The sequence below is a fragment of the Malaclemys terrapin genome, chromosome 6 (assembly GCF_027887155.1).
Source record: "Malaclemys terrapin pileata isolate rMalTer1 chromosome 6, rMalTer1.hap1, whole genome shotgun sequence".
NCBI classification, from domain to species: Eukaryota; Metazoa; Chordata; order Testudines; family Emydidae; genus Malaclemys; species Malaclemys terrapin.
Window position 1 is genome coordinate 73,809,499 of NC_071510.1, and position 144,179 is coordinate 73,953,677.

The 144,179-nt window shown below is 41.7% G+C and overlaps 1 protein-coding gene across 1 annotated transcript; it reads left to right on the forward strand.

The window, feature by feature from the left end:
• The first annotated feature begins 39,241 nt into the window (after positions 1 to 39,241).
• On the forward strand, positions 39,242 to 100,277 carry ELL2 (elongation factor for RNA polymerase II 2). Its single transcript, XM_054031677.1, has 12 exons — positions 39,242 to 39,464; positions 52,264 to 52,311; positions 63,313 to 63,434; positions 66,202 to 66,365; positions 73,432 to 73,691; positions 78,420 to 78,544; positions 78,696 to 78,789; positions 81,890 to 82,460; positions 87,734 to 87,800; positions 94,871 to 95,042; positions 96,502 to 96,546; positions 96,702 to 100,277. Exons 1-12 carry the CDS (start codon positions 39,333 to 39,335, stop codon positions 96,816 to 96,818), a joined length of 1,917 nt encoding a protein of 638 aa, XP_053887652.1. The 5' UTR covers positions 39,242 to 39,332; the 3' UTR covers positions 96,819 to 100,277.
• The last annotated feature ends 43,902 nt before the right edge of the window (positions 100,278 to 144,179 follow it).

A 144,179-nucleotide genomic window follows, 5' to 3' on the forward strand; every position in this document is an offset into this window, starting at 1 on the left:
CCTCATTCTTGAAAAGTTGGACAAAGGGTGGATAAGAATCACTTCCCATCTCAAAGTCAGGTTCCATTCCTCGGTATGTATAATATCATAAATCTACCAGTTCCCTACTCGTCTACATAGTCTTCCACGAAAAACAGGGCAAACGAGACCTGGATTTCTACTATAAGAAATCAAGCAAGGAAAGTGCTAAAACTAACAAATACTTTCAGACCTTCTGTGAAGTGATGAGTCATCCCTGAACTAGAGCCTGATTAAGCCACATGCAGTGATGAGTCGTTCCTGTGCTAGGCTCCAGACCAGCTCCTGGCTTGTGGATTGACTGGTGACTTTCAGAGCAGGTAGATAGCCTCATAGGAAAAACAGCAGCTCAGTCTGCCCAACATCACTTCATGGCTTGGAACTCTGCCTTGCCTGATAGTGGTGACACTAAGTGGCCTTAGCCTGCTCCAGTTCTTCTCCGGCTCTAGCTGGCCCTCATGCCAACCTATCTTCTTGCCCTATGCTTGCCTATGCCCCAGCTCTTAACCCCTGATTCCTGTCTCGGTATCCAACAGTTTGGCCAGACTCACCTGTCAGACTCAGTGGCCAAGATGGATTGCCTATGCCCGCAGGTGCCCCCCTACAGTTGAAATGAAATCTATAGGCAGTCCCTCATTTGAGAGGGCAGACCTAGTTCAAGGTCTTCAGAACCAAGTGGCCTAGCTACAATGGGAAAATGCCTTCCTGCACTTGCAGGTCCCAGCAGTATCGGGCCTCCCACACCATTAGCCGTGATGGCACAAGATCTAGGCCCGAAGATCCCACTACCAGAAAGATTTGATGGGAACCGTCAGAAGTTTTGGAAGTTTCTCAGTCAATGGTGCCTGCTATTTCTGTTGCACTGGGCAATGTACCTGAATGAACAAACCAAGGTAGTGTTTATTAACAGCTTATTGATGGGTGAAGCTTGGATTGGGCTCTGCCACTTGTGGTGTGGGCAGACCCAATTCTCCACAGCTCTGATTAATTCATTTATCTCTTTGCTCATGTTTGATGACCCAAACTATTCCTGTTCTGCCGAAGTTGCCCTGCAGTTACTCAATCAAGGCCCCCAACCCAGGCGGCCTACCCCACCCATTTTGAACAACTGGTTGCTGACACAGTTGAAACGATGTGGTGCAGATTTACCATTTCTACCTAGGCCACAGTGAATAGAAATGAACTGGCCTGGGCTAATCCCCCACACACTGCATTTCACCCTTGCATAAAGTGGTGTATTCAAATTGACAGCTGACCGTTTGAACATTGTCAGGAAAACCTAACCCTGCCCTATTCCCATTGCCGCTCTCTGCCCCCAGCAATTGCTGGAGTTGAACCCATGCAGGTAGACATAACACATAGGCACCTCAAATTGAGAGAAGGAATATCATCATCTGAATGGCTTCTGCCTGTACTGTTGGAAACAAGATGGCTTTGCCACCAGGTGCCCTCTCAAGTCCTGTTATATGGCTAGTCTGGGAAGACAGGCAGGTTCATCCACATTAGGGGATGTGACAGGATAGCAGAATCAAGTTGTCCAGGAAGACCCCCTCTGCTACCTATGTGCATCCTAACCACAGTGGACAAAGGCCAATTGCACCTTCATATCAAACTCTGGCATTGGGCCCTACCTATACCCAAAGCAAGCTTTACCCAGCCTGCAGTGATAAACTCCAGAGCCTCTAGTTATTTCATGAACACTGGATTTGCTAAAGCAGCCACCTGCCGGGACAAAGGAAGCTCACCCCTGAGCTGGTGGAGGCAATTGATGGCAGATTGCTGTCCTCAGGCCCAGTTGTCTGAGACTGCACCCTGCCATGTTGTAATTCAAGACCACCAAGAAACCCAGCAATTTAACCTGATTGACTCACCCCACTTCCATGCTTGATAACCCTGGCTCTCCTTCCAGGATCCAGGCAGTTCCTGGAGAGCATGAGAAGTGCAGTTCAAGTCTAATTATTGTCAGCACCAGTGTCTATTCCAGGGGCAAGCAAACATTTTGGCCTGAGGGCCACATCAGGTTTCCAAAATTGTATGGAGGGCCGGTTAGGGGTGGCTGTGCCTCCCCAAACAGCCAGGCATGGCCCGGACCCCCACCCCCCTATCTGACTCCCCCTACTTCTCACCCCCTGATGGCCCCCCCGGGATGCCTGACCCATCCAACCTCCCCCCCCCCGTTCCCTGTCCCATGACGGCTCCCCTGGGACCCCTGCCCCATCCACCCCTCCCTGTCCCCTGACTGCCCCCCGTCACCACATCCAACCCCCCCTCTCCTTCCTGACTGCCCCCCCCGGGACCCTTGCCCCCATTCACCCCCCCCCGTTTCCCATCCTCTGACCGTCCTGATCCCTATCCACACCCCCGCCCCCTGACAACCACCCCGAACACCCCTGCCCTCTATCCAATCCCCTCCCCCATTCCCTGCCCCCTTACTGCGCTGCCTGGAGTACTCCCCCCCCCCGGTTCCCTGCCCCCTTACTGCGCTGCCTGGAGTACTGGTGGCTGGCTGTGCTACAGCCATGCCACCCAGAACACCAGGACAGGCAGCCATGCTGCCCGGCAGGAGCCAGCCACGTCACCACGCAGCACAGAGCACCAGGTCAGGCTGCGGCTCTGCAGCTGCGCTGCCCGGCAAGAGCTCACAGCCCAGTCGCCCAGAGCATTGCACTGGCAGCACAGTGAGCTGAGGCTGAGGGGGAGGAGGAACAGCAAGGGAGGGGCTAGGGGCTAGCCTCCCAGGCCAGGAGCTCAGTGGCCGGGCAGGAGGGTCCCACAGGCTGGATGTGGCCCACAGGCTGTAGTTTGCCCACCTCTGGTCTAGTCCAACCTGGTGTCAAGGACACTAGATGGAATCTGGGCAAGACCACCATTTTCTGCACAGGACTTTGCAGATGTATTCAGTATAAGAAATACCAATGCCCTGTCCCCACACAGGACTTATGACTGCCTCATAGTTCTCCAGTCAGGGACTAAAACGCGTTCAGCCAAACTTACCCTTTGTCAGAACCTGAACTTGTGGTCCTACAGGAATACCTTTATGAAAATCTAGCAAAGAATTGTAACCATCCTTCTTGATCCCCTGCCAGGGCCCCAATCCTGTTTGTCAAGAAAAAGGAAAGTACCCTGTGCCATTGTGTAGATGAACAAGCTTTGAACACTATCACCATCAAGAATAAATATTCCTTGCTATTGCTGAATGAACTACTGGAGAAGATTAGCTCAGCAATAATTTTCACTATGTGGCACTTATATCCTGGTCTGCATCCAACAGGGCAGTCAAGGGAACAAACAACCTTTTGTACTCTGTATGGACATCTCATGCTTTATGGTCTCTGTAATGCCTCCAGTACTTGTATCCCATTTTTGGACAGAATTATTCAAAGTCCTGGAAGTCCCTTCTATCCCAGTTAACGCTTCCACCCCCAATTCCAGCCATCCATATCACCAATCTCCCACGACCCCGTGGTCTTTAATTTGTTTCAACACATCTATCACATCCAAGAGGAATTAAAATCACACTTAAACTCAGCCAAGGAGGACTACAAACAATATGCTGACCTCCATCAACAGAAGTCTTCTTCCACATCAGTCAGAGACAAAATGTGGCTCTCAACTCAGCCCTTGGATTCCTTTCAGCCCTTAAGGAAACTAGATCACCATTAGCTTGGCCCATTCTGGATCAGCCAACAGATCAATCTGGTAGCCTTCAAGCTCCAGTTACCCCATACCATGAAGATACATCCAGTATTCCATGTTGCCTTGTTAAAGAAATATGTGAATAATACACAAACACCCCCCTATCATGGTTCAGGGGCAGGAAGAATACCTGGCAATTTCCTGCAGTATCCTTGAAAAACCTTATTGAATTAAGTTTAAGTATATTTGGATTCCACTGTATTAAATGCAAAGGTAGTGAGTCTGGATGATCAAGGGGCTATATTGAACAATTTGGCAGATAAGAATAGTCTTTTGTGACCATACATGTGAAGATTTCCTGGGCAATATCTAGGGGAGATGAATGCAAATTCCCTACTCCCAGTTATGCAAAAACCCAACCTTTTGAATCTACACCCTGAGGAGTGGGCCTTTGTCTGTTGATTACCTGTTCCTGGAGTCCCAAGATCACATGATCAAGCTGTATAAAGAAAAGACTACCCCATTCATAGGGGTGTGAGTTCTCAAGTAAGGCTGTTATGAACTTGTAAGCATAGAAACACCCTTTTGTGTGATTGGAAGGACTGACTCCTATCGGAACCCTTGTCGAAGGTGGGGGTGATCTCTGGTAACTTATTAGCATGTGTGTACGTTCTTTTATTGTTTTTAATATGTTTTTTTCTGTAATGCTTTCACCTTGAGAATCAATGTGCTTGCTTAGAAAGTACTTGTGTGGTAACTTATACCTATGGACAATTACTTTGCTCATAGCCTTCAAAGAGAAAGCAAAGCACAGATGCTGGCTGGTTTAGGCAGTCTGGCTTGCTGGGGATCACACTGTAAGCAGGCTGAAAAAACCCCAATCATGAGGGGGAGAGAGATGCATGTCTACCCAAGACAGCTGATGGCTGAAAAGCCAGGAGCTTAGCGTGGGTGCCCTTGGTGGACCACAGTGGGAGAATACACGTGCAGTTGCTCTGAACTGTAACACTATGGTCTCCCACCTTGATGAGGGGAAGAGCAACCAAAACTCGCATGAGGTGCAGCAGCAGCAGCAGGAGCATATCTGAATTGAAATATTTCAGTTTTTAGGTATTCAGGTTTTTGATTAAAAATCAAAATTTTCCATGAAAAAAAAACAGTTTTGACAGAAAAATGTGACCAGCCCTAATCTGAGGGCACAATTTGTCCCAAGACATTTAGTTCTGGATGCAGATCCCCACTAAAGCCTAAGGTAAAGGGGACATGTTGCATCACTTTGGAACATACCCTTCAGATGGTGATTAGAGCAGCACCAAGAGTCCTTGATGGATCAATCTGTAGCCTCCCTCAGCCAATGGGAGGGTCATTGTGAAACTTTTGAAGGTTGTCAGGAGCAAGTAGAGAAGGATGCTGACCCCAAGTTAGTAGTGAGTTCACGAATTGCCGCGGTTGTTTGTTTTTTTAAATGTCATAGAAGAAGAAATAATGCTCGGTGTAGGATTTCCCCCAAACTACTAGAGAGTGGGGATCTCAGCATGATTTCGCTATTTTTATTTTAATGTTTTCTCCCTTTGCCATTTAACTCCATTTAAAATAATGGCAGGGTATATGTTCAAGCCACTTAATAGCGTCCCCCCCCAAAAAAACAAACAGCGGTTGCAGGTGGTTTTTTTGGATTTTTCTAATGGGCCACTTGTAAGGAAGCCAGCGAGACTGAGATTAGAACTAAGGGGAAGGTACATAAGGCATAGCAAACTTCCTTGCTTCTTGGATACCGCTACACCTTCTGGAAGGGAGATTGGGGAGTGGACATGAGATGGGACTGGTGCTAAGCACTTCCAGTTTCAGAAACTGTAGCTTGGCTCAGTTCAAGTTCTAAAAATGGGCAAAGATTCATGAGGATTCTTTTTTTTTTCTTAACCAGTTCCCTATTGATGACAACCCAATTAGGCCCGGCATGAAAAGTAAAAAAAAAAAAAGACAAAAAACAGAGAAAAGGGTGGTAAAAGTCTAGTTTTATTACACAATAACCACTATGCAACACATGACAGTGTATGTATGAAAGAGTGTATGGAAAAAGTATAGTATACCTTTAAGGAACAGGCTGGGCCTAGACCTGGGAATAATTAAGGAGACCCTGCAGCATCCTGGGAGCTGAGTCATATGAACAGGTAGCAGGCTAGCAGAGAGAGAGGGAATAGAGACTGTAGTGGGTGTGGCAGTTGCTTTTTTAGGCACCAGGCGCCAAGGCCAACCTGACCCAGACATTTGGGTGTGAACAGTATGTTTGGGAGCCCTGAACCTGCAGCCTGATGACTGGGCTGTTTTGTTATAATGATGAGCTGTCCTGAACCCTTAGCATGTCCTCTTTTTAATATCTGGCTAATTATGTGTTGACTTCTCCTTGTCTTGGGTTGTTAAAGTTAATCTAGTGCTGCTCCACTTAAGGAAATGAAGGTGGAGTACACCTGCAATACTACACCAGGCTGCAAAGGAGATGTGCAAAGGCTGCCTATACCTTTACAGTAAGCAATTAAACAGCACATGAAAGCTTGATTTTAATTCCAGTAGGATTACTACTGTTACTAGGATGCACTTGTTCCAGTAAACCTGTCTCAGCTGAGCACTTACTGAAGTGTTGTTTTAAATCAATTCTGGCTGTAGAATAGTAAGAAGCAACTAATACTGTAAATGATAATTAAATGCCTAATCTTCCCAATTTGTGTATAGTATATAATTTTACCAACAATAGCATTCAAATACCCATAAATGAACCATAATATGATGATAAATTAACTGAAAGCTTATCCTAATTGCTTGCTCAATGCTAGCTGTATAATCAAAGCACACAAAAATATGTAAGTGGACAATAATTACTTTTAACTACTGCAAGTCCAGTTAAAAAGATTTAAAATACCATTAATTGCATCACAGGTCTTGCCACTTTCTGAATAACCCCACTATTCACTGTAACTAACCCCCAAACCCAGCACAGCCTGCTTGCCCAGTGAGGGCAAACATTTTGCCTCTAAAATGTCCTGGGCTGCGCTAAATATCAGTGTACCTATGTCAATACGGGTGGTGGCTTGAGCTACCTGCCTGAGTACTATGCAGGCGTTGGGCGACACTATGCTGGCAGCTAGCCCAAGCTGCTGCCTGTGCCACTGTGGCCACACTGCTATTTTTAGTCACTAGCTCGAGCAGAGCTAGTGCATGTATGTCCACCCATACTGGGAATTACACCTCCCAGCTGCTGTGTAGACATACCCTAAAGCTTTAAGCTCCGTGCTATATGGAGCCCTCCCTCCTGTCTTCAGAGTATAGAATGTTATCCTCTTAATAGCACTCCAAGTCAATGGTGTCTTGAACCCTGATCCAGCAAAACGTTTAAGCACATACGTGTAGTCAATGACATAGTCACTGAAGTCAACGAGACTGCTGCTCACCTGCTTTAAATGATGTATGTGTTTAAATGCTGAGCTGGATTGGGGCGCTGGTGTGGCTGTTGCCTGGCATCTTAAAAGTAAAGCCAGACAAAATGGAGTGTTTTGATCACCCCTGAGTCTGAAGTGCAATCACAGACCAGTCAGTGGCATCCCCTCCAATCTGCTATCATTATCATTTATTCATTTATTTAGATTTATAAGTCAAAACCAAGAAAAGGTGCTTATTCTAGTGTAGGCTCTAAGTACCCTTGACAACTAGTTAAATAAACAAGCTAACAATAAAGCCAGCAGCAGCCTCCAGCATATACAGCAGTAACAGGTTAGTCCTTGTAGAAAAGGAAAGTGAGGAAAATACTCTCTCCTCCCTAAATAACAAAATGGAACTTCAGGCCTTAAAAAAAAAATGACTAGAAAAGCACCACACCACACTGAACAATCTGGGCCTTGAAATGCTATAGAAATTACTAGAATCAGTTAAGCACTTTTTTCATGTGTTCTGCTATAATGGGAGAAATGGAACTATAGTGTCCAAATAACCTAAAAGCTTTGTGACAGCTGCACTAAACTGTTTCCATCAAAGCAGCGGCCAGTATGTCCATCGGCCCGCGCTTCCAGCAGCTTCCATTGCCCTGGAGCAGCAAACCGCGGCCACTGGGAGCCGTAACCGGCCGAACCTGCAGACGCGGCAGGTAAACAAACCGCCCGGCCCGCCAGGGGCTTTCCCTGCACAAGCGGCGGAACAAGTTTGGGAACCACTGCTCTAAGGGAATCTTGGAATGCAGAAACTTAGGATCTGATTCTTGGTTACTTTTTTCTTGTACCTGGAGCAGGGATGGGGGCAAAGGTGGCTTCAAGCCACATTTGTACTCTCCTGTATTCTGAGGCTGCGTACCCTTGATGGCCCAATGTCAGTTAGAGGAGTCTCTAATTTACAACCTACATCCATGGCTCTCTAAGGACTCTCTGAGGCAGTGCATTCCAGCCACATCCCCAACATGTCTCCAATCTCTCCCCTATGCTGGGGGCTCTCCGCATATAGAGTATTCCCAGGGGGCTATTTCTGCCCACTGCTACACTGGCTACATAATACAAAAGGTCGTTAGTATAGTTGAGAGTTAGGCTTCTTGTCTGGAAACTACTCTTCTGTCTTCCCCCAGGAACAGCACCCTCCTAGAACTACATATAACAGATTATTTTAAAGTAATATCTCCTTCAAGTCTGTCAATTAAAGTAGCTATTGGTAACATGTGACATAAAGGTCCTACCAGAGCACCTTCCTCCCCATTTTTGAAGTGTTCATTTAGTTGTAGCTATTATTTCAGGCCAACTGCATGCTCAAGCAGACATCAGTTAGCCCTTAGCTAGATGGGAAAGTTTTACTAGTTATGCTAGTAAAATTATACCAGCATCTCTCTAGCTCTCTTTCTCACACTTACATACCATTATGAGGGCTTTGTTGTTGTTTAGATTAAACTCCTCCCCAGGTAACATAAACTAAATTAAAAAAAAAGGCAATTTTACACCAGAATACCAATGTCTGCATGGAGAATTATCCCAGTATAGCTGTAGCACTTAAACTGACACCTTCGGCTACAAAAAAAAGCATTCCCATGTTGACAAGGTCTTACACTCTCTTCTGATTTTCAAACTTTTCTTCACAACCATGATGTCTAGAAGTATTTGTTTGTTTTTATTTGAATTGATTTGGGGTTTTTTTATCATGAAAGCGAAAACTATGATCTCAAATATGATTCTAGGAGCAGGAGCTATAGGCACTGGCCTGTAGTGCCTATGTCAGGGGTCTCAAACACGCGGCCCGCTGTTTGGTGGCGTTTAGGACTTTCCAGGAGGAAGGGGGGAGGAATGGGGATGCGGTGCGCTCAGGGGAGGAGGCGGAGAAGAGGCAGGGCTGGGGCGGGGATTTGAGGAAGGGATTGGACTAAGGGCAGGGAGGGGACAGGGTAGGGGCGGGGCCTCATGGACTAAATGAGCAGTCTGAGGTATGAAGTTCAGCATGTATGATTCTTTGCTGTGAGTAGTTGGGAAGAATGTTTGTTAAAAGTGGCAATGTATTTTGTATGAATAGTTACTTTAAAAAGTTCCTGCCATTACAGCTATGTTGATAGACTGTTAGTGTAGATCATCATCAGTGTTACTGACCACATAAGCAATAATTACAGGTGTTTATTAAACCCCCTCTTTGCATTACAGTTTTTAAAAAGTTAATACATTGACTTTTAATAGCATACTATATTACTCTTCATTTTTTACTATACTTTTGTGTCGTTGTATGAAAAGGTTTCAGTGATGCGGACCTCTGGCCAATGTTCTAGTCCCCATGTGGCCCTCGTGGTGATTTGAGTTTGAGATCCGTGGCCTTTGTCTTTATTTGGCTTCAGTCACATTCATAAAAATATATGTTAAGCTTTCACTAAATCCATCAAAAATGTTTTGTTAGGGTCAATGAACTTTTATTTTAAAGGAAAAATTGTCAAGAGTTAATAATATTGTATATAAAGGTGGTTTGGATTAGTTCACCAAACTGGGCTGCCTAGTTCTGCTTTTTTCCCTTTAACTATAGTACAGAATATCCTTTGCCAGAATTTCAGTACTAAGACTCTTGGAGAAAAGTGCTTGGAAAAGATAAATTTAATATATGGAATAAGCATAGATAACTACCTTATGCCTTCTGCAGGTTTATTGTGTGAATCTACATAGTTGTGAAAACAGGAATAACACTGCGCAATAGCCCATATAAACTGGGACTTTCACTTTTGAATCAGTCCAACTCATGATAAATTACCATATGATGATGGAATAATACCTGTATGAATTATATTTGTCTACTGACTCAGCTCATACGATGATCTTTGCAGGAGCCAAATGAGTAAGAGCCGAGCCAGAGCCTAAGCCCTGTAATATCCTCACATTATTTTTCCAAATTAATTTTAGAATTACAGAAAACACTGTACAATTCTGATGTAATCTTTCATACCATATAAAGGTATTTTAATCCACTCACATTTCCGAGAGAGAGAATTTAGCACCTAGATATTTCAGCAATCGGCACTCTAAGTACCATAGATACTGTAATAGATAGATAGATCTTAGTTGGATACCAAACTATTGGTCCTCTTTGTTGCAAATTCTTGGACTAGTAATAAAGAGTGGCCAAGTAGCACCAGTGTGTTGTGTTATTTCAGCTGGGAAAGCCGCAGTGTGAACTAATACCGGACACCTAACTCAAAACAACTTAAATCACTTTATTCTATCAGCAGGGAGCCTGTTTTCTGGTCATTTAGGTATGGTGTGCTGTTACACTGTATAGCAAGCATAACATGTCCAACATGTCTAAAAAGATGAAGACTTGTATTGAATAGTCTATTTTCAGATCAGAAAGCAGTTGTGAACTCATCTAGCAACTCTCTGCAGTTGAAGTAATGTGAGGAAATGATACAAAGTGGGCATGAAGTGAAAGCAAGCACTAAGTGGTTCTATCTCCATAGACTATGAATCACTGCACACACACAAAAATGGAATGCTTGGTTGTTTATGTTTTTGAGCATACATAATTGTAATGCAGTTTTCATTCTGTAACTGTCTCACCTGAGCTGTTCCTGTATTCTGTCAAACAAGTGTTCGTAGGGATGGGGCAGGATGTATTTAGGGTGACCAGATAGCAAGTGTAAAAAATCGGGACAAGGGTGGGGGGTTAGGCGCCTATATCAGAAAAAGCCCCCAAAATCAGGACTGTCCCTATAAAATCAGGACATCTGGTCACCCTAGATGTATTGCTCCCAAACAAAAAAGAAGTTCCTAAATACCAAAAGCATCTTGAGACTGGAATAAGGAAACAACTAAGATCAAGTTTCTCTGCTGTAGCTGACATCTGCTCAGTACAGCAGGGAGGAATGGCCATAAGGGAGCCAGTTACAGCTCCCCAGTTCTTTGCACGGCTCTGCCCTACTTTGTCTGCACTAATCTAGGGCCTGCTCTAACTTAAGCAAGTTGGCAGCAGTTCCAAGGGACCATTCGCCAGCTGGAGATAGCTAGAGGGCCAAGCACTTTAGTTACACCCCATTTCTGCCTTCAGCACCCTCTGTAGAGAATGATACAAGAGGTGGCTATGCCAATTGCTGGGGGACTTCCCCGTAGTAGAAGAGATACAGGTGATTTCCCCAGTGTTAGTGCCACCTGACCACTGGCATTGTGCAAAGGATGCTAGTGAGGAAAGCTGCCCTATGCACTCACAAAGGGGCCATGCACAGTCTAGTCCAAAGTTGGCATTTATATATTTAAAGGTCCCTGCCACAAAAATAAAAAAATTCACTGAGATAAAAATTTCCCTCAGACTCGCCAAATACTATTTTTAAAGATATAAAAATAGAAATAATTTACTTCAGGTTATATTCAGAGATGATTAGTTGCAATAAAATGTGTTCTGGTCTAATCATTCATCAGCCTACAATACAGCTGCTATTTATCCCTTGTGTATACTCTGAGGCAAACTGAAAGAGTACTTTTGAAGTGTTCATTTAGTTGTAGAAGCAGCTACATAAACTGTGATCCAATATATCAAAAACAGCTGGAATAAATCACAGTATGCTTCAAAAGTATGGTATGCAAAAGTGGCTGAAAGCAATACTAGCCTTTAAAAAAGCCAATAAAAACATTGGCATAGCAAGGAAGCTGTGCAAATTACTATTTTATATACCTTTCTAAGGAAATTAAATCACACTTATCATAAGAGATAAATCAATCAAAATCTTCAAAGTGACTAGCACAATGGAAATATTTACAAAAGTCTTACATTAAGTGCTGACAAGCCCAGAAGTCAGAAAATTCAAACCTGAATCTGAAATTCCATCTTTAGCCTTGCGTATAGTTACTGCAGCATGTGGTATGTAAAATTGCCTATTGCTTAGAGACCACTGCAATCTCTAGGCTAGGGGTCGGCAATGTTCGGCACGCGGCTCGCCAGGGTAAGCACCCTAGCGGGCCGGGCCAGTTTATTTACCTGCTGATGCGGCAGGTTCGGCTGATCGCGGCCCCCATTCGCCGTGGTTCGCCGTCCCGGGACAATGAGGGCGGCGGGAATCGGCGCGGGCCGAGGGAAGTGCTGGCCGCGGCTTCCCACCGCCCCCATTGGCCCGGGACGGCAAACCGCGGCCAGTGGGGGCCCCAATCGGCCGAACCTGCCACGTCAGCAGGTAAATAAACTGGCCCGGCCCGCTAGGGTGCTTACCCTGGCGAGCCGCGTGCCAAACGTTGCCAACCCCTGCTCTAGGCCAAAAAAATTAGTTAATTTTAACTTCTAATTTCCTGGCTTTTGCTGATTTAAATTAATCCAGTAATGTTATTTTAACACATTTAGTTTATATAATTTTTCTTTTAATTTTTTCTTTAATTTTGAAGAGCCCTCATCAACAAAGATTGCTAAAGAGTAAGTTCACTCTGCTATGCTGGAGTTAGCCCTGAAAAATCACCCTGATGCTGTACAACTAACTTTTGTATAACCCACTAAAAATTCCCCCTAAATCACTTTTAGTCTTAAAAATCTTTATTATATATTTTCTCCATACACTTTTCTAAATACAATAGTGGGCTTTTTAGAAAGACATTTACTAATACAGGACCCAGTGATGCAAAGTCTTACTCACAAATTCAGTGGAAAACTATTCTTTCAGAATTTTTCACACGATTAAGGATTGTCAAGACTGGGTTTGTAATTCAGATGGGACTAGTCCACATTTTACAAACTAATGGCCAACTAAGTCACTTGTAAATTACAGGAGTGTGTAACTATAGCTGTAATGGTACAAGCCCTAATGTAGTTACAGCTATCCTGGTACAACGGTGACTATACTACGGACTTCTGTCATCATAGCTACATCAGTCCGAGGTGTGATTTGTGACCAATATAGCTGTGCTGGCAAAAGCCCATAGTGTAGACTTAGTTAAACAGGCAAAACTGGACTTTTACCAATATTGCTTGTTTTGCTTGGAGTGGGTGGAATAAGCTATACTGGCAAAAGCACACTTTTGCAGGTATAAGATGCATCCACATTAGGAGCACTTTGCCAGTATATAATATGCTGGTACAAACAGACAGTGCTCATGGACCTTGTCTTTACTGCAAAAACAAAAAGTGGGATAACTAATGTGCATTAGCTACCGTGCTGTAAAATCCTAATGCAGACAAGACATTGTAGTTGTTACCATAAAGTGACTAGGCAAGATCAACACTATATTCCTTTCTGTGGTTGACCTTGCCTAGTTTACCTCACAGTAAACCCCACTCCCCAACCACTCTGAGGCAGGATCAAATATACCTAGACCATCCCTCACAGATGTTTGTCTAACCTGTTCTTAAAAGTCTTCAATGATGAGGATTCCATAACTTCCTTGGTGTAACCTATTCCAGTACTTAATTATCCTTATAGTTAGAACGATTTTCCTAATATCCAACCTAACTCTCCCTTTTTGCAAATTAAGCTCAATACTTCTTGTCCTACCTTCAGTGAACATGGAGGACAATTGATCATCCTCCCTTTTATAAAAGCCCTTAACATACTTGAAGGCGATTATCAGGTCCGTTCCCCCCATTGCCTCCCAATCTTCTTTTCTCAAGACTAAACATGCCCAATTTTTGTAACCTTTTCTCATTGGTCAGGTTTTCTAAAATTTTAATATTTTTGTTGCTCTCCTCTGGATGCTCTCCAATTTGTCCACATCTTTCTTAAAGCTTGACACCCAAAACTGGACACAGTACTCCAGCTGAGGTCCCACCATTGCTGAATAGAGCAGGAAAAATTCCTTCTGGTGCCTTACATACCACACTCCAGTTGATAAACTCCAGAATGCCATTTGCCTTTTTCACAACTGTATCACATTGTTGACTCATATTCAATTTATGATCCACTATAACGTCCAGATCCTTTTCTGCAGTACTGCTGTCTAGCCAGTTATTCCCCATTTTATATTAGTGTATTTGATTTTTTCCTTTCTAAATGTGATACTTAGCACTTGCTTTACTGAATTTCATCTTAGTCATTTCAGACCAATTTGCTGGTATATCAAGATCATTTTGAACTCTAATCCTCTCCTCTAAAGTGATTGCAACCCCTCCCAGGTTGGTGTCATCCGCAAATTTTGTAAGTATATTCTCTTCTCTATCATCTAAGTCACTAATGAAAATATTATAGTACCAAACCCAGGTCAAACTCTGGTGGGACCCCCTTTAGATAAATCCAGCCAGTTTGACAGTGAATCTTAGATAATTACTCAACTGTATGTTTTTTGACCAGTTGTGGACCCACCCTATAGTACTTTCATCTAGAACACATTTCCCTAGTTTGCTTATGGGAAAGTCATGTGGGACTATGTCAAAAGCCTTCCTAAAATCAAAATATATCATGTCTACTGCTTCCCCCCACACCTCCACAAAGTCAGTAACGCTATCAAAAAAGGAAATCAGTTTTGTTTGGCGTGATTTGTTCTTGATAAATCCATGTTGGCTATTATTTATGACCTTATTTCCCTTTAGATGCTTACAAATTGATTTTTACAGCTGGCTAGCTAATGCACATTAGCTATTCTTGTAGCAAAAACAAACCTTTTTTGCATTGAAGACAAAACCACACTAAATTGTGCAGACTTGTTATCCTAAAATAGTTAACAATGTTGACATTAAAATGATCATCACTTGGCAGCTGCATTAACAGCTTATTGAGATGAATAGGACAGTGCACAGTTCTCTGGATTATGGTTTCAGGCTCACTGCAGACTCTGGGTATGTCTACACTTAAACCGATACAGTGGCACAGCTGCCTTCCCACAGCTGCACCACTGTAGCACTTCAGTGTAGACACTGCCTACATCGATGTGAGGCATTCTTCCACTGGTGTACGTAATCCATCTCCCCGAAAGGAGGTAGCTAAGTCAATGGAAGAATTCTTCCATCAAACTAGCACTGTCTACACTGGGGGTTAGGATGGCATAGTACGTCTCTCAGGGATCTGGATTTTTCATACCCCTGAGGCCTGGTCTACACTAGGAATTAGATCAGTATAACTGTGTCACTCAGGGGTGTGAAAAATACACTACGCAATTAAACTGACATAACCCCCAGTGTAGACAGCTCTATGTCGATGGGAAAATTCCTAGCTACCACCTCTCGGGAGGTGGATTACCTATGCCAACGGGAAAAGCCCTCCCATCAGCGTTGGTAGTGTCTTCACTGAAGCGCTACTGTGACACTGCTGCAGCATTCTACAGCCATGTCTACACTACCACTTATGTCAGCAAAACTTATGTCACTCAGCGATGTGAAAAAACACCCCTCAAACAACATAAGTTATGCTATGTCAGCAGGAGAGCTTCACGTTGGGGGTGCCTGGGGCCACTCGTTGGGAGTGGTTTAATTATGTTGATGGAAGAGTTCTCTCCAACCAACATAAAGCGGCTACCTGTGAGATTTTACAGCGGCGCAGCTGCATTGGTACAGCTGTGCCACTGTAAGCTCTCTAGTATAGACATATCCTAAGTGTAGACAAGGTCTGAGAGACATAGCTATGCCTGTGTAAGTTCCCAGTGTAGATCAGTCCTCACACAGATGTCTCTGCAGTTACACGTGATTCACATTGTTGAAGTTTTCTTTGCAACCATAAGACTAGACACTTATTTCTTCTATAAAATGAAATCTGAGACTCTAGGGAACAAGACCATAGCTTCAAAGTGATGCTGGTATGGCCTATGGGCACATACTGGCTGTTTCTTAGTCCTGGCCCTAACCGGCCCTAATACACTGTTAGATCTGAGCCTTCGTGTCCACATGCAAAAGTTTCTGCAACAGTGCATGGGACATCATACCTGTGTTCCATCTGCTATGACTATCTTCTCTTCCTTCAATATTGACTTCTGCCACAATGTCTACCAGAAATGAACCAACTATAATGACTTGGCTCAGGAGTGGTTGGGGAAAGTCTCTGCATATGCAATTTCAAAACATATATTCATACATTTACTATGTCTAGCAAATGCACTTGCTTGGAGCTACTCTCATCACCGCTGCATGCTGCATTAGGTCATTGTACCATTGCAGTGCGGCTTTGCTATAGACTGAAAACACTGTCATTGCAGCTGCGACAATGCCCTTGGCCCTCCTAGCACTAACTCTACAAGTCCATCTGCTATCTCCTTCATCAAAACCAGTTTGGGTCTGCCTCATCCTTCATCTCACCTCCAGACAAGTATGGACTGTAAACAACATCCTCATTGACCATCCCACTCCTGTCCCGCCATCAGTCCTAATGATCCAATAATGACATTTTCAAAATGGCCTTGTCCTACTCAGCCACTTCAAAAAACACTTTGGAAATCCAAATCTGAATGCATGAACTAAGCAAAAATTTTTGAGTTGTTCAAAAAACACCAGTGCAAGATAATCATATAGAAATGACATAAAGCCTCAAAAGTTGAATACAGAATTATAAATTGGATATTTACACATGGCTGTCCTGTCACAAACCTATTGTGGATTATTGCCTCTATCCCACATCTCCCACCACAGAACGTCTATGATTTGTAGTGTAGTTGTAGCTGTGCTGGTCCCAGAATACTAGAGAGACAAGGTGTTTGACGTAATAGCTTTTATTGACCAATCTCTGTTGGTGAAAGAGGGACAAGTTTGCAAGCTTACTCAGAGTTCTTCTTCAGGTTTTCATGTTATAAAACTTACTAATAAAACTATGTTATATGTCATCTTTGCTGCTCTGCCCATTTGGAAATAGGGCTTGCCATAAACTCGGAGGTAAAAAGTAGGGGTGTGATAAGCAGGGTCTTTGTCAGGGCTCACACTCATGCAGCTTCAGAAACCTCCACCCCCATCTTCTCCTCTGTCACTTTCCCTTCTCTGAGGGGAGGGGCCACCTCCTCTCACTTTCTCACAGGGAGAGGCTACCTCCTCTCCATTGAAAAATTACAGTGCGTTCACCCTGAACACACCCTACATCATATATACCCATACAGAACTGAGTCCCTTTACCATATTTACATTCTGATTGTATACTCACTAATTCAGCCATTTCCGATCTAATAGAACTGAAATAAACACCATTAAATTATTGCTCTCTCAAGGTTCTCTCTAAAGCACTATTTTTAGGAGATGTTGAATGATGTCTAGGAAGGAAACCTTTATTGCTGAGGAGATTTTTCTGGGGCTGGGAGCAATAGGGGAGAGAGAGGAATGCTTCCAGAAAGAAAACCCTTTCCTTATGTAAAACAGCCATTCTGTATTGACTCTGAACTTCTTACCTCCTCTTAAGAATGAGCTGGAGGAAGAAGAGGGATGTGTTACCTGTCTGCTTGAACTGACTGGATGGTTGAGCAGCTTGTCCTAATTTATTAAAAGAATGAGAGCGGGGGGGAACCTGAGTTTTGATGGTCTGTCCCTCACAGGGCACTTTACATTGACAAATTAGGCCACAAGTGCCCAAAGGAGCTACAGCAAGCTAGAGGGGGAATCCGCTAAGAGTATGGCTTTGTTTGCAAGGATTCCTTTAGAACAGAGTCTAACAGCATTTATGTCCCCTAAATGTCAGGTGTCCTTGAAAGGTGGAGACATCAATTTTATCTTGTCACTGAAATCTTTGGACCAGGCAGAGCTACGGGGCCCTCCTGGTAACACCAAGGAGCTAATTAGATTTGCTTCCAACTTAATGAAATCCTGAGTAAAGTCATTAAGAGTTTAGATGGCAATAATTGACTTAGAAAGAAGCTAGTGAGATTCCATAGGGAACTACTTTATCTGACTATAGAGGTGAGATCATTCTATGGATGCTCTGGAAATGTAAAATTCATAAATGGTGGCTCCCAACTGAGAATCTGCAATCTTGACATTTCTGTACAAGACCTTTTCTGTATTATGGTCCCGCACATCCCTAAGGGATACATTGGAGTCTAATGGGCCCACAGAGGATTTGTTGCAGGGTGCTGAAGAAGGGGGAGCTAACAGAACCCCTTGTTTGATTGTATTAACATTCTTAGCTAGTCACTTGGGCTGCCCACCAACTAGCTACTTTTGATGCTCTCTCGTTTGATTGTTGCAGTGACCATGACCAGTACTATAAGGCCTAGAGTTATACAAAGAAACTGTCCACCAATTAGCTATTTTTTCTTAATGAAAACCAACATACACTTTTCTTTCTTGGAATTTTTTGGGAATAAAGGAAACATTTATCATAATTTCTTAAATTTGGCTAAATTTACAAAGATCTAGTGATATAATTAAGTAGATCAGCTCTTGCTGAGAGACTCTAGAGGGCTGTGCCTCTAAGGCTCAGAACCACTTCTCCATACCCTAATTTCAACCATAACAAGGCAATAACCACTTTAAGTTGTGTGAAACCTAAAGTGTCACAAGAAAATCTAGGTCCACTCCTGAAGATCCAGCCTCTCCCTGTGTAGTAAAGCTCACTCATGAGCCATGTTGCCATAAGCTCCCTCTCCAAAGGCGGCATAGTCCCTCATGCTCACCCTCCCAGGTGGGAAAAGTTAAAGGAGAGGAGTTTTTATATCTAATAAACCCCAGAGTAGATTTCTAAATTCACTGGATTTCTAGCAATTACACTACTCCCATAAATAAGTATTACTCATGTAAGAAAAGGTTTGCAGGATCAGTTCAAAATTTACTAATGTAATATAGTATAACATAAGTTCCAGACTGTTGTTCTCTTCAAGTTTGTCTCAGTACTATAGCTCTTTGCATGGACATTTTTCACAGATAAGTGAATTCCATAATAAATAATGTGTTTGTACTTATACAGCTCCTTTCATTACAGGATCTCAAAGCACCTTACAAAGGTGGGTAAGTAAGTCTCATCTTCATTTGTAGATGCAAAAATGAAGTGCAAAGAAGTTATGTCTCTTGCCCATGGTCACTGGCAGAAGCATAAATAAGATACAGGTCTCTCTACTCAATCACATTATTAATTTATTTATTATTGCTGTAGAGACTAGGAGCCCTAGTCATGGGCCAGGAATCCATTGTGGTAGGCACTGTGCAAACTCTGATTACATATTCTACATTTCTATACCCCCTCCCTCATTCACCACCGTACAATAACCTCATTCCTGATCCCAATGTTTTTCTGCATTGTCCTAGGGTAAAATCCTGGCCCCGTTAAAGTCAATGGCAAAATCCCATTGATTTCAATGGAGTCAGAATTTCACCCTTAGTACATTATGATATTACTATTCCTCATAAGACATAATTTTCTTTATAAAGGAATGGGTCGTTTTTTATTTGTTTTCTTTTCTTTTTCCCTGGTTGATAGTTATTGGGTTATTTTTTAATTACACAATAAAATATATTTATCTGTCTAACACAATGGCTCTCATTAGGTACCTGATTTTTCCACCAAAACTCACAAGTCTTCATTTCAAATGTATAGCACAAATCTAAAGCCTGGAAACTAATGTGGCAGGCAATCATTCCTAGTCATACTTGACTGTTGTGGATGAATGAATGAGCTTCATAGAGCAAACGTAAACCAAAACCAAATGAACATAAATAAGCTGTTTTCACCAGTTCCAGCCTAAATCTAAATTTAAACGTCCCTTCAACAACAAAAAAGCTTACAACTGAAGAAAAGAGACATTTTATTATATAATATGGGTCAGCAAAATCAGATATCTTTAAAAATGCACGTGGGAAACAAGCTGGCAATTACTTTATCACAGAGTGGGATGCACAGTTTTAGTAGTCAGAAGTTATAACAACAGAGGTGGTATTCTGACAGAGCCATAGGAGTGAATGGTGACTACAATTATTTATAGCAAATGGGATAAACAAACACTTTTACTATAACAGCAAACAGGGCTATTTTGTAAAGAAAACACACTGAGGCATGTTCCTATTTAAGGAATGGTATCTAAACCTGTGGGACAATAAGAATGGTGCAGGAAAAGAGAAGAAACCCAAATGTCTGCTACATGTTAAATTACATATAAATTATAGGCTGGAGACTCAAAGAAATTATAGTGAGGAACAATATATTCTTCTAATTAGTTAAATGATTCTCCAGTATAACATAGGTTTATAAAACATGTACTGCAAAAAGACTGAAATTCTATTTATGCGAAAATTATAATGAGAATGCAAAAAATCTGATTGTATTTTAACAAGGAATCGGTTTAACAAATAAACTCTATTACTGGGAAAGTATATCAAGGTTGACATGCTAGTAATCATGCAAAAGTGAAGTGGAATACATTATTTTTTTAAATAACCTATATAGTCATAATTTTTAAATATATATGCAAATAACAAATCTAAAACAATGAAATTATATACCAAATAATATGAAACAAGGCCAAGGTCAAGAAAAACATGTAACACAGCAAAGATGCCCTAAATACATAAAATACACAAAATTGCAGATAATCTTCTCCTACTCACACAGTTAAAAAAAAAAAAAGTCTTTCTATTTTTAGTTAACGTCTTATACTGCATCCTCACTGTCATGTTTTCCTAGAACTGGGAAACACAACAAATATAACCACTTCCTTCCTCCTCATTCAGAACACCATGTAGAAAGTTAAGCAATAATTATCACTATTGTCTTCTAATATGATTCTGACTTGTATAGTACTCTTCATGTAAAGTCAACAAGTTTAATTATATATATTTCAATCATATATAGGATACTGAGAATAATTAAGAATGCATATTCTTATTTTAAAGATGAACTGAAAAGTAAAAGTTTGGCTCTGCTCTTGACTGCTTCTTTTTGATGTAGAATGATTGTGTCCAATTTTTGTATTTCTTTTTATTTGTATTTATTTATTTTAAATTTCTCTACTAGTTTTTAATATTGGAAATATTGGGTCCTCATATGCCAGATCCAAAGACAACTAAAAAAGAAAATGCTCAATTTCTTCAATTGATCTTAATCATACCAGTGAGAGTTTTCCAACATAGAAAAAGCCTGAGAGGATAGGAGACGCCGAGTCTTATGCTATCTATGAATTAGCACCTCTACACTTTCATATAGGTTGGAGAGGGACGACTACAACTCAGATTGCAGCTTCTTGAGACATCACTGTGCATCACTGCCTCCAAAAATCTTCCTGAGATCCTCCAGCAGAAAGTAGGAAGTGAGAAACTAACATTTCTACTATTTAAAAAGGAAAAGCAGAAATAAAATTTGACCAGTCTTTATACATCATACAGAAGTATGAAAGGACAAAAACATTCTGTTTTGCAGTTCACTTTTAATAACAACACAGACTCATACACCAGAAATCCCCTAGTTAAAAGCTAAAATAACATATAAATTCAGAGCCTCACCTTTAAACCACTTCTGCAATTCCCAGTGCTGGGCCAGCTGTGTGCCAGACAACTCCTTCAATGTAAATTAAAAGTAGTGTGAAGGCCAATGTAATTTATGCTGACTGTAAATCCCCCCAATGGGCCAATATAGCAACTGGGGATCAGCAAGATGTAGGGAAATCTTGGCCATATCTCTATTTCCCAACCACAACCTCTGTATCAGCCATAGGTGTGATGCAGGCACTCTCACACCATCTCTATACTATTAGTGTATATCCCACACGTGGGTTATATTCCCATGAACAACTGTACCAGCTTTAAGGTCACTTTGCATTTGGCGTGTGATGACCCAGGCCATTATCTTCAACCATGAGGAAAATATACCTGACCAAGGTATATAACAGACTTATTTTTAAACATTTCATCTCCTTTTCATTCATCTGCATTGAAGACTGTTTTAACAAGTGAAAAAAATCATTTCACCATCACTGCCAAGGTACATGAAAGACACATTTTGATATATAGGGAGAAATGTTAATGGTTTGCCTGCTCATCTTTCTGACTAGATTAATTAAATCTAACTCTGAGGACAAGAAACAAATATTTATTAATGTTTATGTTTTAGAAATATATGCCTTAAGTTTGCCTTTGTTAAAATAGGGCCCCCAATACTGCAGGCACTTATGCATGTACTTAACTTTTAGCACATAAGTAGTTCTAGTGTTTATAGAATCATGGCCTAAAATGTTAATAGGCAAAAACAAAAAGCTAAATACAAAAACACTATAAAAAATCTTTCTTTGAACTAGCCTTCCATTGTGTTCAGCACTTCCAACTGAAGCTTTAAGGATAGTTATTTCAGTTTATCATTGACTTGATTATATTTTCATTCCACCCTGTTAAATAAATTACCCTCTCTTTTAATCAATTCTCCCTAGTTTAAATCTTTTAAGCAATACTTTAGTCACAGTTTCCTAGCTAATTCAATCCATGAGCTACAAGAATTTATTCCTATTGACAAAAAATTATTGTTAATTGTGATTAGACGTCTTGATTCCTAGAAGTTAAATTATCATGACATGATTACATTGTATGTACTTGACTCCAAAAGTTGTAATGGTTATTTTCCAGATAAATTATTGATTGGTTTTTCCTACTTCTTAAATCCAAACCTTGGTTACCTTAGCAACTTTCCCATATCCACTGGGATTTAAAATGTTTCTGAGCAATAGGAGTTCTGCTGAAAAAAAGAAGACACATCATGCTGTGCAAGGTCGGACTTTTCACATATATCGTGTCCATAGGTAATGTTGCTATTTTAAGACACAGCATTTAATAAATTGATTGTTATCTACAAAGGTCTAATTTCAATGACTACTGTTTTTAAGCAACATAAAGCAAAGGATTGTATTTAATGGTAGAGCAAATTGTATGAATAAAGAACAGTTTCATTTCATTTCATGTGCCATTTACCTTTTCTTCTACAATTTTGTTGAATCTCTTGAAAAAAAAAACCCACCCAAGTGATGGCTATTATATTTACATAATCACAAAATAATTTCCAGCTATTGTTCTTTTCATCAACCTTTTTAAAAATAGTATCCCTATCTGTTTTGATATATACCTTCTGGGAATAAGCACTATACTCATGGGCTAAACTACAAATTAAATTTTAGGGGAACAGCCTAACACTGCATAAGATTAAATAAAACAATTCTACATTCTAAATAGTGCACTGTTCTTTTAATATGCCTCCCACTAGACTACATGTTCTTGGAGTTCTTTGCACTATTGTTCTACCCATCTGAGGCTGTTGGTCCCAGGATATGAGAATGACAAGATGGGCTAGTGATATATTTTATTGGACCAACTGCTGTTGGTGAAAGAGACAAGTGAAGGAGAGCTCTGTGGAGCTCAAAAGCTTGTCTCTTTCACTAACAGAAGTTGGTCCAATAAAAGATATTAGCACACCCACCATCTCTCTCTTGGAGTTCTTGGAATTTAACAATGATATTACCTCTAATTTCACAAAGTCAATGACCAGTAGAGACACTAAATTACAAAATCCCAAATATATGCAAGCCCAAATCCAGCACTCTAGAGGGTATGTTGAGTTGGATACATGAGGGATAGATGACCACTACGCAGGCTACAAGGAAACTGTATGCAGGTTCTATTGCTTGCTACAGCAGTGAACAACTGTACAGGCCTATATGAATGGTGTTTGCAGAGCTGATTGCTCGTAAAACAAATACAAATTACACAGTATCTAATTCTGCATAGCTAGTATTCAAGGTGGTATTTCAATAAATTCATAGAATCATACAACTGGAAGGGATCTCGAGAGGTCATCTAGTCCAGTCCCCAGCACTCATGGCAGGACTAAGTATCTAGACCATTCCTGACAGGTGTTTGTCTAACCTGCTCTTAAAAATCTCCAGTGATGGTGATTCCACAACCTCCCTAGGCAATTTATTCCAGTGCTTAACCACCCTGACAGTTAGAAAATGTTTCCTAATGTCCAACCTAAACCTCCCTTGCTGCAATTTAAGCCCATTGCATCTTGTCCTATCCTCAGAGGTTAAGAAAAACAATTTTTCTTCCTCCTCCTTGTAACAACCTTTTACATACTTGAAAACTGTTATCATGTCCCCTCTCAGTCTTCTCTTTTCCAGACTAAACAAACCCAATATTTTCAATCTTCTCTCACAGGTCATGTTTTCTAGACCTTTAATCATTTTTGTTGTTATTCTCTGGACTCTCTCCAATTTGTCCACATCTTTCCTGAAATGTGGCGCCCAGAACAGGACACAATATTCCAGCTGAGGCCTAATCAGCATGGAGTAGAGCGGAAGAATTACTTCTCAGGTCTTGCTTACAACATTCCTGCTAATGCATCCCAGAATTATGTTTGCTTTTTTTGCAACAGCGTTACACTGTTGACTCATATTTAGCTTGCGGTCCACTATGACCCCCACTTCCCTTTCCGCAGTACTCCTTCCTAGACAGTCATTTACCATTTTGTATGTGTGCAACTGATTGTTCCTTCCTAAGTGGAGTATTTTGCATTTGTCCTGGTTGAATTTCATCCTATTTACTTCAGACCATTTCTCTGATTTGTCCAGATCATTTTGAATTTTAATCCTATACTCCAAACCACTTGCAAACCCCCTCCCGCCCATCTTGGTATTGGCCACAAACTTTATAAGTGTACTCTCCATGCCATTATCTAAATCATTGATGAAGATATTGAACAGAACCAGATCCAGAACTGATCCCACCAGGACCCCACTCATTATGCCCTTCCAGCATAACTGTGAACCACTGATAACTACTCTCTGGGAATGGTTTTCCAACCAGTTTTGCACCCACCTTCTAGTAGCTCCATCTAGGTTGCATTTCCCTCGTTTATTTATGAGAAGGTCATGCGAGACAGTATCAAAAGCTTTACTAAAGTCAAGATATACCATGTCTACTGCTTCCCCCCATCCACAAGGCTTGTTACCCTGTCAAAGAAAGCTATCAGGTTGGTTTGACATGATTTGTTTTTGACAAATCCATGCTGACTGTTACTTATCACCTTATTATCTTCTAGATGTTTGCAAATTGATTGCTTAAATATTTGCTCCATTATCTTTCCAGGTACAGAAGTTAAGCTGACTGGTCTGTAATTCCCTGGGTTGTCCTTATTTCCCTTTTTATAGATGGGCACTATATTTGCCCTTTTCCAGTCTTCTAGAATCTCTCCTGTCTTCCATGACTTCTCAGAGATAATCGTTAGTGACTCAGATACCTCCTCAGTCAGCTCCTTGAGTATTCTAGGATGAATTTCATCAGGCCCTGGTGATTTGAAGAAATCTAATTTGTCCAAGTAATTTTAACTTGTTCTTTCCCTATTTTAGACAATTGTATTGATACCTTATGAATGAAATACAAAAAGTGTATAAAAAGTTAAATTAATGTTATTACAGTAATCCACGGAAATTCTAAGTAGACATTTCCAAAAGTAGATGCTTTGCATAACTTTTTTTACAAACTACCTTACTATTGAAACATTATCAATAAGATCACATTTTTCATATGTACATTTAAAACAGTCAGTGATTCAGGCACTCTTATTTCAGAGACCTGTACCTGTGGAGGCATGTTTTTAACATGTTCAAACGAGAAAATGAATAATTTAGTTGACAGACCACAAAATGTGCCCACATCATTCACACTCCACCAGCATCATGAATTACACCTGAAGCATCTGTTTACACCTAATCTACAAGGTTCTCACAGTGTACTAAACAGTGCACAAATGATAAAAGAACAGGAGTACTTGTGGCACCTTAGAGACTAACCAATTTATCTGAGCATAACCTTTCGTGGGCTACAGCCCACTTCTTCGGATGCATAGAATGGAACATATATTGAGGAGATATATATATGTTCCATTCTATGCATCCGAAGAAGTGGGCTGTAGCCCACGAAGCTTATGCTCAAATAAATTTGTTAGTCTCTAAGGTGCCACAAGTACTCCTGTTCTTTTTGCGGATACAGACTAACACGGCTGCTACTCTGAAACCTGTCAAATGATAAAAGGGGGTGCTTTCTGGTAATACTCAGTTGTTCCTCCCATCCATACACTGACTATTTCATAGCTTTCTCCCAACACAGACTACCTTACATTTAAAACAAACAAACAAACCCTTTATTGGTTAGATTAGGGGACAGCCATCTGGACCTCAGGGATTTTGTTCACTCAAGTGCATCTGAGATTTGGCATTCTATGGATTTTTAACTTAAAGTGATTGAATGACAATTAACTCAAATTAAAAAATGAATGTAGACAAAACCCATGTGAGAAATGGACTGTGGCAAATCTTGCGGGGGACAAAAGGTAGTGCTTAAAATGATTGTGCCCCTATTCCCCCTATCCCAGGTGACTGTGCCTATGATTATGCACAATAACAAGTACTTGCAAGATTGGGCCTCGCTTCTGATTAAAGTGACAAAACTGTAGAACATTTTTTTTAAATGACCAGAGGTCCAGCTAACTAACCAGGGGCTGATCTGCTAGAATTAAAGTCTGTGGGAGTTTTGCCCTTGACCTCAAAGGGAGGAGGATTGGACCAAAGGCTTTTCATTGTAAAAGCTCTTTTGTGGCTAATGTCTCCTATGGTCCCATCAATCTCCTGGGAGCCCCTGATGTTGCACTCTTGCACCAATGGGACTTTAGCAATGTTCTCCTGACGGGAATTCTCCCTCTCAGAACTAAAATACTTTAGGGGACCACTTGCCACAAACAAAAGGCGTTTCCAAAGCAGGATTCTATCTCCTTTGTCCCATTCTGTACAATAAACAAAGTAATCCTGATTTGTAGCCATGTGGCAATGACACTGCAGCAACTATAGCCTATTTCTTACTGACAGTAAAGTAAATCAAATACTGTAGGATAGTGAAAACTAAAAAAACATAAGTGCCTTGTGATTGTTGTTACTGCATGTTCATCACCTTTTTTTTAAATGAACTAAAATGTTTAAAACTTTTTGCTTATTTTAGTATTGAATAAAATACAAAAGGAGATAGAAAAAAGTTGGCAAGAGAAATTTCCTTTTGTTTTTTTTAATTTGCAATCTGTATAATCATGCATCTCTGATCACATCTGTTTTTTCCACATTCCCTCCCTCGTCCCTTCTGTATATGCACTAATCTATCATGCAGACGAAGGCACTGGAGGAATGCCTCAGTAACCAAACTACTGACCTTTTTACTGAAAAGCTCCTTGCCCCACAGCATGTAGCTCTCTCTGGGCAAAACTGGCAACAGATGGGAGAAGGTATAGGAATGTCTCCTAACTCTTTCCCCTCCGTTCAACCATACTTCCCCCGCCCCACTCCAAAAAAAAGCCTGAAATATCCTAAGAGATTTCCCTCTACTTATAAAAAAGAGCCTTTAGAAAGAAACAATTAAATATAGCCTTTTTTTTTTTTTAACTGGAAGTGGATTTCTTAACTCTGGTGACTATATGATACCATCTCATGAAAAAAATAATCAGTTACTAGAAAGGGAATAGAGACTGTACAAATTTTAGGGTTCATCTACCTATAGAAGTTGCACTTTAAACTTCTATGTGTCCATGCCAATGCTGCACCAATTTAACTAAATCAGTTTAAGATCACACCTTTATTTAAACTGGTACAACTTTGCATCCATCTACAAAGCAGCTGAGAGGTGTAATTCCCAGCTGGGGTATACGTACACACACTAGCTGTGCTCAAGCTAGTGCCTCAAAATAGTGTGGCTGCAGTTGCACAGGAGGCAATTCAGGTAGCTGCCCGAGTGTGTACCCAGGGGCCTGGGTGGGATTGTACATGGGCGACTAGGCCAAACTGCCAGGTGTGCTGCCGCAGTCACATTGCTATTTTAGGCACTAGCTCAAGCAGAGTTAGTGCGTGTACATCTCCCCTGCTGGGAATTACACCTCCCAGAGGCTGGACAGACATAACCTTTGTGTGAAGACTATGCCTTTAGATTCTTTCTCTTAAAAAAAAATCTTACTTAAAATAAATACAACCTAGAAAGAAAAAAGAGAGTGGAAGGGCAGATATCAAATAAAACACATAAAAAACATAGCCCAGGCCATATGGCTATAAACCATAGGCTCATCCTGCAAGCAGATCCACAAACAAGACCCTTGACTCCCTTTGCAAAAGTTCCCCATCATTCAGTTAAAACAGTGAGAGCATTAGCTATACTGAAAAGGAAAGGCTGCCAATGACATTTTAAGCACTGTGTTTTAATGAAATTAATCGCTCTGAGCAGGGTTAGATGAGACGGTGATTAAAAATCAAAAAGCAGTGATAGCCGTAAAATTATGGCTCCCAAACTCAGGAAAGTCTTAGATACACAGGGAAATTGACCAGAATAGCTTGTGGAAACTTATTCTCCAATATAAACAATGAGGAGTACTTGTGGTACTTTATAGACTAACAAATTTATTTGGGCATAAGCTTTCGTGGGTTGATGAAGTGGGTTTTAGCCCACGAAAGCTTATGCCCAAACAAATGTGTTAGTCTATAATGCGCCACAAGTACTCCTCGTTTTAGCTGATACAGACTAACATGGCTACCACTCTGAAACCTATTCTCCAATAGCTATTCTGGTCTATTTCCTTGTGCAAACAAGCTCTAAGAAGACCTGGATCTGTGGTAGAAAGTAGACAAGACCATTTACTTCAGTGGAACTCTGTGCAGGATCCTCGTATGTGGATCCATTTACAGGATCAGGCCCTTAGGTCTCATTTTACAAAACAAAACAAAAAGCTTTGATACAATCATCAGCTTTCCCAGCTGTTCCCATCACCATTCATGAGACACACTTTGTTTGTGAGCTTTCGGGACCTGATCCAAAGTCCACTGAAATCAATGAGAGCTCATTGACTTTAAATGGGTTTGGATCAGGCCCTAAGTGAATGAATGAATGACCTGAAACTTTACATTTCTGCTCAGGATTATTTACATCACTGCATCTCCTCAGATGGGGAAATTAACAAACAAACCAAAAACAGATTATATATGGAACATGCTTTCCTTTTGCAATTGCTAAGAATGTTTGTTTTCATCAGAACAAAGATCACTGACTATCTAATCAAATCTCATTTTCTGCTCTATAGCACACACACAAGGCTTTTTTTTTTTTTTTTTTTTTTTTTGCTTTCCTTAGAGGAGGGGGTTGGACAGAACGTATCTGTCTTATTGCCAGGGCTCCTGCAGTGAGTTGTTTGAGAGAGTCCTAAAGGGAAAAGCAGCAGAAAAGTCTCAAAGTCATTAACTGAGGTAAATAGTTCCAAAATGTTGAGAAAATGATTATGCAAGCCACAGAAAAATGGAAAGAGGAGGAGGGGGAAAATACACTCAGTGCAAGGCTAAGTAATGTTTAGAGTAAGGGAACAGATGATTTAGAGGGGGGAATTCCCTGGCTTCTCCCAGGTAGGAAAAGCCCCATTGGCAATGTGTTTTTTCCCTCTATCTCTTCCTCTATCTGTGGTCTGTATTATCATTACATAAATATATTATGACACAGTCCATGACTTCAAGACCTATATATGGAGTTGTTTATAGCAGTGGTCCTCAACCAGGGGTCCAGGGCCCCCTGGGGGGCCACAGGTATGTTTCAGTGGGTCTACTAAGCATGGTCGGCATTAGACTCATTAGGGCCCTGGGCAGAAAGCCAAAGTCCCACCATGCAGGACTGCAAGGAATATTGCAGGGCCTCGAGTCCTACCACCCGGGGCTGACGTTGAAGCCTCAGCAACTTAGTTTTGTGGTGCCCCCTGTGGTGTGGGGCCCCGGACAATTGACCTGCTTCTACCCCTTAACACTGGCCCTGGCTTTTATATGCAGAAAAACAGTGGTTGTGGCACAGGTAGTCGTGGAGTTTTTATAGCATGTTGGGGAGGAGGGGCTCAGAAAGAAAAAGGTTGAGAACCCCTGGTTTATAAGACACCACTGGCTGTCTACTACCTATATCCTATTTGTCCCTGTATTTTTACTAAGGCCTGGTCTACACTATGGGTTTAGGTCGACTTTAGCAGCGTTAAATCGAATTAAGCCTGGACACGTCCACACGACGAAGCCCTTTCTTTCGACTTAAAGGGTCCTTTAAACCGGTTTCTTTACACCACCTCCGACGAGGGGATTAGCGATAAAACCGGCCTTTGCGGGTCGGAATTGGGGTAGTGTGGACGGAATTCGACGTTATTGGCCTCCGGGAGCTATCCCACAGTGCTTCATTGTGACCACTCTGGACAGCACTCTCAACTCAGATGCACTGACCAGGTAGACAGGAAAAGACCCGCGAATGTTTGAATTTCATTTCCTGTTTGCTCAGCGTGGAGAGCACAGGTGACCACGCAGAGCTCATCAGCACAGGTAACCGTGATGGAGTCCCAGGATCGCAAAAGAGCTCCAGCATGGACCGAACGGGAGGTACGGGATCTGCTCGCCATATGGGGAGATGAAGCAGTGATAGCTGAACTCCGTAGCAGTAAAAGAAATGGAAAAGTATTAGAAAAGATCTCCAAGGCCATGAAGGACCGAGGCCATAACAGGGACACACAGCAGTGCCGCGTGAAAATTAAGGAGCTACGGCAAGCTTACCACAAAGCCAGAGAAGCAAACGGAAGGTCCGGGGCAGAGCCGCAAACTTGCCGCTACTACGCGGAGCTGCATGCGATCCTAGGGGGTGCAGCCACCACTACCCCAACCGTGTGCTATGACTCTCTCACTGGAGAAACACACAGGGAAGACAGTTCGGGGCACGAGGAAGATGAGGATGGAGGTACTGTAGGTAGCTCACAGCAGCAAGGAAGCGGAGAAACCGGTTTCCCCAACAGCCAGGATATGTTTGTGACCCTGGACCTGGAACCAGTAACCCCCGAACTCACCCAAGACCCTCAGGGCACACAGGAGACCTCTGGTGAGTGTACCTTTGTAAATATTTGTAAACATTACACATGGTTTAAAAGCAAGCGTGTTTAATGATTAATTTGCCCTGGCAATCGCGGCCAGTACATCTACTGGAAAAGTCTGTTAATGTGTATGGGGATGGAGCGGAAATCCTCCAGGGACATCTCCAGAAAGCTCTCCTTTATGTACTCCCAAAGCGTTTGCAAAAGGTTTCTGGGGAGGGCTGCCTTATCCCGTCCGCCATGGTAGGACACTTTACCACGCCAGGCCAGTAGCACGTAGTCTGGAATCATTGCATAACAAAGCATGGCAGCGTATGGTCCCGGTGTTTGCTGGCATGCAGACAATATCCATTCCTTATCTCTCTTTGTTATCCTCAGGAGAGTGATATCATTCACGGTCACCTGGTTGAAATGGGGTGATTTTATTAAGGGGACATTCAGAGGCGCCCGTTCCTGCTCTTCTGAACAGAAATGTTCCCCGCTGTTAACCACGCGGTGGAGGGGAGGGGTGAAGTGATCATCCCAGAGAATCGTGTGTGTGTGTGTGGGGGGGTGGTTTACTTGTGTTTGTGCCGCATGTTAACCGGGAAACCGCAGCCCCTCCTTTTACATTGAAAACCCATTTTAAATGGACAACTCAATTCATCCTTGATATGGGAAATGCGCTGCTGTTTGCAACCTTTCCCGCATGTTAAGAAGGTTAAAAAAGCCAAAACACTGTGGCCTACCATGGCTGCCTGCAAGCCGAAATATGCGACCTTGTAATGAAAGAGTGTACCCATTGTTCTCTAAAATGTGTCTTTTTTAACCACCTCTCCCTTCTCCTCCACCAGCTGCAAATGTTTCTCCTTCGCAGAGGCTAGTGAACATTAGAAAGAGAAAACGTAGGACGAGGGACGATATGTTCACGGAGCTGCAGATGTCCTCCCACGCTGATAGAGCACAGCAGAATGCGTGGAGGCAGTCAATGTCAGACATGAGAAAAGCACAATATGAACGAGAGGAGAGGTGGCGGGCTGAATGGCGGGATGAAAAGAGCAAGTGGCGGGCTGAAGACGATAGGTGGCGTCAGCTTGCAGACAGACGGCAAGAGTCAATGCTCCGTCTGCTGGAGCATCAAACTGATATGCTCGAGCGTATGGTTGAGCTGCAGGAAAGGCAGCAGGAGCAAAGACCGCCGCTACAGCCCCTGTGTAACCAACAGCCCTCCTCCCCAAGTTCCATAGCCTCCTCACCAAGACGCCCAAGAACACGGTGGGGGGGCCTCCGTCCACCCAGTCACTCCACCCCAGATGATCGCCCAAGCATCAGAAGGCTGGCCTTCAATAAGAGTTAAAGTTTTAAAATGCAGTGTGTCCTTTTCCATCCCTCCTCCCCCACCCATCCCAGGCTACCTTGGCAATTATCCCCCTACTTCTGTGAGGAACTAATAAAGAATGCATGAATGTGAAAAAACAATGACTTTATTTCCTCTGCAAGCGGGAGGGGAGGGTGGGGTGGGGTGGTTGGTTTACAGGGAAGTAGAGTGAACTGGGTCGGGGGGGGGGTTGGAGGGTTCATCAAGGAGAAACAAACAGAAGTACAGTAGCCTGGCCAGTCACAAAACTCGTTTTCAAAGCTTCTCTGATGCGCACCGCGCCCTGCTGTGCTCCTCTAACCGCCCTGGTGTCTGGCTGCGCGTAATCAGCGGCCAGGTGAGTTGCCTCAACCTCCCACCCCACCATAAAGGTCTCCCCCTTACTTTCACAGATATTGTGGAGCGCACAGCAAGCAGCAATAACAATGGGGATATTCTTTTCGCTGAGGTCTGAGCGAGTCAGTAAGCTGCGCCAGCGCGCTTTTAAACGTCCAAATGCACATTCCACCACCATTCGGCACTTGCTCAGCCTGTAGTTGAACAGGTCCTGACTCCTGTCCAGGCTGCCTGTGTACGGCTTCATGAGCCATGGCATTAAGGGGTAGGCTGGGTCCCCAAGGATCACGATAGGCATTTCAACATCCCCAACGGTTACTTTCTGGTCCAGGAAGAAAGTCCCTTCCTCCAGCTTTCGAAACAGAGCAGAGTTCCTGAAGACGCGAGCATCATGTACCTTTCCCGGCCATCCCACGTTGATGTTGGTGAAACGTCCCTTGTGATCCACCAGGGCTTGCAGCAGCATTGAAAAGTACCCCTTGCGGTTTACGTAGTCGGTGGCTTGGTGCTCCGGTGACAAGATAGGGATATGGGTTCCGTCTATGGCCCCGCCACAGTTTGGGAATCCCATTTCAGCAAAACCATCCACTATTGACTGCACGTTGCCCAGAGTCACTACCCTTGATATCACCAGGTCTTTCATTGCCCTGGCAAATTGGATCACAGCAGTCCCCACCGTAGATTTGCCCACTCCAAATTGATTCCCGACTGACCGGTAGCTGTCTGGCGTTGCAAGCTTCCACAGGGCTATCGCCACTCGCTTCTCAACTGTGAGGGCTGCTCTCATCTTGGTATCCTGGCGTTTCAGGGCAGGGGAAAACAAGTCACAAAGTTCCATGAAAGTGGCCTTACGCATGCGAAAGTTTCGCAGCCACTGGGAATCGTCCCATACCTGCAGCACCAGTCTGTGCTTGTTTCCCGGGCCCAGAATCGGCGTTCCACGGCATGAACCTGCCCCAGTGACACCATGATTTCCACATTGCTGGGGCCTGTGCCTTGTGAGAGGTCTATGTCCATGTCAATTTCCTCATCACTCTCTTCGCCGCGCTGCAATCGCCTCCTCGGCTGGTCCGGGTTTCGCCTTGGCATGTCCTGGCTCTGCATATACTCCAGGACAATGCGCGTGGTGTTCATAGTGCTCATAATTGCCGCGGTGATCTGAGTGGGCTCCATGATCCCAGTGCTAGCTATGGCGCCTGGTCAGAAAAAAGGCGCGAAAGTAGTATCTGATGGACCAGGAGAAGGAGGGAGGGCGGGAGGGAGGGAGGGCCGAGTGACAACATGGCGTACAGGTACAGGAACAGGGAATTAAAATCAAGAAAGGTGGCTGTGCATCAGGGAGAAACACAAACAACTGTCACACAGAATGGTCCCCCCAAAGATTAAACTGAAAACCCTGGGCTTAGCAGGCCGTTGATTTCACGGAGGAAGGGGAAGCAAATGAATACAGAACAAATCTATTTTTTACATCTTAAGCTGGCAGCCGACGGTGCAGCATGAGTGATAGCCTCTGCAGTACGATGACGACGGTTACCAATCGTAATATACCATCGTCTACCAAAAGGCAAGGGGCTGCTGCTGCGTAGCAATGCAGCCCCACGTCTGCCAGCCCCACGTCCGCCAGCACCCAGCATCGCCCTCGGCCTCTTCTGGGTGCTTAGCAGACAATACTGGGCAATTGGCAGAAAATAGTATACTACGACTGGTAGCCATCATCATCGAAACAGTAGCATGTCTGCCCAGGTGGCCATGATTGACAGCCACTCCAGTACGACGACGATGGGTACCAGTCATAATATACCATCGCCTACCAAAGGGCAAGGGGCTGGTGCAATGCAGCCCTACGGCTGCCAGCCCCACGGCTATCACTCATGCTACACCGTCTACCGCCAAAAGGCAGTTAGCAGCTGCTGCTGTGTAGCAATGCAGTCCCACGTCTGCCGGCACCCAGAGGACATATGGTGATAGTGAGCTCAGCTGAGCTGAACGGGCTCCATGCTTGCTGTGGTATGTTGTCTGCACAGGTAACCCAGGTAAAAAGGCGCGAATCTATTGTCTGCCGTTGCTGTGACGAGGGGGGAGGGGCCTGACGACATGTACCCAGAACCGCCCGCGACACTGTTTTGCATCATCCGGGCATTGGGATCTCAACCCAGAATTCCAAGGGGCGGCGGAGACTGCGGGAACTGTGGGATAGCTGTGGGATAGCTACCCATAGTGCAATGCTCCGGAAGTCGACGCTAGCCTCGTACTGTGGACGCGGTCCGCCGACTAGAGCACCTAGAGCATTTTATGTGGGGACACACACAATCGGCTGTATACAACCGATTTCTATAAAACCGGCTTCTATAAATTCGAACTAATTTCGTAGTGTAGACATACCCTAAGTGACACAGTCCTGCTAAGATTTACATTCTTTCTAGGGAATCAGTCCTGCAAAGAGATGTGTATTGACAGACTTGATTTCAATGGGGCATTGCACGGAGGCATACCAACAAAAAGGTCTTTGGAGGATTGAGAGGGAGCCTTAATGAGATAAACACTTACACGCAGAGAATTACACATTATACATTCAAGAGGTTATTTCTTTTATTTCTTTTCACACATGTATTGTGTTAGTTCTATTTGTGTGTATGTGTGTTTGTGTTATTCTTTAGTTTATTTTTACTAATTTGACCCAGGAGTGGGGTCTGTCATTGGCAAGAGAAGCCAAAAGAACTGTGTATTGAGGAAGAATTTTGAGTAGGGAGATTGTATGACATGGAGGATCAGAAAGGACGGACCAGAGATAGGGAGCAGCTTAGACGAAAGTGCAGCCTCTTCTGGAAGAAGTGAACAAAGGGGATGCAGAAGAAAGCAGAATTAGTAGTGTGCAGTGTCTGATCATGACAGTGATGAAAGTCAAGTTATGCAGGACCTTGATGAAGAGGACAAAGAGTTGAATTTGACGTGGAAGGAGATTCAGAGCTAACAAAAGGACACTAAGGGCCATCTACTCTAGGACAAAAGACATATTTTAAAAACATGTTAGCTAACACATTTTAACTAACACGTTTTAAAACCCTAGTGCAGACAGGGTAAGTTGTATTTTATCACATCAGTTGGGGGCGGGGGGGGGAGGGGTTGAACCTTAGGACTGGGGTCAGAGTGGAGAAAAAAATAAGGTAGTGGTACTCCTCCAAGTCCTGCCCACAAAATATGCTTCACCAATATAAGCCACCAAAATCATATGCTGCTCAGTAGCCTGTGCATATATTCTAAATACGATTTGTGTTGCCTTTTGTGGGCTCATTAAACTAGGCTCGTTCTCCATGGGGCTTAAATATGCCTAGGTTCCTTGTGCTTGGCTCTTTCTTGATTTGGGTGACTTGGGTCACCTAAACAAGAAGAACAGATCTGTAACTCTCTGTCTCCTTTTTTACAGGAGGAATTAAATAGATGACATTTAAATGATCAACTCTGGGCAGCTGTGTTAATGGTTTCCAGGCTCACTGCAGACTTATACAGACATCTGTGCGTCAGGCCGAGTCTACATTAGAAAAGTTATATTGGCATAACTATTTCAGTTAGAGGTGTGATTTTCTTACAAAAAAGTTATACCAGCGTAAACCCTAGTGTAGACATAGTTATCAGTTGCCTTCTATAGAAATAGTTTATTTTGCTTTCACTGGGGGGAGGATGCCATTTCAATTAAAACACTGTAAAGCAGCCTGAGTACTTACCCAGGGGGTCAGGTGGGTTTGTGCCCGGGTGGCTAGCATAGTTAGCAGAGATAGCACTTATCTGTCTACCTGGGCTGGGAAGCACCCTACCAGCTGCTGTGCAAACATACCCATAGCATAGACAAGCCTCAGTTAGCCTCAAAAATGTGAACCGAGCGTTTCTCCAAAACCCTAGAGACTGACCTCTTTAAAAATACGAAAATTGACACCTGTTCAGTAATGCCACAATCCGCTAGATGCTACCCATGCTACCACCTGGTGAAGTAAAGAAACAGATAGACAAAGCCAGAAGGGTACCCAGAAGTCACCTACTACAAGGCCCAGCAAAGAAAGTAACAGAACGCCACTAGCCGTCACCTACAGCCCCCAACTAAAACCTCTCCAGCGCATCATCAAGGATCTACAACCTATCCTGAAGGACGATCCCTCGCTCTCACAGACCTTGGGAGACAGGCCAGTCCTCGCTTATAGACAGCCCCCCCAATCTGAAGCAAATACTCACCAGCAACTACACACCACACAACAAAAACACTAACCCAGGAACCACACCTTTCAACAAACCCCGATACCAACTCTGTCCACATATCTATTCAACGGACACCATCATAGGACCTAACCACATCAGCCACACCAACAGGGGCTCGTTCACCTGCACATCTACCAATGTGATATACGCCATCATGTGCCAGCAATGCCCTTCAGCCATGTACAGTGGCCAAACCAGACAGTCTCTGTGCCAAAGAATAAATTGACACAAATCTGACAGCAGGAATTATTACATTCAAAAACCGGTAGGAGAATACTTCAATCACCCTGGTCACTCAATAACAGACTTAAAAGTGTCAGTTCTTCAACAAAAAACCTTCAAAAACAGACTCCAACAAGAAACTGCAGAACTGGAATTAATTTGTAAACTGTACACCATCAAATTAGGCCTGAATAGAGACTGGGAGTGGATGGGTCACTACAGAAACTAAATCAGTTTGTTAGTCTCTAAGGTGCCACAAGTACTCCTTGTTTTTACAAAAACTAATTTCCCCTTGCTAAATACTCACACTTTCTTGTCAACTGTTTCAAATGGGCCACCTTGTTTACATTGGCCTCATTAACACTACAGAAGTGATTTCCACTCCTTTTTGTCAATTGTTGAGAAATGCCTACTTCCAACTTAAATTGAATTGGCTCCTTAGCACTGACCCCCCCACTTGGCAAGGCAACACCCATCTTTTCATATGCTGTGTATTTATACCTCCCTACTGTATGTTCCACTCCATGCATCTGATGAAGTGAGTTTTAGCCCACGAAAGCTTATGCCCAAATAAATTTGTTAGTCTCTAAAGTGCCACAAGGACTCCTCATTGTTTTTTCATGTAAAGAAAGACAGCACCTGCCTCAAAGAACTCACAATCTAAGGTTATGTCTACACTTAAAACACAACAGCAGCACAGCTGCACGTCTGTGCCACTGTAGCACTTCAGCATAGACACATAGACTCCCATTGCTATAATAAATCCACCTCCCCGAGAGGCAGTAGCTAGGCTGATGGAAGAATTCTCCCTGCTGTCTACACTGGGGGTTGGTACGGTTTAACTGTGTACATAGTTGTACCAACCTAATTTCTTAATGTAGACCAGGCCTCAATATTTAGGTCAACGTAACTACATTAGTCAGGGGTGTGAAAAATCCACACCTCTGAATGAGATAGCTACATCAACCTAAGCCCTAGTGTAGATGCAGAGTATTCAATTAACTCAAGTTAAATTACACATGTCTAGAGAAACCCAAGAGGATGATAAAGTGATGGCTGCAGGAGAAGACAGATTAGGTGGTGAAGACTACAAAACTACTGATGTGGGTTGGGCACTTGGGTTGGGGTCTCGGGAGGAAGACATGGATTTTGTGATGTTGTAGATGTAGAGGAAGAAGCAGCAAAGAGTTGCAGCAGCATGGATGTGTGAGGCCAAGGAGGTTTACAGTTCTCTATCACCATTTCAGCCACACATGAACAAACTACACCACCTTGGTTGGGTGGGAGAAGGTGGTGGGCCAATTGTATTCACAAATATGATTCAACACCGCAGCAGACAGTACCGGAGAGGGGAAGAAGGAGCATGAAAAGAGAGAGGGGCCAGATAATCAGATCTCATGTCACAGGGAGCCGGGGGTGTGCATGAGTTTTGATGGGGAGTCACAACATACACCGACAGTTTGAGCAGCGAAGAACGGCGCTGCTCCCCTGTCTGCCTCCTGTTGCTGCAGCTCCCAGGCAGCTTTGCAAACGCTGGAGGAACAAGGGGTTTGTTTGGTCAGTCAGCAGTGGCGGCTGGAGCCCTCCCCCACGGCCTGAGCGCTGGGAGATTCCCGCTTGTCCGCGCAGCCAGGGCAGGCGCGGGGAAGGTGATTCACAGGAGCGCACTGATGGGGAAGGGCTGCTGTGGGGTGCGTGCGGAACGTGCGACCGGGTCTGTGACTAACACCCCGCACGGACACAGCTCCGGGGACAGCGGGGGAGGCCCAGTTGTGCTCCTCTGTCCCCCGTCCTCCCATGTCCGTGCCTCACCCCGGGGCTCAGGGAAGGGGTGCAGAGCGCCTGCTGGGGGGGTGGACAGTAACGGGTCACGTGAGAGGCTCAATCCCAGTGGCTGGGAACGTCAATAATGACATCAAACATGACTAAATAAGTCTCCGCTGACGTCAGCACCTCGCACCTCCCCCCGCGCGGAGCTTGGCTCGTGCTGGCCCCCCGGGCCGCTGGCTTGGCCGGCCGGGGCGGCTCCGCTCGTGCAGTGGGCGTGTCCCGCTGCGGCTCCGTGAGGCGCGATAGGCGGAGTGGGCGGGGCCGTTAGGCGTGTCCCCGCCGGAGAGGGCGGGGCATTGTGCTGAGTGGGCGGGGCGTGGCGGCGGCTGCGCGCTGGCGGGGATGGCTGGTACGTCAGCAGCAGGATGGCTGTAGCTGCGGCGGCGGTGGCAGCGGCGGCAGGCAGCGCAGCCCCGGCGGTGGCAGCAGCGGGGTGGGGGGCAGTGTAAGATGGCGGCTCTGCGGGAGGGGGGCAGGTACGGCGTATCCTGCGGCAGGGTCACCCAGGACAACATCACGGTGCTGCACGTCAAGCTGACCGAGACCGCCTTCCGGGCTCTGGAGAGCTACCAGGGCAACAAGGTGAGGGGCGCTCCTGGGGCTGGCTCCCATCCCTGGCGGGGATGAACCGGGGGAGGGAGGCGGCGAGGGCTCGCCCTGCCCTTCCGTGCCCGGTGCTCGCCCTGTCCGCTCCCCCGGGAGGCGCTGCGAGAGGTGGCACCTGGTGAGGAGTAAACGTCTCTCTGCGGGGCTGCCAGGCAGCGAAGGGGTCCGGCTGGGCTCCCCTTCCCCCCCCCCCCCCCCGGGGTTCCGGTCCCTGAAGCCCCCACCGGTGGGGTCTTGCCCCGGTGAGACCGGCCCCTCTTCCCCCGTCGCCTGCTGAGCCAGTGCCCGTGGCACGGGAACAACACAGCCCTTTCCCCCCTCTTGGTGCCAGCTGGTGTCCCTGGAGTCAGCGGTGACCGGAGCCAGCGGCTCCCAGATGGGGCAGATTTCGCTGAGCTGTCATGTCTGTGTTTGGCTCTGCCAGTCTCCTCCTCCCCCCTTCAGACCTGACTCCTAGGGAAAGCGGGGGGTGGCTGACTGTGGGTCTGAAGTGACAATGCCCTCCATGACAGTTTTATTACACATCTTTATAATGCTGCTAAGAAAACTTTCTTTTATGGCAGCTCTCACCCACCCTCCTTCCCTGGGCCTCCCTGCAGCCAGGCGGCCCTGAGAGATTGATATGCCCCATGTCTCCAGTGGCAATGGCTGCTGCTGCCTCCAGGGGCTATTGTTCAACACAAGAGAGTTAAAGTTGCAATAGATCTGCTGCTAGTTGGGGTGACCTGTCTTTTGGGGAGGGGGAGAGGGGCTTGTCGTTTTTGTCTCTTTGTCCTTAAATCTCTTTCTAGAGGGGGAAATTGATCTTAGGTGTGTCTTGGTATAGTTAAACATTAAAAATTCTGGATGGGAAGTTTTGTAAAGTTTCAGACAGCATTTTACATCTTGTTTTTTTTTTTTTTAAAATAACCACCCAAAAATAAACAAACAAACAAACAAAAAACCCCTTCTTTAGAGACTTGTGCAGCAGGGCAATGGTGCCCATAATCTTTTTTTCCTGACTGTAGTTTTCCAGTTGAAACTTGAGACCTCAAGTTGCATTTAATGGAAGTTAAAAGTGGCTACGTGCTACAGTATGTCCCCGGGAGGAGGAGGAGGAGGATTAAGCTCTAATTAGACTGTCCTTTCATTGGATTTCAAGCTAAATATCTGTCTTTTCCCCTATCCCTTCACTTCGTTATGTTTAAAAGAGAATTGGTGGGGCTTCTGTGTAATTTATTTTGTAGTGTGTAATGCAGGACTTCGGGAGGAGAAGGTGCTGGTTGAACCTTTCTTTTCTGAATATGCTTTCTTAAGTGCCAGCAGGCCTTCATCCAAAAGACCTCTTTCACTCATTGAATCAGCTTCTAGAAACTCTTCTTAAAAATATATATAAAGAGTTAAGTGGTAACACTAAAAGGAAAGATGAAGTTGGGTGATGACTTGGCTGTCAGTAACAGGTTCTTGATTGACACCGGATGCTCTCCCAACCTGGGCTACTCTTTTCCTTTACAGCCTCCTTCACAGTAAAGGCTGACTCAGACCTGGATTTCCCAGAACTGACCCCCAAATTGAGCCTTTCCCTATGACTAATAGCTGCTTCTCCTTCCTCCATAATAAACAGCTTACTCTAAAAGGGTGTTCAAGTGTGCTGTGCTCTGTCTCCTCTGATGTGCTGGCATCTTATGTTTGTTTTAACATGTTTGGCAGCTTGCTTTCATGTTGCGCTCTTACCATTTAGCAATGTCTAGCCAGTTTAGGTTCCAGTGCTACCTAATTATACCACAGCTTGTCTTTTTTGCCTGTAAAACTGGCTGGCTTACTGTTGCCAAATCCAGAGCAAGAATCAAACTCTGAATTGCCACTTGTCCTATATATGATTGGGGAATTGCAGCTATTACTATGGCATGAATAGTTGGGGTTTCTTTTCGTCTGGTGGGGGACTTAATTCCTGCAGCTCTGTGTGTAAACCTTGCTTCCTTGGGTTTTATGCATTATTCACAGCCCCAGAATGAGTTCTGTCTGGGCAGGGTTAAAATGGTCACTCATACTCGGTAAACTTTTAAAGGGATGGCTATCCTTGCGAACCAGTGGCTTAAGGACACTTCCAGATGTTAAATGAAGAACTTTAGAAATACTTATAGTGCTCCATCTAGTGCCACTTGGTTAAGTAAGTTACAGCATTCTTCCTTATAACTGCTGACTAAATTGTTTGTTACCTACATAAACTGTTTCTGAGCTTGGAAAGTCACAGCAAGTTAAATAAGTATGTGGGAGGGCTGTAAAATCTATTGGCAATGTTATTAAAGGGTTTAAAGCAAACTTGCACAATGCACATGTGTACTTAAATGACTAAAGTTTTTGTTGATATTTGAAGTTGCAACCATATTCCAAGTTGTTAAAATCATAAAGACAATTAAAGTAATTATTCAAGGTGTCTTGCTTGTGGTAGTGAAAGAAGGAAATATATCAGGTGAAATGTGTACTTCTCAGATCAAGTTTGACTACAAGGAAAATATTTCAAATGTGGTTTTTAAGATAGTTCTATAACTTTTAAATAAATTAATATTTTATATTCAAATTTAATTCTAAAAAGTAATTTTCATGTGTGTAAACTAAATATGTTGTATAATGTTGTAATCTGAAATTGACACTCGCATGTTAGAACAGATGACATTTTGGACACTCTGCTGGTGGCAGTAAAACTGCTTTCCTCACTGCAAGTAAATGCTTCTTGAATGAGGTTTAATTGTCTGGGACTTAAAAATAAGGTTATAATTTACCTTAATTGTTTTATAAGTGATAATCAGTTTCTCAGTTCTTGTGGTCTCTCAAGAAATATACCTAGAAAAATATTTTTATCATTCTTCATTATTCTGCAGTTTAAAGGAAAATTGAAGTATTAACAAAACAATGAAAAATCTGAAGAAAAATTAAATGTCTTCATAAGTACACGTTGCTCTTTTATTATTTTCGTAACTGTGAGTGGGATTCTCGCTATGGAAACTGACTCTCTAGCCACAGTTTAATACAGCAGGAATTGAAAATGAGGGTGGGATCTGTCACCATTTGAACAGATGGCAAGTTAAAGAACTACAAAGCTGTTACATAATACTAATTTTGTTTGAATAAACAAATTTCAAGTTGGTTTAGTCAATGAAATTTGTAGTTTAAAGTTTAAAAAAACTGACCAGTTTAAATGATTACATCAATTTAAATAATTTTATAACAACTCTGACATTTTTCTACCCAAGCAATCTTTTACATCAGACTGTCAGTGACTGCTTCCTGATCATTGAATTATATTTGACATGCCTTTCAGTATTTTAGCAATTGATTAGAATATCTTTTTATATCACTACATTTTCTGGGTGGAGAAAAAAGGAGCCACTTTTCATAATCAACATCTAAATGGTCCCAATTATGTCTTGCAATTCACACGTTATTGAGATGGCTGGGGAATGAAGAGTTCTCACTCCTGCAGCTGCTGTTTTTTTTAAGCTGGTAATACCTGTCCGTTAGCCAAAACACTAGCTTAGTTTAGGAATGCATTTTTTGCAATAGGAAACTTTTTTATTGAAAATTTAGAATTTGTATTGCATAGAATTGAGGAATACTGTAAAATTCTATTCACCTGTACCTGTAATTTCTCTGCTCTCCCTAATATTACCAATTCTTGTTTTGAAGGGTTTCTGTGTAATACACGAGCAACATTTCAGAGGAGGCAGTAGCCAAACTTACAGAAGTATGAGGAGAGGTCAGGGTCAAGTCCCAGTGAACCAGTCACTGTAGATACCATGATAGTATGCTGCAAAGCTATATTGCGCTTGTGTTTAATACTCAAATAGTTTACATAAAAAAGTCACTGAAAAGCACCCTACCTTGTCATAGCTATTAAACTAAAAGTTTGCCTCCTTGCACATAAACTGAATTCTTAATGCAAGGATTCTTTGTGTTTTGGTTTTAAAAAAACAAACGGTCATATCTGCAACAAAACTGTTAACTGAATCTCTTCAGCATGGTTCATGTTGCAGGAAATCCTGATTCTTTACTTGGGATGAAAATGTAGGAGATGGGGCTAGCAGTAATCTATGCTGGAAAGGTCCTAGAGCAGTGTTTCCCAAACTTGGGACACAGCTTCTGTAGGGAAAGCCCCTGGCGGGCTGGGCCAGTTTGTTTACCTGCCGCGTCCGCAGGCCTGGCTGATCGCGGCTCCCACTCGGCGTGGGCCGAGGAATGTACTGGCTGCTGCTTCCAGCAGCTCCCATTGGCCTGGAGCAGCGAACCGCGGCCAGTGGGAGCCGCGATCGGCTGCGGACGCGGCAGGTAAACAAACTGGCCCGGCCTGCCAGGGGCTTTCCCTAAACAAGCGGCGTCCCAAGTTTAGGAAACCCTGTCCTAGAGCATATGAAGTGCCCTTTTTAGCATTTTTATAAGGCCAAGTATATACACGCTTTCTGGATAAAATCTTGCACTGTTGTACTACCACGTTTGGTAGCAATGGTGGGAGCACTAGTGTACGCAGGCTTAGGTGACTGCTGGCATTCTTATTGCTGTGTTAGGTAATCCTGCAACATGATAGTGAAAATGGCTGAGCCCTGTTCACACTAGTATTCCATTCAAAGGTAGAGCTGAATGGAATACTAGTTTGCTTTCCCATGCAAAAATACAGTGAATGCTGCGGATTATTCTGGGTGCTTTTTAATGGAAAATCCTTCAGTTTTCAAAATCTGAAATGTAGTTATCGAATGACAATAGCAATTGCTACTAGTCTTGACCAATGAGAGAGTAGAGAACATGGATTCCAAAAATAGACTAGTAGCAATTGCCACCATGGACCAAAATGCCTAATAGATTGGTTTGATTGATGTGGTCCATGCTTCCTCAACCACCTTCATCTGGCTTTCTGCTCTTTAGTCTCCAGTTTGGCTGTTTTCTTTTTAAAGACCTGTCAAAGTACAGAAGGTTTCATTATGCATCAAAATCTCTGTGCTTTTGTTCTGTCTGTTGAGCCAACTTGGTAGAAAACTGGTGGTACATAATTAACCTTATTCAGGGAGTGGGGGATACCTGCGCATGAGACATATGAGCAGACAAGATCTCTGCCTAAAGGATCTCTTGATAAACTAAACAGTAAATCTAGAAGAGGACAAGTTTGTTGGTGGTTTTGTTTTTCTCCCAAAACTAGACCTTGGCTAATTGAGTGGAGCAGTTCCACTGCAGTTGTTTTGTGACATTCTGCTACACTGGCTTCTATTCATTCTTTACCTCAAATATATGTTTAGCTGGAAACTACTTTTTTTCCCCCCTGGGGTAAAACGTGACTGCAGCAATGTTTGAAAGACAAAAGCTGCATTGTATTGCTATTTGATTTAACTTTTACATTAAGGTGGTGATGCTCTGAATAAAGCCCCTCATAGAAGTATGGGCATGAACAGTCCTGCCAGAGGGGTTCTCCCTGTGGTCACAAGCAGGTCTGAGTTACACTCAGACTGCACTTAATACCTCAGTATTTTGTTTGTGATCTTTCTGTCTGTCTTGTTGCTATTGGTCACTTACGTTTAGTGCATAGAATGTATTGCTTCTTTGTTTGACCACACAAACTACTGGATCATTTTACTTGGCAAGGGTGCTGCAAAGCAATAAAGCCTGAACCCTACTTAGGCTTCCACTTAGCAGCTGCAAGTCCGCTAATTTAAGATTTGAACTTTGGGTCCTTCATGATCAGAAAGTCCTGGTGTCATATCAGAATTTGAGATTAACACTGGGTAAATTACTGCAGTGCAGAACTCTTTCGAAGGTTGGGATTGAGGGAAGGAAGCTTGCATTCTGAATGGTTATGTCCTTTTATTTAGATAACATGTTATGGTCTCATTTGCTTATTTTGGGTTGCTCTGCGATTAGAAACTTAAAGTTCTTATGTGGCATTTTCTCAGTTGAAATAGATAACCTAGTGTCTCAGCCAGCATACCTTTGCTGAATTGAAAACTGGCTTATATTTCAAAATCTGTGAGCTCGTCTAAGAGCATATGGCTATTGCGTTAGCCTACACAGTCACTACATTACTATCTGGCTCAATGCTTTGTGAGGAACCTTGATACATAACTTTTTACTTAGAATATTAAACTAAATTTTACTCCAGAAAATGAAACTGTGGAATGTTTCCTCTAAATTTTCTTTGTACTGAGCAGGCTATTAACTCCACTGAGCACTACATTTTTGTCCTTGGGCAAGTGTTAGCTTGTATTTGTCACCCCTCTCACACACAAGTTGTGTGCGTGGAGGGAGGGATTGTATGAGGATGAGGGGTATGCTGTGGAAGAGGGGGAAATGCTCCAAGGTGACTCTTCTCCAGTATATCAAACTAGTCTCTGTCCCATTTGCAGTCTTAGGAATTCGGCCAGGAGTCCGTTTTGGAGGTGGTGTCAGAAACACACACCCTCCTGCCAGGTTCTCCACTGCCTCTCAGTGGTAGCAGCAACTGCCACAACCCTGGAAATCAACTGCTGGGCAAGGGGGTGGGGTGCAAGATTTGGCCCATTCAGACCAGAGCCACTACTGACCTGGATTGGCAGTGGAGAGCCCAGGCAGCCCTCTCCCCTAAACTCCTGTGCAAGGGGCATCCCAGAGCTGCTGCCTTATCCTAGTTGTGCAAGCATGTCTGTGAGACCTCTGTCCTCCTGAAGTGCTTTTACTCTTCTCCTCTGCAGCGAGGAGGTAGGGCCTCATGCACCCTGTGGAGTGGAGGAAGGGGAGAAGCAGGTTCTTAAAGGGCCACACCACATTCCTGCCAGGGCCACCCACGCATAAGCAGCACTGGAAAAGATTGCCACATGGCCATGCAGTTTGCAGGGAACATTACTACAGACCAACATTAGGAACTTTTACTACGTAGGACGAATTATATGTAAACTGTTCAGAGTACAGTGGATTTTTTGAATTGTTGGATACTTGGTATGGACCCATAAATATATGCTGACTAGATATATTCATTCAAAAGTGCACCTGAAGAACACATTAAAATGAGCCATGTTTTGAGTTCTGCAGGCTTCTGTGAATGGGAAATTTCAACAGAATACCACTAATTTGAGGTTGATCTTGACTAGCTACATGAATGTAAAAACTACCTGTGTCTAATCTCTGAGGATTTTATAGCAAAATAGCTAATTTCAGTTAGCTATCCTGTTGTAAAAGGACCTGTTCTATTGCAGTGAAGCTATGGCCAAAGACAAAACAGTCTAATTTTAACACACACAAGTAGGTTGAGTTAATGACGAGGCTCCCCCAGAGTCTTTAATTTGACCTGTAACTTGGGTGAAAACTACAAATTGCCTTATCTTCACTAGGATTTTAACTGGAATTAAGAATATCTCTCTTCAAAGTAAAGACAAAGTCGCAGACATCTTTGCATCAATTACATTCTGGTCATAGTTTTTGAGGGTTGTTTAAACAAGGTGGCTTGGAGTATCTCAAGTGTTCACAAGACACCTAGCCCCATATCGCTTGACAACAAACTTTGCAAGTTCCTTTGATACTATTTAACTCGGTGTGGAGGCAAGATCCTTGACCTTGGAAGCTTCACATAGTCCTGAATGAAGTCTTAAAATTAACTTTTATGTCAGCAAAACATTGCTTGGTGCATATGTTTAGCTACAAGGATGGAAATACGGCTAAGCAAAACTGGAACATGGTATAAGCAATATTTCTATTAGCATCATTCAAATTTTCTCTTGGTTTCATTCAAATTTTTTTTCATGTTGCTTGTTTCAGAGTGGTCAAAACGAAGTTAGATGGACCAACTAAATTGTCTTCTGTATTAGGAAACTAGTAAATTTTAATTGTTTACCCTTGGTAGCTCTTTCTTGGCTTCCACAATGAAACGTCAGGCCTATGTCTTCATTGCACAGTTAATCCAGACTCTTACCTGGGTTTTAGCCCAGTCCCCTATACAATCCACACACAGAAACCTCTAACAGGTTTGAGGTGCGTTAAGCTCAGGCTAGTTTATGTGGCTGGGGTGTAAATAGAACATGAGCGCCAGTCTAACTCAGACTGGAATTTGCCGACTTTGAAGTGAGGATGCAGACAATATCACTGCTGATATTTCTCCAATGCCCTTCCCATAATTCTTCCCAAAAGACAGACAAGTTTTCCTACAATTAACTTGGAGAAGGAGCCCTATAGTGTCATCACAAAGAACCATGAGATATGCCCCCAGAGTCACAGGTGAGTGCAGAAATAGTAAGGCCATAGTATAAGGCTTAGCCTCGCCAAAGCAACCCCATAGCAAACCTAGATGATCAGATACCAGTGCCAATCACTAGGGTTAACAGTGTTGTGAAGACATACCCTTAATTTGATTACTTTAAAAAGAAATACTGTGTCTGAGAAGTTAGCTTAAACTGCAAATGGTGGGCTGTTTCATTTTGTTGGGTAATAGGGAACACCCTGTACTATTAGGAGCAGCATAAAAGTTCCATCAACATGAAGGTTTTTTTCTGTTTGGTTTTTTGGTTTTTTTTTTTTTGGACAATGCTTTGGCTGTAGCAGTGTTGCTAGCATTCACAAAATCAGAGTGATATGATTTAGTCCTGCTGCAGGAACTCTCACGATAATATGAAGAGCTCCTGCTTTCCCACAATCTTTAGCCCTGTGCTTGTGGAAGCTCTCATCTTCCCTCCCTGCTGCCACTACTATCCAGTCTTTTCCTCTGCTCCTATCCTATCACCCCAAACCTCACTCTGCCACTATTCCTCTGTTTCTATTCTGCCTTTCCCTCCCATCAACTCCTGTCACCCCTCATTCTCTGCACTTCTCAGCCTCTTTGCTCTCTCCTTCCCCCCGCCCCCACTTGAGTCAGGAAGCATGAAGGGGAAAGTTGTCTCTAAGTTCTTATGGCTAGCAGCCACTGAGGCAACAGAGAGAGCAATTTCAGGAGAAGTTGTGCTCAGTCCCTTGCAGTCTGTGTTGGGGCACGTCTCAGTTGTTTTGTAGTGATGACATATGAGTGGTCTGCCAATATATTGGAGCTATGTAGGGATGCGGTATGATCCTTGTGGATGAAATCTTTAGTTACCAGCCTCTAACAAACTTCTACTGAGCATATGTGAACTGCAGTTTTCAGAGACTTGTAACTTGGCCAAATTTGGACAGATTGTCAGTGATAGCAAAAGGTGCGTACCTGACACCAAGGTGACCTCTCCTACCAAATCTCAAATTCCTGCTACAAGACATGGGGCCCTAGAGGTTTCCAGTGAAATGGTTAAAAGGGTTTTTTTTAACATGGGTAAAGAATCTTTTGTTACCCTAACCCTGTACTTGGAAACATCTGAAATATTTTGCCTGAAATTTCCCAAATTCTGTCTGAAACATACCTGGCATGGAATATTTCAGCCGAATGGCTAGTCGGCAAATTTATAAGCAACTAGAAACAAGGCCTTATAGAAAGTATTGAATAGCCATAACTACAGGCAATGCTACCAGCTCTACCTATAAATATTTACTGACTGTATTATATTATGTATTGTTTGGAAGAAATAAATGTAATTATCATACAATCTGATAACTTTAGATGGAAAATGTATGCAATTTTCAATCTGATAATATCTCCTTGGAGGGGGAAGGGAGTTGAATCAGACCAGGAAATATGATTTTTATTTAAAAAAAAAACCTTATGATTTGCAGGGATCTGATTCAAGCTTTTTGATTTTTTTGGTGTTGGCATTATTATGTAGAATGTTGAGCATTAGTTGGTATGCCTTACTGCATTTTTTTTAGCAGAAAAGCTACACTTTAACATTGTTGTCTAATTTAAAATTAAAACTTAAATTTCACTAACTTTAAAAATTACATGGGACTACTCAACACAGATTTGAGTATATTTTTTGCCACTTAGTGTGTGCAAGACTGGCTACCTTTGTAGTACTTTTACAGTGACGAGCTTATTTACTCTAGTTTACTGTATTTGGATCAATCCCAGAGTTTCCATTCATGTAGTGTTAGGGTGCCTAACGTTTTTTAGGTTCTCTATTATAGCTTTTTCTGATTAAAATGAACCATGGTATGTAGGCAGTTAAAACAGGGTGTCATTGAGCATCTTTTAAAAATATTTAAAACGTTCTGAATCAGAGTTAATGATTACATGTATTACCATAACACACGCCTCTTTATTCTTTAACAGGCATCCAGAGCTATTATAAGACAGACAACTAAGGCAATATAATTTTTTCTGTGAAATTTTGCTGCTGCCCAACTATATTCAAGCACCTCCTCTCAATTTTTTAAGTTTGTTATATTCTGATCTAAGGAAACCAGAAACTATAGACTTTTTATGATGCAATATGTAAATGTAAACTTATGGAACACTTGAATGGGCCTTAACACAGTTTATAAAATGAGTTATTTTTGGCTGGTACTTTTAACTTTCACTTAATTATTGGAACTAAAAAGTCATGGAGAGAAACTTCAAACAAGAACTCTAGTTTTACAAATTAACAGACACTTCACTGCCCCACTCCTGGTCTCACAAAGTGCTATCTAAGTTGTCTCTAACTACTCTTTCAGAACAAATCCTGAAACAGACTTTCTGTGTTCAGTACTTTTTTTTGGAATTCGTTTATGGTTTCAAGTAATGTATTCCTAACACAGTGTTGCAAACTTCAGTAAGTGTCAATTAAAAGAATGATGAAAGACTCTCCTTCCTTTTATGTTGGGTAACCTGCTTCTCTTTGGTTTTTGACATGCAAGAACAGCATGTTTCTACAGTCATATAGTCCCAGTCAGTTTAGTCCCCTCAGTACTCAATTGTTGAGCATGATTTGCAGTTAGCCTCTTACTGTATATTAGCTAAATATCTAGCAGGGAGTGACAGGCATTTTAAAAAAAAACCTTATTTTTCTTATTCTGGGTGAGGTTGCTATGTTGCTGAGTTGCAGTTAGCCCTTTTAGATCATTTAATAATATATGTAGGGCCCTACCAAATTCACAGCCATGAAAAATGCATCACGGACCATAAAATCTGGTCTCCCCCTGTGAAATCTGGTCTTTTGTGTGCTTTTACCCTACACTATGCAGATATAGTATAGGGTAAAAGCTATATGCTTTTCTCAAATTGGGGGTCTTGCCCCAAAAGGGAGTTACAGGGCGGGGTCGCGGTATTGCCACCCTTACTTCTGCGCTGCCTTCAGAGCTGGGCGGCCGGAGAGTGGCAGTTGCTTACTGAAGGCCCAGCTCTACAGGCAGCAGCACAGAAGTAAGGGTGGCAATACCATACCATGCCATCCTTACTTCTGCGCTGCTGCTGGCGGCGGCTCTGCCTTCAGAGCTGGGCTCCCAGCCAGCTGCTGCTGCTCTCTAGTTGCCCAGCTCTGAAGGCAGTGCTGTCGCCAGCAGCAGCACAGAAGTAAGGGTAGCAGTACCACAACCCCTCCTACAATAACCTTGCGATCTCCCCCACACACACTCCTTTTTGGACTCCTACAATTACAACACTGTGACATTTCAGATTTAAATAGCTGAAATCATGAAATTTACTATTTTTAAATTCCTATGACCCTGAAATTGACCAAAATGGACCATGAATTTGGTAGGGTCCTAAATATATGTAATCTTAGGAGATCCTCAGTTACAGTTGTACTCTGACTAAAATTAATATAATTTGAAGGATAATTCAATGCAACTATAACTTGGTTTTAAACCATGTAACCTTTGGTATCTGTGCAGTTCAGTGACCAACTCAACATATGGAAGAATGTTAGGTTACATCTGACAAAGCAAATAGCTCTTAAGGGAAACAAGTTGGATCCAGGCTGAAAATCTTGAAAAATTATTTAATGCATATTAAACCTTTGGTTTCTAAATGGTATTATGACATATATAGCTATTTACAGATTATGGCTCTGCTCTGGTTAGGCCTCATGTCCAGTTCTGGGCACCGCATTTCAAGAAAGATGTGGAGAAAGTGGAGAGGGTCCAGAGAAGAGCAACAAGAATGATTAAAGGTCTAGAGAACATGACCTATGAAGGAAGGCTGAAAGAATTGGGTTTGTTTAGTTTGAAAAAGAGAAGACTGAGAGGGGACATGATAGCAGTTTTCAGGTATCTAAAAGGGTGTCATAAGGAGGAGGGAGAAAACTTGTTCACCTTAGCCTCTAAAGATAGAACAAGAAGCAATGGGCTTAATCTGCAGCAAGGGAGGTCTAGGTTGGACATTAGGAAAAAGTTCCTAACTGTCAGGGTGGTTAAACACTGGAATAAATTGCCTAGGGAGGTTGTGGAATCTCCATCTCTGGAGATTTTTAAGAGTAGGTTAGATAAATGTCTATCGGGGATGGTCTAGACAGTATTTGGTCCTGCCATGCGGGCAGGGGACTGGACTCGATGACCTCTCGGGGTCCCTTCCAGTCCTAGAATCTATGAATCTATGAAACAGTTTTACATCTTCATCAAACTTGTATAAATTTAGAAATACACTAGGTTTGGAGAGCTAAACAAACTTGGTACAATATACAAGTATTTCTTTTACCTAAAGGTTCAGGTTTTCATTTTATTGATAACACTTCTATTTTCATTTAGGGATTGAAGTTCACGGTCAAATGTATTTACATTTCTTCAGATTATAAAACATTTATAAAAATGTAGCTTTTAGCGTATCTTTGTCTCTTGTTACTAAAAGGAATACAGCTTTGTAAATGTCTGTTTATATTATTTTGTAATGGCAAACCCCGTTCTGGGTTGGAATTATGAAGTTTATTATAAGATTAATGAGTTTTTCACTTCTTTTTAAATTTTTTTATAGAATCGTATTCCTTCTCGACCCTCAATCCAATTTCAAGGACTCCAAGGGGTAAGTTGTTGTTTTATTTTAATTTTAACTTGGCAGATAATGCAGTAAATAAAGCTTAGTTCTTACTTGCACGTCTGCCTTTTTTCTTCTAGAAGTGTTCATAATTAACAACTAATGCAATAAGTAACAACTAATGTATATCTCACAAATAGTTCAGAAAAGATTCAGTTACCTCCTCAGTAAACTCCTTTTCCTTTAAATAGGTTTAGATATTTGGCATGTGTTTTCCCTTAACTCCTCTCCTTCGTGTTTAGAGTTTAACTTGTGTTATAAATCAGCAGTTTAAATAGAATAATAGTAGAATCAGAAGAAATCACAAATGTAGTCTGCTTGAGAACAGTGTAGGCAGGCGAGTTCTTAAATTATTGTGTCTGAGCTATCAGTGATCTGAGCTCTTCTTGGAACTCTGTAACATGAAATGTTTTTGGAGCCAGCTGGTGAATGGTTGAGCTGAGGATGGGAGTGGAAATGGGGTCTATGAAAGGATCCTTCTCTTATGAAGTGGTCCATTTAAATGAAACCGAGTGAGACTTAATGCAGGAGACAAACTTGAGTACAGGTTATGATTTCCAGAAATACTATCATGCAGTGAAAGCATTTTAGATGATTTTCTTAAGGTGGACAGTAACCAGCCTCTATGGAAATAGATTGTCTGTTTTATAAACAGACACACAATGGAAAAACATTTCATAAATTTGTAGTTCTACAACAGGCTCAGAGGTGGTTTTTTTTTTTTTTTTTTTTTGGACTTCATGCCAATATAGTTAACGACTTATTAGTGTTTAAATTCTAAACTTAATTGCCTATTCTCTCCCTCAGCCCCCCCCCTTCCATTGTCTGTTTCCATTTGTGCAGAAGCTAATGTGACATATGTTTACTTGTTCTTATGCACTACTGAGATTGTTCTTAAATCATTGCTGCAAAGAAGCAGTGGGAAGGTTTGAGGTTACTAAATTGGTGATACATTTAACGCTAACACTTAAAATCTGTATGGAGTGTTGTGGCCATGTTGGTCCCAGGATATTATAGAGAGAGAGAGAATCTTTTATTGGACCAACTTCTGTTGGTGGAAGACACATGAGCTTACACCAAGCTCTTCTTAAAATCTGGGTTTTTATCACAGTATGTCAGATACTGAATTTTTTATATAGGTAAAGTTCTTAACATGTGTAATTTGTGACTGATTCTAAGACAATTTCCCTACTTGACTACCTAAACAGTTTTAATGCCAGAAGACATTAATGTATATTTTAGTTTTATTCATCAAAGACAGTATTTTGGAGGCCCTTTCCCTTTTCCCTGCAGTACACTGGAGGAAAAATGTGTGTTCTGTGTACTGAATGCTACTAAAATTCCAGAGTCATGTTAAGTAGATGTAGTACTTATTAGTATGACACCATTAATGCATGCTCTTCCACACGCAACAGAACAGTAAAATACACTTAGAGGAAAGGTAAAATGTTTACATAACTGTTCTAGTCCTTCAAGGTATCCTTTTTTTTTTAATGAATGTAATTTGTGCTAGTATTTTCTATTCACGAGGATACACTACCTTGTGAGGCATTACTAATAAAGCATGTTTTAAGGATAGTCTGGTAGTTATTTCAAAATGTATCCTTTCAGCAAGTGTTTTGAAAGCTTCCCAATCCTCTACACCTTTTTGTTTTTTTAGAAGGGATTTAGCAGTGTTGTTCAGTATCCTGCAGCATTTGTTTTTGTCAAATTTCATTTTAAGTCAGCAAAAGCACTGATTGATTTGCAGTCGCTAGACTTCTAAAGTTGAACTGACACTTAAGTAAATATAAAAAAATATTAAATATTCAAAGATTGCTAATCTGTAATGCAGATGTAAACATTCTTAACAAATATTAACACTGTAGTTCAAAAATGGACTCATCTGTCACTTAATTGTTCTGTGACTGAATTCCATACTTGGGATTTTCTTTCCATTGACGTGGTTGATGCCAGAGCTAACATCTAAAACAGAATAAAGAATGCAGCTGCTAAAATACCTCAGCTGTTTGTTTTGGGAGAAATATGCGCAAGACCCTGGGCTTGCTTCTCAAGAAAAAAGCACTTCAGGTGATCGTTATAAATGTATTTGTAATAAGTTCTTAATGTTTATTTTGTCATTGACTTAGGGTCTAGAAGTTTCCTATGTTTGCTTTAGCAAGCATTAAAAAGATGTTGCATGGAGATACTCTTATGAAAGGGATGGTATTTTAGTTTAGTATTACCGTTCATACAATAACAGAATAGAAATTGTAAAAATGGTTTTAGTTGTAGGTATCTACTCCTTTCCCCCCAAAACTAAATGCTTTAGACCAGATGGTGGCAAAACCGCAGCTTGTGAACCACGTGCTTCTCTTCTACAGTTAAAGTGCAGCTCGCAGAGCCCCTCATTCCCCACACCTATTCTCTGCCTACCAGACTGTTGGGGGTGGGGGGGAGCTCAGGGTTTTAGCCCCGCAGGGATGGGGGTGCTGGGGCTCAGGGCTTTAGCACCTCCCGAGCCCTGTTGCGCGTCCCTCCACCCTCCCCGCCCTCCTGTAGGACAGAAGCCTAAAGCCCCTAGCCCTACCAGCCTATCAGGTAGGCGGAGAATGGGGTAGGTGTGGGGGGGCTCCAAGAAATACTTCAAGAGAAGTTAAGCCCTGGTGAACCCGATACTGTGAAAATGAGATATAACGTGCACATGCAAGCTTTTCTTTCTATCAGGAAACTGCATCGTTCTGTATTCAGATGTTGTGCTGTGTGGTCCTTGTGTGCTTGCAATCTCCTTTAATTCCACAGAATACAGACTGCATTTACTGTTCATAAGTCACAGTTGAATAGTTTTAGATTGAAGTGTTAACTCTACGTTAATTTCATGGATGGCAATGACCTCTGCAAATTGTAAGAAGTGCAAGTATGAAGAAGAAAACTGAAGTTTTAAACTAGAATGGGAGAAAGATTTTTGCATTCACTGTTAAAGATGGCAAACCCTTGTCTTATCTGCAATGCATCATTCACTCACTACAAAGCAAGCAATTTGAAATGTTACTATGAAATGTATCACAGTAACTTTTTTTATCTAAATACCCTCCCGAATCAGAATTAAGGAAAAACAAGCTAGCTGCATAAAAATTACACCTAAACAGTCAACAGACACTGTTTTTGGCATTCAGTAAGGAAGCTGACACAACGACCTGAGCTAGTTTTGTTATGTTGTTGGATATCACTCGTGCAAAATGCCCATATTGTGATGAAGAATTTGTTAAGAAAAATATTGCAGAAGGGGTTGCAATTTTACATCCAAGTAACACAAAACTTCAATGACTAATAAAGCAAATTCCAATTTCATGCCACACTGTAAAGAGGCATATCTCCCAGATCAGTGCTGATGTTGCAAGCAAGATGCAAAACAATCTAAAGAATTCTCTATCATTCAGCCTGTCGAACAATCCACAGATATACAAGATAAACCGCAACTAGCGACATTTGTTCCCTGTTTCCACGGATGTAATTGTGAAAGGAAAAATGTTGGACTTAGTGGCGCTAAAAGAAACAGCTTATGTTGTTGACATAAAGAACGCTCTTGACAAAGCAGTGACAAATGTTGATGTACCACAGGATAAACTTGTCCGTTTTGCGATGGATGGAGCACCTGCAATGGCGGGGGGGAAAGTAGGCCATATCGGATTCTTGAAAAGTGATCCCAAATTTCCGGAGTTTATCCCTGTTAATTGCATCATCCAGTGTGAATATCTCACAGACAGATACTTCAAGTATGAAAATGGTCCTAACAATTGTCAATTTCATCTGCTCAAATGGGAAAAACATTTCATCAAAGAGCTGGATCTTGAAGACAAACCTAACCATGTCTTTCTACTGTACTGTGAGGTGGTTATCAATCAGCAATGTGCTAAATAGGTTTGTGGAACTGTTGGAGGCTATCGGTGCTTTCCTTGAAGAAAAGGAAAAGGGGAAGTCCTATCCACAACTGGGGATGAGCAATGGATGCAGGATCAAATTTAAGGGAGAAAGCCATTGTAACTGATGATTTTCCTCAGATTACTTTCAGTTTAATTATAAACTGCCTTGTTCACGTTCTGGCCAGTGAAGGGAACCTTTCAGCTTGCTAGAAAGCTTATACATTTCTTTGATTATAAAGTTCATACAGTCACCTAGATTCCATGGCAATGAGTGCCTTCTAAGTACTTGTAATAGTAATAAGTGGGATATTATAAGGACGGTCATTTAGAAAACAGTTTACTTTTGAGGTAACATAGCATGACTGCCATGCTAATATCTTTCCATAATAGGCTGCACAATAACTAGCTAATTTTACATAAATGTAAAATACAGCATACTTTATAGACACATCACACAAATTTAGGAGCAGTCTGGAATATGATACACATTACATAACCTTTGTCTAGCAGACAGAGGTTTAATCAGATCTAATGGCTGGAAGATGAAGCTAGACAAATTTGGACTAGAAATAAGGTACGCATTTTTAACAGTGAGGGTAATTAACAATTGCAATAATTTACCAAGGTCTGTGGTATGTTCTTAATCACTGGCAATTTTTAAACCAAGATGGATGTTAGAAATGGTATGCTCTAGTTCAAACAGGAATTCATTAGAGAAGTTGTATGTATTAGGGTCACAATGGTCCCTTCTGGCCTTAATCTAGGAACCAAAAAGAGTAAGACCCACTCATTATATCACCTGCTTTCTTTCCTACTTTCAAAAGGGTACCCTAACACTAGAATCTGAGCGGATATATTTCTCTCCTTTTGTGCAGCCATAGTCCCCACCAAAATGTCAGCTCAAGAGCAGAACTTGATTGCACCGAGGGAATCTAGAGCCCACAGTAATTGGAGAAAGTACAGCAACTTCTAGTCATTCTCCTAATACAAAACAACAATCAGTGATATTAAAAGATGGCAAATTCAGAGCTGATAACGGGAAATCCTTTTTCATACACAACACAAAATTAGCCTGTAAATCTGATTGCCATAAGATATCATTGATGCTGAGAGTTTAGGAAGATTTGAAAAAGCATTGATCAATAAATGGATAAGAATTTCTAGAGTTTGTATAGTAAATGTTAACATTGTATATGCAAGAGTTTTGTCAAGGATATAAACGTTCATGCATCGGGGTATGACCGACTCCTTATTAATAGAGATTAGGAGAAAACTTTCCTTGGAGGCAGGTTGTTTCCGAACTGCCTGATGCATGGCTTCTTGCACCTTCCTCTGGAGCAGCTGGTACTGACCACTGTCAAACAGGATACTGGATTAGATGGACCACTGGGCTGATCTAGTACAGCAATTCTTACGTACAGAGAAAGCAGCCACAAAGCACAAACGAAACAAAGACTATGTGGAAAGAAGTTGAGTTACTGTCCCAAGTTACAAAGACTAGCTGTACGCATAACTTGAGGGTTCAGAGTGAAACTTTTTAATAAGAAATATCAGTAAACCCACATCTCTTATGCCATTGTTGATCTAGACTTCTAAGAAGTTATGCTTCTTTTGATCTCCTATGATAGTGAGTACTCCTAACTATTGTCATTATTCTCCTTGTTATGGTATTGTGCAGTAAGATGACTAAAAGGAGGGTCTGCTCATTATCCACTATACCCTCCAATTTTGTCTACATTTTAAAACACTCCTACCTTTCCAAGATAAATCTCACTCACAGCCCTGCACTGCGCTAGGGGATCACACACTTTGTAGTTTCTGTAGGATGATCTTATGGCATACACCAGGGGCTCCTTGAATTCCTCTGTTCCACCACACAATCTCCTTGTGTGCCACCCTCCCATCCCTCTCTATTTCTAAAAGGACTTAAGTCATGCAGAGAAAATAGATTTGCTTTGCTTCTTTAAACCAAGAAACTCACTCCTCCAATTCAGCACTTCCCGTAGGTGAGAGTAAATTGGGGATTAATTTAATTGGTGTGGTGAATCTCCATACAAACACAGACTGAATCTTACCTTCCTTTCTCCTCTGCCTTGCCCAAATTGCAAGCTTTAGGAGTGGGTGGTACCAGAAACAGTTTCCTGCCACTGCTACCTAATTATAAATAAATGGTCTAAAATAGTTGTGATTCTAGTAATCCCTGAATGTTTAGACACCACCTTTAATCAGCCCAAGATTCTTTTACCTTCCACAGTTACTCCACTGGTTAACTACGTGTTCGTTAAGAGGGATTTAGCTAAACAGAAAGACAAGGGGAAGGGAGACTCGGAGCAATGGGGAAAGAACAGGTGAGAAAAGAGAGGGAAGGAAGGTAGAAGAGAGGTGTGGAATGAGGCTAGGGTAAAGAGACTGGGGGCTTGTCCACACTTAAAAAAGCTGATGTGGCATGTCAGTGAAGATACTACTTAAATAATCCACCTCCCTAAAAGGCGCTGTCTGCACTGGAAGTTAGGTTGGTATAACTGCATCGCTCAGGAGTGTGGATTTTCCACACATCTGAGCAACACAGTTTATACTAGCATAAGTTGCTAATGTAGACCAAGCCTGAGACCGGGTTAGAGGGGGTTGAAGCAAACAGCCAATCAGCACAGGGCAGAAAAAGTCCTGTCAAAATTTTAGAAAATGTGTCCATTGGTCCCACCTGAAGGTGCCTCTGCAGCTGCTGTGCTGGCTTCAGTCTCTGGTTGGCTCTTCCATGTAGTCTTTCTGAAACACCATATAGCTAAGGGGAGGGGATGCACTAAATGGGGTCTGAGGTTAAAATGGGTGTCTCCCTTATATAGTTCTCAGTCCCAAAGTAGGGTAGGCCCAATTTTACCTTTTCTCACATACCCCAGTGCAGCAGTACCTGCTTAAGCTGTTTCTGTATTTATATGCATTGTCTAAGAAAATGTCCTGGCTTTTCAGCATTTGGTGCTGTTGGGCACAGTTTAGCTGACAATGTAGTTACAAGAGATGAACTGAGAGAAGCACTTAGACCAGGTCTTGTCAAGTGGGCTTGGGCCGAATATGGAAGAGAAGCTGAGTTACTTGCCTGGAGGAGGAGGCAGCGGCAGCAGCTGGAAACAAAAAGGCTGAATTTCCTGCTTCAAGTGTTAGAGATTGTACAAGGAGAGCAAAGGGTCATGAGTGCTCTCCTCTGGTACTTTGATGGAGGCACAATCTCTGTGAGGAGTAGCAGTTGCACATTGCATTGTACACTGTACACCATGGTAACTGAAGGAATTTTCCATGTTTTGGAATACATGTTTATTGAAAACAATGGGAAGGAAGATATATCCCACTTATAAGTTTGTGGGGATGCAAGGAAATGATGCGGGAGGAAAAAATAAAGGCTCTGGTCTCACACACTAGTATTTATTTGCTGGAAAAGTGTCAGATTAAATAATTCTCCCTTGAAGAGACCGACCTGTTGAAGTATGAACTGGAGAGGACAGTAGTAGAGAGGTAGATCATTAATTTCACTGTGCCCATATCTACACTACGGGGGAAAAGGTGTTAAAACATGTTAGCTAACTTGTATATAAATATTACTTATTTTCCTAGTCTAGACAAGACCTTGGTGATTGTGTGGAATTATACATCCAGAGACTTTGCAGAGCTTTCTAATCTTTTATTGCCTTTTTTGGGGACTGGAAACTAGTAAGGACAAAGTAGACCTAATGAAGTATTGAGGCAAGGATTTCATTGTTTTCAGAAGGAGGTAAAGAGAATGTATTTTGCTGGTTGTACCACCTTGGATCTATGCTTTCCGACATATGGAGATACAGTACTTGCTGATTTGGAAATCTGTGGGAATGAGATGTAAGGGGAATATGACAACATTCTTTTAAAATGCATTGCATACTATCTACATGGATGCGTTTTATTGTAAAAAAGATTAATCAGAGTTGGGTATATACTGTAGCCTTTCAATAGAACTTAAAACCAAAAAACCATATTGCTTCCTGATAGCCAGGAATAGAAAATGCAAGCTGTTCCTGCTAACACAAGTGTTGACTGAAGAATTCTTAAATTATGGCTCTCTGACCTTCTGCTAAGTGTACATCAAATAGGAAAAACAAACATTATAAATGTCCAAAAGTTTATCTTGAGTTGAAACATTGCACTTTCATTCTGATTACCCAGAAGTCCTTGACTTGTGCATGGAAGTTCTCTGAGGATTATTTAATTTTAGTTTAAAGAAAGCAGGACTAATAAAAAAAAAAGTGTAGTAAAGTTTCTGTTTTACCTGAGGGTACAAAGGCAGAGAAGATTTTTGAAGTTTTAAAAAGATAAATATAACATTTGGGGTACCAGATCCCAGATAGGAGAGTCAGAAGGGAATTGGAAGTGAGGAAGGTGAGGTGGTACCCTCTAAAGAGCCTGGAGGTATGACAAAAGAGAGGCAGCTGGGAATGCTGCTTAGAGATATGGAAGTCAACTGCATGTTTAAGGGAGGAGTAGAAGGAGCCAGAGTGACATTTCAGCGTCAAGTGGCACCTGAGCTAATCCAAAGGGTTGTCCTGGGCAACTGCCCTGCCTTATGGTGTCCCATTAGGCTTTATTCTCTCTCCCAGCTTTTCAATGGCTACATGAAGCCATTGGGAGAGCTAGTGAGACAACATGGATTGAAGTGTGAGCAGTACATGGATAACACCCAATTCTGTGTAGTCTCTACGTCTGAAAATACTACTTCCAAGCTTTTCTTGCTAAGATCATCATGTGGATGAAGAGAAGCTGGCTGACAGTTAATGTGCATGAGACTGAAGTAGTGCTAGTGAGATGAGGGGAAGCAACTTAATGAACAACTCCTGCATAACTGTCCTTTCTAGTAAATGTATCAACCTTCAAACTGTAATAGAAGGAATGGATAGATATGTCATCTTGGTATTGTCCTCTGTACAGTAACTATTTTGGAATATTAAGTATGTAAATGCTTCTATGTAAGGCATTTTTTTTTTAAGACTGTCAATTAACATTAAGGTGTATACACTTTCAAAGTAAACTTGAAGCATATGTGGCTGCAGGCATCTGCCTCAATCTATTTAATTGGTTTTGCGGAAATACTCTTGAAGTATAATTTTAAATGGAAGGAAGATACCCATCAATGGAGTGTTTGGAGAAAGCCAAAACAGTCTGCAAAGTACATGGAGCTGTGGGGAGGGGGAGGCTTACTCTTTAGTGGGCCAAAATCTCACAGAATTTCATACAGAATTATCAATCATGCAAGGGACACATACATGAAAATTAGTCAGTTGTATTTTTAAATATTTTCAGGTACCATGCCTGCATCTGAACTTTGCCAATTCTTGTGGGTTTACAATCAATCTTTAAAATATGAAAAAGACGATACAAATGGGAAATCATGAAACTGACTCGATACAATGCTGTCAGATACACACAATAAATTTGGGGAAATATTTTTATTTCAATTATAGTAATTCGTGAACGATAGTAGACTGAAAAAAATTCTGCATAGTAATATTTTTAGTGTTCTATAATAGCCTTGCAGACTCTTAAGATAAATCTGTGATACAGGATCAAAAATGGCCTCTACAATAGGTCTTTTTATAGCTGATGTTTTATTATTAATCTCCCAGTTGGGAAGATAAACTGTTATAACAGGTTCAGATACATAATCCAAGATTTGTATCTTCTAATTAAACTACTTCACTTAAATCCTTTCTCTTTACTGTGTAGCTTTTTATTGAATGGGACAAATACACATGTTTTGAGTCTAAATAGCTGAGTGGTGTGCAGGTTTAGTCCCTATCTTTCTCTCTGAAGGCCAGCAGTTGTCCCAAGCTGCTGATGTGCTCTGTCCAACATTGGTGATCAAATCATAAATGGCAGTGACTTTTTTCCTAGGCTTTCATTTCAAGGAAGAAAATCACACGTACTAGTTGTTTAAGTTAACACCAATCATGTCTACTGGCCAATTTTGTAAGCAAAATAAAAGGTGTGTACCAGAAGAGGATTCCAAAAAGGGCATTGTGAATGTTGCTTTTAAATAAACAAATGTTTTCCTTCAAAATAGGTTATTTAATGTGTTGAACCTTCGAATAGATTCCACAAGAATCTCTTGGATAAGAGTTTGTCTAACTCCAAAATAAGTTTAACTTAAAATACACGGTACTCAAAAACATCTGCTTTATTTTTGCTTTTGTAGAACGGCATGTTAGAGCATGCATCACATGGTTTTGCTATTCTATTGAGCATGTGAAACTGATACTTTTTAAATCTACAGAATACAGAACATGTTCTGTACTATGCACAAAGCATAGGATGAGTGTATTGAACCAGGAAAGCAAGTTTTATCATCTGACTTCTGATTTCTTGTACAAAAAACTGTGTATTTTGTATTTTTACAAGCAACTTGATTTAAAATAGATAAAAGTATTTGTCTGAGAGGCTTTTAGTCCAGGAGAGTTTAAACAAATCCATATAACTAAGCTATTTTTAACAGTCTTATTTTGGTTAATATTCTTGTTTTCTCTCCTCCCATCCTCCTCCTTAAGGTTTGTGCCTTAATTTTTATTCTAGAAATCTAGTCCTGTCTAAATTCCACTAAGATTAACTGTCATTTAAAAGCCAGGAAACAAGGTACTGTAGGTTCTACTTACGTTGTTCTGTGTTTGCTTGGTTGGCCAAACAGTAAGGCTTTTGCTTATTCAGTAATGCACCTAATCAATGCTTAACTTTCAGTACACTAATAGTCCTATTGGAGTCAGTTGGGCTCTACACATGACTAAAGTTAAACAAGTGCTTAAGTGCATGCTGAATTAGGGCTGTTTGTTGTAGACCTGAGCAGGGGTCAACTTGTATAACTACAGGTATAGTCTTGTATCCTGATAAGATTATTTTTGAGAGGAAAGTGTGCCAGCGTTAACTCATTTTATTATATGCTTCATAATTTGAGTGGCCGTCATATCACAAATATTAAGTACACTTTATCACTGCACTTGGATTTAAAGTAAAAAAGAAAGTACTATACAAATCACATTGATGGGCACATGTAAAACTTCAGTTTATATTTATCTTTTAGCTTGTCAAAATTCCCAAAGCTGATCTCCCAAACGAAGTGCATAACTTTAACTTCTACTTGTCAAATGTTGGCAAAGATAATCCTCAGGGAAGCTTTGATTGTGTCCAGCAAACTGTCTCAAGGTAAGCAATACTTAAATTTGTCCTGAAAGAAAATACTACGTTGGTTGTGTGGTCTAGAACAGAAACAGTGAAAGGTTGTAAAACTTCTTTTTTTTTTTTTTCTTCAAACTATAGTGAAGTATAATCTCTAGTTAAAATAGTATGGTCTCTTAAACTATAAATACCTGTTTTTACATATCACTGTTTTTGTTTTGCTTTCCAAAAACTAACCTCTGAATACTTTCTCACTTCACGAGTGCCATACTTGAAAAGTAGGCAGTATTGTCAATGCTTGGATCAGATCTGTGCTACTACTGTTTAAATATGGCTATACCTGGCAGCATTCTAGCATGGTTTCTCTGACCATGATGGATAAGGATTTTAAGAACTACTACACTAGTCAAAAATCTTATCCACAATTGTATGACTACCCTGTTCCAGGATCTGGTTGCAACACAGCAATTCCTTGACACTGTACAGTTGGATTTGCAACAAGGCTTATACTGTTCACTTGCATCTATGCAGGCAAGAAGGCTGTACCATGCGGGAGTAGAAACTTACAAGTGGGCCAAGGCAAATGGTGTTTCTGGTACTGTAGATGCATCCTGTCTTATAGACCAACTCCCTGGCTAATTTACAATGTTAGAACATGTATCTCAGACAAACAGCTATGCATACTGATCAGGGAAATTGAGCTAAAACTGCAAATAAACATCTATGCTTATACATGGGCGTAGATGACATAGTTCTACTCTCAGGCTAGGCAGTGCTAAAAGTCTGAAGTTTTTAAACCTGTGTGGAGAAACTACTAGAATCAAAATACCAGTTTTTATGGTTTTAGAACAGTTGTGCAGAAACTTCTTGTTGAAATTTCACAGTGTTTAATTTGTTCAGTTTTGAGAAGATCCTATGAATTATGATGGAAAATGCAACTGACACTTTTTAAAAATTTCCTGAAGTTTCATCACTGGAGTTGAGAAACTTAAACTTTAAACTGCAGTGGTTTGGAGTTGCCAACTGGTCAACCCAGGCTGCAGAATTACCCAGCAGTCCCTTTTCTTCTCTGGTCCCTTGTCTCCTTGACTTCTCTCTCCCACTCCAGTAGGCCACCCAAAACTATTAACCATTAGTGGCCATTTTGTAAGTGATAGCGTGCCTTACTTATTTTTGTTTAAGACATAACTAACATGTTTATCAAGAGTCTCGAGAAATTCATTAACATGAACATTTTGGTGTTAAAATGCCAAAGGATAAACTGAATCTTACTTGGAAAAAAAAAATACTGTGCCCAATTGAAGGCTGGAGACCGCATTCAAGGAGTCAAGCAAGGGGTGCAGTTTGCCTTGGGTAATGGAATGGAAGGGATAGTACCTTGGCTTTTCAATATCCTAGTGCATTCTTTGAGATGTAACAAACTAAAGAACTTGGAAGTTACACAGTATTATAAAATACAACTTAATTTTGTCCATAGTAGAAATGGCACCCTACTCCAGTGGGGCACTCTTGTAGCTGTGAAATCTTAAATGTATTCTGGGATGTTAAAGCTGAGCTTGACCTAGCTGGCATGACTTCAGGGGAGTTAAAAATAAAATGGTAAGTGAAGGAGAAATGATGTGCTGAATGTTCCTTACCCATTCTATTTGGAACATTAAGCAGAGAATTGTGGGGTTGCTTTCAAAAATGTTGCAGGTCAGCTAGAGTCACTGTCCTTTGTGGGATCAGAGCTACTCAGATACCACTGTAACTAGTATGCTTTTAACTAGGCATTTATGCTGTACTTGTCACAAAGTGTTAAAAACATAGTCATTGTTTTGAATTTGAATAGTCTTCCCTGCCCAGTATAGAACAGGAACTTTTATATTAAAACTCTTTGAGGAACAACTGTCTCTATAAATATTTACAGGTGTAGCACAGTTTTAATCCAGGTATGTAGGCTTCATTGTTGTTATAGTGTGCTTTAAGGCTTGAAGGGACACTGAACTACACATCTAGTCAGTGTTTTAATACACAAGTTACAAGACACTACACCTGCCCTTGAGTTTTTGTGGTTTTATTATCACACTTCACTGTTTTTCAAATGTTTGTCCCCTGTTGTTACATGTAAGACCCACACAAACAAATGTGGAAACTATGAAAATAGACTCTCTGGTGTGCAGTCAAATGCAGAAAGTAAGCAAGTTGAGAAACAGAATTGTTTAACTGAAGGGTTAGAGAAATCTTAGGCTATAAGTAATGGTAAAATTGACACTGAGAATTAGGTTGATGGTTGATTAAGGCCCTGTTACAACAGACAAAAAATATCACTTTCACTTATGTGAACTCAGTTGAGTGAGTTTAACATAATTTGAAAAGTCGTCTGAATGCTTAAGACACCAGCTAGGCATGCTTTATGTAGCGTTTTGGTACCATATAACTTTTGGTTAGAGGGGTGACTTTTTTTTTTATTGAAATAGCTATACTGTTTTACAACCTCTAATAGCAGTATAAGGTTGTCTTAATACAGCATCACTGTGTCCACTGGGGAGAGGATGGGGCGGGGGGGGGGGAGGCGGTGTTCTACCATTTAACTGTACTTGTATAGTTAGTGGTATAATGTCTGTGTAGAGATGCCATAAAACACATATGAAGCTGTTAAATGACAGCTAGCTGTGGGATTGAAAAATGCACCCTTTATGGCAAATCTTAATGAGCAAAAATACCCCTAATTTTTATTCTGTATTGATACATTTAAGTTCAGAATAAAGTACTTATTCTTTTGAAACTGTATTTTCTTTCAATACTTTCATAGTTCTGGAGTCTCGCAGCTCAATTGTCTGGGATTTATACAGGATAAAATTACAGTATGTGCAACAAACGATTCTTATCAGATGACAAGAGAACGTATGACCCAGGCAGAAGAAGAATCTCGCAACCGCAGTACAAAGGTCATAAAACCTGGTGGGCCATTTGTAGGTATGGTTGTATCTAACTTTTTATTCTAATAGACAATTAGAAGGTAGTAATTCTGACCGTCTTCAAGATCGTAACTTTTTAGTCTACTGATACTGCTTACATCAGAGCATCTCAATTTTTTTGGTAGTACAGTTTCACATCATCTATTCACACTGCCCCATTCACCTCTTCTCCTTTTTCTCGTTATGCTTCCTCCTTGTTCCCTAGCACATGCTGCCTAGATTTCCATTCTTTCCCAGAACCCTGTACATCCATTTCCTCAGTTCACTACTTCCTGTACTCCTTGATTATTTCCTTCCCTTCTTAGACACTCAATATTCTCATTGTTTGTAACGACCATTACAAGTTATTTAAATATTACATTTGTTCATGGATTGACCTACAGTGTTTCAATTTATAAAGCTATCAATATTGCCTTAACCTGTAGTCTGGAAAAGTGACACAGTGAAGTTTTGGTATACAAGATCATAAACCTAGGAGCTACAGAAAAGTGAATTCTGTATGCAGTGTGATGAATGTATCTTGATTTTTAAAATCCAAATAGTCTGTTTTTATTATATAGAGATCCATGACAATAGAAACCATTCCATGCATGGTTGTTAGGCAGAGTCTATAGTTGGTTTGAAATAGTACCAAGATCACAGAACCTAGAGATGTATAGCTGGAAGAAACCTCAAAAGGTCATCTTGTCTATCCCCTCCCCCCGTCCTCATGCTGAGGCAGGGTCAAATAAATCTTTCTTAAAAACCTCCAATGATGGAGATTCCACAACCTCCCTTGGTAACCTATTCCAGCACTTGGCTATACTTTATAGTTAGAGAACTTTTCCTAATATCTGACCTAAATCTCCCTTGCTGCAGACTAAGGTATTACTTCTCCCTTTTGTCTTCATTGGATAAAGAGAACAATTGATCAACATCCCCTTTTCAACAGCCTTTCACTATGTGAAGACTGTTATCAGGTCCCTCCCTCAGTCTTTTCTGAAGACTAAACATGTACAGTTTTTTTAACCTTTTCTTATGGGTCAGTTTTTCTAAACCTTTCATCACTTTTGTTGCTCTTCTGAGTCTCTTGAGGTTGTCCACATCTTTTCTAAAGTGTGGCACTCAAAACTGGACACAGTACTCCTGGCTAGAGCAGGACAGTTACTTCCTGTCTCTTACATGTGACAATCTTGTTAATGCACCCCGGAATACTAGCCTTTTTGTAACTGAATCACACTGTTTGCTCATATTCAGTCTGTGATCCACTGTAACCTCCAGATCCTTTTCTGCAGTACTAAGGTCTAGCCAACTCTTCCCCTTTTGTATTTGTGCATTTTATTTTTCCTTTGTAAGTGAAGTACTTTGCACTTCTCTTTATTGAATTTCATCTTGTTGATTTCAGACCAATTCTCCAATTGTCAGGGTCCTTTTGAATTCTAATCTTGTCCCCAAGATGGTTGCAACTCCTCCCAGCTTAGTGACATCGGCAAATTTTATAAGCATACTCTTCATTCCATTATCCAGTTCATTAATTAAAATGTTGAATAGTACTGGAGCTAGGACAGACACCTGCAGGATCTCACTAGAAGTTTCATCACCCCAGTTTGACAGTAAACCATTTATAATTATTCTTTGAGTGTTTTTTTCCAATCAGTTGTACACCCATCTCATCTAGACCACATTTCCCTAATTTGCTTATGAAAATGTCATGTGGGACTGTCAAAAGTTTTGCTAAAATCGGGATCATGTCTACTGCTTCCCCCCATCCACTAGATCAGTAACGCTATCAAAGAAGGAAATTGCATTGTTTGGCATGACTTGCTCTTAACAAATCCATGTTGACCATTACTTACGAGTTTATTATCCTTTAGGTGCTTACAAATTGATTGTTTAATAAGGTACACCTGAAGTCCCTGCTCCCTTATTCGTATTAGTGATCCAGTCAACTGTAGTGACCCTCTGTAATAACAATATCTGGATGTGAATTTTGCCATATGGGAATGTAGAATTCCCTTAACACTTATAGCGCAAATGACCTCAGGAAGCACTCACCATGTTGTGCTCCAGCTTACACACACTTCTTCCTCCTCCTTTATCCAGCAGTGACCTCTGAAAATCTGGAAAGAAAGAGCAAGATATTTAAATCTTACAACAGTACTTAGCTGCCTGCATTTAACATTCAAGTCCAGTTATACTGCAGTGCTGTGTTGGCCTACAGCAAGCCATCTTAAATAGGTACCTACCTGGCCTGTTGAAATGCAAAACTGAATATATGCTGTCTGTGAATTGTAGACTCCAGGAAGGCATATTTGCTTATACTGGAACTATATCTGCTGCTCCTCCGTACAGTGAGGATCAAAATTCCTTCTTCCTGTAGACTGCCTTCAAAGAACAGCCTTTTGTTGCTTTACTGACTGAGATGCCGGTGGGTTTTTTACTATTTTATTCCATTTTCAACATTCTTATGGGATATTCACCTATTTACTTAAAATTATGTTCTCTTGAACACATCATTCACTTTGTCTACCTAAGCCTTCTAATTCATATCAACAAGCTTTAAGATGAGAATGTGCTTACCACAAAGAAAATAAAAAAGTAGGTTCTATAGCCCTATGTCAGTCTCTCAGGATGTATTCAACTCCACTGAATTTTCAACCTCACATAGCTATTCCCTTCTTGAAGAAGCTGAGACAGGGATGGTTCTAATTCCTGTTAAGACAGGCCAAAAGTTTAGTATGGGTATGGAAGAATCTTAATACACTACAAATTTAAAACTAGGTTGCAATGAGGAATTTGACTACAATTGTGTGAAACTAATCCAACTAAAATGACTCACTATTTAGCACTGTTCTAAAAATGCAAAGATTTATCTGTTCACATAGTTATGGTTATTTTTGAAACCAAAAGTGCAAGATCTAAGGCATTAATATGATTCTAGGAATAGTTAAAAATGGTTGTTAGTCTACACTGCAAAATGGAAATTTTTTTACTATTCCAGGAGATGACAGCCAACATAGCTGATTTTCATACTATAAATGGAGTGGTTTTGTATGAAGTTTTGATGTCAAAGAAAGTATTTAAGAACCTGTTTTCTGGATTCCAGAGTGTCTAGCCTGTATTAAGGAAGAGGCCAGAGCCTCAGGAGTCTTAACACTCTCAGGTTTCTATTTTCCTACATAAGAACAGCCATACTAGGTCAAACCATTGGTCCCTCTAGCCCAGTATCCTGTCTTCTAACTGTGGCTGGTGCCTTATGTTTCAGAGGGAAGGGAAAGAACAGGACAGTTATCGAGTGATTCATCCCATCATCCACTCAGTTTCTGGCAGTCAAGGTTTGGGGATATCCAGAGAATGGGGTTGCGTCTCTGACCGTCTTGGCTGTTAGCCATTGATGTTCATAGCCATGAACAGTTCTAATTCTTTTTTAATCTAGGTTGTTTTTTATTTTGTTTTTTGTTTTGCTTCACAACGTCCCTTGGTAATGAGTTCCACAGGTTGACTGTGTGTTGTGTGAAGAAATACTTCATTATGTTTGTTTGAATCTGCTGCTTATTAATGGCATTGGGTGACCCCTCTTTCATGTGTTGTCTGATAATTCTGTTCTTTACTATAGTTTCAACCAGATTTCTGGTACTGAAGTTAAGCTTACTGGCCTGTACTTGCCAGAATCGCCTCTCTAGTCTCTTTTAAAAATTTACGTTAGCCATCCTCCAATCATTTGGTACAGTGGCTTATTTAAGCGATAGGTTACAGATCACAGTTAGTAGTGCTGCAGTTTCATACGAGTTCCTTCAGAACTCTTGGGTGAATACCATCAGAGCCTGTGACTTATTACTGTAAAATTTATCAATTTACTCTATTGACACCTCATTCTTGGACAGTTCCTTAGATTTGTCACCATAAAAGTAGTGGGTCCCCTCACATCCTCTGCAGTGGAGACTGATGCAGAGAATTCATTTAGATTCTCCACAATGGTCTTGTCTTCCTTGAGTGCTCCTTTAGCACTTTGATCATCCAGTGGCCCCACTGATTGTTTGGCAGGCTTCCTGCTTCTGAAGTACTTACAAAAACTAACAACAAATTTTTATCATCTTTTGCTAGTTACTCTTCAAATTCTTTTTTTGGCCTGCCTAATTATTACTTGACTTCCCAGAGTTTATGCGCCTTTCTGCTTTCCTTAGTAGAATTTGATTTCCGCCCCCCAACCACTTCCTTTACTCTACTTAGCCATGGTGGCCTTTTTTGGTCCTCTTACTTTTTTTTGTTTTTGTTTGTTTTTGTTTTAATTTGGGTATACATTTACTTTGAGTCTCTGGTCTGATGTGTTTAAATAGTTGCCATGCAGCTTGCAGGCATTTCACTCTTGTGACTGTTCCTTCTAATTTCTGTTCAACTAGCTTTCTCATTATTATTCCCCTTTTGGAAGATAAAAGAAACACACCACAGTAGCTTTTGTTTCTTCCTCCCTACAAGGATGTTACATTTAATTACATTATGGTTGATGATACTGATCAGTTCAGGTATGTTCACCTCTTGGACCTAGTCCTATGCTCTGCTTGGAACTAACTCAATAATTGCCTCTCCCCTCTTGGGTTCCAAGATTAACTGCTCCAAGAAGCAGTCATAAATGGTTCTAGAAATTTTATCTCTGCATCCCATCCTGAGGTGATATACTCCCAGTTAATATGGTGATAGTTGAAATCCCCCATTATTATTGGGGTTTCTGGTTTTGTAGACTGTCTAATTTCCCTGAGCATTGCACAATTACAGTCAGTCACCATCCTGGTCAGATGGTTGATAGTACATTCCTACTGATATACTCTTATTAGTCAAGCATGGAATTTCTATCCATAGAGATTCTATGGAAGTTTTGCTTCATTTAAGATTTTCAGTATATTCGACTCTATGCTTTCTTTCATATATAGTGTCACTCCCCCACCAGGGCAACCTGCTCTCATTCCTATATATTTGTACTTTGGTATTACTTTGTCCCATTGATTATCATCATTCCACCAAGTTTCTATGATGCCTATTGTTAGGATCAAGATTAATTTAATAGCAGGCACTCAAGTTCACCCCCTTTGATATTTAGACTTACATTTTTATATAAGCACTTATAATATTTGTCAATATTTAGTTGTCTGCCTGTGTGAATTAATTGAATGGGACTCTTTTTTTGTTTGTTTGTACCTTATCAACTTCTATCCTCTCCTCTTTCCTAGGATATATAGTATCCCCTTTAATAAATCCTCCCCTAAGGGATGTCCATCTGAATCACATGCACCTTATGCCTGTCGGCTTTCCGCCAGCCCTTAGTTTAGAAACTCCTCTACAGTCTTTTTAATTTTACATGCCAGAAATCTGATTCCATTTTGGTTTAGATGGAGCACATCCTTCCTGAATAGGTTCCTCCTTTCCCAGAAGGTTCCCTAGTTCTTAATAAATTTAAAACCTTCCTCCCAATACCATTATCTCATCCACACATTGAGACCCTGCAGTTCTGCATGTCTAACTGGCCCTGCGTGTGGAACTGAAACCATTTCAGAGAACGCTATCAAGGAGGTCCTGGACTTTACTTTCTCATGCAGCAGCCTAAATTTGCCCTTCAGGACCTCTTTTACCTTTCCTTATGTCATTGGCACCTATGTGTATCATGATCACTTGCTCCTCCCCAACACTGCACATACATCTAGATATGTCTAAAGGTTTGCAACCCAGCAGGCAATTCACCACGCAGTTTTCCCGATCATCATAAACCCAACTGTCTATATTTGTGATAATCGTGTCCACCTTTACTATTGCCTGTCTCATTCTAATAGCCTTCTGGGGGAGGAGACTCCAGTTATCTTCAGTGTGAGAGGATACCATGACATCATCTGGAAGAAGGGTTCCAACTACCGGAGAGTTTCCCTCCGCTCCAGCTTGATGTTCTCTTCCCCCGAGATTTTCATTTTCCTCAACAGCACAGAAGCTGTCAGACTGGGGGTGGGACCACTCTATTGTGCCCCTGAAAGTCTCTATGTACCAAACTTATAAGGAATTGGGTTTGGAGAAACGCTCAGCTTTTAGCAAGTCTCAACTTTACTCCTTGATGGGAGTCAAAATAGTAAACCTATTACAGTAAAGTTCTTAGCATCAATAAATCGGAGTCCTGACTATAGTGGTAAATATTTAAGTGCTAAAAAAAGAATGCCTGGCCACTTTGCTTTGATTTTGGTGGGGAAGAGCTATTGCTATTAACCATTTATCTTTATGGAAAAATAGCCTGTTTGATTAAATAAGCTGTTGAACATGTTTACTTCATTATCTTTGGAGGGTGCCTTTACCAACATGCAGTATCACTTGAATTTATTGGGGAACGATGTTTTCTAGGCATGTAAAACTTTTCATTAAAAAGAGCATTTTTGAAACTTCTATGGATTTGATCCTTGGAACAAAGGTGTTGCATTTGACAGGTTCTTTCTAGTGAGAAATGTCAGGTCAGTTACATGGATTGTTTGGGTACTGGAGGTAAAATAGTTTCTTTTTTGAAATTGTGTGGCACCAATGATTGGCTCTGACACTCCATTAATTAATTCAGTACTTGGTGTTGAATGTAAGTTTTTTGTTTCCCCCCCCCCCCCCCCAATAAATTTCACAACCATATGGCTTGTACATTCACTTCCAAGTTATGGTGCTGTTAATATGTAGATTTGGGTTCCTTAGGCACCAATGGAGAACATGTTACTCACAAGAAGTACTTATTTTCATACGAGTTTTGTCCTCATTTAAAACATTAAAATATCCCATTAATTTGATGTTTAACTTTTCTCAGCCTGTAAATTACTTAAGAAAATATTGAAGGCATGCATCTGTATAAACAGAGCAACATATCTTGCCCTCCTAGCAATATCATTTACATTTGGGTAATTTCATATCAAACTTTTTGAGTTCTTAAAATGATGCATTTTTATGATACCCTCTTTGGACTAAACAGTACTTGTACATATAACTCTGAGTTAAACTTTGGGAAAAATCAGATGTTAATAAATCATACAAAAACTATTAATTTCCCCCCCTCCCTTTTTAAATTCTGGACTTAGGTAAAAGAGTACAGATTCGGAAAGCACCACAAAGTATTCCAGATGCAGTGCCTGAGAGGAAAAGGTCAACACCCATCAATCCTGCAAATACAATACGAAAGACCCACGTAAACAACAGTGTTTCTCAGCGACCATATAGAGACAGGGTGATTCACTTACTGGCACTGAAGACCTACAAGAAACCAGAGCTACTTGCTCGCTTGCAGAGAGATGGCGTTAATCAAAAAGACAAGAACTCCCTTGCAGCTATCCTTCAGCAGGTGAGAACATCTGGACAGGATGTCTTTCCTGCTCTTTCTGCTCCTTCTCCTGGTTGTTTCTTAATATAGTTCAGGACATTACTGCCATATTTCACCTAGAAAAGCGAGGGTTCACTTTGGTGAATGACGGACACATTCATTGATACTGGCTGTTTGACAGACTTCTTGAAAAGCTGCCCTGTTTTGTAAGTACTTAAAACAAAACAAACTGGAAGTTTAATGAGTTATAGGGGAAGTTTGTACTATTGAAGACTTCTAAAGCTCTTCATGAGTGTTAGGGAACAATTGCTGGGTATATTTTTAGCTATCTTGTTCCTACTGCTGTTTTTTTCCCCAGGAGGCTTACTCTTGTTACTCCAAGCTGCTTAATTTGTGAACATAGTTTCTCTTAACTGTTCAGACTAATTCATTAAGGAACTACTTATGTTTCCATTGACAAGTTTACTAGCCCTTTTTATAAAGAGGAAAGCTGTTTTGGGGGTAACAATTATACAGATTTTTTTCTCATTTAAACAAGTGTAGTGGACTATAAGTTGGTGCCTAACCAAATTGAGTTCTATTTCAGTCCCAGGATAGCTAGTTAAATATTTTGTAACTCTTATTTAAATGTTACAATAAACGAAAATATTGGTGTTCTGTCACAGAAAATTTCTTTAAATAGTTGGTTCTTCCCTAAGAAGATGAATGATATTTTAGAAGGAACTTCATATCTCTTTGCAAAAGAAAATATGGAGGGACCTGCTATTTATCTCTCTCCACTGTGAAAACTGACCATCTATTCTTTTGGTTCCTATCTTTCAACAAGTTACTGATCCTCTTATCCCATGGCTGCTTACTTTGCTAAAGAGCCTTTGGTGTGGGACCTTGACAAAGGCTTTCTGAAAGTCCAGATACACTATATCTGCTGGGTAATTCGTGTCCAGATATTGGTTGACGCTCTCCAAGAATTCTAATAGATTGGAGAGGCGTGCTTTCTCTTTACAAAAGCCATGTTGACTCTTCCCCAACATATTATATTCATCTTTTGTTCTCTCCATGAATGTAACTTTTTTTGTAGTGGAGTTATAATTCTTTTGGAGAGGGTAGTGGATTTTTATCCTTCGCCAAAATTATCCTTAAGTTTGCGATCTGTAATTTTAGGCATGCTCTTGGACTCCTGGACTCAGAGTTGAGTTCTCATTTCATGTCCCATTATAAACAGTTGTGAAAAAAAAATGCTTGCTAGGATACCTTTTTAACACTCTGCTTTGCCTATCCCCATATTGGCTACCAGGAGACTGTAAATTTAGTCTCACTTCATTTTATTCATCTCTTTAAAAAAAAAAAAAAAAAAAAAATTGGTATGGCTTAAGCCACCACTTACAGAATTCTTTTTATACATATTTACTGTAACTTCTATCTCCATAATGGTTAATTCATTGACTTTTAAACCAGGAATAAGTGTCTTGTGTCCATTTGTGAATTGAGCAATAATAAATATGCTTAAATCAGTTTTTCAGACAGTAAGATTAAATTTATGTAAATTTTAAGTGTATGAAGTATTTTTATGCAACTGTTAAAGTGTGTTAGCAATTGTCATTTTCTGTAGCTTACTGTAATAGTTCTAAAAGATTAGGGTGACAGATTCTGAAACTTCAGCCATGGTGTAGCTGCGTAGCAAAGGAATTGGACCTAGATGAAACATTGACACCTTTTTAACCTGGATCAAAGAAAGGGATCGCTAACAAACTTTGTACATCTGCCAGAACAATAAATTGAAAGTTTGAATAGTGCTTTTGTTAAAATGTCCGAGGTCAGGTGTCAGTTAATTGCATAGTTTAGTCATAATCTGTACTTGTATCTTTTTTACTTAGGGTGACCAGATGTCTCGATATTTTGGGATATTTTCGAAGATCGGTTGGGACGCATTTTGTCCCGATATCTGCCGGCAGCACTTTTTATTTATTTATTTATTTTGCTCAGCCGGCTGGACTCGGCCCCCCTTCCTTCCCCCCCCATGTGTCCCAATATTTTCTTTCCCTCATCTGGTCACCCTATTTTTACTATGACACTGCAGTTCCCTTGTATAACCTACTGGTGCTAATATAAAATTCTAAAGGCCAGGCCTGTGTAAGTGCACAGTGGGGGAAGGGGGAGAAGGGTTCAATGATTTTTCTCCAATCCATCCGCCTCCGTGACAGCGGTATGGAATATCTGTTTCAATGCCTGCTACTTCCCCAGCGCATGCACCTCTCAGAAAAGTGTGCCATGCAAAGTGCTTGAATTACTACTTGGCCTTCAGAAGCCAGCAAGGATAGTTGCTGGTTCAGTATAATGCTAACTCATCTTATTTCTACACTACAAAGTTCTTATTTTTAGTTCAGTTCGCTATCATTTCATCAGCAGAGTTCTAATAGACCTTTTATTAGAAAGTGTTATACCATAAATCAGGGGTGGGCAAACTATGGCCCATGGCTCAGCCCCGCTCTAGCTAGGACGCAGGGTTGGGGGCTGCACCCCGCGGCTCCCGGAAGCTGCGGCATGGCTCTGCTCCAGCTTCTACACATTCCAATGGGAGCTGCAGGGGCAGTGCCTGCAGACGGGGCAGTGTGCAGAGCCACCTGGCTGTGCCTCCACATAGGAGCCAGAGAAGGGACATGCCACCACTTCCGGGAGCCACTTTAGCTAAGTGCCACTCGGAGCCTGCCCCAGCCCTGATCCTCTCCCCACGTCCCAACCCCCTACCCCAGCCCTGATCCCCCTCTTGCTCTCCAAACCCCTCGATCCCAGCCCGGAGCACCCTCCTTCACCCCAAATCTATCCTCCCCAGAGCCTGCACTCCCAGCCAGAACTTGCACCCCTGCCCCAGCCCTGATCCCGCTCCGAAACCCTTGGTTCCTGCTCAGAGCACCCTCCCACACCCCAAACTCCTCATCCCCAGGGCTGGCTCGCTCCCCCTCCCACACCCCAACCCCAATTTTGTGAGCATTCATGGCCCGCCATACAATTTCTATTCCCTGATGTGGCCCTCGGGCCAAAAAGTTTGCCCACCCCTGCCATAAATGGTCTTGAGTACGAAATATATTCACTTTTAGTTAGGGGCTGAAACGGAGAGCCTAAATGTAGTTACTGTTTGCACATGTAAGAAAGCATTCTTTATTGAAAGTACTACTGTTACCTTGCTGTTCCTAACAAATGGGTCTTCTGTCTTTGATTTGGGTAACTTTTATTTGTTTCAGACAATATGGTGGATCACTAAAAGGCTTTACAGGCAAAATATAGGCATATACAAGTCCTAGTATTTGTTTTTTGAAATACAATATCACAACCAGCTATGACAGAATACATAAAACACTTTAAAAATGAGACATGTAATAATACAAAACATACCTAATAAATGTACTCGATCCACTAGCACTCATTCAGATACCCTCTTTCTTTGAGACTTAGTCCAAATTTTTGGGGGGGAAGGCAAATCTGCATAAATCACAGTGATTGTGTCCATATGCTTTTCAGTGTACAAGGCTCTTTAATATCTTGACTAGGAGTAACAGGCAAAGGGCTGGTTTCTCAACTTCAGAGGTCTGTTACAGATAGTACAGTTTGAAGGTCTGAAATGGGATTTGAAGGGGAAAAGTTGCCAAATTAATGCTTTGATGTGGCAGGCATCAGTGAGCACGGACTTTTACCAACATGACTTTTTTCAAATACATAAGGAAAGGAAGGGGGACCTATCAGAAGCTGTCTTAAAGCAGAGCACTAATAGGATGTATATGCTAATAAACAAGGCATTAACTAGTATGGAATTATGAGTACAACATTTTTTCCTGGCATTCATGGATATCTGTTTTGCATGTACGCTTGGAGCTTATCATAGATTTAGGTGTGGAACAGGGCATGTACATCCTTTTTCAGTTACATTTGTGCCAAATTTTACTTGTACCCTTATTGCATGACTAAAATGTATTGATGTACATGGCTGAAATTGTTTTACATCTTCATTAAACCAAAACTTTTTTAGGTATACTTAAAAAAAAAAAAAATCAACTCATTAAACTTACAACAGTTTTTGTCCCTTTTTCATTAAAGGGAAAATTTAGTGCCGGGTCAAGTGTTGTACTATTTTGACAATCTCCAGTGGAATGCTACAACTTCATGTGGTTTCTAGGAAGTGTGTATGTACTAAACTCCATGACCCAGTCTCTGGGAAACAAGAATGGCTACCTATTTTTGTCATAATCATTTGGCTAGATAAAACTGCTATTACTGGCACTGCAGCATGAGTTACCACTATTCTTAGTGCTGTGCCAATTTTCTTTTTTTTGTGATCTAGCATCATTGATGTCAGCAGAACTGTGTTGGCTGCTATTCCATTAGAAATACAGGAAAAATAAATGCTGGAATTATAATGCACTTGAATGCCTAAAGTTAGAATTCTGCATTTGTATTTAGTCACGTAAATATGAATAAGCCTGACTAATGCACATTGACCTTCAGATCTTTTGAAAAATCAGGCCATTCTTTTATAAGTACCTAAATTCACACACCCAAGATTGAAAATTTTGGCATACAAAAATGTTCACTATATGAAAGGTCTGTCCTTTATTGCCTTTAAAGCCGAAGGCTAGTAAATACAGAATACATTTTTCATAGTTATATTTTCAACCTGTATTTAAACTGTCCAATCTATTCTAGTATTATAACTTGTAGATAGCTTTAATATTTGTATTTTTAAATATATGTTTGTAGGTAGCCAACCTGAATCCCAAGGACAACTCTTACACTCTGAAGGATTATGTATTTAAAGAGATCCAAAAAGATTGGCCTGGATACAATGAGATAGACAAACAGTCACTGGAGTTAGTACTTTCTAGGTAAGTTCAATCTTTTTCTTTAAAGGTAGCAATAAAAGAATACATTGTTTGAGAAGTAACAGGCTTCTTTCTTCCCAAATAACTTAAGATCTATTAGAGCATCTTTTTCTTGATTTTTCCTTGTAACCTGGAATATGGGTGATCTTTACAGAAAACTAAATTCATCTCAGAATGCCACCAGCACCAGTCATTTGGAATCTCCTCTAAGTTCTTCTAAAGATGCTGCATCTGCTTCTCCTTCCCAGGTATTTAATTTGTGATTTTTCTTTACATTGCAATATGATGCAGTCAGACTTAATACATATGAGTTTTATATTGGTGTGAAAGCTTTAATAATGTAATGAGAAGGCACCAATACCCCTTCTAATGTATGAAGAAGGTGAAGCAACTATTTCTATATAATTGGATGGTGGCATAGAATATAACTTAAAAAAAAATAGTTGCACCATGGAAGACTGTGGAACTGATGTGTGGGTTTTTGAAAAAAATTCTTGTCATGTAGTTCCTAAGAACCTCTAAACTTAATAACCCTGTACAGTAACTCCTCACTTAACGTTGTAGTTATGTTCCTGAAAAATGCAACTTTAAGCAAAACGATGTTAAGCGAATCCAATTTCCCCATAAGAATTAATGTAAATAGGGGGGGTTAGGTTCCAGGGAAGTTATTTTCACCAGACAAAAACTCACTCTCTCTTGCTCTCTCTCTCAAGTTTTAAACAATTTAATACTGTACACAGCAATGATGATTGTGAAGCTTGGTTGAGGCAATGGAGTCAGAGAATGGAAGAGGGTGGGATATTTCCCAGGGAATGTCTTACCGCTAAATGATGAACTAGCAGTCGGCTGAGCCCTCAAGGGTTAACACATTGTTGTTGATGCTGCCTCACACTCTACAAGGCAGCACAAATGGAGGGAGGGGAGACAGCATGGCAGACAGACAGAGACACACACCCTGTGTGTGTGTGTGTGTGTGTGTGTGTGTGTGAGAGAGAGAGAGAGAGAGATGTGCATTGCTTCTTTAAGCTGAACTGCCGGCTGTTGCACAGGGAACTTAGGGGAGCTGCCGGTCCACCCTGGTTCCAAGCCCCCACCCAGGGCCAGCTCTAGGCACCAGCAAAACAATCTGGTGCTTGGGGCGGCGCATTTCTAGGGACGGCATTCTGGCGGCAGCCATGCCACCCCTAAAAATGTGCCCCGGCCCCCCTAGCTCACCTCTGCTGCTGCCGCTCGTGCGCCACGCAAAACAGCTGATTCGCGCGCCGCTGCTCACCCTCCCTCCCAAGTTTGAGAGCCTGGGAGGGAGGGGGAGACCCCGAGTGGCTGCGGCGCACGCGCTGCTTCTCCCCCTCCCTCCCTCCCTCCTAGGCTTGAGAGCCTGGGGGGAGGAGGCAGGGCTGGGGATTTGGGGAAGGGGCAGAGCTGAGGCGGGGCCGGGAGTGGGGTAAGAAAAAAACGGTGGAGGGGGTGGCCAAAATTGTTTTTGCTTGGGGCAGCAAAAATCCTAGAGCCGGCCCTGGCTCCACCTAGCTCCAACAGGCTGCTCTTTCTGCAAGCAGTGGACAAAGCAGGTGGTTGCCAAACAACATTATAAGGGAGCATTGCGCAACTTTAAACGAGCATGTTCTCTAATTGATCAGCAACGTAACAACATTAACCGGGACAACTTTAAGTGAGGAGTTACTGTATTTGGAGAGCAGATAGCGTTGCAGTAAACCAGACTTCTACATAGATGGCTCATAAAATGTTTTGCAAACATAGATTCTCAAACTATGCCTATTGCTATGGAACTCGTAAGTGACCATACAAAATGGAACTATTAATAGCATGCTGGCAAAAGCTGTGTCCTTACTCAGGGTTGAACTTGTCCTCAGAGGCTTAACTTTTTAGGTGTCAGTCACTTTCTGGTTGTTAAATACTTAGACAAAAAATATACCTCATATATTGCCAAACAGTTTATCTTGGTGTGTCTTGGTATTTCAAATGAAGGCAAGGTATTTGTATTATTTAACACTCGTACCCCATTGCATGCTGTGGGTGTTTGGTCCTTCTGTACTGTCATATTGTTTTGATATTTCTGGCATGCAGGCATTTTTATGCTGCAGCCTTTTAACCCTTAGTTTAAATGCAGTATCTACCCTGGACAGGACAGAACTAAGGTGTTTTAGGGTAGCAATACTCTGTTTCTGCAAAATATACTTGAATTTATTTTTGCTGTGGGTGTTATTGAGAGATCAGTTATGATTAAGTGTAGTCCACTAGTTAAAGGATGGAACAGAGTTAGAAGATCTGGGTTCTAGATTCAGCCTGACTGCAGGTGTCAGAGACCTTGGATAAATCACTTTTTCTTCTGTGCTTCTCTTGTTCATCTATAAAACTGAGATAATATCCACTTTAATAAAGCACTGGGAGACTTGCAGATGAAAACCACTATTTAAAATAAAGTATCAGTGATTGCAGCAAAAATATAAAATAGCACTATGAGAAAGGCAGTGGAAGAGCATTCTAAAAATGATTGGGTGGTGCTTTCATTTGCTGTTTCAGGACGGGTGAAACTAAGTACTGAACATCCTGTACTGAGGCCATTAACATATTCGGGACGGGGAAATAAAAATACATACCTGTTTCTTGCCAACTTTGGCTACTGTTTCTCATGGTAACAGTGAAATAGTATAAATTGTGTGGTTCTGTCTTCTCATCTGCTCCAACACACACATTGAATCTGGAAGTAATTCAGCTGTGTGGTACAGAGCTGTGCCTGGCACTTCTGGTCAGAGGCACTGCTTTGTACTGAAACATAAGCAATATATGCTTGTTAAGCAAACTGACATGAGTCAGATAGTATTTCAAAAGAACTCCAGTATTCTCTGAGGATAATTTAGAACCCAGGCTCCCTATAGCAGAAACTAGATTTTTCCTTGCCACTTTTTGAGGTTTAGGATTTCTGATAAGCACACTGTTCCACGTTGGTTGGAACTGCTTGAATAAAACAGACTATATGGAGGCAGCAACTATTTACTAACTGAATGTATCTGCACTGCACAAATATCTAGAGTATTGACTAACCTGCCATGTTCCAGCATGGACTGTGATACTTCCCCAGACAATGTCTTATGTGGTTCCAAAGTCTTGGTCACAGATCTGAAGGGGAGCTTCTCAGGATGACAATTTTTTTTAAAGCTATCTAGATTTATTTTTTAAGCATGAAACAAAGCACATGTAGCTGTCATGATCTTCATCTTATCTAAAATAAACTAGCAAGCATAAGAGACTAGTTTTTAATCATTTTATTTTAGACATACCTTAGAATTGGACTAAATGGAAACTAACGGTCTTTTTTTATTGCAGAAACGGCTGTTGGATTCAGATTTTATTGATCCTTTAATGAATAAAAAACCAAGAATATCTCACCTTACCAATAGAGTTCAACCAACATTAAATGGTCACTTGACTGCTTCCAACGAGAGAGCTGCTGCTGCACCACCACTTCCCCCTGCAGTCGCTGCCACCCCAGCTCCTCCAACGCTTCCTTCAACTCGCCTTCCTGTTTCAAATCCTCTTCAGCCTGTAAACTCTAACTCCAATTCCCCTAGCACTCCTGAAGGCCGGGGGACTCAAGACCTGCCTGTTGATAGTTTTAGTCAGAATGGCAACAGCATCTTTGAGGACCAGCAAGAAAAATATACCTCTAGGACTCCTTTGGAAATGCCAGCACCCACTGCAGTTGAGTTAGCGTGTCCAAAGTCAACAGATGAGATACATTCAGTGTTGCACAAAAAATCCAAAAAGAAGTCAAAAAAGCATAAGGAGAAGGACCAAATCAAAAAACATAACATGGAGAGTATTGAAGAAAAGGAGAAAGACCTTAAGAAAGAAGAAATTGTCAAGCTGAAAAATTCCAGTTTGGATTCAAGTGAAGGTATTTAAAGTGCTGCTTTTTTAAATTACTTTATGGATAAGTGAGACTGATCTGGTGGGTAAAACAATGGACCAAAAATAAGACCTCAGTTCCACTCCTATCTGTTACTGACTTACTAAACTTTGAACAAGTTACTTAACCTCTCTCTGCTGCCTCCTTCCATAGCTGTAAAATGGGAATAATGATAGTTACCTGCCTTTACATATAGCAATTTTCACCTGAACCAAAGTGCAAATTATTACCTTACCAAGGTTTAAGGCTATATAAAAACAAAGAGGAGGAATGACACATGTACACAAGTACAGCTATATTGGCACTCCAGACAAAATGTTTTTCAATTTTATTTTTGGTCAGATTGACTTCAGCTTTTGAATAACAGGAATAATTCATATTTTTAAAAAATTATAAACAATTAATTTGTTGGAAGGGATTGTTGGATAATCAAAAGGACAGAACGAAAAAGAATACTACTTTGGTTTTGTTTTACAAACTACAAGGTGTTCACATACCACTTTGAGTGCAGGGCAGTTCAATTATTAACTGTGTTGGGTCAAATCAATTTATCAATGGGCATCAGTACTGTTGATGTTTACCGCATTCTTCAGAGAACTGACTGTGGCTTCATGGCTGTGAAATGACTTCTAAAGAAAAAGCAAACTAACTGAAATTTGACTGACCATACAGTAAACATTGTTATTGAGAACATTGTACGGTGTGATTCATTTCACAGTGGCTGGGAGACCAACCCACAGAAAATTAATGAATTTTGCAAATTAACAAGTAAAAGTATACACCAGGGGTCGGCAACGTTTGGCCCGCGGCTCGCCAGGGTAAGCACCCTGGTGGGCCGGGCCAGTTTATTTACCTGTTGATGCGGCAGGTTCGGCCGATCGCAGCCCCCACTGGCCGCGGTTCGCCATCCTGGGCCAATGGGGGCGGCGAGAAGCGGCGCGGGTGAGGGATGTGCTGGCCGCGGCTTCCAGCCACCCCCATTGGCCCGGGACAGCGAACTGCGGCCAGTGGGGGCCGCGATCGGCCGAACCTGCCGCATCAGCCGGTAAATAAATTGGCCCGGCCCGCCAGGGTGCTTACCCTGGCGAGCCGCGTGCCAAACGTTGCTGACCCCTGGTATACACTAAAGGCAAGAGATAATGTTGCATAACATACACTTAACTGCAGTTTATTTTTAATTATTGTACAGTAGCAATTGTAATTTTGTGTTTAAAAAAAAAATAAAAAATCTAGCATTGTGAATCTTCATTCCAGAGTATTCCAGATCTCTGAGAGTTGGGAAGAGACTATCAGTTTTCTCTTTACAAAAAAATCTTGCAGTTTACTCAGATGGTACTAAAGTCTCAATTTGGAAAATTCTCTCCTTCCTCTTTCCTGCTCCAGAAATTATTCTTACAACTATTTTAAGCAGTAGTGGAGAAGATATAAAAATCTTAAAATCCTGCTTACAAAACCAAATAAAAGCTTACCTAATACATTTGCTTTCCTAATGCTTAAAAAAAAAAAAAGGGGGGGGGGGGGGTTGTGGAATGTAGTTGTTAATTCAAAATCCATAAGATATCAGTTTGAGCTACAAAGTTTTTTAATATTGACATTTAATAAACAAATATCAAGTGTGAGGTAAGAGCAATTCCTTTAATCTTGCATTGCACATTTTAAATAGGTTTTGTTAAATCAGAAATCAGATTCAGCCCTCACCTAGTCTAAAACTGTTGTTTCATCTCTGGAAACAGAGCTGATTGTATAGATTGGACTCTCTTTGAGGGCATCCCTGCTCTTGTAGACTGAAAATCTTTGTGCTCCGTACACCAGTATATGATAGCATTCAGGATACTGTCGGTCAGTTACAGAATTTTAAATGTCTAGTAAAATTCTATATTGTGTCTTAAATTGATATTTATATTGCTAGAGCACCCACAACCTGCTGGGCACATTCAGAGGAAGACCTGATTATAAAACATTTTTATTTAAAAAAAATAGTTATTCCTTTTTAAAATTGAATTTTTGTTCAGAGTACTGAAATTTGGATAACATAGGTTTTATTTGTATAATAAAATTAATTTATTTTGTATATCTCACTGAATTGATAATTACTATTAAACTTTACACTTCTCCTTTTATCATCTGTGGAAACTCTTTGCTGATTAGGCTTCAACTGGACTATTGTGTCCAGTTCTGGGCGCAACATTTCAGGAAAGATGTGAATAAATTGGAGAAAATCTAGAGAAGAGCAACAAAAATGATTAAAGGTCTAGAAAACATGACCTGTGAGGAAAGATTGGAAAAAAATGGGTTTGTTTAGTCTGGAAAAGAGAAAACTGAGAGAGGGGACATACTTTTTCAAGTACATAAAAGGTTGTTACAAGGAGGAGGGAGAAAAAGTGTTCTTAATCGCTGAGGATAGGACAAGAAGCCATGGGCTTAAATTGCAGCAAGGGAGTGGTTTAGGTTGGACATTAAGGAAAAACTTCCTAATTGTCCTGGTGGTTAAGCATTGGAATAAATTGCCTAGGGAGGTTATGGAGTCTCCATCATTGAAGATTAAGAGCAGGTTAGACAAACAACTGTCAGGGTTGATCTACATAATGAGTGCAGGGACTGGACTAGATGACCTTTCGAGGTCTCTTCCAGGCCTATGATTCTAAAGAATGCCACTTATAGGAAAAGTAATCACTTGGTATAAATATAATTGCTTTACTCAGATACTTCTGGTCTGAATCATATGTATATTCTTACGGATCTCTAACTGTTGGCGCCTGAGTGAGTGCTTTGGCCAGAATGTTCTGTTGTTCAAAATAACTCAATGTTCTGCAGTACAAGGGTAACGCTAACTTATCGTATGTGGGGTGGGATGTTCAAAAACTTGTTAACAAAACTAAATTTATAACTTTGTGTTTTACCAGTAAGTTTTAAATACCCATCCCACATATGAAAATATACTTATTGAATAACATAAAAATGGCCATACTGGGTCAGACCAATGGTCAGTCTAGCCCAGTGTCCTGTCTTCTGACAGTGGCAAGTGCTAGATGCTTCAGAGGGAATAAACAGAACAGGGCAATTGATCTAGTGGCCTATCCCGTGTCATTTTTACTCCCAGCTTCTGCTGGTCAAAAGTTTAGGGATATCCAGAGCATGGTGTTGCTTGCGTCCCTTACCATTGTGGCTAACAGCCATTGATGGGCCCATCTTCTGTGAACTTATCTAATTCTTTTTTGACCCAGTTATATTTTTGGCCTTCACAAAATCCCTTGGCAACAAATTCCACAGGTTGACTGTGTTGTGTGAAGAAGTATCGTATATACTCGTTCATTAGCCCGTTCGTTTATAAGCCGACCCCCCCCAAAATGGATATGTAAAAATAGCAAAAACTGTATGACCCTTTCATAAGCCAACCCTATATTTCAGGGGTTGGAAAACTTTGGCTCCTGACCCGACAGGGTAAGCCGCTGGCAGGTCGGGACGTTTTGTTTACCTGGAGCATCTGCAGGCATGGAGCCCCTAAGCTCCCAGTGGCTGTGGTTCGCCGTTCCCAGGCAATGGGAACTGCGGGAAGTGGCGCACCACTTCCCACAGCTCCCATTGGCTGGGAACGGCGAACCGTAGCTACAGGGAGCTGAGGGGCTCCATGCCTGCAGATGCTCCAGGTAAACAAAACTACAATGTATTAGATCAGGGATCGGCAACCTTTGGCACACGGCCCGCCAGGGTAAGCATCTTGGCGGGCCAGGCCGGTTTGTTTACCTGCTGCGTCCGCAAGTTCGGCCGGTCACGGCTTCCACTAGCTGCGGTTCGCTGCTCCAGGCCAATGGGGGTGTCAGGAAGTGGTAGCCAGCACATCCCTCGGCCCGCGCTGCTTCCCACCACCCCCATTGGTCTGGAGCGGTGAACCGCGGCCGGTGGGAGCCACAATCAGCCGAACCTGCGGACACGGCTGGTAAACAAACCGGCCCGGACCCTGGCGGACCGCGTGCCAAAGGTTTTTGATCCCTATATTAGATATTCAATTCAATGATTCCATAGAGTTTAAAATCATCAAATTTTGGTGTAGACCCATTTATAAGCTGGCCCCAGGTCTTTGTCTTTTTTTTTTTTTTAACCAAAATTATTCGGCTTATGAACGAGTATATACGAGTACTTGCTTTTGTTTGTGTTAAACCTGCTGCCTGTTAATTTCATCTGGTGACCCCTGGTTCTTGTCTTATGTGAAGGGGTAAATAACACTTCCTTATTCACTCTCTCCACACCATTCATGCTTTTATAGACCTCTCTCTTATCTTTTAATTGTTTCTTTTCTAAGCTGAACAGTCCGCATCTTTTTAATCTCTCCTCGTATGGAAGCTGTTCCATCCCCCTAATTTTTGTTGCCCTTCCCTGTGCCTTTTCCAATTCTAATATATCATTTTTTACATGGGGCGAGCAGAACTGCATGCAGAATGCATGGGGTGGGTCTACTATGGTTCTATATAGTGGCATTATGATATTTACTGTCGTCTTATCTATCCCTTTCCTAATGGTTCCTAACATTCTGTTAGGAATATGAGAAGAATTTAAAACACAGGCTCTTCCTAAAGTAGAGGAAATAGTCCCATTTTTATTGCTTGCAAACAGATGGATTATTTAGGGATTACATTACTTTCATAACACCTTCCTGAAGAGCAACATATTGTCTTGCTTTTTTTACTTGTAAAAACCAATGTCACCATATTAATGAGGAAATCTTCTTCTGTTCAAAATTAAAGCCTGAATGCTAATTAGATTTGCATAAAATGCTATAAGGACTTCTTTTATATAGAAAGTGTTAAAATTAAATTATAAACTTGGCTTACCCATAGTTGGGGGAGGGTTGGGTAGGGAAACTTGCACCGAGAAAAGCACTTTGGCTTTCCATCCTATTGTCCTTTAGTTTGGTCCTGTGAGAGTTGCATATTGATGTAAAACTTCTAGCTCCTATTGTGTGGCCACATCTGCCACCTCAGATTTAATTGTTGTGCGGATGCCACAATTTAGCTTGATAATACAAGGTTGACCTTGGGTTAAGATTGCATTATTTTGTTGTACAGATTCGACAGTAGCTAGTGCGCTTTAAACTCCTGGTATTGCCTATTGTAGAGTTGGTCATATGGCCCCTATTGTAAATATTCAGTTGTGCGTTTTACTCATGATTACGTGGTGAGAAAAAAATAGACAGAAACTTCAGATTTGGATCACATTCGGTATATTAGAATCTTGTTATATGTCAACTTTTTATTTCCATATAGGTGTTAAAGAGACTTGCACTGACTCTACAGATCCTTCATCAACAAGTGAACTACCAGACTATTTTGTGTAAGTAAAATTATGCCTAAGATTGACATAATCCATGCAGTGCACTAACAGGCAGTTCAAAAATCAACTGTGAAAGGTCTTGCATAATTAGAAAATGGAGTTACCAAAATGTAACTTTTTAAAGGGCCCTGTCAATGCTGCTGGTTCTAAAAGTAGTGCCACACTATTTGAGCACAGGTATGCTTATTGAACCTTCTCTGAGCTTGTGCATTTAGTTCTTGAGCAAGAGCCATTAAATATCTAGGAACACTTTTTAAAGCACTTCAGAAAAAAATAAAGTTCTTGAGCAGACAGGGTATTAAAATAAAGCAATAAAGTGGGTGGTAGACTTGCTCCCAGCTTAATGGTTAGATTGGACAGCAGGGATTGAAATCTTTGGTTTTGAATATTTTTTTTACTATTATATTAAATACTTTTTATGGAACATATATAGTTAAATGATTCTCTGCATCAAAGAGTTTACAGCCAGGGTGGATTAAAAACTGAATTAATAATTTTTTAAAATTTAAATATATTTTTAAAAAATCTGCCTTAAATTATATTTGAAATTTACAATCTATTAAATCCTATGCTTACTGTGATTAAGGTTATTTTGTCACAGGTATTTTTCGTAAAAGTCACGGACAGGTCGCAGGCAATAAACAAAAAATCATGGAAGCCCATGCCCTGTGCTTGACTTTTACTAAAAATATCCTGGGGAAGGGGGTGGGCAGGGGATTAACAGTCGGAGTCTGCTGGAGGCTGACTGCTGGCTGCTCCTGCAGCCCCAACACTCTTCCTGCAATGTTGACCCAGCCCTGGCTGAAGCCAAAGATGTCCTGGAGGTCCTTTGAAGTCACGGAATCCGTGACAGAATCAGATCCTTAATTATGATCTATTACAATAACTTTAGTAGTGTGAATTCATTATTTCATTTACTATTTGTGATATATAATTATTCTCACAGCAAAATGACTGTCAAGTATCATTGTTTTATCAACTACATTTAAATCAATGTTTCCTGCCTGCTAATTTAATTCATGATTTAAACTAGTCCACCCTGCATAAAGCCAAAGAGCTCAGTCCTATGAATGCTCATGCACATGGGTAACCCTTTTCCCGTGGGCAGTATCATTGAAGTCAATGAGGCAACTTTCAATGAGTAAAGTTACTCATGTGCACAAGTATTTGCAGGACGGAGCCCTAAACAGATGATTGATTAATAGGAAATTCACTAGCAAATTCACGACCATGAAAAACATGTCACGGACTCTGAAATCCGGTCTCCCCCTGTGAAATCTGGTCTCTTGTGTCCTTTTACCCTATACTATACAGATTTCACGTGGGGGGGAGAGACCAGTGTTTCTCAAATTGGGGGTCCTGGCCCAAAAGGGTGTTACAGGAGGATCACAAGGTTATTTTAGATGGGGGTTGTGGTATTGCCACCCTTACTTCAGCGCTGCTGTCAGAGTTGGGTGGCCGGAGAGCGGCGGCTGTTGGCTTGGTGCCCAGCTTTGAAGACAGCATCCCACCAACAGCAGCACAAAAATAAGGATGGCAATACTATACCTGCCACCCTTACTTCAGCACTGCTGCCTTCAGAGCTGGACAGCCAGAGAGTGGCAGCTGCTGACCTAAGGCCCAGCACTGCAGGCAGCAACACAGAAGTCAGAGTGGCAATACCATACCATTCCACCCTTACTTCTGCGCTGCTGTTGGCAGCCGCTCTCCAGCTGCCAGTAAGGGTAGCAGTACCACAACCCCCTCCCCTACAATAACCTTGCGCGCGCGCACACACACACACACCTCCTTTTGGGGTCAGGACCCCTACAATTACTATACCGTGATATTTCAGATTTCAATGTCTGAAATCATGAAATATATGACTTTTAAAATCCTATGACCGTGAAATTGACCAAAATGGACCATGAATTTGGTAGGGCCCTACTGATGAAGCACTGATAGAAAAGATGAAAACATTTTTTTACTTAAACTTTTTCCCCTATAACATTTACTTTACTTGTACCCAGCTGTTAGCCCTTGCCTTTAACAGTTTAATTGTAATACGTATAAAATGGTCTACTAACTTTTTAACCTACCTGCAATGAAATTATGGCGAAGCCTCACTTTGTGACATCTAAACTGATTCCATTTATTCCTAAAGATTTCCATAAGACAAAATGTTCCTCCTCGCTCAGCATAGATGAAAATGTTGAAAGAACAATGGCAGGCGCTTGAGGACCGCTGCTCCACTAGGCTAACGTGCACCTTGGGAGTTGTATTGTCTTTCACGTAGCTGGGGGCCTTGTGTTGTAGAGTGGCTCAAGTTTGTCTGGTGTTGGGGCCAAGCAAGGAACTGGCCAGTCATGCCATACACCTTAGCATACTGCTTCCTGCTGAGTTTCCTCCTAATCTGAGGCCTAGTATTTCATGTTTTTTCTGTGATAAAGAACAATTTGTCACTCTGTAAGTGGAGTTTGGGGGTTTCTGCCCTGCTTTCAATATATCAGAGATTTGTTCTGAGCAAGATGTCTTCTTTCTCACCACCCGTGTTCGTATTCTAATATTACAGTGAAGTCATAACACAGTTTAGGACTAAACAATTTCCACAACAGGTTGCGATGTAATAAATGCAGGACTGACGTCCTTGCAAGATTAAGTAACAGGAGAAGGTGGGCTGTGACAAAACAAATCATGGCTTAAATATAGTTTTTGTATTGCTACAAATATGTAAGAAACTAAAACATAACTGAGGGATTTCAGTGAATGTTTGTTTGAATACTTTCACCAACGTAAAAGTTCCTTTGTACAGTATGCTAGAGTTGAACTTGTCAACCGTTTGTCTCTTTAATGGTCTTTGTCACTATAACATTATATATAGTGTGTGTATACAGTTATATAGAAAAACTGTAACCTTGCTGCATTTCGGTTAAATATAGCTTTGGCTAACGTGTGTACAAAATATCTATACAAAACGCACATTAGCAATGATCATGAAATATGTGCTCCATATATCGAACTACAACTTTACATTCCCTGCTCCCTGTATGAACATTCTGGGCTTATCTGACATGAAAAGAACACCAATTTCAGTTAAATCATAGGAACACTTCTCTGTTTCTGTGATGTACAGTTTTAGCCCTGTAGGAGCCTGAAGCCCTTGTTGTTTTTTCTAAACTAAATTAAAGCAGCACTACCTTTAATAGGCAAATAGTTGGAAGTCAGCACTTATTTAGTGAAACACAGTACTCGATGTATTTCTAAAGGGGGAGATTTGTGACCTAATGCATAGTTTATAGTTTCCAAACTTGCCTTGGGTTTAAAAAAAAATAAATAAAAACTCTTCAGAGACTATTGTAATGCTATGTCACAGATGTCATCCACTCAGAAACTGTGTTAAGCTACTAAAGCTTTGATGCATCCTGACCACAGGCTGAATTTGAAACTGCTGCAGAAAATATCCATTTTACCATAAAACTGCTCACCGGAGAGCTGCAAAAATCAGGGGACCTTGATTTAAAATTAAGGTTGACCTTTCTGAAGAGTACACAGAGCCTTGGTTATGACTACATAGTGAGAAGTAAAAATGTATCAGCAAACACATTTTTCCACTTGCATATGGCACCTAGAAACTAGAGTGGTGAGCCTATTAAAATGAATAAATAGGTGTGAAAAACTGCTAATAAATCTTAATTTTAGCTCCTTAACTCATTCCATAGAAGATTGTGAAATTTTTCTATATACCAAAAATGTAAGATTTAGCTGTGTAACTCTTGTCTTGGCACAGCTGAATGTTGAACATTTTCGAGTATTTAAGAACTTGTCTCAGACTGAAACAACTATTGTAGCAGAGCCAATCTGTTGGCTACATACGTATTCCTAGAACATTTAAAAACCAATATTTACCAGAATTCCTTGAAACAGTTCTAAAAATCCTACATATAGCTTCTGCATTTGCTCAGTAGCTGTTTTTTACTGTTTTATTGATGGCTTTACATTTTTCTTCAAAATGTAAAAATCAAATAATATCTTGCCCAGTTCCAGTTGTGCTACTAACAAAGCACTCTTTGGCTATTCTGTGAAGTTTTTTCTTTTATACCAAAAAATACAAAAAAGCCAACATGGATTTTCTTCAACTCATTCCTCAACTTAAAGAATGAAAATAAATTTGGGCCAGCTTTCAAACTCTTTTCTCTCTCAATTCCTTGCCCCCTGGACCAATTGATAATCCTGCCCCTCCTACAGAGCTAATATGGCAGAGCAAGACAAGTACCATAATACCAATAGATGCATGTATGGGGCTAGGGTGAAGCCACAAAGCCACCACCCAAGCGTGGTGATGACAAAGCTAACTTACAACTTGACATGTTGGGTGCAAATAACATTGTTACAGCTGGAAAGAGAGAGATATTCCACTTCATGTAGGAATTTTGCCTTTTTTTTTTTTCATATTTGTTTCTGTTCTGATTCAGAATGTAAATTAGAAATTTCCTGCAAAAGGGGATGGAGCAGTCCACTTGGCAGACCCTGGAAGCCCTGCGGTCAAGGAACCAGAGCCGCAAGCTAGCAGGAAACCAGGCAGTGTCATCAGAAACCAGCCTGGTTTCCAAAATTGAATGATCTACACAAAGCAATTTGATTTTAACAAATTGGCAAATTCTATTAAAAACCTGTGTGGTTGGCATTTTTCTGACCAGCTGTAATTATTACATTAAAGCAATGATAACACATGCATGGAGTTAGCATAGAAATATTGTCCAGCTTAATGACACTCCTACACTGATCAGAGTTGATAAGACCCACGTGACTTCATTTTGCTTTTGCATAGATCTAGGAGCAATAAAATAAAACAGGTCTATATTCCACTCTAGTGTATTCTCCTCTTCATGTGGGCTCCTTCTGCTGTACAATAATGGTAGTACTTTGCTTGAGCACTCGATTCAGTGATTACTGCAAAATAAGAATTTGCTTCTATCTTATTTACCCATATGAAATACCTGCTTGTAAATCACCATAGTTGCAGTGGATCAATCTATTGTGCCAATTAAATTCAATAGAACCTAACAATAAATGTTTATCTTTAAATAGACTATACTAACTCCGGCTATGTGTAGTATAACATACTGCTTCTAGCAAAACAACCTAGGATTGTACAAAAATAGGTTACAAAAGGAGATGAATAAACATGGATTGAGGTGTATTACTAAACAGAGCAAGCCTATTCAATTTAAAGAAAGAGTAGTCTGTGGAGGATGTCTTATGTGGAATACCAGCTGATGTAGATAGGCAAAAGTATAGACAAAGTTCAAAACTCTTGCCTTATTCTTTGTTGGATTACAGTTGGTCTTGATTTTGTGTATTGCCTATATTTCCTACAATATGAATTTTAATGTAGAAAGACACTATTCTCATCTTATTCAAAATTACCATTTCATCAGCATTTCCTGAGAAGTTGAAGGGTACAAACTATGTTTATTGGTCATCTTCTATAAGAACATTAAGCAGCAGCTTTTAGAACAACATTGTTAGTTGCATTTGAAAACTACTCCCTAAATCGCTCTTAATTTGGACCAGATTGTATCTGTAGTGGTTGAGAAAACAAATATGCATCTTTTCTGATTCGGTCTTGAACAGTGCTCATAGTCTGTTGGAGTTTTTGGGCTATGACCAGTTGTGTGATTCATGTTCTCCTAGCCTTTTGATATCTACCAGAGACAAATCTGTCAATCCCCTTCAGGAGAAACTTGCAGATAAATTGCTTAAAAAGAGGAATGAATGAGATAAGCTGGTGGCAAAGCAGTTCTTCTGATACTTTGGAGTCAAACTTCCTTGATCCCTGTCAGCCTGCTTGTTCTTTTTAGAGCCTGGGTGTAGAACAGACTACTTAAAAATCTGACAGCTGTCTCTAATGTTATTGATCACAAGATAAACATACCTATGGATCATGAAAGGAATAGATGGAGGTGCTCCTGCTCCATTACTTTATCTGAGAGCATCCAGAGAGTGTACTACTGGGCAGTGTCTCATCTGCCCTAAATGCTGCTGTTGTACCCTTCTGCTCAATGTATGTAGGGCACTTGGGATTGTAGTGCCTCTGGCAACACGGACATAGTAGTTGATGGGCTTTCCGAGTGGTCCGAATAAAGGTTTGGATGAGGCTAAAGTCAGACATGACCAAAGGTAACAGTGTATTTGGGAATCCTGGAAAAAAGACAGATTATATCTACTCTTTTGATTGTTTGCCTACTTTTAATCACACACACGGGTTGGCAACTTGTCCTTGCTAGGTCCTCAGCTGCTTTTGGGGATCTGGTAGCATCAGTGGCCAGAAGCATTTTTTGTCCCTGGGAAGGTTGTGATAGTCCCTTTCAGCTGCAGACCTCATCACAGCTTGTTTTATGTTGCCTATAATGTACCGCAGATTCTTTAGATGAGTTTGACCCTTACTTAATACAGCACAATCATTAGGATAAAATATTAATTTAACTTCCTATTCAAGAGTGACACATCTGCTAAATCTTGAAAAAAATTCTTATATCGATTCAAACCCTCCCAAATGCCAGCAAAAAACTGGTCTGCTTAAACAGCGTTCCCAGAAGCTAAATGCACTTTACTCTAGCAGGTCAATACAGGAAACAAATTCTGAAATTAAGGGGCCATCATAGGAAATGAGTTGCTAGCAGCTCCACTCTTATTTAAACAGAGGTATTGGTTCTGTTTAATTTGAATGCATGTTAACTATTCTGCGTATGCACCTACAATTGTAGATAGTTTAATGACTTCTGAATAAATACCATATAGAGCAAAATACTTATACATGTATAGACTGAAATTTGCCACTGAAATATTGTAGGTTCTGTTAAAGACCATTTGTAATATACTGACTCTAAAAACCATTTCAAACAAAGTGTACAGTTTAATGTACTTCTGTCCTGTTGTGATAGACAAATATTTTAAATTAGTCAAATCTTTGACTTACATTACTAGGCAGTTCACTTCTCAGTATGTTCTAGCTACTTGCAATGAACTGTAACAGTTTTATACCAAGGGCATTTCATGGAAGATAAGTGTAACTTTGCTCTTTCCATTAGAAAATATATAGCTATTGTTTCATATGAGCAACGCCAGAGTTACAAGGATGACTTCAATGCAGAGTATGATGAATACAGAAGCTTACATGCCAGGATGGAAAATGTCACTAGAAGATTTATGAAACTTGATGCTCAACGTAAGCTCCTTTCTCCAGGATCTAAGGAGTATCAGGTAAAGAGGAATAGAAGGCATTTTGTTAGCTAGTTTTACCTTTTACTTTGTTTTTACATCTCTCTTCTTCCTCTCCCCAAACGTTTAAGCTCACAGCCAAATACTCCAAACTTTCTAAAAACTAATATACAAGATAAAAATCAGACTTCACAGAAAATCCTTAGATGAATGTATAATTTGGTAGAGGAAAACACTTAAATTGGCAGAAGCACTTTTACTTGGATCCCATCACCAAATTATCTGAGAGCCCCACCATCTAATGTATTTATCCCCTTAGCACCCCTGCAAGGTAGGGAGGTACTATTATCCTCATTTTACAAATGAGGAGCTGAGGCATGGGAAGGCTCTGACTCGCCCCATTTCATAGGAAGTATGTTGCAGAGCAGAGAAATGAACCCAGGTCTCCCAAGGTCTAGGCTAATCACTGAAACAAATTGCAGGGTGCCAGATCATCTAACAAACTGTTGACCTGAAGTATATTCTTCTAGGATAGTGTAGTATGTGGCAGTGTAGGTTTCTGCAAGATGAGAAGTTTAGTGCTGTTTGTAGCTCACACTCTTGTGCAGGATTAGAATATACGAGTGGGAGGAAATAAATAAATTAATGAATAGTCTCTGGAACAGCAACTCTTAATTTTTTTTCCCATAACCTGCGTCCCAACGGGGCATGTTATGGGCAGCAGATGGGCCAGGAAACTGTATTCCTAAACTGTAGATATAGTCCTGTTGTGCAGAGGAATTTGTTCCTCTATAATCTTTACTCCAACCATAGCAGCCCCATAGGACCAATAACCTATGCTGCTATTGGTTACTGGCCTCAGTTTCTCTGACCTCTGTTGCCCGCTGTTCTTTCAGGAAGGTTAATACTGTCTCAGGCAATATTAACTCCACAACTTTTCTTACAGATTTTCCAGGTTTTGGGAGGGTGGGAGAAGATCCCTCCCCTTAGAAGTAAGCAAGGCCTTACGTTAAGTAGCACATGGCTGCACAATATTTTACAGGCGGCATTGAGAAAGTGGCTATACAAGAGGATCTTCAACATAGCCACTTCCCCTCAATGGCCTTATCGCAGCTTTGTCTGCAAACTTGCTCTTCTCCACAGCAGGAGGGTGACCAGAGAATAAAGGTTTGTCTTTGCAAACATTTATTTCTTGACAAGCTGGGATGTGAATCTATTTGCTGCAGACTAACTATCCATGTGGACTAAAAGTGCATTAATGGACTGTTAATGGACATTAGCAGGACCTACACGGGCAGTTAATCCATGGCAGGTTAGTGCAGGGTAGATTCATACTCCAGCTTGCTATGAACTAAATGTTTGTGTAGACAAGGCTTAAGTGTCTGTGTGGTAAAACTGAAAATCTTCATCCCACTCTTCTAACCCTTTTTAATATTCAATTGCACTTTACAACAGTGAAATGGTCTTCAGGTGGTCTTTATTTAAATTTTCTTACTTGCAGGTAGTTCATGAGGAAGTCCTACAGGAATATCGGAAGATCAAACAGGTGTGTACAACTGGGAAGTGGGAAGTATGGATATGTTAAACACTTTCATAATCATTCTACGTGCAGGGTCTGGATGCCCTTTTTAGTGACGGGCATTCAGATTAAAATATTGCAAAGATGTTTCTGCACCCTGACTCGTTTCTCTTTCTTTGCAGTCTAGTCCCAACTATCAAGAGGAAAAGTACAGATGTGAATATCTTCATAACAAACTGGCTCATATTAAAAGACTAATAGGTGAATTTGACCAACGACAAGCAGAGTCATGGCACTAGAGCTCTGCTTGGACCAGATGATGTGAATAAACTTAAGCTTATTTATTTAAAATTCCAAATGAGTTGCTCTAAGATTCTAAAAAAAATTAAACTTTTGCATTACAGAAGTTTCAGTATTAGCAGACTTGAGTTACTACTTTTGTTGTTGAGGTTGCTTCTCTGCATATTTGAAGCTGCTTTTTTTTCTGGTCCCTTCTTTTCTTTAAGACTTATGTTTGTCCATGGAAACCATTTTACCAGTAGATACTGGGGACTCAGTGTCTCTACTTTAAAGTTCTGCACACTTAAAAAAAAAAAAAAATAATGTAGCAAGTTGAAATGCTTTTGGATAAATATAAGCCTGTTTTCTGACCTTTCTTGTTAATGCAAACTCTTTGCCTTAAATGGTAGAAGGTTTAAAATTTGCACAAAATTTTTAAAGAAAGTGAAAACATTGTTTTGGAGGGTTAAAAAGAGGTGTTTGTATATATGAAAGCTATATACAGCCTCTTTATCGACAACAGTAACTTACCCCTGCAACTTAAACCCCCATTGCAATGGTTGCCTTAAGGTGTTTGCTTGTGTGTGCTTAGTGTAGTTAAATTATTAGCTACACTGCTTCCCATTTTATTAAAACAACGGGAAGCATTCTGTGGCCTACCAGCGTCTGAAAGCGTGTGCTTGTACTGTATGTGTGCAAGGTTGTGTGGGTGTGAGCATGATGGGGGGAGAAAAAAAGCTGCTACTCGAAGTAGGCCAGACGCTCAGGTTAAAACAACTGACGAGTGTTGCTGTAGGTTTTTTCCTATAAAATTGCTACTTCTATTGTGGAAGATGAACGCATTTCCATTTCAACAGTTTGTCAGCTTTATTAATGTTGGGGAAAATTGATACTTTACAAAAATTAAACAGATCTATAGTTTTGGGGCAAAATTATAAAATTAAACATGTAGGTGACCTATTTATATACTGCTATAAAGTATTTTTTTGAAGAGAGATATGCCAAGAAGCTATTGCCTACATGAAATGTATATTTAAAGAGTTTTCTCCTGGGTGCCAGGAATATAACACAGAACAGATATATTTAACTATAAAATACTGTGATCATCAAACAGCACAAACTTTCATTTCATGCAGTTTATTGGTTTAATTTGATTTAAACCATCACTTTATCATGTGGGAACATAAATTATTTGGTCAAAAAATTTAGCAGTTTGAATTAATTTTTGTTTACTTGTCTTACTGTATTTGTCTTTTCAAAGTGCTGCCAATTGAAAAGGGAAGCATTATGTTTACAAATCTGGTTTTGGAATGTTTGCCAAAATTTTGGTAGTATCTTTAATAAACTTTATCTCCAGCATCAAAACAATTGTTGTGTATCACTGTAAACCAGAAAATGTTTTATAGAATTGCCAGAAAGTATGCAGTAAAATAACTGGAATAGTGGAGTTCACCTTCAGTGTCAGTTCTTCTGATTCATTAACTAGAAAGATTCAATAGCTTGGAAGACAAGTCCCTCTTAATCAGACCTTTGTTACAGTTACACTACAGATATGTACAGATTTCACTACTTTAGTATAGAGTTGAAGTCTCTAACACAATATGTTGAGATTTCAGGTGCTTTTACCTGATTAATTGTAATTGGTACAATCACCATGTTAAGTTTTGAATTACTTGAATGTTTATTAAAAGTGTAAGAGGATGCAAAGGAAATTGCATGCCTCCCATTGAAATAAATGTGTCTTTTAGGGGTGAATTAGATTCCAGAAATGTTATGAAAGTAATGTGTAAACACAATGCCTTGTCACTTCAGCTTTGGTATAAAAACTTTAGATGTTGGTCCATCAGCAAAAATGAAATCACAATGGCTGTATTGTTCAAGCTGAACAAATAATGTATGGTTCTAAAAATGGGCTATTTTAGGTAATAAAAGTTCTTGTATCTAAAATGTAACTGCAGGGCAAAGCTGCTACTACTACTCTGTTGTTACTCTAGAGCAGTGATAGTATGTGTAGTAATTATCTCAGTGCCTACTTTGTTTGTAATACCATCACTTTCTAAATTAGCCTACTGCAATTGAAACATTCATATTGTCTTTTTGTGCAAAAGGAGTCCCCTGTGCTGGCACACATCTTCTGGTTTACAGGTATCTATTGCAGCTGGAGGTTAATCTTTCATAAAGGTCCAGCATTGCTTATCATTAGACCTGACAAACTACTGTAAAACCCTTAATTTAAATTTTGTTCTTTGCAGTGAGCATTTCTCAAGCCTTGCAAAATATACCCAATAGCCTATGTATGGCAAAATTCAACATATCTGTTTCCCTGGAGTCTACATTCCTGTTGAACAAATGTCAGAGCCTATTGAAGTAAGGCCTCTATTAGTATTGCCCTTCCTGCAAAATTTGCCTACTCACTCAAACAGATTCAACTTTTTGCAAATGGTGGCAAAACTTGGCTTGAGTTACGCTACTGTTAAGTGTGTTAAAACCCTATGTAGGTTTTAGAGAAACGGTGAAGGTGAGCCAGTGTGTCTGGTTTTAGGGAACCCAATGAGTCTTGCATTTAAATAAACTGTGATGAAACATTTGAAACACCATTTTGATAATTTCTGTCAAAGGGAATGAATAGCTGCCCACTGTTGGCAAAAAATTCATACACGAAGGGGATTGTTTTTCAGTGTTACGAGTTTGTTAGTCTGATGGGACAAATTGAGGGGAGGAGAGTTAGTGCATTTTTAAAATTGTAGAGGTTAAGTGGTTGTTCTGAGAACATAACAGTTGAAATAAGTTTTCTCTCTTTGCTGGCTACTTTGAATTTTTTTAAATTTGGTGTTAATTTTTCGAAGTATCCAGTTGATTTTGCAAGTTTTACAATAATTTCCCCTAAAAGTATTTAACTAAGATGCTATTGTAAAGCATATGCAGACAAGTGTTAGAGGCACGTTACTTAATGGGCCTTAAATAAAAATTGGATTGATTAAGCAGTTCAGATACTGTAACTTTTACTTTGCAATAATAGTAATACCACAGCCAGTTTCTTTCTGGCAATGTAAATGTGCATTCATTCCATATAGGCTTGCTGTTTGCCTTTGCTACTTTGAAGTCTCCTTACAGCTAATTGTTTTCATAAGTGTTACTAAATAATTTCTTCATGTGTACCTGATAGGAAGAGATATGGGTAGCACTTTGGTAGCCTTTTCAGTTTTGGGGAAGTATATCATTGACATTACTAAAGGAAGATAGGGAATGTCAGACAGCACTGTGGTAATGTGAAAAAAAACAGGGCTGGAATCTCCCTTTCTGCCTTTTTTGAAGCGTTGTTTTAAAACAACTATTTTTCAATAATTCCACACAGACTGATAAGAGTCATAAAGTGAAATGCCCTGGGGCATTTTGTTAACTAATGAACACTTGAGCCATTGTTGCCCCTCTGTTCTACACCATTTAAGTTCAATAAAATGTAAACTTTGCAATTCTGACACTTGTTTTTTCTTTGATTATTTACGTCTTTACAATGAAACAATCAAACATGCTCAGTTCTATTGCCAGAATGATTTGCTCACTTTTATGGTGTAATCACATAGGCAGGCAGGCAGGAACGTTGGTGGTGTCTTACGGTTAATGGGTATGCTTCAGAGGGAAATGCAGGAGATGGTATTCTGATGGCTCACTATATTAGTGGCTGCATTGGAGGCACACTCTAGCCGTGGAAGTACTTCAAATGCAGCTGTCAAGTCCCCTGCTCTCATTCTCTACTTTAGAGGAATTTTCCATTCCTCCAACTCGGCACTTCATCCCCCTCTCCTTTTTTACATCCTTGGGAATTTCTCCTCTCCTCCCCCACTCTTTCCCGCCTTAAAATCTCCCCCCTCCCTTTTCCCTCTCTTCCTTCATTTCTGGTGGTGGTAGAAATTGGGGAGCAGGGGTGTGGTGTTTGAAACTGAGCCTTTCTGTGGGGCTTGATAGTGCTGTTGTGTTGAAAAGGGATTGGGGAGTGGGGGCTGGCCCAGGCCTAAAAAGAAATTAAAATATTGTTAAACCCTTGTTTTATTGTTACGACATTAAACAGTTAACTTGACACAAAACCACAGACTAAACCGTCTCTCACTCCCAAGGTAACAGTCAGCACTAAAATCTTTTTTTAACAACACACAACAATTAAAGCATTTGATATGAAAAGAATGAAGTATTTCATTTGAATATTGCCCGTATTCCTTTTCACATTAGCAGTAGAGCCTCTACAGGAGGCGCCCCCTGCTTAATAGTCCTTCTAGATGACACTAGATGGTACTTAACTGTTCTTTTTCATAGCTTCCGGGGCCAGAAAGGACCATTCTGATCATCTTTAGTCTGACCTGTATAGCACAGGCCACAGAACTTCCCCAAAATAATTCCTAGAGCAGATCTTTTAGAAAAACAGCTAATCTTGATTTTAAAATGGTCAGTGATAGAAAATCCACCACAACCCTTGTTAAACTGTTTCAAAGATTAATTACTCTTACCGTAAAAAATGCACACCTTGTTTCCAGTTTGAATTTGTCTAGCTTCACCTTCTTGCCATTGGCTCTTGTTATACCTTTCCCATAACTGCACTCAAACAAAACAATGTAAAACTTTAGAGTCTACAAGTCCACTCAGTCCTATTTCATGTTCAGCCAATAGAAACACGTGTGTTTACATTTACGAGAGATACTGCTGCCTGCTTCTTATTTACAATGTCACCTGAAAGTGAGAACAGGTGTTCACATGGCACTTTTATAGCTGGCATTGCAAGGTATTTACGTGCCAGATATGCTAAACATTCATATTCCCTTTCATGCGTCGGCCACCATTCCAGAGGACATGCTTTCATGCTGATAATGCTGTGACTGGTTGGATCACAGAAACCACCTTGGGAACTGCCAAATGATGAGCCAAGACTACTTCTGCCCCTGCTTTCCCTGCCAGCTCAGGACCCCAGGACCCTATCTTGCTGAGCCAGACATGCCCATCTGCTCCAACACAGACCCAGGGTCTGAATTACTTGACCCAAAGCTGCAGACTTATCTGAAAGCAGCTTACAGAAGTGTTCTTGTCTTTAACACTCAGATGCCCAACTCCCAATGGGGTCAAAACCCAAATAAATCCGTTTTACCCTGTTTAAAGCTTATACAAGGTAAACTCATAAATTGTTCGCCCTCTATAACACTGATAGAGAGAGATGCACAGCTGTTTGCCCCCCCCCCCCGGGTATTAACACATACTCTGGGTTAATTAATAAGTAAAGAGTGATTTTATTAAATACAGAAAGTAGGATTTAAGTGGTTTCAAGCAGTAACAGAGAGAACAAAGTGAATTGCCAAGTAAAATAAAATGGAACACACAAGTCTATATCTAAGAAACTTAATACAAATAACACCTCACCAGTTCCAGTAAGCTTCCTTTTACAGACTAGTCTCCTGCTAGTCTGGGTCCAGCAATCACTCACACCCCTGGCAGTCAGTAGCGTAGCTGGGGGGGGAGCAGGGTAGTGGCCGCTCTCCCGCCGAGCACAAGTGGCACCTTTTCAATTTTTTGGTGCCTTTTTACTCACCCGGCAGTGCTTTTACTGATGGGGCGGCACTCGGGATCTTTGGCAGCATTTCGCCAGTGGGTCCTTTGGTGCCGCCGAACACATCCAGAGCGAGTGAAGGACCCACCGCTGAACTGCCGCCGAAGATCCGGAGCGCCGCCCCGTCAATAAACGCGCTGCTGGGTGAGTAAACGCGCCGCAGCAGGTGGCGCCTTTTTTGGTGATTGCTCCCCCTGTTCGCTATACCTGGCTACGCCACTGCCTGTAGTTACTGTCGTTTGTTCCAGTGTCTTTCAGGTATCTTTGGGGGTAGAGGGGCTATCTCTTTAGCCAGCGGAAGACCAAAATGGAAGGGTTTCCTGGCATTTAAATAGACTTTCTCTTGTGGTTAGAGACACCCTCCTCTCTCCTATGCAAAGTCCAGCTCCAAGATGGAGTTTTGGAGTCACATGGGCAAGTCACATGTCCATGCATGATTCAGAACTACAGGTAGCAGCCATGGTTCACATGCTACCTTGAACGTCCTCAAGTAGACTTCTTATGTGGATTGGAGCATTCCAAGATCCATTGTGCCTCCATTGTTCCTTAAGTGCTTCTTGATTGGGCACTTAACTTTGCAAATTCCTTTCTAAAGAAGCTGACCAAATACCTTAAAGTTTACTTAGAAATCAAGCAAGTATACAGCCAATATTCTCAACTTCAAGTACAAAAATATGTGCACAAATAGGATGAACAGTCAGATTCCCATAAAGCATTATGGGGTACAGCGTCCCAGATGCTCATTAAACAAAATAGCTAATTAAATGTGACTGAACTCCTTGGGGGAGAATTGTATGTCTCCTGTCCTGTTTTACCTGAATTCTGCCATATATTTCATGTTATAGCAGTCTCGGATGATGACCCAGCACATGTTCGTTTTAAAAACATTTTCACAGCAGTTTGGACATGCAAAGAAGGTACCAATGTGAGATTTCTAAAAATAGCTACAGCACTTGACCTAAGGTTTAAGAATCTGAAGGGCCGTCCAAAATCTGAGAGATGAGGGTGTTTTCAGAAGTCTTAAAAGAGCAACACTCAGATGCAGAAACTACAGAACCCGAACCACTAGAAACTAAAAAATCAATCTTCTGCTGGTGGCATCTGACTCAGATGATGAAAATGAACATGTGTCGATGGTCCGTTCTACTTTGGATTGTTATCCAGCAGAACCCATCATCAGCATAGACATGTTCTCTGGAATAGTGATTAAAGCATGACGGGACATATGAACCTTTAGCGCATCTAGCATGTAAATATCTTGCGACGCTGACTACAACAGTGCCATGAGAGAACACCTGTTCTCACTTTCAGGTGACATTGTAAACAAGAAGCCAGCGGCATTAGCTCCTGCAAATGTAAACAAACTTGTTTGTCTGAGTGATTGGCTGAAATAGGACTGAGTGGACTTTGTTTTGTTTTTGAATGGAGTTATTTTTTGTACATACCAGTAATTCTACCTTTGTAAGTTCAACTTTCATGATAAAGAGATTGCACTACAGTACTTGTATTAAGTGAATTGAAACTTGCTATTTGTTTTTTACAGTGCAAATATTTATCAAAAATAAATATGAAGTGAGCACTGTACACTTCATATTCTGTGGTGTAATTGAATCAATATATTTGAAAATGTGGAAAACATCCAAAAATATTTAAATAAATGGTATTTTATTATTGTTTAACAGCACGATTAATTGTGCGATTAATTTTTTAATCGCTTGACAGCCCTAATTTCTTCCCCATGTAGATACTTATAGATCGGGGTCGGCAACCTTTCAGAAGTGGTGTGCCAAGTCTTCATTTATTCACTCTAATTTAAGGTTTCACATGCCAGTAATACATTTTAACCTTTTTAGAAGGTCTCTTTCTATAAGTCTAAAATATATAACTAAACTATTGTATGTAAAGTAAATAAGGTTTTTAAAATGTTTAAGAAGCTTCATTTAAAATTACATTAAAATGCAGAGCCCCCCGGACCGGTGGCCAGGATCCAGGCAGTGTGAGTGCCACTGCAAATCAGCTCACGTGCCGCAGGTTGTCTGTCCCTGTTATAGATTGTCACCCCTTAACCTTTTAGCTACATTTAACTCTCCTTTTTGGGAGAAAAGAGTTAACTTGGGGAAACTGCTCTATTCACCATCACCTTTCTGTGAATTTTTGTAATTTCAAAGACCTTCCAGTTCTGGATCGGGGCAACCTGAGACCTTTCAAAGTTTGTGAAGAACCAGAGCAACCACTGCAGACTAGCCCACTGGTTAGGACACTCACCTGGAGTGTGGAAGACACAGCTTCACGTCTCTGTTCTGAATCAAGACATGGCAGGGATTTGAGAGCTATGTTCAGTTGCTCCTAGGACTCCCCGTGTTTTGTCCAGTAATTCCGTCCTGGACCTGAGAAATCTTCCTGACAAAAGATAAGTCAAAACTGATACATTTTTGTGAAAAAATTTGTTCCTCTGTGAACTGGCCTTTTCTGACAAAAGTTTGGTTGAAAAATTCCTGACTAGCTCAAGTTCTGAGCTGCTGCTATTGTTAAAGTGTAATTCTGTTCTTTGGAAGGTGGTATAAAACACACACAAGGGGGAGAGAAAAGAATAGCAGCAACAATAGGAAATACAACTTCTGCCTCTGAAGCATGCTCATTGCTGGCAAGTTACCGGCACAACACACACTTGTCAACCATTCTGAGGCCTGGCAAACTTTTATTGTCGGGCTGTTTTAAGGCTTTGCTTTTAGCTTGCTTTCCTGATTATAAACTCAGCTGTGTTGCAAAAGGAGTTGTCTTGGCCAGCTAGGCCAGATTCCTGCAAGGGCTGGTCTACATACAGCTGTTGTACGGATTTAAATTCATCTCTTTAGAGAGAGCTGTTTATATTGATACTTATTTCCAGTAGAGGAGTAAATTTTACATGTGTGCATACCTTATGCCGGTATAACTGCATCTACACTAGAGCATAAACCAATATAGATAATCAGTATAAAAAACAGTTTGTAGATGAGAAGACAAAAAGAGAGAAGAGGAGAAAAAGGTGGGGAAGGAAAAAGATACCCAAGGTACGGAAGCCGGAGGAACGTCAGTCACATTTTAATGTTCAGAATTTAACAGTGGAGGTGATGTCACTTGATGCCCTCTCTCTGGCTTGGTCTGATTAACATATCTTTCAGGATCAGGACACTGAAAGCTGAATACTGGCGTGGCGAATGCTCGGGTCCCAGGAGAGGCAGGCAGGCATGATGGTAAACCTTGCTCCTTCTAGTCTGCCCATCCCACTAGCTCTGTCAGTAACGCCTACATAGGGAATGCCCTAAAAAGGGTGGAAAACCTCAACTTCAATCCAAACACATTTTGGGATGTCAACTATAAATACTTCTCCCATTTCTAGAATCATTCAACTCAACATTATGCCAACTCATGACTTTACCAGAATCTTAAAGACTCCCGTCGCAGTTCTTTTCACTAAAACAAGCCTGTTTGTACCGATTATTTCCTTTAATAAACTTTAGATAGCTGGCTGAGCTGGACTTCTATCAGCTTGGACAACTTAAGACAGGCCTCCGTCCAACAGGGGCGGGAGGTGAGGCAGCTACTCTCCTCAGCACAATCCAGTGGGCTTGGCAGGGATGTGGGAAGGCATGGGAGACTGGGGAGGAGCCACTTCCAGTCTGCACCCAGGCTGAAGGCCCCCACAACTACAAGGGAATGCAGAGGAGGAAGGGCTCAGGTGCCTGGGCCCAAGTAGGCAAGCGCTCCTGATTTCTACCAACTCTAACTCCGATCCTTCCTGGTCCCTTTGGACAAGCTGCAGAGGAGCAGCTGTGGCCTGGGTATCTTTGAGCAAAGGCAGCTGTGGGCTAAATGAAAATGCCTAGTAGGCTGGATCCAGCCCATATGCTTGACACCCCACCTTGGTTTAGAGAATAAAATGAGAACTTGAAATGAAGTGTGTCAATAAAACACCTTTTTTGGGCTGGCTTCAGTTGGAGAAGGCAGGGCTTGTAGAGTTGTGTGCTCTGAATCCAGGCATATTGTGTAGTGCTATCCGTTACTAACCAGTTCAGATTAGGTGGCAGGTTAGTCAGGATACTAAGAAGAAAATAAACCTTATTAGCAAAGGGCCTAGTACTAGTAATCCCTTGTCTAGATAAGGAAAAAGGCAATTTAAAAAATATTAGCTAACCAATTAAGTAGGCACTGTTTAAAACTATCTACACTAAGGGTATGTCTACACTACGAGAGTAGTTCGACTTTACTTAAAGCGAATTTGTGGAACTGATATTACAAAGTCGAAGGTGTGTATCCACACTAAGGACAGTAATTTGACTTTGTGAGTCCACACTAACAGGGCAAGCATCGACATTGGAAGCGGTGCACTGTGGGCAGCTATCCCACAGTTCCCGCAGTCCCCGCTGCCCATTGGAATTCTGGGTTGAGCCCCCAATGCCTGCTGGGGCAAAAAATGTGTCGAGGGTGGTTTTGGGTAACTGTCGTCATTCAACCCTCACTCCCGCCCTCCCTCTGTGAAAGGGCCGGCAGGCAATCAGTTCGTGCATTTTTCTGGTGATTGACAGCGCGGACGCCACAGCACTGCGAGCATGGAGCCCGCTGCGATCATCGCTGCAGTTATGGCCATTGTCAACACCTCGCACCTTATCATCCACCTTTTTCAGAGGCAGATGCTGAGAAATCGGGCGAGGAGGCTACGGCAGCGCGGTGAGGACATGAAGTCTGAGAGTGGCACAGACCTCTCACAAAGCATGGGACCCCGCACCGTGAACATCATGGTGGCAATGGGTCATGTTGATGCTGTGGAAAGGCGATTCTGGGCCCAGGAAACAAGCACGGACTGGTGGGACCGCATAGTGCTGCAGGTCTGGGATGAATCACAGTGGCTGCGAAACTTTAGGATGCGTAAGGGAACTTTACTGGAACTTTGAGAGTTGCTGTCCCCTGCCCTGAAGCGCAAGGACACCCGGATGCAAGCAGCCCTGACTGTCCAGAAGCGAGTGGGCATAGCCCTCTGGAAGCTTGCAATGCCAGACAGCTACCGATCAGTCGCCAATCAATTTGGAGTGGGCAAATCTACCATGGGGGTTGCTGTGATGCAAGTAGCCAACGCAATCGTTGAGCTACTGCTCTCAAAGGTAGTGACCCTGGGAAACGTGCAGGTGATCATAGATGGCTTCGCTGCGATGGGATTCCCAAACTGCGGTGGGGCTATAGATGGAACTCACATCCCTATCCTGGGACCGGACCACCAGGCCAGCCAGTACATTAACCGAAAGGGCTACTTTTCAATGGTGCTGCAAGCACTGGTGAACCATAGGGGACGTTTTACCAACATCAACGTCTGATGGCTGGGCAAGGTTCATGATGCTCACATTTTCAGGAACTCTGGTCTGTTTAGACGGCTACAGGAAGGTATTTACTTCCCAGACCACAAAATAACTGTTGGGGATGTGGAGATGCCTATAGTGATCCTCGGGGACCCAGCCTACCCGCTAATGCCCTGGCTCATGAAGCCCTATACAGGCGCCCTGGACAGTGAAAAAGAACTCTTCAACTACCGGCTGAGCAAGTGTAGAATGGTGGTGGAGTGTGCTTTTGGACGTCTGAAGGGGAGATGGAGAAGCTTACTGACTCGCTCTGATCTCAGCGAAACCAATATCCCCATTGTTGTTGCAGCTTGCTGTGTGCTCCACAATCTCTGTGAGAGCAAGGGGGAGACGTTTATGGCGGGGTGGGAGGTTGAGGCAAATCGCCTGGCTGCTGATTATGCCCAGCCAGACAGCCAGGCGATTAGAAGAGCCCAGTGGGACACGCTGTGCATCCGGGAAGCTTTGAAAGTGAGCAGGGTAATCTGTAACTATTAAGTTTGTTTAAACAGAAGCTGAACCTGCCCCCGTTTTTTTACCTAGTTAATGTTGACTATCCTTTCCAATTACCAACCCCTTTGTCCCCCCTTCCAACACACCTTTCAAAATAAAATAAATGAAACTTTGTTCATTAACACCATTTTCTTTATTAAGGATTTCGTGGTAGTGTTGAAACTGGGATGCAGACTGTGGTGGGGAGCAGGTGTAGTGACGGAAAGGACGCTTCTAAACTCAAGGAATAACAGGCTCCTGCTCCTAGAGCGGTCCGCAGTGGTGGACTGGTTGTTTCAACGGAGCCTGCCACCCCTCCTTTTCGGGACTCTGTGTGTCGGGGATATGTGACTTTGTGGTGGGGGTGGGCAGTTAGAGAGAGAATGCAGCAGGGCTCTATCCTCCTGCCTCCGGTCCTGCAGAACATCTATAAGGCGCCGGAGTGTGTCCGTTTGTTAACTCATTAGTCCAAGCAGCGTTTGAGTCGTCTGCTGGTCTTCCTGCCGCCACCTGTCCTCCCGTTCGCTGTGTGATCACTGGTATTGCGACATGTTCTCCCTCCACTGGGTCTGCTATGCCACCTCGGCTCGGGAGCAGCCCATAAGTTCTGAGAACATCTCTTCCCGTGTCCTTTTCTTTCAGCGCCTGATCTGCGCCAGCCTCTGGGAGGGGGATGCCGGTGTAGCTTGGGAGACACTCGCAGTGTGGGATGGGAAAAAGGGAGTGAATTCCTCACAAAGATACAGTTTTGCGAACAATGAATATAGTCTTTCTCTGTGAACAAGACCATGCACAGTACCTATCACATGCGCATTCAGTACAAGGTCGAATTTTCGGCCTTCCCATTGAGTGCCTGGGGTCTTGCTGTACAGATCACACAAGTGGGGCCGGACAACGGAATTCGGCTAGCAGGCGGACATGGTAAGCTGTAGACTTTTGGCTGCTTAAAGCTTAATTTATAGCAGTGCCCTCCTTTCACGTTCCAAGCAATGCTCCTAGCGTTGGCCAGTTCCTGCTGCCGGCAATCCGGCCAGCATGAACTCTGCCCCTGTCCCACCCCCCTCGCAGCTGTCCCCGGGAAAGATCCCTGCATGCTGCCCCCGTCCGGCCTCCACCACGTGGCTGTAAACCGCCAGTTACAGTTATGTAAAGGAACAGGCAATCAGTCCCAATACTAACATTCCCCTAATTCAAAGCAGGTCACCATAAGTGATATCACTCTGATGAGGATTTCGGAGACAGAGAAAGACCGCATGCTGCGTGAATGCCAGCAAACACCAGGGCCATATGCTGCCATGCTTTGCGAGGCAATGATCCCAGAGTACTTGCTACTAGCCTGGCGCGGAAAAGTTTCCTACCATGGAGGACACAATAAGGCCGCTCTCCCCAGGAACCTGATGCAAAGGCTTTCACAATACCTCCAGGAGAGCTTTGTGGAGATGTCCCAGGAGGATTTCTGCTCTATCCCCGGACATATTGACAGAATTTTCCAGTAGCTGCACTAGCAAGGACTAAAAACTAAAGCGCCTAGGGCAAACTAATCATGAAAAACCCATTAAGATACCATTCCTATTCTGTTCAAAATAAATGTTTAAAACACATACCTACTGATCCTTCCCCTGATTCACAGTCCGGGTTACCGCCTTAGGAGGGTTGGTAGGGGATCTCCATGAGCATGATGAAGAGATGCTAGCTGTCGGGGAAATCAGCATTGAAAGCGCTGTCGACTGCCTCGTCCTCCTCATCTCCTTCCTCATCTTCCTCGTCCGCGAACAGTTCCGAGGAAGCGGCCGTCGACAATACCCCATTGTCAGAGTCCACGGACAGTGGTGGGGTAGTGGTGGCAGCCACACCTAGAATGGAATGCAGTGCCTCGTGGAAACGGCATGTCTGGGGCTGGGATCCGGAGGGTCTGTTTGATGCTTTGGTCTTCTGGTACCCTTGACTCAGCTCCTTGATTTTCACGCTGCACTACGTTGCATCCCGGCTGTATCCTCTCTCCGTCATGGCTTTTGAGATCTTCTCGTAGATCTTCGCATTCCGTTTTTTCGATTGCAGCTCCGAAAGCACGGACTCATCGCCCTACCCAGCGATCAGATCCAAGACTTCCGATCAGCCCATGCTGGGGCCCTCTTTCTATTCTGCGATTGCATGGTCACTTCTGCTGGAGAGCTCTGCATCGTTGCCAGTGCTGCTGAGCTCGCCACGATGTCCAAACAGGAAATGAGATTCAAACTGGCCAGACAGGAAAAGGAATTCAAAGGCTTTTCCTGTGTGGCTGGTGGCTGGTCAGAGCATCCGAGCTCGGACTGCTGTCCAGAGCGTCAGAGTGGTGCACTGTGGGATAGCTCCCGGAGCTATTAGTGTCGAATTCCATCCACACCTACCCTAATTCAACATGGCCATGTCGAATTTAGCGCTACTCCCCTCGTCGGGGTGGAGTACAGAAATCTATTTAAAGAGACCTCTATGTCGAAATAAATAGCTTCGTTGTGTGGACGGGTGCAGGGTTAATTCAAGTGAACGCTGCTAAATTCGACATAACCTCCTAGTGTAGACCAGGCCGAAGTGCTAGCACCTTTAAAAATGTTAGCTGGTCATAATCAACTCTAAGGTTTTTAAAGGTTTTAAAACACCATTTTTTTAAAATCTATACAAAGTCTGAAAGCAAAGTGTCAAAGGCTGGGAAATGAACTTTCACAGCAGGGACTTTCCGGTGTTTCCAACATATGTTCCCCAAAAGCCCCTGCCCAGGTCCCGAGCTCTCTGGGTAGCCGGCTCCCCGTGAGCTGGGCAGCCCAGGCAACTTGATTCTGGGGAGTATATTTTGTTTCAGAAACTCCAGATCATTTCTGCTGCAGAATTTAGTTTCCTGGACAGCTCTAATAATTAGCCATATAAAAATGTCTAAACTGATTAATCCCGTTAAGTTCCTGCCTGCAGTAATACCTTGTGGCAATGAGCTTGACAGAGTACTTTTACATGGTGTAAAAAAGTATTGCCTTTTATTGATTTTTAAAATGGAATTATTCAATGGATGAGCTTTAATAATAGCTCAAAAGATGTGTGTATGTGCCTCGAGAATGATCCTCAGTTTCATGCTTTTACTATTTAAGAACAAATACGGTGATAACATTTTGCTGTAGGACTCTGGCCAAGTAGAAATGCTTGATAAATGCATTTAATAAGTCTTGAGTGCAGCTATGTAGTTGAAGTGCTACTATCATTTTTAAAGCATGTGAGGTGCACACCAGGGCTATGCAGACAGTCATTTTTCATAAGGCTACTAGAAAATTAAATTTGATATACCAGAAAAGGAAGTTGTTTCCCTGTACAGTATCTGGAGTTCTTTCTGATGTGTTGTCTTTATGGAGTTAAAATCTGAGGCATGTGTGCTTGAGATTGGAATTTTTTGGGCAACAGCACCCATTGGGCCACACCTGTGCCTTTCAAACTCACCTACCTAAGGGCATAAAGGGGACAGAGACCAACCAACCCTCAGTTTCTTTGCTAATACAGACTCTAAATGGTGTTAGTCTGTAGTTGTGGGGAAAGTAGGGTAGGTTGTGGAATACATAGAGAGAACACATCTGGAAGAGCTCCAGTTATTGTACAGATAAGTAACTTCCCTTTCTTCTTTGAGTGCTTCTCTGTGTATTCCACCTCTGGTGACTTGCAAGCAGCAGACAAAAAACAGAGGTGGAGACTGACTGCAGCATAGCTTTGCCAAGTTGAGCATTGGATCAAGATGCTTCTGTGATGGAATAATGCTTATTAAACGTATGTATGGTCCTCTACATAGCTTCCTTGCATATGTCAGCTGTGGAGATGCTTCTAAAAGAAGCCACAGAAACTGGTTGTGCTCTCATGGAGTGTGCTTTAATCTGCTCTTTGGGTTCTAAACCAGCACAGGTTAAAACACTGAGACCCACTTACATAACCTTTGAATTAAAATTGCCTGACCCTTAGATATTTCAGTAAAAGCAACAAAAAACCTAGGAGAAACTCTAAAGGATTTTGGTTTTTATGTAAGTAAAAAGATAGGGTCTGAAGAACATCCCAAGTCTGTAAAGTGGCCTCTCCCTAGAAGAAGGGAGTGTGGGAAGGAGCGGGCGGGGACTGGTAAATATATGGATTAGTTAAAGTAAAAGTCTGAGACCAGCTTTGGAAGAAACTTAGGGTGTGACCTAAATGTAAACTTACCTCTATGAAAGAGAGGTGGTTTGGTGGAGCTACAATAAGAACCTGCAGTACACTCACTCTGCAAGCTGAGGTTATTACTATGTCTTTATGGAGAGATGTAGCAAAGAACATGTAGTGGCTGAAATGGAGGGGACCTATTACTGATATTGAGATCCCAGGACAGAGTGGGTTCTTGAATTGGTGGGAATAATTCAGAGAAGCCCTTTGAGAAACTTGACCATTGATGAATGGGGAAAAAACAGCAAGATCTTGAATCAGTGAATGATGAGCAGACATGGAAGTTAAATGGATGTACAATGAATGTATGTACAGTCCAGAACTCTTTAAAGATTGGTCAAAACTTCCAGTGGAAACCAAGTTGGTAGTCAGGCAGGATGGTTGGCTGGTTCCCACCCTGGTGGGTGTCCAAGATCCCTGGTTCCCTGAGATCTACAGTTCCCCCAGAGCCTGTCTGCTGGGCTGCCCTCCTGGCTGGTTGGGCAGGTCGCTTGGCTCCTAGGCAACCTCACAGCCCACCAAGCAGGGTCCAGGAGAGCTAGGGATTCCAGGCAGCCTGCCAGTTAAACTGCAGGGGTAGGAGGGAGCCAGGCAGCTGGCCAACCAACCATCCTGCCTACCTACTTCTACCTGCCTGCTTGATTTCTGTCAGTACATTTGACAGAATCACTATGTTCCCAGGGAATGTTTTGATTGTGTTAAATCAACATTTTCCAGCAAAACTGCTCCATCAGGAAAGTACAAGTTACATTTTATAAATATTATTATCCTAGCTAATGTAAGGACTCATGCTTTAGGCCACAAACTATTAATGGTGAGTTAGGAATCAACTAACTTTGTGATGAGGTTATTCCATTATGGGGCTGCTTGTATTTTCCTCTGAAGCATCTGGTATTGGCAACTGTGCAGTGGCGTGTTCACCACACACTAGCCTGTACAGGGTTAATGTGGCTCAGAAGGGGCCAAGTAACCTGATAGGCCACACCTGAAGGGAGAGTTAAGCTTGATAAGATGGAGCCCAGGCGGGCTGGTATAAAACTAGGCAGTTTGCATCAGAAAAGGGCTGCAATGTGGAGGCCTGCAGTCACTCTTTGGGCTTAGAGAGGTAGAGGAGGAGACCTAGGGGGAGAGCAGAAGCCCTGAGATCCTGGCCCAGAAGGATGATGGAGCAGAAGCCTGGTACCAACAGAACAGAAAGCAGCCCAGGGAAATAGTAGCAAGGTTTGGGATGGAGCAGATCTTGACTGCTAATAATAAGGTCCTACAGAAAGATCTGGATGACCTTGTAAACTGGAGTAATAGTAATAGGATGAAATTTAATAGTGAAAAGTGCAAGGTCATGCATTTAGGGATTAATAACAAGAATTTTTGTTATAAACTGGGGACGCATCACTTGGAAGTAACAGAGAAGGAGAAGGAACTCGGAGTATTGGTTGATCACAGGATGACTATGAGCCACCAATGTGATATGGCTGTGAAAAAAAGCTAATGTGGTCTTGGAATGCATCAGGCGAGGTATTTCCAGTAGAGATAAGGAGGTGTTAGTACCACTATACAAGGCACTGGTGAGATCTCATCTGGAATATTGTGTGCAGTTCTGGTCACCCATGTTTAAGAAGGATGAATTCAAACTGGAACAGGTACGGAGAAGGGCTACTAGCATGATCTGAGGAATGGAAAACCTGTTTTATGAAAGGAGACTCAAAGACCTTGGCTTGTTTAGCCTAACCAAAAGAAGGCTGAGGGGAGATATGATTGCTCTCTATAAATATATCAGAGGGATAAATACCAGGGAGGGAGAGGAATAATTTAAGCTCAGTACAAATGTGGACACAAGAACAAATGGATATAAACTGGCTATCGGGAAGTTTAGACTTGAAATTAGATGAAGGTTTCTAACTATCCGAGGAGTGAAGTTCTGGAATAGCCTTTCAAGGGGAGCAGTGGAGGCAAAAGACATATCTGGCTTAAAGACTAAGCTTGATAAGTTTATGGAAGGGATGGTATGATGGGATAGCCTAATTTTGGCAATTAATTGATCTTTGGGAATATTTACCGCTAATAGTCTATGGCCGGTGAAGGGACACTAGAGAGGGTGGGATCTGAGTTACTACAGAGAATTCTTTCCTGGGTATCTGGCTGGTGAGGCTTGCCTACATCCTCAGGGTTTAGCTGCTCGCCATATTTGGAGTCGGGAAGGAATTTTCCTCCAGGGCAGATTGGCAGAGACCCTGGGTTTTTTTCGCCTTGCTCTGCAGCATGGGGTACGGGTCACTTGCTGGAGGATTCTCTGCACCTTGAAGTCTTTAAACCACAAGTTGAAGACTTCAATAGCTCAGACATAGGTTAGGGGTTTGTTACAGGAGTGGCTGGGTGAGATTCTGTGGCCTGCGTTGTGCAGGAGGTCAGACTAGAAGATCATGATGGTCCCTTCTGACCTTAAAGTCTATGAGTCTGAGACCTTGGGCTGGAACCCAGAGTAATGGGTGGGCCTGATTTCCCCTACCAGCCACTGGGGAAGGGGCACAGTCTGGTCAATAGAATGAAATACTGCCTGAGACAAATCATCCAGTGGGATCTTGATACCTCAGAAAGGGAAAACTATGGTGAACTGGCTGGAAGGCCAAGCCATGAAGAGGAGCATCCTGAGTCTCGGGGAAACTACTGTAAGTACTGTATGAGAGGGGTAGCACAAGCAAGAGATGGGAAGGGACATCAGATTGGGCGGAGCTATTCCCCAGCTGCAGCCACAAGGAGGCACCCCAGCGGTGAGTAGAGAATGCCATCACAGCAACTGTCAAGCAAACTGGATTAAATGGAATTCTAGTCTGATAACTCATGTTCCTCTTTACAGAACGACCTGTTTACTACAAATATTACTGGCTCACATATAAAAGAATTCTGGCACTTATTAGTCCAAATAGGGATGATTGTTTACCCTTATTTTGAAATTGCAAACAACGTGCAAGACCCTCAAATTTATCTCAGCTGTTGGGTTAGTTATATTTGATTGCTAGTAAGTGCGGTTTGTGTACTGACAGCTTGAATACAGAGTCTGTGACAACTGTTTTTATCACTTAGGGATCTCTACCACAACTTTAGACTGCTAATCCAAAAAGCACCTCGTTAGTCCCCAGTAGTACTGCTTTGTCATAGTCATGTAATAGAATTCCATTGTTTGGCTTGTTTATTGAGACTGATCTTTTCAAGGCAGAGATTCTTTTACTGTGTGTCTGTGCTGTGCCTAGGACAGTGAGATCCTGATCTTCATGTGGCCTCTAAGTGCTACCATTCATATAAAATAATATTCCTGGCCTAGAAACCTCACAATCTAGGCTGTGACAAGATGTAACAGATGATGAATGAGACAAACAAGCCAGGAGGAATTTTAAGGATAGCTAGTGGCTTTGTAGTGTCCCCCCACTCCAGGCAGTTCTTCCCACTTAAAGGGGTGGCATGAGAAAGAAGCATAGAGGTGTTTGATGGAGATGCAATGAACACTGGGTTTGTTAGCTGAATAGTGTCATAGGTAAACATTGCAGTGAAATAATAGAGCAGATAAGTAGGGTGGGGCTAAATCATGAAGGTCACCAAGGCAGACACAATCAGTTGTGCTTAGTGGTGTGGCAAAGGGGGAGCCAATGAAATGACACAAAAGAGGTGACAAGTATGATGATCTTAGCAGAAGCATTTTGAATTAACTGATAGGCAGCAAAGCATCAAAGCCAGGTTGCAGTAGTCAATATTCATTATTGGATGACTGAGGAAAGGCTAAATCTTATATTACGTAAGAAGGAGTGGTGAAATTCCATGGATGAGAGTTCAGAGAGAGGGCCAAATCAAAAGTAACTCCCAGAATATGGGCCTGAGCAACTGGGAAGATAGTGATATTATCTGCGGTAACAGAGAAAAGGGGAGGGAGGAAGGCTTGGGGAGAAAGATCAAGAGCTCAATTAGGCCATGTTAAATTTCAATTGATGGCTGGATGTCTCGCAAGGAGATGTCACAGAGCCAGACCAAGGTACAAGCTTGAATTCTTAGATTTTTAAGTTCAAAAAGAGACATGATGGTCCTCTGATCTCCTGTATAATACAGGCCCCACAATCTCACCCAGTAACTTCTGCATCAAGCCTATAACTTCTATTTGAGGTATAGTAACTCTTGGGGCATGTCTACACTTAATGGGGATTGGCGCTCTGGTGATCGATCCTTCAGGGATTGATTTTTAATGGGTCTAGTGAAGACCTGCTAAATCAACCGCAGAGCGCTCTCCCGTTGACTCCAGTACTCCACCAGAATGAGAAGCGTAAGGCAAGTCGACGGGAGAGTTTCTCCTGTTGATCCAGCACGGTGTAGACACCTCAAAAGGTTGACCTAAGCTACGTCGACTCAGCTACATTATTCACGTACCTGGAGTTGCGTAATTTAGGTCGACTAAGCCCTATAGTGTAGACCTGCCCTTAGAATGATATGCAGTCTTGATTTAGAGTCTTCTAATGATGGAGAATCTACCACATCTGCATGTAAATTGTTCCAATGGTTAATTGCCCTAAATGTTAAATTTGCAACTTCTTTCTACTCTTAATTTGTTTAGCTTCAGCTTCCAGCCATTGCCTCTCATTATGTACTTTCCCACTAAAACAAAGAGCTCTCCACTATCAGGTCACTAACTAAGGTCACCTCTTAACCTTCGCTTTGGTAACTAAATAGAATTCTGATTCAAGTGTCCATGGAAAGCAAACATGGGCTATGATCATGAATACCAGCAGAGGTGAATTAGTGATTTTATGATTTTTTTTCCAGAATTTGTCCAACTAATTATGATAAACCTGGAGTTGATTTTTTTTCCCCTTCATTAATATTTTGGGGGAAATTAGGTGTTCTTGCTTTCGAAGAAAATCCTCTCTGTTTCTGTCCGTTTTGTAGGACTTGGATTTTGATTGGTTTAGCATGTCTGGACAATAGTGTGGGGAGAGAGGGGAAAATTAACAACTAAGTTAATTAATTTTGTGATAAGGAATAGAAAAGGGAAAGGAGGCCAGGTAGTTCTCCTTATCTCTTATACAATGCCCCTTATTCAGAAGGATCAAGTGCAAATTGATATACAATGGAACTGTACCAACAACCACTTATACTGGGCAACCTGTTGTCTTCAGAAGCCATCCTAAAATATCCCCAAATTTACTGAGTACAATTCTATTTTTCTCCACCTTTATACAGTGACTATTTCTGTTACAGTAATTGAATTGTCAGCTTCGAGTAGTTGCTTAAAGCAAGTTTTAGTCTAGAGACTTTCACCTCAGCACTACTTATTTCAGTAGTGAATTAAGTGATGTACAAATTGTTGAACAATATCCAGCATCATTACACAATAATTTAGGATAGAAAGGGAAGAATCATTTTCCAGTTCAAACAGTAGCGTAAATATGTAAGCCCAGCATACAGTTGCCTGCATTAGACTTTGGCCAGGACAATGAGTTAACTACAGGCTTGTCTGCATGAGCAGTTATTCCAGAATAGCTCTGGGTGGATGCTCTTATCTGGAATGAGTGCCTACTGAAAGATCAGCCCCACTTGCTGCAGTATCTAAATGTTTCTTATCTCTGGTTTTAATTTCAACAAATGAGGAATCTGTAGATGTATCTCCCCTTTTTTCTGTTATATTTGCTGCTCCCCACCACCTCCCTACACATTCACACAGTTAAACACAGTAGCCTTTTCTGACTTTTCTCTTGGGTTTTTAATTTAATATGTTTCCCATGAGATCAGTCTATTTTTTTTTTAAATACCCTCCTCTCTTCCTAAACTGGTAATTAGGTTTTATGATTATTTCTCACATCAATAATGTCTGACATCAGTGACTAATAAATCCTATTTTTGACTTCTGATGCCAGCAGGAGGAATAATGGACTTGTAGCATGATTAGTCAGAGTCAATTGTTAATTAAAGTGATGTGTATAGTCATCTTATTTAGTTGGAGTGCAGCAGTCTGATTGGTTTAAAAGCAGTTTTATGTCACAAGAGAATGTAAACACTAGTAATTTCCCTGAAATAAAATACAGATACTAACTATGCTCAATGGAATCAGATTGCTGGTTGTTTAATCTGTGCTGAGAGAAGTGTGCATTTAAAAACAGCCCCAAAATTTAAACTGATCAGAAACCAGCTTTTGAACACAGCACTTAGCAATGGCTTATGTAAAGTATAGGCCAGTATCTCATCTTCAGTATTGGCCTATTGGTATGCTAGTGGAAAGTATACATAGAAAGCACCTGGGTTATTGTGCCATGCTATACTAAGAAGGAAGCCTCTTTCAAAGAACTCTCACTCTTTTTAAAGATCACAATTTTCCCATAAAGAAATCTCTGCTGACCAGTTCCAGTATGACACTCTCTTTCCTGAAGGGTGCACCTTGGAAGAGAATGCAGAGAGGAAAAAGTACCTGAGAAGAAGAGGAAATGATAGCAACTGAGCTAAGAAGAGGCCCAACCACAAGAGAAAAGTACAACCAACCAAAGTCTTTCTCTAGCTTGGATCTCCTTTCTTCTTAAATTTGTAGTTCTTTTTTTTCTCTCCTTCTGTAAATGGGTAGTGACTCAGTATAATTAAGCTGGGTTGGCTATGCCTATGCCAGCTGGCCAACATATTTCCTGCTTGAATTTAGCCTTAGCTTGTATTTTCTGGAGGCAAACATAAGCAATGTTACATGTTTCTCCATGAGTTATCCAGGAAACAGGAGCTGCTTCATTAACAGTTTATAATGATTTAACTTTTTTTCAGGGATTGCTGGTCACTTGTAAACTAATTGTTGGATCACAAATGATAATAGGTGACCATCAAAATGTTCAATTCTCCTCAGCATTCCAAAGTTCAACCAGTGCCCATCCAAAGTTTTATTGGCCAAGACCAGGCCTTTTCACAAGATTTACAGATATCGTGGTTGTGGCTGAGTCAGAACGGTTGCAAAATTACCTTTGATCCTGGTCAAATCCTGGAATTGCAGAGACTCATGAAAATACTATTTAAGCAAAAATTTAATGAGTTTTTCAAACCTCAAAACAGATCCATAGGTTGAATACTGAATGAACGACTGGGTCAGTTCTTTAACGGAGCCAGTTTCCCTATCCCTAATTCTTGCCATTCTTCCCTATTAGTATTGTGGTGTCTGGGTGATTTAATATTATGCATACGTGCTGGTGGTGATGTTACACAGCCTGCCCTTTGTTCTGTATGTTCTCTAATTCTTTCCACGTAGATATGTACTTTTGTGTCTTATCTGTTTGCTTTCAGCAGTGAGAGTCAGGGAATCTTTATTTCTACCTGATTAGATTCAGTGTTTTACTACAGTCAGTGTAACTCGACCCTCCTAGACCATGAGATTCATTCTCCCATAAAGGAGCAGCAAATATTAACCTTTGAGATGTAATAAAAGGCACACAAATGGGTGACCCATATGCTCTCCCCTTTCTTTTTTAATCTATATTATAATTTCTTTATTTTTAAATGAATTTAGATGTTGGATCAACAATTTGGGGATATGCAGTCCTCTCTTATAGCTACAGAACATGAAAAGTTGTCTCTGAAACTAATTTCAGAACACCATCTATTTACATTGCAAGTTGTAATGGTTGCCTTTGATAGACTTAGGAAGCAGATGGTCCTGAAGTTAATGGGCTTGCTGAGACAATTTTTCAAAAGGCCAAGGCAGGTATACTAACAAAACTGCCCCTGTGGTTATTCAGGTAATTATTGGAATTGTTGGTGCAAAAAGTTATGTGAGTCTCTCAAAACCCATCTGCATGTGGCAGTTGCCCAATCTGCTTATGCAATGGCAGGTGCTTTTGAGATGCAGAACTTAGGCCTTGAAAAAGTGGCCCTTTCTATTCAACAAGCCATGCTGACGGTAGAGAGCTTGAAAAACAGATCTACCTGCTACAACGATGGGAGATGGAAGAGCTAAACTGAAAATGGGAATGCAAATATTTGCAAATCATTTGACAATTGTGGTTTTTCATGATTTCTACAAGTGCTTCTGATATTATTGAAATATTTTGACTAGAAAGAAGTGGAAGGTTTATACTAATAAGTCTGTTCATGTCTCCCTGTCCCCACTGTTCCAATACTTGACAGAACTTTTATGCCCAATGCAGTATGGCTAACAATCAGCCTTATGCAGCCGCATGATAAATTGCAGAGAGGCAAGAATTAATTTATTTACAAACTTGAAAACATGAATTCTACTTGATTTCCTGTCAGTGAAAGTATCTCTATAAATAGAGAAGGACAATTCAGATGGTTATTCTGCCTACATTATGACTAAGGGCCACATTTACAAAGGTACTTAAGTACATACTGGGATTTACAGAAGTTCCTAAGCAGGGTAGGTGCCTAAGTTTCAGTGGGAGTTAGGTGCATAGGGATTTACAAAAGCACCTATCTGCATGTTTAGGTACCTAGACATCTTGGTCTGGCCCTATGTGGTTTAAAAAACCCTCTCTTAGAAGTTTTGATCTTCTCCCCTTTATTCATCACTCCACTATTTCCAACTCACTTATAGTCTGATATTTTATTCAGGTCCTTTGTATAAATTACAGTGTGAGGTTTTTAAGGGCAATAACCTTGTCTTATTTCTTAATGCTAATGAGCCTTGCATTACTATGGCACTGTATTAAAAACTGAGACTCAATTTGCTAACAGATTGGGCCTCAAATATGAAACGAACTTTGATTATCTTTAGCTATGCAAGATAATCTAAAGTTACCCTGAGTGTAAATCTTGAATGCAGGGAAGCCACATGATGTCAGAACTGAATTTTATAGGCACATGGTTCTTATTTCTAAGCTACCTAGTATGTTATATGTTAATTGCTTAGGTTGCCTTTCTGCCTCTTCTCTGTGATAGAAATTTGCTTCCTGAAAGATTTCGGGTACATCTATACAATGATACAAAATCTGCGGCACCAAGTCTGAACCCCAGTCAGCTGACTCAGGCTGCGGGGATATAAAATTGCAGTGTAGACATTTTGGCTCGGGCTCCAACCCAAGCCCAAATGTCCATCCTGCAATTTTATATCCCCATGGCCCAAGTTCAAGTCCAAGTCAGCTGACCCAAGCCACCCACAGCAATGCTGTGGTTCTTTAATTGCAGTGTAGCTGTGGGACAGAGTTCTGAAAGGTAGCACTCTGGTCACTGTAAATCCAATTCATTCCCCTAGAGAGGGCCCAATTGAGAAGGAATGTCTAATTACTCGATTAGTCTGGGCTGGAAGGAGCTAAGGAGCTAATTATCCCATTAACTGCAAGAGTAGAAAAGGAGCAAAGAAAGTGCAAGGGAAGGAGGAGAGAGGGAGAAAGGCTAGGGGAGGGCAGCATGAAGGGAGATCTGTGCAGAAAGATCTCTTGTGATTGTATAACACTGTAAATGAGAATTGCTGCACAGGACTATAAGTGGGTGGAGGTTAATAAAACAAAGTACCCAGTGGGGAATTACAGACCAATGGTGTCAGAGCCATTTACATGGGAAGACAGGAGCAGAGGGCCGCACCCTGTCATAAGTAGGGGCTTGTCAGATCTGCTGTCTCTATGCTGATGGAGAACCTGACAATGGAGCTGGTGCAAAGATACGGTGGTCCGGGCATTTGAGGAAATATTGCAATGGCTCCTAGAACTGCAGAAGATCCAGCAGTCCCACCACCTGGAGAGACGGTCCTTGCAACAGAAAAGCCCATGGGACTTTACTCAAGAGCAAGCCCATGCAAAGTAGCAGCTTCTCTTCCAAGGTATCCCTGGAAATACAGGTTTAGATGGAAATAGGTTGGGGTAGGCATACTAGGCATGGACTGGAGCCCCTTCCCACTAAGGAAGCAGGCTGTTGCCTAGAGTCCCCTGGGGGAAGAATAAAGCCCTCAGGGAATCAAAAGGAGAAACTAGACCTAGAAGGATTGGAAAACACTAGACACAGGAACACAAGCCCAAGGGAAAGTAAGAAAAGGGAGGCCCCCTAGAGATAGAGGGGAAGAAGGAAGAAAATACAAAATTAGCCTTGCAGGATAAGGACAGCCTGTACTTGTTGACGGGTTGGGTGGTCGCCCAAAACAGGAGGCAGGAACCCATGAGCTGTTTGGATGGATGAGAGAACTGAGACCCCAGATAACCAGGAGGGTGAAAGATGGCAATGGGCCCTACCACAAAACAAAGGGGGTGTGAGATTGGGGAGAGTTTTTCAGCAGGCTGTGCCTGGAGTGAAGATGTAAGGGATGAGACGGACTTATGTGGGCAGGGATTGCCCCTCAAGGTGATTTTTGTGGGTGGAGAATGGGTAGGTCCCATAAGGGGAGCCTGGGGGCAAAGAAGGACTCAATGAGAGCAGCATCTCCAGCAACAGGGGGAGATCCCATAAAAGGAGAAACATTTCCCCCAGACAAGGTGGGGAGGTGTATAACAGAGTGCTGAGAACCAGGAGTTGAACCAGCATTCTGGTCACTGTAAATCCAAGTAATTCCCCTGTAGAAAGCCTGACTGAGGGAAGGAATGGCTACTTACTAGATCAGCCTAGACTGGAGAGCACCAAGGAGACAATGAGCCTATTAACTGTAAGAGTTAAGATAGAAAAGGAGCACAGATAGGAAACACAAGGGGACGAGGAGAGAGAGAGGGAGAAAAGCCAGCAGGGCCAGGATAAAGGGACATCTCTCCTTGGAGAGATCTCTTCCCTCCCTTATGATTGTATAGCACTGTTAATAAGAATTTCTGCATGGGACTGTAAAAGGGTGGTGGGTGATTAAAAACACAAATAAAGCACACAGCGGTGGCCACAGACCGGAGGTATCAAAAGCGCTTTACAAGAAGACAGGAGCAGGTGGCTGTCCCATGTCACATGTACTGTTTGTGAGTAGGCAAGTTCAGACTTGAATATATGTTGCACTGTGTATAAGCCAAGTCCAAAATCATCTGGCTTATTGGAGGAGACGTGACGCATGTCTGCCAATTGACATTCCATGGGCAACTTTTGGTAGGCAAATATTGCTTCCAGAATAAGTAGGCCAGAACACTGGGCTTAAGGCTTCTAAGGGTTGGGAAGGACATCGCAGGATCTTTAAAGACTAGCAGCAGTCAGAATCCTGATTTTTTTTTTTTTGTCTCATTTTCCAGCCTTGCAGCACTCCATGTTAATCACAGATTCGGTATTAACTCAGGGAACAATGTTGCCTACTGAATCAACAACAACTCCATTTCCGGTAACACCTTCAAAGACCAAGTACTGACCAAGCCTGACCCTGACTGAGCTAATGAGATATCACAATCACAGACAGAGACTGCATGGCCACAGGTTCACTTGGAAAGTGTTACAAAAACCACATCCAGAGATGTTAGTCTGTTTACAATTAGGTGTAACCCTTAATGATTTATACCACGCAAATCATGTGTTACCAACAGACACTGAAGTGGCATCTCACAATAAGCAAGATGTGCTGTTTGCTACAAGGTAGAGGCAGGGAGCACACTAAATACATAGAGAGAATGGGAGTCCTCCTAGAAATCTGAAGCTTCTCTCTGAGCTGATCCAAAAAACAGGGGCAGGGGTACCTAGGAAAGGCAAGTAGTGTTTTATATCTCTAGCTTTGGCCGTTGCCTAAAGAGGGTGACTGGTTGATTGTCAACACTCAAAGTAGAGATGCAGCACTTTAAATACAAAGAATTGCAGCAAAAATAAGGGAAGTCAATTGTAAGTACTTTAACAAATAGCTTTGTAAAATCCAGCCTTATATGGGTGCTCATCCCTTATTGTCCAGGAAATTTCACTGAACAAGTGGGTGTAAGACAGGAAATTCTGCTTCTAATGAGCAAACAGGCAAGTTGTTGCGTGTGGCCGAAACTCTGTGTCCCTGTCTTCCTGCACTCTTCTGCAATTATGACTACATTGTTGCTCTCATATGATTTCGGATTATGTTTGGCTTGTAGCTCTAAATGGCCATTTACTTATATCTGCTATTAAAATAAACTTGGGGCTGCCCCACTATCCTTCTCATTGGCCTCTCTTGAAGGGGAGATCACCAGTCATTTGAGATTATGGGATGGTGAGGTGATATGAACAAACTGGAGCAAAAAAATCACTTCCCTTGTGATGCCATCTCTTCAAAAGTTGCATCACCTGAGTATCTGTCTAAAGTGCCTGTCACTATGATATCAAAGTGTCATAGGGTGGGATCCACAAAGGGATTTAGGTATTGCAATGTTGAACATCAGGGCACCAAATTTTTAGCCACCTAGAAAATCACAAGAACCAACACTGCTATCTAAAAAGCCTGAGTCAGGCTCCCTGTACAATGAATGGAGAGAGAGAGGTGCCTTGGAACGTGTTCCACAAAAGCCAGCATGCTAGGTGGGGGAGCTGCCTAAGCTAGCCAATGGGAGATGCCATCGAGAGATGTGCGAGAGCCCCACCCCTCTCTGAGATTGGTGCCTGAGTGCAGGCTGCAGGGAGACATCTCTCTCTGCTGGGCAATCCACAAACAGGAACTTGCCACCGTCTGTAGCAGGTGTCTTTGGAGCCTAAGTTCTGTAGTTTCTTGCAGGAATGAGTTAGGTGCCTGCTTCACTTAATACAAAAGAGGAGAAGGTGGGCTCACCTTTAACTTTTATCCCAGTGATTATCACAATCAGCTTTGATGTAGGAAACCCAGGTTCAATTCCCCCTCGGTTGAGGGTTGTGGGGGAGAAGAGAGGTTTTGAACAGGGGTCTCCCACTTCTCAGGAGAGTGCTCTCACCAGGGGGCTAGGGTATCGTCTGATGGGGATCGCAGTCTCTCTGATTGAAGCTGTCCCACCGTGGATAAGAATGAAAGAGGGATTGGTGCAAGGCGGGTAGACCTGGGGTCTTCCACCTCGCTCAGGCCCAATGACCATTTAAATATTTAGCCACAGTGAAACAGCTTCAACAGGAGAGAGACTGAGGGAGTCTCACAGCAGAGTATCCCAGCACTCAGTGATTAGTGCACCCTGCTTAGAAGTGGGAGACCACAGTTCAAATCCTTCTTCCCTCTCTGGCAGAGAGGTGGGGAGTGAACACGAGTCTCCCCCATCCCAGCTAAGTGCTTGAATCACTGGGCTAAAAGTTGTAAGATGGGCCCCATCTCCTCTGGCAGCAGTGGGAGAATTCTGAATGGGACCCAATCTCGTAGATGGCCTCTGAGCATGCCTACTGGACTAAGCACTGCATATGACCCTGGTTTGTGGATTGCTCTGGGGCAGTGCACAAGCTCAAAAGCAGAAACATAAGCTCGTAGGGAACTTTCACTGAAATTTTAAGCATCAAGTCAGTTTAGCTGCCTATAGGCATCCGGGGGAGTTTTGTAGATTGTAGTGGAGGCAAAACTGGGACTGAAGTGCCTAAATAGACGTGGGAATCTAGATTTCCCTCTCCACAAGAACTCAAGACTTTGACTTATAGCAGAAACTGAGATACTAAGGTAATAAGTGCTTCTTACATCTCCAGACTGATTAATCACAGCACATAATTCTTTCCTTATACCAAGTCTATTGAAACTGCTCTCTAAAAAGATTGAGTACAAAACTGTTCAGGGGAATAAAATTCCCTGTGTCGCCACCCGCCTTAAGGATGTGTCATATCTTCCTCATTCCTTTGAAATTTGCTGTGTCCTATTAAAATGTCTCAGGCATCGTCTGCCTTAGCATGCAAAGGGTTATTACGCCTCTTACAAAACTGCTAACTTTTTAAAAGACTCCTATTACACTAAGTTGGAAAAGCAAAAAATGCTGATATGCGAAACAAGGCTGTGTGTTTGATTATACACGATTAAAAATAAGGAGCACTCATTAGATATGTATCGTAGGTTAGATTAAGTTCCTCACTATAAATTATGTCATATACCACTGTAAAACAACACAGCCTGAAAAATTAAATATAACTAATAATTGTGTACTGATACAGTAAAATACCTTTTTAATCCATGTTTTATCCAACCTTTGTCACTGCTTGTATGCACAATACATATTAGTGTACTTTGCCACAAAATGAAATCTATGAGCAGGTTTAAGGGTCTAACCCTACAAGACACTGATGGCGCTGGCCTGGCATTCATGTCAATGGATTTGAGGGAACTCAACGCCTTGTAGGACGTGTTTGACACATGTCAGGAGTGACAGAGCAATGTCATTCAGGAGTTTGATAGGAAGTGAAGAAGCCAATTTAGAAATAGTATTTTGGGAATCTTTCATTCATATTTTTTGTTGAAACAATGTAATAGCAATCTCAATTTTCTCAGGTTTGGCCCAGATTTTGGTGGTGGTAAACCTGATCCTGGGGCCATCTGGTTGCCAGGACAGCTCAGGCATACAGTAGATAATATGCTTCTGGATTTATCCCCTACACCATGGGCCAGGAGCAGATTCCATGGGTAGGGAGAAACCTCAGGACCCATATCCACCTGATGTAAGATTGTCTGTGCCTCCAGAGCTGTGCCAAGTAGCCCTTGCAGGGCCCCATAGTTTTGGAATGGTTAATTTTGGGGCTGGGGGGGGAGGGGCATCAGAGGCTATGTAAAATGTTACTGTTTCTCCAAACCATGAAACAGATTTTGAACATGGCTGTGTATACGTTCATCATCAATTCAATTGTCAGTGCGACTTTCAGTGTTGCTTCCTTGTATGTCTACTCCAGTTATAACAGAAATGTTTACATGCAGCATTGGAGAGAGACTGTGGTGGCACATCTCTGATAATGGCAGCAGGAGTTCACGCAGCAACTTCTTGGTGGTGGTCACTTAAATTGCTTTTAGTCAGTCAAAGGCCTGTTTGCAAGCCAGCTAAGGGCTAGCACTGAAAATCTAAGAACATACCTGATCCATACTGACTCACAAGGAAATGTACCACTTCCTGCACCATCTAGGATTTCCCTGGAGATCTTCCACCCAAGCATTGGACACAGCCTAGCCATTGTCTACACATGATCTTAGCTCATAGTGCTACTACGTCATCTGTATGGGCCTGCACCTGTGAGATGCTACTGAGCATCCCCAACAACTGCTGGCTTCATTTGGAATTGTGGACATTCAGTACCTCACGGGATTGGGTACTTTCTCAGCTAGAATTAATGTTAATTAATTAAATAAAAAGTACTTGGTGGGGGAGGAGAGGAGACAAGTTTTTCCACTCTAAAAAGATTTTAGATACTATTATATTTTGAAAGCCACTCTCAGAAGCCATGAGCTATCACCCACTCTTCCTCCTTTAGAATCTGTGCTAGCTGAGTTACCTGGATACCTGTTCAGGCAGGATGTGTCTAGTGGCAACCATGTAATATAAACATCCGGATTTGTCATCTAATAAAGAACTTTATCAGGAGCTGTTTGGCTACTGCTTTCTTACACACGCAATGGCAATAATTACTTTAGCATGTAGTAGTGTCACCTCCTTTGGAAGATGCATCATACAGTGCCAAACGCTGTTTTATATTGAAGTTTTGGCTTGAACTGTGGGTGTAGTGCTGCAACCTTCATTTACAATTAGTAGGACTTATGCAAGTAGATCTACTGAGGCTGCTTATGCAAGCAAGTACTTGTCCAGGTGTGTACAAGTGGCAAACTCAAACCCGGAATTTGTATTAAAATGGTCAGAATTGAGAAGTCAAATGTTATTCTTGAGATTAATTTTGGCCAACTGGCATTACTGTTAACAGGAGAGTAATAGTTATTTAAAAGTTGTAGCTGCGTCAGTTCTGCTCATAAGTACATCGTATAGATTTGTTCTGTTTGATTTGCAGCTGCTCTTCTCAATTAAAAAGGATTTAAATTGTTCCACTTTTGTTTTAAAATGTATTAATAGAGTGCCATAGGCATCATGGCAGTTTACAAATACCTAAGACAAGCTCCCTACCCTACCCTGAAGAAGTTCTCTAAATTAGATGGATAGCACAAGCAAGAATCTTTATCCTCCCAACCCTAATTACAGACTATGGAGGAGAGCCTGGATCAGTTAAAATAATTATTCTGTGGTTCAGAATTCAAATCCTCATTTACATTTCTCTGCTTCACTTCAGGCCAACACCCCTGCTAATATTGGAATAAGTGATACACTTTGTCATAGCAGCAAAGAATCAGAGTTCTGACTCAGTTGTTTAACCATAAGGCTCAGAAGCCTAAATTGCACAATAGTTGTGTGTGCAAACTTGATGCTCTGAGCAGTACACCCAAATATAAAAACTGTCGTGCAGTAATCAAAACAGGAATCACTGTGACGTGGATGTGATTTATATTTTCTCAAAGTCATTTCCTTCTGATGGCCTTTCCTCTTATTCTGTTCATTTAATTCTCTCTTTCTTTTAATTATGAAACCTATGGGCCTGATTTTTCTCTCATACCAGTTTTATACCTGAATAACCCCACTGACCTCAAGGGTTGGTGTACACTGAGTGTACACCGGTGTAAGTGACAGGAAAGCTCTAGTTATCTGAGAGCACTGTAGTGACTTAGAAGCTTGAATACATTCATAATATAACCTCAACTGTAAGAACAATTGAGCAGGATCACTAGCGCCAGGACGTTACACTGATTTTTCCAGTGGGATTATAAAGGCAAAAAGAAATACATTTAAGTCCACACAACAGTTGACAGATGACTGAGCAGCATCTCTGCTGTAGTAGGAGTCAATGAGCAATACTTGAGCAATGAGGGAAAATTACAGCTGGAGAAATACAAATACAGGAAATCTACTCAGCTGTGCAAACATACAATAGGAACAGAGGGAGAAACGTTACTAACGAAAGCCATGGTTAAGTTGAAGATGCTGGACCAAATTCATTCCTGATGTCACTCCACTGAAGTCCATGTCAATACACCAAGGATGAACTTGATCTCCTGTCTTCTTCTGCATGACCAAGTAAGACCAATGGCTTCTCAGCTGATAAGCAAACAGCACTGAGACCATTTTTAAAATAACATAGTGATTGTTATCATGATGAGCAAACACACACAAAGCTCCCTCACCAGAAACCACTGCAAAGATGATCTGTACACACAGGCAGAGTTCCAAATTCATTTGAGAGGATGGATGCCAGTCTTGTGTTTAAGGCTCAGATTAGGAGACAGGATCTTGGGATTCTGTTCCTGGTTCTGCCACAGACTTCCAGTGTGACCTTTGGTAAATCTCTCAACCTCTTCCCTCTATGAACTAGGGATAATAATGCTTCCCTACCTCAGAGAAGTGTAGTGAGGTGTTCAAATGGAGTACTGTAAAAATCCATAAAGCTACAATATTTAGGTGTCTACAGATACAGGGCTTGAATATGGTTATGGTAAATAAAATTTAGGCCTGTGAAATACTGAGGTTATCTGATATTGTATGAAGGAAGGGATGAAGCAGTTTTCCTAAAAGAAGAATCAGACTTTTACCCATCCCATGTTGCTTCAAATCCATTCGCTCTTGCATGGAACATGAGCTCTTCAAGTGAGGACATCTGACATGCCTTACATACCCACTGTCTAACTCAGCACTTCAAGGTGACCTGTGAAGGAGAACAGGCTGGGCGTTTGCCTTTTTTAATACTTTATGACAGAGAAAGAAGAAATACCAGAAAGATTTGGGGGTTAAATGTTCCTAAATATTTTTACCTTATAAATATCAAGAATACATAGTCTTTTCACCCCTGCTTTCTGCTGGAGGTCTACTTTAGAGCCGTGTTTCTCAACCTTTCTGATACCCAGGACCAGCTTGCTGCCTTCCTAAACTGTGTGAGGGAGATCTCAGGGACCAGCACCAGTCCCTCAACAACAGACCAGTTGTTGAGAAACACTGTGTTAAAGGACTCAGAGAAGGGGATTGGGAGATGTTCAGGCTTTTTAGTTAAATCAGGATTAATGAAAAGCCACGTGTTTTGAACAGAATAGAAATCACATCTCAGGTAATCAGATTTCACTTTTCTAGTATCTGCATAAATGAGGGTAGACAAGACCTGAGCTTCTAGGGGACTTACCACTGTGTCAGTTGTCTACCTGCAACTCTTGAAGTCAGCAGATGAGGATCCTCATCTACGGACAGAAAAAAAACAAGTAGAAAGTAACCTTAAGAAAAATAATTCCTTCTTTATATATTGTAAAGAAGCAATGAAGGACACAAGCTTTCGCAGGTCACCCTTTAAAAGTTATGGGTATAAGTACATGCCACAGAGAAGGGGATGTGTTTGGACCCAACATGGCCACTCTGTTATCCCTATGCCTTCACCAGAGCTCTGCTGGCTGCTAACACACACACACTCTCCAACAGACTCGTCATCTCTCACCAATACTGCAGAAGCACAGCACCCTCTGCTGAGCCCAAGCCCCCATTTAATTACATCTCGTAATGTAACTAGGTGCTGGGTCCTGCTGCAAGAAGGGGAGCAGTAGGCAGCCTAACTTTTCCTTCCCCAAAAATGGGTGTGGGGCATGCACACTATGAGAAAACTCTCTCCTACTATACTGCTGAACATGCCTTCCCAGCCACACACCCCTAACTAGAATCTCCTAACATCCAAGTGATAAATAGCTCTCACAGAACCCCCCCCGACCCAGCTGCTGAGCCCTCATATATACACTCCAGTTAGCATGCAGCCCTTCTGAGACTTTTTCCCAGGCTGCCAAACCCTCTGACAAGCTGCCTTCATCAAACAGCGAGCACCTGGTTATGGAGGAGGGCAAATTAGATTATCACAGTGGTCCCTTTTGACTTCAGAATCTATGAACACTCTTATACCAAGTACAACCTGATGTCACTGTTCCCAGCTGGGAAATCCTCCCAGAAGATACCTACATCCCCTGCTTCCCTGGAGCAAACCTCTACCACCACTTGTCATCCTCTTGCTCTCAGCCACTCACCCCCACTTTTAAAAGATGGGGCCTCTAGTTTTAGGGTAAGGGTGGGGAAAATGGGAATAGTGTCTCCTAGCTCTTTCAATAGAGGAAAGAAGTAAGAGGGACAAATAAACTCTAATTGTGTCTTGTTCAATTTGACCATGTAGGGCCTGATCCAATGCCCATTAAAGTCAATGGGATCCTTTCTATTGGCGTCAGCGGGTGCTGGATCAGGCCCTTAATCAGCTACATTTAATGTAATGTACAGGGTAGTTGATTTCAGAAATAGCACAGCTTTATGTGGCTGAGTTGTTCCTTTTTCCAATTCTCTCATTAGATGTGAAACATCTGATTGGGCCATGAGACCTACACAATACGTGGAAACCGATGAGATCTTGAAAGGGGCTGACTCATTTTTTACTGAACGTGAACTGGCAATAAGACAGCCACACATGCTAATATTTTTAATAAAAAGAAATGAATGTTATTTACTAATGTGATACTGCTACCTGCTGGACAGCATGCATAGCACAGAGACATCATTACCTAACAGCTTGTGTATGGCAATAAAGAAGCTGATCAGAACAGTTTATTAAGTTTCCACCAAACCCAAAAGGGCTTGATCCTGAGAAGTGCTGAGCACTTGTAACTGTTGTTAATTGAAAATATAAGGAGAATGTAAACCTGAAGGACTCCGTTCCACTTTCATGCCACCGTAAATGAGGAGGAATGTCATAAAAGTCAATGAAAATACGCCAGTCTAAATCAGAGTAAGTGATGAGAATCAGCTGCAAATTGTTAGGAAATTTTCAGTTAAGGTTCCACCATCAACCTTACCTGTCCTTATTTTTCAGTGTGCACATCACAATTACAGAGGGACAAAATAGCTCTGTCAAAATAAAAACTGGCCTAAACTTTGGCCCTTCCCTCAGATCACATCAAAGCCAAATCTTTTTGGAGGTTTGGAAGTGACCTGGTTAACCCTTTCCCCTACCTCTGGCTGGGATCTCATGCAAAATTATTATTCGTTGAGCTCCATCAACGTGCTTGACACTGCACTACCATATAACAGAGCCACCAGCCTCACAGACACCAACACTCTGGCTTCTCCTGTCCTATATAGGGTTTATCTCACAGTGCTTGATTGGCCACTACCCTGCCACTGTGTGGCCATTTACTCATATGCCAAGTGGGGGTAGAACACTGCCAGTCTGATCTGGTAGCATTTCACATTCACTTTGCACCAAATGATTACACAAGATGCATGATAGTGCAGAATGAAGCCCCCGGAATTCACACTGCATCTAGGAGGAGCCACATTTCCCTGCTTTAAGCTTCCCATCTAGTCTTCTCTGCCAGGGCAGCTCCAAACCAAGCTAAATTCAAAATAGGAACCAGTGGTTAGTTACCACCTGCTGCTAATAGGGAGAGCCACAGAACATACAAGTGGGGGAAGGGCAACCCCAGAAAGAGAGAGGAAGGGATGGTATTGAGGCTAAGGCACTAGGCTGGGTCTCAGGAGATGTTCCTGGCCAAGTTGCATGGGGCCAGATTTTCAGAAGAATTCACCATGCTACAGCTCCTGTTCAGATACCTAAATGAAGTGGTTGGATTTTCAAAAGTGCTCAGCAACTCCCACTGTTCTCAATGGGAACTGCTCTGGTGCAGAGCACTTCTGAAAACCTGGCCACCTCATGGAGATGCCTGAATGCGATCTGAGCTTTTTTTGAAAAAAATGTATCTAGCCTAAGTTATATGGCCCAGTCTACATAGTATCCGAGCATCTCCCAATCGTTAATGTATTGATTGTCAAAACTCCCCATGAGGTAGGGCACTGCTATTATCCCCATTTCACAGATTGGGGCTGAGGTGCAATGAGATTAAGGGGCAGGTTTTTAAAGGTGTTTTAGCAACAACTGATGCAGATAGATGCCTAGTGGAGTTTGGCTCCTAGGCACTTTTGAAAATTCCAGTAGGTCCTACCTGCAACTTTAGGTGCCTAAATACCTCTGAAAACCTGGTCCTAAATTACTAGCCCAAGGTCACCCAGGAAGCCTGTGACACAGCAGGGAACCTAGGCTAGTATCCTAACCAGTGGACAATCTTTCCCCTCTACAAAAAAAAAAAAAAAAATCTAGCCTCAATTATGGAAGCTGAGAGCCTGAAAATGTCACCTTATCTGTCTCTAGGGCTAAGTTCCCCAGTGGTAAACTGTGATAACTCTTTCCTACCTCAGCTATTTGGGAGGTGTTCATTGATGTTTGTGAGGTGCACGATGCTGGCAGGGGTGTATAGGCAGCTACCAGTAGGGAGGTGGAGTGATAGGAAGGCTGTAGAGAGAAAAGACTATAGCAGCATGGGGTCCATTTGAATTTTGAAATGCTTCTCCTAACCAAAGCAAACCTCTGAACTGTTGGAGGTTTACCCATTGCTAATCACAATAGGGTCATTTCATGCTCACACAACACAGGGAAATGTGACCTGCTAGTCGGCAAATAAGACAATGTAACATAATACAAAGGAACTGCACCTTCTGCTCTTCTAGTAAATCCCCTCTGAGCGCTGCATGCTGTGTATATATCACTGCTATAGAAACAGCAAAGGCTTTGCATATAGGCCATGTTTCAAATTAAGATCCCCAAATATTAAATTTCCTTTAGCTATAAGATCACTGATGCATATTAAATAAAAAGCATTGCCAACGCCTGCTAGTGTCATTGCCTTGTGGATTTTGTGATGTTCACAGAATACTAATAGTTGGCAGATGTTCTTAGCAATCTCTGCAATATGCATCTATCGCAGTAGTTTATAGCTTATCTAAACACCACATATATTCCCCCCCCCCCAACTCAGGATGCTTCCCTCCTAATTTCTCCCCCCTCAAAGGGCCTGTGTTTAAGTGACCGTCCTTCTAATGAAGGATGGGACACAGCTTCCTAGTGTCTTCCAATTCTGTGCCTTGCACTGGCGAGAAGGGAGTTAGAGCACAGAGGCAACAGGAACCAAACATGTTGCTTCTTTGGAACATCTTGTCCCTGTTGGCCTGGGAAACGAGAAGCCCAAGTCAGATCCTTGGGTCAGCAGCTCAGCACACTCCACAGCTACTAGTGGGTCAGCCAATAAATAGGTTACGTATTAACTGGCATTTTAGTTACATTCCTTATTCTTTTATACGCCATGTCCTATGAATTAGAACCGACAAACATCTCATGCTGCTAAATTGATGCCAGTAAATTACACACATTTATTTTAAAATGATATAGTCGATGTGCATCTGCACTAAAGTAATTAAATATCTATTTTTCAATTATCAGTTTATTCATATGCAACAGTACCTCTAGCTCTCAAACATTTGAGAACATTAATTTTTAACTGTTACTATTGTACATACTTTGCAATAGTAAGATATCAGATCTTAACTCTCTTCTTTATACCTTATTCATTTTCTAAATTTCTTCAGTTAAAACACCACCACATTTCTAGGTAACGAGTGAATATGTTCCATATATGCAGTGACAAATTCTATGTTTCATGTTATCAATGACCACTCACCAGGCCTCTGGTTAAGAATTGACCTCCCCAGGCCCACCGCTAACGTTTCTGATCACTTGAACTGTTTCATACAGCTGCCATGTTAAAAACAAAGCAACTGTCAGAGACAATTATTCCCATGTCCCCCCCATTGGGCTGAACTACAGGCTATACGAGGGATGGGCAAACTTTTTGGCCCGAGGGCCTCATCCGGGTTGGGAAATTGTATGCAGGCCATGAATGTAGGGCTGGGGCAGGAGGTTGGGGTGTGGAGGGAGTGTGGGATGTGGTGCAATGTGCAAGAAGGGGCTCAAAGCAAGGGGTAGAGATGCAGGAGGGATGCAGGGTGCAGCAGGAGGCTAAGGGCAGGGGGTTGGAGTGCAGGAGGGGGTTCAGGGTGCAGGCGCTGGCCTGGCGCCATTTACCTCAAGCGGAGTGGCAATGGCTCGCAGCGGGGCTAAGACAGGATCCCTGCCTGCCCTGGACCCGTGCCACTCCCAGAAATGGCCAGCATGTCTGGCAGTGGCTCCTGGGGGAGGGTGGGAAGGGGGCAGGCGATTCTGCTGCATGCTGCCCTTGCCTGCGAGTACCACCCCCAAAGCTTCCATTGGCCACAGTTCCCCGTTCCTGGCCAATTGGAGCTGTGGGGGGTGGTGCCTGCAGGTGAGGGCAGCGCACGGAGCCCTCTGCCCCTCCCTCCCCCAGGGGCCACAGGGACATGGTGCCAGCCGCTTCCAGGAGCGGTGCGGGGCCAGGGCAAGCAGAAACCTGCCTTAGCCCCACTGTGCCATGGGGCTGGCAATCCCGCGGGCCGGATTGAAAGCGCTGCTGGGCCGGATCCAGCCCACAGGCCGTAATTTGCCTTCCCATGGGCTATACACTCCTGGATCAATGACAGATACAATACCTCATGACCATTCAAGGCTAGAGAGAGGGGTCTGATTCTCCATGGCCTTCCACTTCTGTAACCATTTCAACCTGTGCACATAAGGTGTAAATCATTACCAGCTCAGACCTTAAAATCACAGCATTATCATACATGGGAAAGCAGCCTTGGGTAAATATTAGAGGTTTCCAGCATGTATTACTTTTCATCTGAAAGCCTGGCTTCACAGACAGAATGGGCTAGAAGGAAGTACTAATACACATGTTAAAAACTCATTAAATCATTTTTTTTCTATACAATATGCTTACTGAACACGTGATGATGTCATGTGGCCTATAGGTTTTATTGGCACTTGGCCTGGATGACCTGAGTAACTTACACATTACTCACAAAATGGCAAAGCAACCACCACTTTATGCTGATAAAATGTTTATACCCACACTTCAGCATCACGGATTCTCTAGACACAAGTGTGCTTTCAGTTATAGCTCTCTAGAAACTTTGCTTCTCTGGAGACATTTTAATTATTAAGGCCCCAATGCTGCACTGAAGACCATAGGACTATCCAATAACCAAAAGTTAATTATATCATGTGCATGTTTGGGGCTTAAATCAGGTTAAAGCAGCACCCTCCCCCTTTATTCACTAGTTACAGCAACATCCCCCCCTTTATTCACTAGTTACAGCATTTATTTCTAATGAAGTAAATGTTACACAGAGTAACATCCCAAAAGTTCCACATTGTGGTCACAAAACTTCTCTCCCCCGAACTCCCTAGAACTGTATCTATGTAGGAAAAGAAATACAGGAATGGAAATCATTACAGCAAATCTAAGACTCTCCCATGAATTACTGGAACTAAAAGAGCATAGCATTGTAAGAGGTTTTTTTGCTATCAAGTGAAAAAGGGCTAGAGAGAACGTAAACTTTAAGGAGTGTTCTTATTTCCACAATACCTCCACTATTCACATTGTTCTTATCGAACGCTCTGAATGGGCCGTTATTAAGTTACCTCATGATGCTACCGAGGTAAAGAATATTTTCTGTTATTAAATCATAGAATCTAGAGATGGGCAAGATCTGATTAATACATCTAGTCCAATGCTCTGCCAAAGCAGGCTTATTCCCCACTGCACAGGTCTGCGGCCCTGTCAAGTCTGCTTTGTTCAACTCTGTCTGCTTTTCCCCTTTGGAGACTAAGGAGGGGAGGATTCTACTTCTGGAGCTCTCTAGAGATGTGGACAGTGGCAGCTATCCCTTCCATCTGCATGGTGCCACCTGCTCTTCCCATGGATGGGAAGCTCCTACCGCCTCTGGGCTCTTTGGTGATGGGGAATAAGGCCAGCATAACCTCTTCTGCATCTTCTGACTATGCAGCCCCAGCTGGTCTGCCCAGAGATGTGAGGATTCTTGGGGTGCACAATGTGATGGGGCCAGCATATCCTCACCTATCCCATTCTAGCTGACTGGCGCCAGCCTCCCTTTCTTCATGTCTTCATTCCTAGTGTAAATAGGATAATTGCCTATGCTCCAGGGCAGATTGCCTCAGAATTGGCAGCCATTCTCCTTAGCACAGCTTGTTGTGCTGCTAACTGATTTATATTATGTCATACCTTACTAATAACAAAGACAGATGGGGTGCTGGAACAATTTGTATAGTGGGGAGAGGAGGGGCTGAGAGCTATTGACCTTGTATAGAATGGAAACCACTTCTGCAGCTGCAGCAGCACCCTAGTTCCAGCACCTATGAAGACAGACATCACTGGGTTTAGCTGTCCCAGAGCAGATTTTACACCTGCCTAAAAAAAATACTTTGTTTCTGCCACTAGAGGATGCTGTAGACACAACCACAACTGATACATCTAATTGTAATTATATTTGACAGTAGCCTGGAGGTCTTTGCACTGCAGTGAGTTATTGCTCTACCTGTCTGTGGTACTTTACAAGGAGAAAATGGTGCCAAAGTAAAATTGTATCATAAGTAGGACTGGAATTTTATTCAGAGGTTTTTCATATTAAAAACACTCCTCATCTAATACTATGACTTCATTTTCATTCCTCTTTCATGAAATCAGGCTTCAGGGCTGGCCATGTGGGAGGGAGAATGACTGCTCCTGAACTTGGACTCTGAGTGACTAACACAGATCCACTGGTAGTTAATATGCTTAGTATGTAAATAATGCTTTTCTTCAGGCATTAACCAGTCCCCAAGACACTCTTGAGAGGTAATAGGTATTATTTTACAGATGGGGAAAACAGACATGCAGAGGTTAAGTAACTTGCCCAAGGTCACAGAGATAATGAATGTCAGAGCCAAGATTAGAATTCAGTAATTTCTGGCTGCCAGTCATGTGCTCAGAAGTTTGTTTTAAAAATGCCTAATTAGGGTAATAGATAATGGAATGGCCATGGGGCAGCAGCATACCATTCTCTGGGCTTGTTTTCACTGCAGAATTAACTTGAGTTATGACCAGGGCGTAAATTCTTATAGAATATTTTCTGGAGCCCCTCTCAGACCTCTTCCAACATGCTATAAAATCTCCAGGGGGGTTGAAAATATTTACCAGAGCTTGGCTCTGGACAGCTCCAACTGAATTTAAAGTCCTGGTTATGACATAAGTGTTGCCCCTAATTAGAGTCCTGTCCACACTCAAAAATCCTTAACTCAGCTGTGGTGATACTTTAACCTGAGATGACTGGCCCATCAAGAGGTATAGGGGAAAGCTTGAGTTAGCACAACTCATCAGCTGCTAACACAACCACTCTGTGCAGCTCCTGAGTTGTTTTGTAATGAAATCACTCGCCCTCAAACAAGGCTATCTTGAGTTAATTCTACAGTGAAGACATACCCTATATGTGTTTTCTTTAATATGCATAGAAAACTATTGGCTTAACAAGGATGCATCAGCAAGTCTGAAGAAGCTATGCTCTTTAGCAACTTACTAGGAGTATCTATTTTTCTGTACATTCCAAACACTTCTTTAAAATATACAGTTTTTCACAAACACTCTTAAGAGCATCCTAAAATAAGGCCACTAACTATGTATTCGTTTTAGGGTTTGCCTATATGGGATTATTAGCAAAGCATGTTACTTTCTCTCACAATCTGCATGGCTTTCTGTCTTTGATATATAACCATAAGCAGTCTCGCCAGGTTTTATTTCCCCACAGAGGGGAGAAATCCTGCCCTATTGACATCAGTGAAGTTGATTTCTCCCAGTATACTGATGTGATAATCAACAAAAACTAAGGACATGTCCACACATGCAGCGGTGCAGCTGTAGCATATCTGGTGAAGACGCTCTATGCTGGCGGGCGAGAGCTCTCCTGTCAGCATAACAAAACTCTCTGCAAGCGGCAGAAGTTGTGTCGGTGGGAGAAACTCTCCCACCAACATAACGCTATGCACATGAGCGCTTATGTTGGTGTAACTTAAGTCACTCAGGGGGGTGGTTTATTCGCCCCCCTGAGCAACTTAAGTTATGTCAACATAAGCTGTAGTGTAGCCATAGCCTTAATTAAAAACTCAATTGAATTACAAGGTTATGGCCTTGGTACTATTTGTGCTTGCTTCCCACAAAAAACTGATCAAATATAATGTGCCAGGTTTTCAAAGTTTTTTTATGTCACTTCTGACACTTGCATGTGTCTAATTTATGCCTGCAAATCTCTACTACATACTTGCAGTCCAGCTACGTTAAGCACCTTATGGCCATGTGCCGGTGCAAATACCTTCTGAGGTCCCAGTTGTACAAGCACTTAAGCACTTGTTTAGTGTTATGCACGGAGGGTGGGTTTTTCAGAAGGGCAAGTCCCACTGCATTTCAAATTCAATGGGACTTCAGTCAGTGGACATTCAATAGATCTTGTGCTCCCAAGTTGCTTAGGGTTTGTCTACATACAAGAATGGTATTGTTTTAACTATACTGGCATAATTAAAGCAGTATGGGCCTCTAGTGTTAATGCAACCATACCAATATAAAAGGTGTATATATTCGTATAGCTTATTCCCATACAGAAAAGGGAATCAGCTATACAGTGTAAGACTTGCCAATATAACTGCATCTACACTAGAGGGATTGTACTGGTATAACTATTTTGGTTTAAAACAAACAAACAAAAATTAACACACCTCTGACTGCCTTGTTATACCAGTGCAACAACTTTGGGTAGATCAGGCTCTAATCCCAGTCTGCAACAGAGCTAACCATTGCTGCCAGTTTTGTTCCTATATCTTTCTAGGAAACTTATGTTTTAGGTTCCTGCCAGAATGTGGCTTTAAAAAGCTGCCTCTCCTTGGTGATTATTGTTTGGCCGGGATTTTTTCTGTTTCAGGGAATTATTGGGGTAATAGAAAGTTCAGTGGAAGCCTCTGACTTGAATTTCTGCAGTTGGCTACAGTTCACTGAACTCCAGGAGGACCTTGATTTAATTGCAGTGTGTGCGAGTTTCCTGGGTGTCAGAGGTGTTTCAATGGGCCACATTCATCATGTGATAATTGTTTCATTTGCTGTTTGTTTCAGTTAAATTTAAAAAACTGAGACAATTTAAAAAACTTCCTAGTGGTTGTGTTTTCTTTTCCCTTCCCCTTCTCGATCAGATCATACTGTACACCACAGCAGCAGCCACTTCTGTGCCCTCCCGAGTGCCTCTTCTCTTTGGGTGCCTCTCTGTGAGTAGTCGCATTAAAGTCTCAGGATGTACTCAGAGAAAACTGTCACTGACTTCAATAGGGCCAGGATTTCCCCCATACACATAAATTAACTAAATGTCTAGGTCTGTGCAGAACTGATGCCTAGGTGCACACATACTGGGTACTTACAAGCATACGTTAAATACAAAAAATGTATGCACATAAATGCACGTATCTAACTTTGAACATTTTGTCCTATCTCTTGCCCTCATTTACTAACCTCACCGTATATTTTTATTGGTTCTTACACCCAGGGTTTTCTCAAGGAAAAGAAGAAAAAAAAAAAAACAATAAACTTTTACAGGTCAAAGATAGGAATGCTTGCACCTACCAGTACATTTTAGAGCTACTTATTTCTAATGCCGGCCAGGATGTCCATGATGAAACTAAACCAGAAGTCTAAGTAGCCTACCCTTACTCTTAGCAGACTCCTCTTTGTGAGCGATGCATAACCATATCACTGCCCAAACTAATCTCTGGGGTAACTCCATTGGCCCCAATGGGGTTACATCAGGGCTTAATTTAGCCCACTGTACCTACTAGTGCTTAGACTTGACAGCAATGTGTGACCCCTGAGCCTTGTGGTGAACCTTTGGCTGGTGTGAGATGGGCCTGCCACAGCCACAATAACGCCAGGGAGTGAAACTCATAGAAATGCAGGATAGACTTGTCACAGCCTAATCAGCTTCACAGTCCCAGACAACAAAATAATCACATTATCCTGTGGGTTAAACAGGGCCTCTTATCCCCAGGCCCCAAAATATAGCCTTCCTATAATAAGGTCTAACCCTAAGAAGACCTGTTGTTCTGGCAATGTGGCGTCTACTCCACCATTACAGCTCATATGAATGTCCAAACCCACCCCTGCCCAGCTTTTTGACTTCACACCACGCATTCCATATCGGGACAATAACCTCATACACCAAGAACTCTCATACTTCCTATTCCAGAGTGAATGGAGACCAGGTTAAATTTAACAAGTGAACAACAGCCAAAACCTCCCTCTCGCCTTATAGTCGGTTTGCTTTTCCTACTAGAATATTAGCCCTGCCCAGGTCTGGCAGTTACTGTATCAAGGGCAGCCATCTGAAGAGCTTCTGTTCAGCTGTAAGGTTTTTTTAACCCAATCTCTACCACATGTTGTCAGGAGCTTATGTTCTGCTGCTTCCCTGTGAGACATCATGAATAATAAAACAACTCAGATCATGACTAGAAACATAAAATATTCCTGACGCACTGTATAAAACACAAACTGTCACCTTCTCATTTGGAAATACAAGCTGTGGTCTTTGTAATGTGTGTGGGTGGCAAATATCAGGAGTGACTCCCCAAAGCGGAACTGCAACTCTGAAGTTCCTGGCATTTGTCTGTTTGTGTCATAATCTTTGTATCATTTAAACATAGGGCTGGTATTTCAGTTACTTACTGAAAGCTGACACCAGAGACCCAGAGGCTCTTTTATGTGGTAAATTGGTAATTACTGGACTTTTTGCCTATTAAACTCTGATAACTCACTCTTTTATTCATTTAGATTTACACAAAATCTTATGAAGTACCCAGCCAGGGCTCTAGGTGCCTTAACCATGTATTATAGCCAAGCAAAAATAAATGCAGTGCCAACCCAAAACCAGAAAAGAAATAAAAAATCCCACAAAAAACAACCCAGTCACAAATCTCAGCCCTTGGCACACCCTCCCTCCCTGCAAGCGCCTAGTAAGAAAAATGGATTTTGCAGCTTACCCCACGGGCCAACAGATCCATGTTGTTTCTAACAAAGAGGAGTAAATTCAAAAATGCAGTGAACCTCACAGAAACTGTCTTCTTTCAAACTGACGGGGGGGCATGTGTTTCCCTCTCAGACAACTTCATTGGCTGTGGCAACATTGCATGGAAAGTGAGCTAGTCCCTCAAACTAGCCCAATCCAAAGTCATGGGGATGCAGGTTTTCAAAAGTGCTTGGCATCTGCAACTGGGGCAACATTTTTGAAAAGCTCATTTCCCATCAGGGAACCTAAACAAGGGCCTAGTTTTCCAAAGTGCTCAGTATCCAATGTAGTAAGCCCTTTGAAAAAATCTGGCCCCAACTGTAGGTGCAAAACACCTGATAATCTGGGCCTTACCTTAAGGGCTTGTCTGCAATAGAAAAAATCCTTCCTGTAACAGCAGCTGTCCCCAATAATGCATCTGCCCTGCTTACAGCAAGTATGGATCAGGTGTTTTAATCACTATGAGTAAAATTTTCCAAAGCACCTAAGTGACTTGGGAGCGTAAAGCCTATTGAAAGTTGCTGGGTCTGCCTGGAAAAGTGATTTCAATGGGACTTAGAAGAACCAGCAGTTCTGCTGTCTCCACTAGCAGTTTTTAGTGACAAAGTCAAAACCAAACTCTAAGCCTTATCTATAGCAGTGCAACCTCCTCATTGCTGCACTATGGGTGCCAGTTTTACTCCTTATATCTTTCTAGGAAATGTATGTTTTAGATTCCTGACAGAATGTGGCTTTGAAAAGCTTCTTCTCCTGAGTGATTATGTTTGGCCAGGACTTTTGCTATTTCAGGGGATGACTGGGTTAATAGAAAGTTAATTGAAAGCTTCTTTGATTGGACTTGGTGCAGTTGGCTGCAGTTCCTTGAACTCCACCAGGATTTTGACTTAACTGCCATGTGTGGAGGGTCTCCTGGATGCCAGAGGTGCGCAGATGGGATGCATTCATCATTGATTGATTGTTTCATTGTACAAGGGAGTGGGGTTCAATTAAATTTCAAAAAACTCAAATTACTTTTTTAAAAAGTGAGTACTGTTTTTGTTATCCTTTCCCTTCTAGAGCAGGCCATGCCAATACAATATCAGCTGCAGCCACTCTCCTGAGTGCCTCTTAACCCCATTCCAAAGCTCTATTTGTAGCTAACATGGGTCAGGTTGTGGAACATTTATTCTGATGGTGAGCAGTTACGCAAGTATTCCTAGTGAGACTACTGGCTTGAGGAACTGCTCACCGGTGGGAGCCAGCGGTTCACAATCTGGCCCAGAGCTCTCAATACACTCCCTTAAACTGTATTTTTTATTTACTCTTAATTATTTCTTTTGATTTACACAAACATTCAGTGAAACGGGGCCCTTAGCCTGTATTCTAGGCTCATCTTGACATGTTGTAAAAAACGGATAGATTAAAAACAGATTACTGCTGTTAACACATATATCCCTTCCTTTGATAAATAACATAATCACCCAGCATTCAAAATTTTAGTTAAGATCTTTATAGGCTCCCACCCGAGTGCTCCCAACCCTTCAGAGCTAGAGAAACAAATGGATCTGCCTAGGTCAGGACCCAGTATTGAGAACTTTGCAGTTGCACACATCAGCCTAGGGAGTTCTCAATACAGGCGAGGGGCCTTAGAACCTGCAAATCAGTTACTAGGCTGACCAAGTGAAAGAGAGAGTTTTCTTTTTGTTATTTAAAAAGACATAATTGTATCTATAGTTCTTCTGTATTAGGTCCCAAGCCTGCAATGGAATTTCTCAAATATATATAATTATGCGCATAACTGTTTGCAGGACTGGGGCCATGTTCAGTAAACTGCCTTGGTCTAGTAGAAGTTAGAGCATAGGACTGGGATTTAGGATTTCTTTTCTGTCACTGACTCAGTGTGTGACTTTGAGTAAGACCCCTAGCCTCTCTGTATCTCAGTTTCCCCATCTGTAAAAGTGGGATACAACACTTAGAGAGCCTCAGAAGGAAAGCTCTATAGAAGCACAAAACATTTATAATTTATTAATT

What these genes read in the sequence shown, in the direction of transcription:
- ELL2 (XM_054031677.1), top strand. Translation starts at nt 39,333, where the DNA reads ATGGCGGCTCTGCGGGAGGGGGGCAGGTACGGCGTATCCTGCGGCAGG. An exon ending in CATCTGCTTCTCCTTCCCAG is followed by an intron (nt 78,790 to 81,889) that starts GTATTTAATTTG and finishes TTTTTATTGCAG; the next exon opens with AAACGGCTGTTGGATTCAGA. An exon ending in CAGTTTGGATTCAAGTGAAG is followed by an intron (nt 82,461 to 87,733) that starts GTATTTAAAGTG and finishes ATTTCCATATAG; the next exon opens with GTGTTAAAGAGACTTGCACT.